This window comes from Phalacrocorax aristotelis, chromosome 9 (assembly GCF_949628215.1).
Source record: "Phalacrocorax aristotelis chromosome 9, bGulAri2.1, whole genome shotgun sequence".
Lineage (NCBI taxonomy): Eukaryota > Metazoa > Chordata > Aves > Suliformes > Phalacrocoracidae > Phalacrocorax > Phalacrocorax aristotelis.
The window spans coordinates 34,803,235-34,945,737 of NC_134284.1; the positions used below are offsets into that span (position 1 = coordinate 34,803,235).

Below are 142,503 nucleotides of genomic sequence, written 5' to 3' on the forward strand. Positions count from 1 at the left end.
AAAAAGTAGCTCATGGACCACCAAGACACTTCCTTCAGCTGGTACTTTCTGGAGGCAACTGCAAAGGGAACACAAGTCCTGTGCATGGTCCTCCACTCCTACAAAAGCTCAAGTATCTTGCTTCCCACCACCATCTCTTGGCTATCTCTGGTCTGTCAGCTACAGCTCTGTACCAGTCCAGTGGCAAAGCTGGTGTCCACTGCCAGGTACCTGAGTTATCCTAGAGGTAGCAGGTTGCTCTATATCACATCTTCTCTGGGGCAGCGTTGTGTAGTACAGAACATGGTGAGTTGATCCAGAGTTACCAGACATGCTGGGTTTTTTACAGAGAAATTAAACTTGAGCAGTAGGTCCTTCCCCACCACCAACAAAACCTGAAATCCAGCAAGAAGCTTGGGTACCATCAGATTGAACTGTCAAAATATTTATTTTTGAGCTTAAAATCTACACATTACCTCTATTAACTTTCTTCAGTGCAGAGGAGGGGAAGCCTGCTTGCAGTACTACTTTATGGATGTCTAGAGAAGGGCTTTCCTTAGCTGACTACACTGATAAAAATGCAGCACAGCAGTGGCCCAAGAAATAATGAGATGGAGTGTTTGTGTCTCATCTTAGAGAGGTGAGGCCAATGAGGAAGAGCTTGTCTGCTGGTACGCTCTATACCTGAAGTGGCTCACTGCATCTCTAGCTGTCAGGCAATGTCCAGCAAGCATTTGCCATCTTCAGCCATTGCTTCGTTACGTACAGCTAAACGGTGGTGCGTGGTCAGCCTTGTAACACCTGCCAAGTGCCACCCAATTCCTGGGACAAGCCTCATCTCTGATGCCAAGGGCTAAGAGCTGGCAACAGTTTAGGTTCTAGACCTGCATCACCTGGAAGTCAATCCAGGCCTGCAAAAAATCCTCGAAAGAGCACTTTTATTTTGAGTATCTCAAAAGCAAAGCAAGGGTCATGTCCCAGTAGGACCCTTGGACCAGCCATTACTACAAAATGTTCATGGCTGTGTTGTGTAAGGTCCTCGTACATCAGAAGAGGCAACTTTCCTTTTATATACTTTTCTCATTTGGAGTAGATTTTAGATCAAGCCTTCATATCATACAATAGCAATAAAATCCAAAAGTTTTCCCCTGAAAAACTGGGATCTGCAAAGAGGAAAATTAATGGGACCTACAGGCTGAAACAGGGCAGTAAATGTGTAAGGAGAGAAGTAGTCACTTAAACTGACTTCTAATCCCCCAGAGCCCTAGACTCTGTTACTTGTCTTCAGTATTAGGTCAAATTTCATTTTCCAGCTCATGGGGGCTGGAGTAGGTGAGATAATGGAAAAATTCAAGTAACATAGGGCCCACTGTGTGCATCCACACTGAATTCATGAGGAATCACCCCAAAATATCTGCTTTCTGCTGCAGGAGCAGGGTCCCCCCAGCCGAGCACCCAGAGCTGCGGACGATCCCAGGCTGAGTGCTGTATGAACACAGCTGCACATGCCAGGACCCAGGTGGGCGCCGGAGGAAGAATAGGCAGGGATCTGCGCCAAAGCTCATGAACACCTGTGCCAGAGGTTCAGTCACATCCCCAGCAAACCAGGTGCAGCAAACGTTTTGGGGTAAGCCCTTATTATTGCTTCTTGCAGGCTCAATCAGCCAGCTCGTTGTTTGTGCAGGGCTGATGCAAGGTTCCTGTAATCTTCTTTGCATGTCACACTGGCCAACCAGTTCCTTCTTAGCTCAACTTGCTTCCAGATCAGATGAAAGCATGTTTCATGTTCTTTGCTCAACTCAGAGAAAAGAATCACCAGTAAGAAAGGATGTCAGCTACCGGGTAAACTAGGTTTGTAGCAGCATCGTGCTGCAGGAATTATTAAAAAAACCCTCATGACAACACCAATGACCTTGGCTTCAGGCCAAGAACTAAAGCTTCAAAACACAATATAACAGCAAAAACTTTGGCAGGGCAGTTCTGCCCTTCGGTTCTTTTGTCCTGCCGTTGGTCTTGGCCGTAAGATCTCATCCTCTGCTGGTGATTCCTAGCTACTGCCACTACTCCAGCAATATCTGAGCTACCCTTCTGCAGAGCTGAGGTGCTGGTGAGCTGTGAGGACCTTCTCTTAAGATGTGGGTGCACACCTCATCAGCACATTTGGCTTTGTGCATCTGGACTGTGGAGCTTAAGAAGTTGGCACTCACAGGTGGAAGAGGCATAATCTGCCTTTTTCCATTCTCTGTCTGGATTTGGTGTGAAGGTTTAATCAAGTTCAGGCCTCTTGTGCTGCTTACAAAGTCAATGCCAAGTCTAGGCACAGGCTGGCTAAGTAGTTGCTGAGTGCCTCTGCATGTTTCCCGGCAGAGTTGTGCAATGGATCTGATGTTTTTTCAGCAACAATGGTGGGGAACATCTTCCTTTCTCAGGGCAAAATAGGCTTTACTAACATATTAGCCAAGATTTTATTGTAAAACCATGGAAGAATGAGCCATGTGACCAGGGTTGTATGAATGAAATTCCAGTCCGTAGATGCTCAGGCTGCAGACTCCCCACCCTGGTTTACAAGCTTTCCTACACCACGATCCTGCCCTTGGTTCATGCTGGCAAACAGCAAGACTGGGGCCACAGTCAGTTTACTACATCAGGTTCTGGTATGCAAACCCTGTCCTTTCCAAAGGGTTTTTGTAGCAAGCGTGGTCTTGCCAGGTGCCACACGCTCCCAGTTCCCACGAATTTCAGAGGGAGCACTTGGCAGTTTGCTGAACTTGGCTCATACCATATAAAGGAATGTCTCGGCATCTGTGGCATTTGTGCTTAGCAGGCTTTGTGCTGCCAAGCAGAGCTGAAGCCGACTCCTCACATCTTTGATTAGATCAGTCTCAATCCGATTAACGTTGCTTAATAAGAAAATTTCAATCTATGGTCATTGATCTTCAGTAAATTCCATATGACACATTTTTTGCATGGAAGGTAAGCTGTATGCTGGGTGCAGAGCAAGGATTTGGGTGCGGTTCCAATTCCTCAGGACTGCTATGTATTTCTCATTATTATACACTGCAGAGGATGTTTTTAGGTCATTAATTATCTCAGGAAGAAAACACCTCACAAAAAGAATGGTTCTAATGGCTTATATATTTCTTTTCTTTCATTTAAACAATCAGATTCCTGCAGAGACCAGGCATACATCTGAAAAGCATAGATTTTGTGTGTGAGGCTCAGATAAGTACTGATTTTTTTTGTAATTGGACCTATTATTAAAATTTCTATATGAATTTCTAAAGGCACTTGCTGTATTATTTCCTGGCAGTGTCTGACAGAAGCTACACGACAGGAAAAAATTGGCATTTTACCAACAGTGATGAAGGGTTCTGTGTCCATGATTTGTCCTCTCTGCCGGTGGGCAAGTCTGGAAGAGAAAACGTGGAGATGGGATGGAAAAAAAGCAGTGTCTGATCATCGCAGCATAAGTTTGAAAAGACTGCTTTAATGATGCTTGTAAGGAGCCACAGGGGACAAGAGGTTTCAATCTCTGATCCCTCCATTACATCCTTTTGGACAATGTTGGACACACGGTGGCTGCAGATGGGTTCCAAATGCTTGGGATGGTCTTGCTGCAGAAAAACTGGCAAACTCCAGGGGGGAAAAAAAAAAAAGACTCCTAAGCTAGTTATTTAAACACTTGGCAGCTTTTTATCAATCAGTATATATCTAACACAGAAATGCAGCCAGCTTAGCTGTTCTTACGTGTCTGAACTTGCCTCTTGCAGAGCATGGGCACAGTTGTGCCTTCCCTGGGCTGGTTGAAAGGTCTGTTCATTAATCTCCTCTCTCCTCAGCATTAATTTTCTCCTACTGCCAAGAGGAAAGAAGGATGGGCCAGAAGTGGGGCTGCAGGAGACATGAATCCTTTCCCTCAGCCCTTCCTTGTAGTGCTGTTTTCATCATGGAGATTTGTCCCCCTTCCTTCTTTAAGAGGGGCCCTAAAGACAGATGTGAGAGCGAACAGCTATTATTTGTGCAAGGTTCGCACTGCCAGAAGGCTTGCAGAGCAGCTAGATACCTTCTGATTTGGATTCACATCCAGACTCTGCAAGAGCCCCATGTGCCTTCCCACAAAGCATTCAATCATGCGAAGCCTCACTTTACTCTCTGCCAATATCATGTTAAAATACTTCCTTTTTCATGATGTTCCAGTTTCTCCTTAGAGCTTGCACATTCTGGGGGGCAATCGTGGTTGCACCCCTCTTTGGCACCACACCCAGCACAGTGGTTCTGTTTTGGTTAAGGCTTTTAAATAATTCATAATCATATTTATTAAGAGCTATTAAAGCCTCCTGGACATGCTAGATAGGTTCCAACTTGTCCAGGCATTTCTGGATCATCAGCTATGTCGTTGCTAAAAGGGGGCAAAGCAGGATCCGAAATAAATGACTGCATCTTGTGAAAAACAAATTGTGATACAAATGCCATTTCAGATCCTAAAGAACAATTAACAAAGCAGAGCTTCACCTGCTGGGCTGAAATTAATCCAGAAGGAAGCCTAAATTCCCACAATTTGCTGCCTAGAGTTATCTTTCTGCATAAAATAAGGCAGTCTCTAATGGGTTGCTGCCGGGTTAAGGAAGGAGCAGTCTGCATGGAGATGCTTTTCATGATCTGTGCTGATCTGTGGCATAAAGAGGTTTGTTTTCATCGTGGCTGTAGTTGCTCGTGGCACTGCCCTGTCCCCTGGCACTGAGGACCAGTTTGGTGCCTCCCAGCTCCCAGGGGAGCCATCCCTCCTCCTGGGCTCCCTTCTCTCATCTCGCAGGAGCGGAGGCGGTGAGAGGACTGGGTGCTCAGTGTGGGACAACCCTTCCTCCACCAGTTTCATGTCTCCAGAGCGCTGGATGGGGGATGGCTGCAAAGGGCCTGCTCTGAATTTTGCAGCGCAGCTGGAGGAAAATCCGCAGTAAGGTCTGCTGAAGGAGGGAGAAAAGATGCCGTGGCATCTTCAGGGTGGAGAGGGCAGCCGCTGGAGGTGCCTCAGGTACCAACAGTTGAGTGAAATACATAAACCAAGAGGGACTGGTCCTGAAGCACATAGAAGTTCCTGGAAAGGCTCCTGCTGCCTTGACTGAATCAAACCCTTAGAGGAGCTCACTAATGAATTCACATCAAGTCAAAGAATCCTTGTACTCAAGCACTATCAACTGTTTTATAACAGGTACCAGCATTCAGAGGTGAAAACAAGGAGCTTCTCCTGGCTGCTCTGAGCAAAGCGATTTCAAGCTGACCTGATGGAGTGAACCCATGAAGGGGGTGAGCTTCTTGCCTGAGGAAGAGGGCATCACCAAAAATGCGAGCAGCAGCCTACGCCAGTGGGAGCTGAGCTGTGTGGGGGAGTGTTTTGTTCATGCTGAGCACAGACACAGAGCTGGCTATTGTTCGCCAGCACGTCCATAAGCCGAAGCATCCACAAGCCACATAAAGAGAAAAAGCTGGATTGAAGAGAAAGGGAGGCAGCACAGCCCTAAGAGAAAGTCACAAGGCAGAGGGTTTTGCTTTCTAACCACAGCATTGCTGTTAGTTTAGATTGGATAAAGGAGCTTGAGCAGACCACAGAAATAAAGAAAAATTACTTGGCAAAGGCTTTTTGCACCAGGGATTGCCATGAAGTGACCGATAAAGGAGGAGGGATAGCATGCAGTACCTGTATTTGCTTGTGTAGCTGTACCCAGAACTGTGGCCATGAGCCCACCGCTCAGAGTTTTTTGCAATGTTTGGCCTAAAAACACATGGTGAAGGTGCTCAGACTCTTATCAAAGCATGGATGTTTAATGATAAGAGCCACAAGGGAAAAAAGCGATCTAATATTTTGATCCAGGTGAAGTGATCGTGTGAGGCAATCAAATCCTACAAAAACCAGATGGTCAGAGTTGGCCGATGTTGTAGGCATTTAGTCTGCCATGTAATCCACAGGGGAGGCTGATGCCCTTGCTTCTTTTCTTGGTCCCACAAGCGGACAGACGCTCTGCCAAAAAAGCCCCGATCCCTGGCTTTCTCCAGGCAGTACAAGCAATAGGGCCTTGCTTTCTTTTTAGAAAAAGATATGATGAATGCAAGGTAAAGTGGAGAGAAGAGATGAATAAAAATAGAAATCACCGCTTGATTTCTACTGTCATTTTGTGATTTGGCTGCTGGGGAAACAGACACTTCCCCGTCTTATCAGCAGCCCTGAAACCTGACACATTTTTGGTAGCTTTGGCCTCTTCCCTTGGATATTGCTTTTCCAGCATCAGAAACAGTTACAACAGCTAGAACTGTTGCAAAATGTGGATTCTTGGCTGGCTATGCTAGGCCTTAGGAAAGGAAAGCGAAAAGCATATGCAATTGATGGAGAAGAAAAAAAAAAGCTCACAGAACAGTCGTAAGAAGGGAACTTGTGTCTCTCATTTTGTGCAATGCTCGGGGTACAGCGAAAGGCAGCAGAAAGGACAGTCACTTTTGCTGGGCTACTCTTCCTGGGGTCTGTCTCAGATACAAGGCAATGAAAGGTCCGATACTGGCATCTTGATACTTGCTAGGGGCCCAGGACTTCATGGGTGTGAAAGCCATGATGATAAAGCCTGCTCAGTGCCATCCAGGTACCTCTCCCCAGAAATGTTCTTCTCTCCATTTTTTTGAAGACCTGAACAGAAAGTGATGGACAATTTGACCCTCTGCTCAGAGCTTTATCTGCCCAGAGAGGCCCAACTGCAGCATATCCACTTTGGCTGATTGTGCTTTACCTTCCCAAGCCACGATCTGCAATCCTGGCCACCCGCTCAGGCCAGGAGGGATGAGAGTACAGAATGCGGTTCTGATTTCACTCCCCCACCCAGCCCCCGCCATCAGAAACTGCTGACTGTAAAAAGAGAATGAGGCACGGGACGTTACTGACTGAATCCGGATGTTCACATCATTAAACCTGTCATTACTCGCGCTGCTCGGCAAGGCAACTGCAGTGCTGAAGCCAGCTTTGGATATGTGACTCTATTACCAGAATCTCCCTTACGAAGTACAAATCCCATGTATCACCCAAGTGATAAAGTCCCACAGGAAAAACAAGCCCTCAGATGAGGGCGTGAGATCAGATGCAGTGAGAGTGACACAAAACATTTGCTCATCCCTCACCCACCTGAAATGCCGTTCCTGTACTGAGCCAATTTGAGAAGGCAGGCACCTGTTTCCCAGTGCAAGTACCTGTTTGGGGAACAGGGCAAGGACCATTAAAGGCGCTGCTGTTTTGCAGATCCACCCATTATGGCTTGTTTTACAAACATGGTATACATGACTGTAAGCTTCTAACTCACATAGTTCACCTGGGGTGAGAGGGCTACAGTCACCTGGGACTTAAATAGCCAAAAAGCCTTTTCCTAGGAAGGCTTTGGAAAGCCAGAATACTCAGGAAAGGGCTATTACGATTCAACCTACTCAAGAAGGGAAAATATTCTGAAAAATCTGCGTTTTTGCCAGCCCAGGGATAGATCCACAGGTCAGAAGCAGAAGGAATCCAGTCCCCCACACGGCCTCACAGTAGTATCCCCATCCTCGCTCGCTACCCCAGCAGGAGGGGATGGAAATGCTTTTATATGTCACTATGCATTGTATAAATGGGAAATTTTGGAATGGTAGGTTCATGTAAAAGAACACAAATCATTGGGAAGTAATATTTCAGTTAGATGGTTGTCTACCTCTGCAAAAAAAACCAGGGAAAAAATATCTTCATGTGGCCTTTTAAATAATCCAAGTCCTTGGAAGATTTCCACTGCAGTCAGATTTCCTACCACAGTCAGATTTTCTACCACGGGAAGATTTTCCACATCAGATGTTTGTTCTTTCTTTCTTTTTTTTGGTCCCCCTGTACCATATGAGTACAGTCTGTCTCATTTCAGCCCATGACAGCAGCAGTCTTGGATAATGTGAAGGCTAAATAAGTTTAACTGGAAAGATCTGGCTCTCCAAGGCCCCTCTCCTGATTTTCCTTTCCAGGCCCTTTACTACTTGCTATAACAGTACTTCCACCATAAACAGAAAGGAGATCTCCTGCCTGCACCACTGGCCCAGGCTGTAGGAACAGTTGGCTTTCAGTCCCTCTCAGGCTTGCAAAACTACAGTTCAATCCATCTGCCAGACATGACATAAAAGAGGAGACCTTTTAACGGTACATTAGAGGAGAAGTGAATAAATCTGGCAACGGAGGCAGAACAAAGTAGCTGGAATATTCAGCAAAGAGCAAAACCAGAGTGTCCTGAGGCCCGTAGGAACTGGAGGCTTCTGATGAAAGCAATTCCACATAATGAATAAAATGTGGTATATTTATAGCTGGAATCTGGTCCTAGCTGTCACCTGACTGGCAGACGGCTCCGGCCAGATGACAGCGTGGTGTCTTTGACCGCACACTACCATAGCAGCGTTCCACAACCCTCCTCCACATTTTCACACGTGCTACAGCCACAGGCAGCAAAGATCCCATTTTACCTACTAAACCACAAGTCATCAGGACATTCCCTTGAGGCAATAAGATGGAGTCAGATGATCCAAGGTCATTCACCTACTATCAGGTGTCATCTTACTGAGAGGTAACACTTGCATCTCTGCAGATATGTGCAGGCTTAAAGGTCTTCTCAACCAGACTCTATTTCAGTAAGATATTTAAGGCGGTACCAGACTATATGAGTATTTCCATTACTGCCCTCATGCTTGAAGTTAAGTATGTCCCTTAGTACTTCCATCAAGGATGCAATGACGAGCATTGCTACTCTGCTTTCCTAGAACAGCACGTACTGTGAGGACTAGGTAATATATTTTGTATCTCTTATGATTCATCATGTGTAACAATTACCTCAAGTTTGAGCCAGAAATACATCCAGTGGATTGTGATCAATTGACCATAATAAACACCTGGGAGGGGGAAGGATGAACCACAGAGAGTGGGTAAATTTTTAACCCTGCTGAAATCAATGGCAATAATCACATCACTCTCCGTAAAGCCAGGATTTCGCACACGATCACACTGACAGTGACCTCCAAGTCACTTTTAGTGCCAAGTGTTCCCAAGGTCCTGCAACTCCAGCAATACTTTTGGGTGTTATTATGACATGAAATATTTGCATGTAACTCTCCAGACCTTGTGTCTCTGGTACAGAGGGCTTTCAAATTTCTTCATTCCCGACTTGACCCCGCTCCCAGGATCCTTAGCTGTGAACTCTAGCACAGCCCCACCCTGCTGCAAAACCCTCCTTCCCCTGGCCCTGCATACACCAACCCTCTAACAAGTGAATGAGTGTGTATTTTTGGCTTGCTCCCTTATAATCCCTACGTGCAGGAGCTTTTGAGAACTTGTAACCACCTCCTGTTCTTGGCTTTTCAGCCACTCACCAGACAGGGGGTTTTTGTGCAGGATAAAGGGTTTTTTCCTTTTTATTGTGGTGCTTCCAGCTTGTGCTGTGTGTATTGTAACCTTTCAGACAGCCGACCACAAGGCATCTGTAAGAGACAACAGCCTCCTACTCCTTACTTCAGTGCCTACAGAAAGGAACCAGGTTTCCATTTTCCCAAATGTCTGTGATAGTTTCCCCTGGAAGGTCTTTGTGTTTCACCTGTCGGCTTAGTGATTGGCACAGTATGAATACAGAGCCCTTGTTTCCAACCTTGATCTAGTCAAGTCCACAATCAACACTTATCAGAATGTTATACAACATCCCTCTCCCCACCCCTCTCCCTTGCCAAAAAATTATCTGCGTCAACTTTATTGTTCTTTGATTTACAAAACTCCTTTGCCTCCTATGTGCCCACACTCACAACAAAACAAAACAAAACAAACAAACAAAAACAAAAAAAACCAACAACAGCAAAGAACAAACACCAAACCAAACAACGACAGGAAGATATATGTTTATCCTCAGATTATATTTTAATGGCTTTGACTAAACAAAAGATCTGGAGAAAGTGGAACTTCAGGCACCTTCTGCATCTTATTACAACTGGTGGGAAAAAACACCACAAGAACTACCTTTTCTACATTATTTTCATCCTTGTGCTCACCATCTCTAGCAAGGGAAAAAACCCCAATGATAGCAACCCCTCTAATACTAGGAACGGACCCAATCCCACAGCCAAGGCACATGTGACAGAACTGTCTTGGAAGAGTATTCTGGAAGAAAGGCAAGTATCCTAGAAATGAGGTGGCATCATTTATGGGAGACTGTGTACACAGAGCAGCTGTTGGCACCCTTGGAGACGGGCTACATCAGTGCTCTGTGAGCAGAAGTACCTGGGTTTGAAGGACTCTCTCTTGTGCAGGTATCATAGAATCATAGAATCATAAAGGTTGGAAAAGACCTCTAGAATCATCAAGTCCAACCCCCAACCCAACACCCCCAGGCCTCCTAAACCATGGCCCCAAGTGCCACATCTACACATTTTTGAACCCCCCCAGGGATGGTGACTCCCCCATCTCTCTGTGTAGCCTCTTCCAATGCCTGACCACTCCCTCAGTAAAGACATTTTCCCAATATCCAACATAAACCTCCCCTGACACAGCTTGAGGCCATTTTCTCTCGTCCTGTCACCAATGACTTGGGAGCAGAGACCAACCCCCCCCTCACTCCAGCCCCTCTCAGGCAGCTGCAGAGAGTGAGAAGGGCTCCCCTCAGCCTCCCCTTCTCCAGGCTAAACCCCCCCAGCTCCCCTCAGCCGCCCCCCAGCACACTTGTGCTCCAGACCCTGCCCCAGCCCCGCTGCCCTTCTCTGGACACGCTCCAGCCCCTCAAGGCCCTTCTTGTCCCGAGGGGCCCAAACCTGAGCCCAGCACTCGAGGTGGGGCCTCCCCAGGGCCGGGCACAGGGGCCCCATCCCTGCCCGGCTCCTGCTGGCCACACCAGCGCTGACACAAGCCCGGGGGCTGGTGGCCTCCTTGGCCACCCGGGCACTGCTGGCTCATGCCCAGCCGGCTGTCAGCCAGCACCCCCAGGGCCTTCTCCGCCGGGCACTTTCCAGCCCCTCTGCCCCAGGCCTGCAGCGCTGCCTGGGGTTGGTGTGACCCAAGGGCAGGACCCGGTGACTAACTTTTTTTCAACAGTCCTTAGAAGAAGGCTGAAGAGGGGTCTTGGCTAGAAGTCTGAGTGTGTACCCTCCATTTGATGCTTTTATATCTTTCACATCTTTGTCCCCTTTACCACGGGGACAAGTGCAGGGCCAGGATTTCTTTTTAGAGAAAGAGCAAGCAACAATTCATGTCCAACATCTCTATGACAATATTAGTTTGCATGATAACAAACAAACCCACCATCAGAAACTCTTCCCTTAGTCCCATCAACCCCACTTTGTCTTGTAGAATAACTTACCCTGTTCCCATTCACTCCTGCAAGAAGGGCAAAATCTGTACACCTGGAGATCCAGAAAGAGGTAAGGAGGAGCCAGGAGGAGATGTGGTGGCTGATCCCACACCAGCAGCACAGCTCCAGTTCAGCTTTTCTTTGCAAGCATTGCCAGCAATCTGCCTGTGCATGGCTTTCTGCTAGTCTCACCGACACATAGGTGAACACTTCACACCAGGACTTTGCCAGATCAAAGTCTGAAAGGGTAAATATTTCTGCCAGGGATCATTACTTTGCTTTCTTCCTTTGTTTGTCCTGGAACAATGGGAAAAGAAAAAAAAAAGGGGGGGCTAGGGGTGAAGACAGAGAAGCCTGTACAACTTAACAATGCTGCATTGAGAGAGACAATATCTGATATCACAGAAATTATGCTCTTCCTGCCCCTTAAATCTTGTCTTTTAGAGCTAGGGGTATATTCTGCTGCTGCTTGCAGCAGGGGTTAAGGAACATGAAGCTGTGGCTTTGGAAGAACATTTCGGATCTAGTGAAAGGTACTTTTGACCTTGGCATGAGCTGTACCAATAGTGTTGGTGTTCAAGTAAAAGAAAAACATAAACAGACAAGCCTCCCATGTCTGACAGCAGGGTAAAACACTCGCAAGGGGGATTTTTAACCCAGTTGACCAACATCCCTTCTAAAAGAGCCAGAGAGTTAATGTTCCCTGGGCAGAAAATATGATGTTGTAAGCAAAGATTTTTTGGAACCCTGCTTAATATGATGAACAATATTTTAGTGGAGTCCAATTACTAATACTCTCAGTGTATCCAAATATATTTGGATAGCTGTGAAACTGAAAAAGCAGAAGTGTTTGATAAATAATTCCTGCCTGCATTTGGGACAAAGTTGAATGCCATCTCCACATTATATAATGATGATGAAACGCTTCCTATTCAAGCAACTTAAAAAAGAACATCAAACAGCACAGCTAAAATTTTAAAGCAGCAGGTCTAGAGAACTTCTATGTCGGCATTTTAAGAGCTGGTTCTTCAGGCAATTGTTCTCACATAAGCTGGGAATGTGAGAGTCCAGAAACACTCCAGGAGACCATTTCTAAGAAGAAAACTAGTGTCGGGTCAATATTTGAATAGTGTTACTGATGTAATTTCAGGCTGGCTGGTCCAACATCGCTCCTGACCTAAGTGTAATGAAGTGGTTTGTACCAATTAATAAGGAGGTGGAGAGTGGGGATGGAATGAAACAGCAGTCAGCAGTTTTCATGGGAAATGTTTCCTGTCAAAGAACAAATTTCATCTTGTTCTTTAATAAAATCATGGGTACGGTTGATAGCAGTAATTGTGTTGACTCAGTGCGGCACAGTATCCAGATTTGAGAAAAAAAGAATATACAAAATCAATATGAGTGCACAATAAATGGTTTAAAAATAACTAATGGAAAGATCTTCAAACAGCTTTGTTATAAAGGACTCATCAATGAATAAAAACTGTTTCTAATGGACTCTTGAAAGCACCTGCACTTGCACTATTCATTGTAATTTTTTTTAGGAATCTGCAAGAAAATACAAGGTGATTGCATCATTTGTGAACCATGAGAGAGAGTTTCAAAACTGACTATTTAAAATTGCGCTCATGGGAGCAGCTTGTCTTGCAAACAAAGAGTGCTGGGGTGAGGGTAATTAGGAGAACTTGGTAAAATGAGCTTAGTTAAAGGTAGTCTTAGGACAGGCAAGTGCAAAGTCCTACACTTAGGAACAAATATCCAGCAGAGTGCGGGGTCATACAGACTTAATCTCTAAATGCAGAAGTGCCTCTGGGTTAGTCCATACCCTGAAAGCAGTGGAGTGTAGTGTGGAAAACTGTACTTCAGGACTTCTGCAGTGAGCTCTCCCCAGCACTCTGCTGCAGCCGCTGGAGCTTACAGCACCTGGGGCAAATGAACGGGATAAATAGGAGGCATCGCTAGGTTTCAGATTGCTGCAGAAACTGAGAGTCTGTTTCTTGTGTGCACACTTTTTAAAGTAATGTTAAAACCTGGAGGATATTCAGAGATTTGCAGTGCATTATACTTTCAGTTACACACCTGCTCCCTACCTTCACGGTACCTCTCTTTCTCTTGGACAAAGGGAGGTCCTTGGGAGCTCCTCATGGTACCTCCCTACTTCTTTTCCAGGAAATTCCCAACTGTATTAACTCTGCAGAAAGGCAGTATGTATGACTATGGAAGACTATGGAAGTCTTCTGTGAAGGTCTCATTACAGAAGGATCACAGCACCCCCTGCTCTTAGTCTGCATGGAAGTTCACAGTGTTATGTAAATGGCATTTCAAAATGAAGGGAACTTAGCTTTAAAACTTCCATATAGACACTTATGTTCTTCCACGTTTATTACACTGTAAGGAAACTTTCCTCCTCTGATGGTAAATGAAGTTTATATATTTGGATGTATTTTTCATTTCAGGTAACACTATGGTGATGGAACTTGAGTCCTGTGTCATGCCAGAAACTTTCAAGCTACTCCATACCTGTGAGCTCAGCGCTGCTAACAGTAAAAAGGGGAAAACAGTCCCTTTCTGAGCTCAGATGAGGTCTGGGCTCTCAAATTCTATCGTAGCAACCCACCCCAGCAAAGACCTTCCTCGCAAAATCAAAGTGAAAACCACTGGGACTCTTCCAGGAGGAGCTCCAGGCTCTGGAGTTTCCTTCCCTTTGCCTTTAATAAACCAGTTTTTAGGCCATTTTTCTCCATAGGTCTCCAAGGTGGCTGCAGTGAAGAACAGTCACACTGCAAGTCTCTGTGACGTGGTTCAGCCTGATGATGACGAACCACGAGTGCTCAGCTTGCCTGCTTGCTGTCTACAGAGAGGCTGTGCACAAGAATGTAGCATCTGCTTATGGAAAGCAGACATATACCTGCAGAAACACACGTCAAGAAATAAATCAGATCACCTGAAATTATATATAAAATAGGTAAAGAACATTTAAAGTGCCCTTTGGTCACTTGGGCAATCCTTCCTTGATCTCAGACAAGGAGCAAAAGGAGGGAGGATTTGAGTAGGATGACATGAAGAAGGGTGAAACACTTTTTGAACGAGAAAAGATGGTGAAATCCCCCTGGCTTTGATGGAAATTAGGATAAAAAGTAAGAATCCTACAATCTGTGTCTTCAGAGCAATCTACAAGGTAAGTAACATTGCCCTTTCTTCCCCACTGTGGAGGAATATCTGGGACAGGTTTTACCTCGTGGAGTTCATTAGAAATGCAAAAGGTAGGTTAAACAAACAGATCGTGTCCCTGGTGCTAGAGCAATGTGGTCAAACGCCCTAGCGCAGCCTCCTCCCCTGATTTCTTGTTGTACTTTGTTTATCTCCTCTCTTTTTCCTCTCTTTCTCCATTTGGAAAGGTAGGACAAGCACGCATAAAACTCCTGCAGTGGGGACTCATGAATGCTAACAAAATTCTTGGAGCTTTTAGGGTTGAAAAGTGTTGCCGATGCATTCAAGGATCCGTGTGCGGTCTTTCAGAATGATTTTAATGACTCAGGAAAACAACGTGCCAGCAGTGAACATTTTTAAAAGCTTCACCTACCCTTCCAGCCTGAACTTAATCTGGCCTCTCTCTGTGTTCTAACATACTCCATTAACAGGATTCCCCGGCTGAAAGCAGATGTAGAAGGTAGGGCACAAACCTATTTTTGGACATACAACACTGTGCAATACACAGAAGTCTCCTTGTCGCAGGAGACTGTAGGATTGAGACAAGCAGAATGGGTAGGAGATGGGGGAATCAGGGAACACATGCATCATACCCTGGGTTTTTTCCCCACAACTGATGTACAGGGCTGTGAGAGGGGTTTTGCTGTAAATCAAGGAGGAGAATGACACACGCAGACATTTAGGGGTGGGGGCACACAAATATATATGACCCTCAACCAACTACTGTCCTTCCTGCATTCTGTCTGTACACATGCACACACCAGCTGCCTCTGCAAGGTGGGATAAAACCCAGCCATCCAACGCAGGCCAGCATAGGGAGTTGGGTGTTCAGGGTAATTCACATTCAGAGGTGACATCCAGTTGTCCGCCCCTTCCCCTGCTCTTACCTTAGGAAAAAGTGTGTGCATGTATATGTGTGTGTGTGTGTGAAGGTTGGGTTGGGGGTACAATCTGTGTACAACCACGTTCCCCCGTCAGGTTGCAGGGTGTATATGGCTAGAGGTTGCAGACCTGCTGGCTGTGATGTTTATATGAGCAAGGCAGCGGGGAAGATGTACACACAGATGTGACAAAAGCGCAGGTGTCAGCTCCCTCACCCTCCAAGGTGTAGCTGAGATCGGAGTATCACTCTCATACCCTCTCACTGCCTCCTTCCTCCTGGGCATGTTGCGAAAAATTGGGGTGTCTCATAAACAGGTGACCCCACCCCAGTAAGTCAGGGTGTGTTTTTGGGAGTCTCTCTCTTTCCCACATGCACAACAACCATCAGTCCATGAGAAAGGATGGGGGGGACTGGCAGCACAAAGGTGATCCATCACTGCCCCTTACTTGGCTGTAGGGTGTGTGTTGGGACAGGGAGTTGTCTCACACAGCGTAAAACCTGGGCACCCTCCCCCATCCTTTTTCCTGCTACAGGCTGCCAGGTGTTTTATCACACAGATACACATCACAACACACCCTCCTGTTGATTACGATGTGTGTATTGGGGATGGAGGCAGGTGTATTGGGGATAGAAGCGGGTGTTTCTTGCTCACACACGCCATCAAGCACAGGTGAACCCCAGCTCCTCCAGTTTTGGGGGGTGTAACTAGTGTTCGGAGGAGTGGGGTCTCTCTCACACAATGGTGACTGCAGGTAGTTGCCCTGTTAGTTTTCAGAGTGTGTGTTTGGGGTATGCCTGTCTCACACAGCCCCCATGCAACTGAGAAATGCCTGGCTGAAGGGAAAAGGGGTGTCAAACCTGACCACCTCTCCCTGCCAGGGCGTTTAGCTGGGAGAGGACATCTCGCGCACAGTGTCACCCTGTGCATGATTGTCAACCTTTAGCCTGTAGGGTTTCCTTGGTGTAGGGTGTAGGGTTTCATGCACACAGGAGGGATCCCTGTTGCACTCTTGTAGTCACAGGATGTGACGTTCCCAGTGCACATGGAGATGAGTGGGTTACTCCCCAGTTAGGTGTTGGGGTGTGTGATAAAGGGTCCACTTCCCCCCCCACATGAACCCTAGTCCTTCCCGGAACGCTGCAGGGTGTTGGCTGGGGTTGTGCCTCTTGTGTGTACCCCCCTTGCCCTGTTAAGTTATCAGGTGTGCGTTGGGCCTGACACCCACACTCACAGGCCAAACCTCTGTGACCCCATCCCCAGTAGGCTGTAGGGAGGGATACACGTGCACACACAGCCCAACAACAACAATTCCATCAGGCAGAAGGATGAGTGCTGGGAGTATCAGTAACCCCCCACAAGGCAGCAGGGTGAGCGCTGGAGGTCTCTCATGCACAGACACCAATCCTCCATGGGGCCACAGGACATGTGTTGTCTCACATACACACATACACAAGGGCACAAGATGTGCCGTAAGAGCATCTGTCACCCACATGGGGCTGCAGTTTGTGTCTTGGGGGTGTTGGTCACACTCACAGAGGGTTGTTTTAGGAGTGCCTGCCATAAGAACACCAAGCCACAGTTTGGTTTTGAGGGTGGTCATCACCCACACACTGGGCCCCAGGATGTGTGTCAGGGTGTCTCATCCACCTGTGAGGCCGCGGGTTGTGCTTTAGGGTGTCTTACACAAGCTGAGCCTCAGGTTGCGCTTTAGCACGCGTGTGTGCGTGTCAGGGCGCCTCACCCACACAGAGGGCCGCAGGCTTGTTGGCAGGTATCACCCATGTCCATGAGGCAGCAGGCTGGGTTTTTAGGGGTCTCACGTACACAGCTTGTAGTTCAAAGCACTGCCACAGACCCAGGGCTGTGTCTGAGGGTGCCTCACATGCACACAGGGAGCCGGGGCTGTGCTCGAGGGCACCTCACACACGCACACACAGGGCTTTAGGCTGTGTTTGAGGGTGTCTTACATGCGGAGCTTAGGCAGTAGGCTGTGTTTGAGTGTCTCACACACAGATGGGGCTGTAGGCTGTGTCTGAGAGCGTCTCACAGAGAGATGGGACTGCAGGCCACGTTTGAGGATGTCTCACAGGCAGAGCTGGGGCTGCAGGCTGTGTTTGAGAGTTTCTTACACAGGCAAAGCTGTAGGCTCTGCCTGAGGGCGTCTCACACACAGAGCTGGGGCTGTAGGCTGTGTTTGAGTGTCTCACAAGACGGGGCTGCAGGTTGTAACTGAGGGTGTCTCACACACAAGAGATGGGGCTGCAGGCCGTGTTTGAGGGTCTCACAGACAGATGGGTCTGTAGGCCGTGTTTGAGGGCGCCTCACACTCACAACCACAGTCACATACACAAACCCCGACTGCACCGGCCGCCCCAGAGGACGCCCCTCACACGCACCCCCCACCCACCCCCCGCAGGCCGCGTGCCACCGCCCCGCCCCCGGCCGCGTCGCGGCGCGTCGCGCGTGACGATGCGGCGCCGCCCCCGCCCGGACGGAGCCGGCGGCGGCTGCAGCAGCCGCGGGCCGGGCCTGAGGGGGCGGCGCGGGGGCGGGCGGGGCGAGGCGGCACCGGTGAGGAGGCACCGCCGGGCCGGGCGCGCTGCGGCATGGATTACCCCGAGCCCGCCTCGCCGCAGGGCGCCTGGGACCTCCCGGGCGAAGCCAGCGGGTACGGCGAAGGCTGCTACGAGCGGCCGGCCCGCGGCGAGGAGGAAGCGGAGGAGGAGGAGGAGAGCCGCGGCGTGCAGCATCCCCTCGCCCGCCCGCCCCGCCGCCCCCAGCAGCGCTCCGCGCCGCTGCTCCGCGCCGCGCTCTCCACCTCCTCCTCCGAGGGGGAACCGGAGGCGGCCGCCGCCGTCCTGCCGCGGGATCCCAGCCTGAGCGACGAGGCCGGCGGAGGCGATTTCGACTCGGCCGAGTCCGGCGCTTCGCTGCGCTACTCCACGGGGACGGGCGGCGAGGGCAGCGAGGGCGCGGGGCTGGCGAGCAGCGAGAGCGGCGGCAGCGGCTTCTCCCTGGCGGCGGCCGCCCTGCCCGAGAGGAGGCGGCCGGGCGGCGGCCGGCCCCGCTATGAGGTGGTGCGGGAGCTGGGCGCCGAGGAGGTGCGCTGGTTCTACCGGGAGGACCGGAAAACCTGGAAACCTTTTATCGGTTACGACTCGCTACGGATCGAGCTGGCCTACCGCGCCCTCGGACCCGGCGGCCCGGCCGAGCCCCGGGAGGGCGAGGCGGTGGAGCCGGTGTGTGTGCGGAGCGGGCTCTACGAGGTGGACGTGGCCAGCGCGGAGAGCTACCCCGTCTACTGGAACCGTGAGTGCTTCCATCCCCCCCTTCCCCCCCTCCCCCTCAGCGGGGGCCGGGGGGTCCCGCTGTCCTCGGACCGACACCCTGGGGTGCCCCTCGCCTCCCGGTCTCCCCAGCAAGGGACGCAGGGCGTCCCCTGAGCACCCAGAGACCCTACCCTGGGTTTCGCCTTCGGGACGCTGGGAGGTCCTTGCTCCCCCTCCAGCGGACCCCAGTAGGTAAATGGGGGTTCTGAGCGCTCCCCATCACACCATCCCGGCCAAGGGCACCGCCTGCTGCCCCTGCGCACCTGGAGATACGGGATACAGGGCAAAACATTCCCTAGGCAGAGGGGGGCCTGGGCGCCCATCTCTGGCACACACCTGAGCGAGGAAGGACTGGGAATTCCCCTTCCAAGTCTCAAACGCGGGGGGAAGCATCGGCACTGGGCAGCCCAGGCTCCCAGACACATCTATAAGGGAGCAGTGTGGGCATCCCTCAGCTTGCACTTGAGAGAGCGGACACTGGACCCCCTGACACCCCTCAAGGATGAGAGGTGCTGGGTAACCCTCACCCCCTATGCAGGGTCGTGGGGAAGGGGGTACTGGGCACCTCTTCACACACTTCCAGCTGCAAAGGGAACTGGGCATTGCCCCGCTGCGTGTATGTACCTGAAGGAAAGGGGGAATCTGGGCACTCACATCTCAGCATACAGAGATACGGGGAGGGGAGGTCTGGGTATCTTCTCACTTCTCAGCACGTGCAGGAGAAAGCGGGAGGGAAGGTGATGGAGACCCTTCTTGCTTATGCTTCCATTTTTCTAAACAAAGGGTGAGTGAGGATGGAGATTTGCCTTCAACGCTTCCCTCAATATTCACACCCTTCCTTCGGAGGGAGCAGGGCAGAAACAGCAGTTGTTTGTCTGCTGCCTCCCTGCTGCACACAGGCTTCTGATCCCTCTTCTTCAGTGAGGAACGATGGCAGAGATGGCTGATAGCGGGCTTCCTCTGCTACCCTTGTTCCCTCTGCTAGGAACATGATGATATTGTGCTTCATCTTCCCTACCCTGTCACCTGCCCACTGGGAGGGGGCATGAAATGGGACTTTGCCTTTCTATTGGATGCAACAGGCATCTCAGGTACACACATAGTCCTTCTTACCTTTCCAATAAAGAGGTATTTACTTCACCCCCTTGACTTCAAAATGAGGTGGGGATGCACCTCCTCTCCTATCCTTCCCCTTGCATTCATGTGTGCTTTGCTGGAGTAGAGGGGACCTTGGGGAACAGGGATTAAAGAAGAGCAGACACCTCAGCTCTTCTGCCCCTTCCTTTGGAGGGAATGTCTCCAGGGTCTCATTGGACAAGAGGGCATCTGCTCTCCTGGAGCAGACAAGCTGTGCCACTGCTCACTCTCCATCCCCGAGGACTTGCTTTCCAACTGTGTTCCTTCAAGGACAAGGGAATGTTACAGAGTAGAGTGAGCGTTGCGGAGTGGCTGAGCAATAGACACTGTCCCTGCATGGGCTTGGGGGAGGTTCACGTAGGCAGGTTTCTCTCACCTCCTCTGCATATTTTTGAGACTTGGGTGGGAGTCACAGAGGAGCAGCAGAACTGTTTTGGGGCAGCAAATCTGAAAACTAGGGCCTTTGGTTGTTTCCCCTCTTCTTTATCAGCATCTTTACAGGAGGGAGATCCATAAATTACAATACCAGGTGGTACAATTCACTTACGGTGTGACAATTTGTCTTTCAAATCATTACCCCAGCAGACAGACACTGAGCTCCAGGAGCGAGCAGAGGTCTCAGTCCACGTGAGTTTTGAGTCAGAGGAGCCTGGGCACAGCTCCCTGAGCAGAAAGTGGAGGTGGTTCTCCTGTCACCACCCTGAAGCCCTTGCTGTTGGTGCTTGATGCATTGGCCACACGGTTACTGGAAAGAGGTGATGCAGGTCATCCAAGGGTTGAAGAAACTGCTGCCATCCCTCTTGTAACTGTGCCATAGGGAGAAAGAGCGAGTGACCAGAGCTGTCAGGTGAGGCAGGATTGCTCCCGGTGATGGGAGCAAGAGGCTCTACTCCTCAGCAGCTTAAAGGTTTAATTTCTTGACCCTGTGCCTTGTCCATTTTGGTAGCTGATTCAGTCTCGTTAAGCCTGAGGAGCAGATGTTTCAAATGACAACATATGCTGTGCAGACACAATTTCTGATGGTTGGAAGGAGAGATTCCCAGAGGTTAGCACCAGACGTGGTGCTAGGCAGGGGACAAATAAACTCTTGGTCCTGAGACGACTGATGATGAGGATGTTTTTTAGTCCTCAGAAAGCTGATTAAGGAGAATGCTCAAGGTTTTTCTTACTAGCAAGCCTGCTCCTTTGCAAGACTAAGGAACTTCTGGTGTTTCAAGGGTGTGTCGGTGTCTTCTGCTCTAACTCCTCCTTCGCTTACACATTTCCTTACCTCCCTTCCCTGTGTACGTGAGCGCTCTTGCCTTTTTCCCATTCTTTCCTTCCAACTGTTGCGTTCTGCTGAGAAGGCAGCAAGGTCAGATCCTGAGGATTCAGTCTCATCTGTGCTTTTGAAGGCCTTGGTGTAGCCATTATTCTCAAATTGTTCCCATTTGAGAGTGTGCATGTGTAACTTTGGATCCAAGCGGTAGCTGCTACCTTGGCTCACCATAGTGAGGGAAGGAGCCAGCAGTGACAAAGAAGATCTCGCACTGTTGAAGCCCATGGGTGAGGGAGGAGACTCTCACCCTCTGATCCCATCAAGCATGAAGTATAATGAGCACAACTGACTTAAAATATGCTGAGGTGCATATTAAAGAGTACAGAAACTGCTACCCAGTTTTGCTGATTCACTTTTTCAGTTCAGAACAAAGGTCAAAAGCTTTTATCTTTGTTCTTGCCCGTTTTGTTGTTCCATTTCATGTATGTACAGTACTCAGGGAAGGCTGCTATCTTACAGCTACAATACTGAACGTGCTGACAGTTCTTCAGCTATCGTGGCATCTTAATGGCAGTGAAATGTTGATTATAGCTTGGCATGTGCTGAAGTATTTTTTCACTCCACATCTTCAGAAATCTTAAGCTCATCACAGGATTAATTTGTAACTTCAGGAATATCAGACTGAGTTACAATTTGGGGAGATTAATTACTGACAATTTTATCCTTACCTTGTGACCTCTGGGATTTATTTAATTAGAATTGTGGAACTAGCAAAGACAGCGCAAGAGGACTAAAGTTATTAATGTAGGCTTCCAGATAAGTGAATAACTTGGAGTTGGGCTGCTTCTCATTCTCTGTGAGCACAATCAGTGAGTGATATTTATATATGAGGGTCTTCCGTTTGAATTTTCTTAAATTATCCAGGCCTTTCTGCCCTCCTGGTTGAAGAGGGCTGCTTTACAACTATTTTCCTGTAGAGATACTCAGTCTCGTTTTCAAAGCCCTGGGTGAGTCTGTTAAACCCACAGCCTGTGGACTTCTGGGTGACTCTCTCCTGTTCTTTGGGTTGCGAGTTTGTTCCCTGCAACTGTTGCCCTGTTTGGTATTTGCTTTTCCCTTGCTTTTTGGTGGTTGCATTGTCAATTTGCCTGTATTTAGTTCTTGCAGTGTTTTGTTATAAATCAGTCCACTTTTACTCTCCAGGTAGTTGTCTTCATCCCAGCATGTTCTCCAGTCTGAATTTTGACTGTGGGTTGGGGGCATTCATCACCTTGACTGACATCTGTCTTGCAACAGTAGTTTTAAAATTGAAGTAGGGCTTTTGTAGAATCTGGTGGTATGTGGAAAGAAGGAACGACAAAAATGTGTATTTCTACAGCCATTGGGAGAGTCTGTGGAGCATTGTCTTTTACGGAAGGATAAAATACTCCACTCCAATGCAGGTTTGGAAGGGGTGCGAGGTTTGTTTTTTAACATGTATGGTTTTGTACCTAATAGTTGCAGAATTCTATGAAGTAAAATACCTCTGGCTGTAGTTAAAAAAAAAAAAATTTGTTCACTAGGACCATCCCTGAGATAAGATGTGAGATCTGCTGTACTGACAGAACAGATATTTTACTGACCTTAGCCTGGAAATACCTGTGAATACAGAGTGGTCCACTGGGTCTTAATTCTAGAATTTGTCTGCTCAGGCTGGAATTGGGCAGCTTTTCAAAATTATTTCAGCTCCCTTTAAGCTTGGACTGAAAGAAATATCCAAGACCCTGGATTTTCTCTTGTAAGCTCTAGGTGAGCTGCTTTGTAAACTGGAAGAATAGGCAGCCATTAACACCTTGTGAAAAGCCTCTGCAGGTCGAGCTTTTGCAAAATGAGACCTGAATGCCAGGGCAGTGTTATCTGCCCTCTGAATTTAAGAGTTGGTTAAGATTACCAAGAAGCCTTGGAGTACTGTAATTGATGCTTGGCACAAGACAATTACAAAAGGCTATTTTCTTTGTGGATTTTTTTTCGCGTGTGCTTGTTTTGCTGGAGGAGGTGGACATTAGCAGTCAGATATGAAGCCTTTTGTACCTCAGCCACTGGTGGTTCTCTGAGCTGCACTGTCAAGACTAAAAAACATTTCAGAGGTATAAGGTGCTACTCTGCTGTCTGCTTTGTGCAGGAGCTTTGGGTGCTTGTGCCTTCCCTAGAGCCAGTAGTGTAAATTTGTATATTGACACTTTGCAGACTGGCAACCCTAAACCCATCTTGAGGTCCTGCTAGACCTCTTGCCTGGCTGCTTTAATCAAGGTCTGATATTTTCTTCTGAGGCTGCAGGTTTAGTTTATGGATTTTGTTTTGTATTCTGAAACAGAAATGGTATTAAAACAGATTCATAAGGCAAGATGAAAATTAAGGGTTTGGAATCAAGAGTTTATCAGTATGCTTGTGGCTGGCTTTTTGGTTTTTTGAGCCTGTTCTTAGCAGCACAGTACATTTTCAGTTGCTTTACAGCATGCTTAGAACATTGCTTTTGGTGTGCTGGGCAGTCTTTGAACTTGGTTGATACAATTTCCTTTATGTAAAGGAGCTTTTGATCGAAGGCTGAATTCCTGAATACTATTTTCTTGCTTTTCTCTCCAGGTATGTTATTCTTTTGTAGATAAAATACTGATAGTTTGCATGGCAAGGTAAAGAGTTACTTTTGCTACTCAATCTTTCCTGGGTTTTACTTTTTTCTTCTGTCCTTAACCATGCCATCCTTCCAAAAGTATCTTGTAGCTGTTTTGGCCAGCTCCTTCCTGACCAGAAGGCCTAACACACGTAGATGAAACAATTTAGATTTGTGGTGCTCCATGTATTAAATCACAGTTCACATCTGTTTATGTGTAAGTTCTGTTTATGATTATAGTCTTTGGTGCCTTTCCTTCTTTCAGCAGAGAGAACTTCTGACATTTAGGATGCTTTCTCTAGAACAGGTGGGACATGTCAGCACTTTGTTTGGATGGGTCTTTGAGGACAAGTTTCTTCCATGTCCTCAGCTTTTATGTTTGTGATTTACAAGCATTATTTAAGCAATGTGAATCTGTGTCTTACTTCTGTAAATCATACCATAATCACAGGATCGCTCTCTGGCGGATGGCATCAGCTACAGCAGAGTAGCTAAGGATGGCCCCAGCTTAGAAGGCAAGTTGTGCTCACCCTTCCATGTGATCCCACACTTCTCTTGATGGATGTCGTCAGCTAGGAAGAAGGCAGAGCTGCAGGGAGTAGTTGGGTTACAAGCTGTGGGTGACAGGCAGAAGGGTGTTGTCCATTGTAGCCAAGAAAGCAGAAAATGTTTGTGGGATGAGAAGGATCAGGAGTTCTGTTCTGACTTAATTCAGGTTTGAATACTGATTTGATTAGGGTGATATCAAAGAAATAGGATGGGATTTAATTTGGAGGTGATGGGGCTAGATTAAAGATAGATGACAGCTGAATTTCTGTGTGTATGTGTGTGAGGGAGATGCTCTCTGGGGAAAAAGCAATACTGAAGGCAACGAGAAGAACCTGGAGGAGCTGTCACTGTGTGAGTTAGTAAGCAGAAGGACTAGATGGAAGAAAAACTTGCAGAAGCACATGAAATTAAAATAAGAAGAATGAGCAGTTCTGTCAGTGGTATCTGTAAGGTTTCAAAAGGTGAAGATGAGGTGGTGGGTTTGAGTGTTGGCCAGAGAAAAGCTCACTAGCGTGGTACGATCTGTTTGTGAGTGGGTTGCAAGTAGCTGAAGCTACACTAGAGTGTGCCCAGTGTGGAACTGGAGAGAAGCTCCGGAGATTGTAAATGTTGTAAATAGCATGGTTAGTGAGCGCTGGGATGAAGGGAGTAGGATCTGCAAGTGGGGTCCTAGGCAGTGATATTTCAGATGAAAGAAACTAAAATTGCGCTGGTTTTCAAGGGGCGGGGGGGGAACCTATAGGGTAAAAAAAAAAATTGAAGGAAGAAGTGAAATCAGGGGATGGAAGTGTAGGGAAATCGGAAGTTGGAGTGCAGTAGACGGAAAAAAGGAAGTGAAGTTAGGGGGAGAGTGCAGAAAATAATCCCTGCAGAGGAGAAGAGAGGAGCTGAAAGATTACTGTGCCCTTGAATATCTTTATCTTGTTCATTAGTGGTAGGTCTGAGGTATGCACTGGAAAAATCTTCCTCTTTTTCTGAAAGATATTCCTGTATAGGAACCTACTTGCCTAACCTGTACCTACATGATTGCTGCTGCTCGGTGCTGGTGAGAGCTCGCGAACAAAAGACCTACTGAAGAGCGCCTGCCAGGAGAGCACACACACTCGGCGCTGAGGGTGTGATTGCACAAAAGTCCCGTGACTTTCAGTGGGATTTGAGCACATGCTTATGTTTTAGGAGGTACTCACATGTTTGTCACGTGGCACAGTCATTCTTTTGTGGGTTGATTTAGCTTTAACCAAATGCTATTTCGAAAGATACAAGGTTCTCTGGGTGAGAAAAGAGACTAGCTCTTCCAGCTGACTGGCTCCAGGAGCAAACACTGGTGGTGGAAGTGCTTCACTTCAGACCACTAGTACTGAAATTTGGTAAACTATTTTCATTTATAAGAATTCAATAAAAATAAAGCTCTGAACTTAAAACTGCAGCACATTTTATGTTTCAACAGTCCAAGGATTTTTTGGTGAGTGTTTCCTGCTCATCGTTGGCAGGGCTAGTAAGGAGAGCTTTAGCATTTTGACTTGGACCGTTGAGTTCGGGTCTCTGTAAAGAGCAATTGCAGAGATGTTAATTAAAGTACTAACTTAAACCAGAAAAATCCTCCTTGATATGCACTATATTTTGGGGTGATATACAGCCATTGAGATGAGAGATGACTTTGAGGGCATTCATTTCTTTTTGAGGAGTTCCTTCTGTGCTTGTATTTGAACCAGCCCCAAAGAGCAGCCTTTCAATATTGTTTTGGATTGCTCAGTTCGTAGTGTAAACCGATTAAAAATGGTTCAGGATAAAACAGTTACAAGCTGTTGCTTGAATACTTCAGGCAGTCTCGGTAAAACAGAAGCAATTTCATGTTTGCAGTGGGGCGAAGCACGTGTTCCTCACTTGATGCATCTCACACTGAAGCATACGTGGAGGCTCGCATGTGTAGCTGCTCCATAGATCAGAGCCTGGGAAGAAAATCCTGTCTGTGCCAATCAGATTGCTCTTAATGTGCTTAGTCGCTATGGAAGTCAAAAGTAACTTCCGCCTGTGATTTTGAAGTTGCTTCAGTAAAGCAATTTAGAATTACTTGATGGACCAGCAAAATAATATCCTTTACTGCTTAGCGAATGAAATCTCTTTTCATCTCAGGCACTGAATAAAGAATAAAAGCCCGGCTCTGTAAATTCATGTCGCTATGTTAAATTTTCTGAGGCCGGGATTTCACCCTTGAACTGCTCTTCAGGTTACCTTGTTACTTTTGAAAGAGCAGAACAGATTGCATGTGTTTGTGGTGAAACAAAGGAAGGTCACCTGGGCTGGGATTAAATGAGTGGCTCCATTTATTCAAATGTCAGTAACCTGCTCTATTCTGAAATAATATGTTAGGGAGTAGCTAGAAAGCTGTAGAACACTAAGCTATATATATATAAAAAAGTGTTGTATTTCCTAGTGATCATGAAATAATGACATTTTAGGTTTGGGCTGTTTTATTATAACACCTGTTTGTTCACCCAGCATGCAGGATCATGTCGCTGACAGCAAAATGTGAAAATTCTTAATCTCATGATTGGTTTCTATGACCATCTATTCTCACAATAAAGCTTCCTCTCCTCATTAGGTTTTCTTTTTTTTCACGAAACTCTACAAACCCAGCCATGTGGGAACTAAGTAAGAGGAATAGAACTTGTCCTGCAGACTGCGCTCTGTGCTTTTGCATTGGCAAAAATAGAACGCTGCTGCTGTCGTGGCCGCGGCGGCTGCGTGGGAAGGATGCGCGCTGACGCACAGGTCGAGTAATAACTGTCCTTACACTTAAGTGTTTGCAATAGCAGAAAGTCTTATGGGCTCTGCAGTAGTTAATATACCCAAAGTTATGGATAGCAAATTTTGAAAAGTCTCCGACAGTACCCTTGATGTTATTCTGGAATACATTTATTTCCGTGGCTTATGTCAACGTTCAGGTGTATTACAATTGCTAGGAGTGCTGTGCTCCAAGACATATGATGTGCAGCACTTTTAGCAGGCCTCTGTGGAGGGGAAAAAAAAAAAGGGGGGGTGGGGGAAGGCCATTTTGACCTGTTTTTTCCCCCCCCCCTTGGGAAATGCATGGGCACTTCTAACAGGCTGCCCAGAGAGGTGGAGGAGTCCCCATCCCTGGGGTGTTCAAAACCTGTGTAGATATGGCACTTGGGGCCATGGTTTAGGAGGCCTGGGGGTGTTGGGTTGGGGTTGGACTTGATGATCCTAGAGGTCTTTTCCAGCCTTAATGATTCTGTGATTCTCTTCGTTATTTAAATACCTTTCAGCTTGAGATGTCACATATGGTAGCCTCACAGTTAGCTTTAGCTTGTGCAGATGTTATCCTCCTGCACTGCAAATTATTTGCAGCTCTAGTAATAAAGAAGTCAAATTTAAGGAACAGAAGTTGCTACACTGAAAAACAGGAATCTGAAATTACTATACTGAAAGCATCTCGAGCTCTCTGTGTTTTATGAGCTTGTGTTTCTTGTCCAACCTCTTGGCTTTGGGCTTGGAAAGCTGGGAAGTTGGGACTGTCAATTTCAGCAAAACACAAGCTTTAATCTAAATTTCCAAGCCTTTAAATCTTATATTAACCTTTTAGATCTCATTTGTGGGTAAATTGTTACAGCTGTCTTGAGACTGGTGAGTGAATAGTGCCAGAAGTGCCTTAACTTTGCCATCAAGGCATCTGAACAGGACCTCAGCTTTGAAGCAATGAAACAGAACTTTAATGAATCATACCTGCTTATAATTTTATTCTGTCTGTTTGTCTTCCAGGTTGCATGCTAGCTTGTGTTGGTATTTCCAAAACCCACCTCCTTTGGGCTTCTTGTTTAAGCTCTATTTGTCAACCTTTAGTTATTATCTCTGTATCACCTTGGTTTTGCAACTGTTTCCTGGTTCTGAATCAAGTAAGGTGAAAGAGGCTTATGTGAGCCACACCTGAGCTGTACAGTGTTTAAATTTAGGTATATACCGTTGCAACCATTGTGGTGACAGGAAATAAATTATAGTGTTCGTGTAATAGTACAAGAAGAAAAATGGAGGCAAATTCTGCTCAGTTATTACTTTTCATACTGTTCTGATGGATTAGCTTTTTCATCCAATTTATATTAGATGTGATCACGCAGTTTAAAGACATTCACAAAAAAGGAGTAGCTGGGATTACATACTTAAAGTACTGCACATGTATGTACCTTTTATTGCATGCAGTTTTTATTTTAACATAATTTTTGTTATTCAGAGGATTTAGGTGATTATCATAATGCAAATCGCTCGTGTTCTTGTCTCATCGCATTAATTACAGTACTTGTGTTCTTTTCTTCTTCGGACTTTCAGGAAAAAAAGACCTTTTTGTGTTGAAGTAAATAAATCCTGTGTTGCAGTCTACATCTCTCAAACTGTTTTCCTCTGAAAGTAGTAAAATACGTATGACTAATTAAAGTGCTTTTCCTCAGCTTGTAATCTCTGCCATTAAATTTATTTAGAAATTCTTGTACAACTAAAGCACGTAAGTGTATAACCAGCCAAATATGTTGGTATCTTTCGGTCTGAAGCACTGCCAACTGCAGATTATATGGCGTAAGACTTAAGGCAGTAAAGAAATCAAGGCAAATCCTTTCCTAGGGATCAAGATTGTCAGGACAAAGATAAATAACACTTCATATTATAGATTGGCCAAAAAAAACCACGTTAAGGTACAACATGATGTATATATCTGTGTATTTAATTCTTCCGTAAAACAAAAATAACTGAAAGAATGTAGTTTAAGCTTTCTAAAATGATCTGAATATCCAAGACATGAATGAAATTATTAGAGGTGGATAGGAGTGAGTGAAATTGGGTGCTAAAATGGCAATTTTGGTGCATCAAGTTCTCTGGATGAATCGCAGGGAAATCTTTAAATAACAGCACCTGTCCAAGATTAAATGGAGGAATTGTGTTTATTGAGAGTATTCAGTGTAATTACTGCTAGCGTACCTCTCTTCATAACTGAAATGCCACATGCTTTTGGAGCTGGAGACTTTTCGCATCAGTAGGTTGTCCTCATCGCTGTGATGGGAATCAGACTTTGACCTGGACTGAAATCCAGCATTGCGCACTTAAAATATTACACCATTGTTGTTCGGTTTTGAGAACACAGATGTTAATGGGCGGTTGTTCTTCCTTACTTTACCAAGCCTCCTCTCTAATGAGAAGTAAGGTGAAATGGTTGATTGTCAGCTGTGTTCACAAATTTGATTGTTTTGGTTCTGAAAGACAGCGTTCAGTTTTCTTAAAACCAAACCGTGCCTCTGATGGAAGGACATGTCCTTCACTCGCTTCCTCTACCAGACGGTTTTCTCTTGAGGTTTCCCAGCAGCACAGTGATCCAACCTGCCACCCAGCTGGAGATGTGGAGCAGGACAAGCTTGTCGTTCGGGGTGCTGTGCTGCACACCTAGTGTGCAGTGGTCTGAAGGAGGGGAGGGTGAGGGGGAAAGGAACTCCTGGGTCCCCCTAAGATCCCAGTGAACTTTGGAAAACAGGATTGCCTCGCTCAGGTTTTAAAGACCTAGTCTGAAAACAAAGCTCCATAATAATCTGTCTTTGGATCTGAAGGTGATTTATATTTCCAGATAAATGCCCTTTCCAGACCCAGCACCAGATATATCAGTTTATTCCAAAACTAAGCTATCCTGTAAAGATTTTACAACAAAAATTTTCTTATTTCAAACATTCCAGTGTTTCCTGGCTGAGCCTTTCTGGAAAAGGCACTGCCCATCTTATGCTTGAGAGCTGCTACAGAGTGCTACAGTCAAACTTTCCCATAGTGGCTCTTTACAAGAGTAATCTCAGGCAAAGAGAGCCTGAAAATGTTTATTTTCATGCTTTATGTTTAGAATTTTAGATATCTGTAGGTGGAAATTCCCACGTGAAAAACTTAAGCCCTTCAAAACTGAAAAAGAGGTGTCTTGTATTCATTTGGTTTGGAGTACAAAATAGTATTCATATGATTATTATTTTTAAAAAAATCTTTTTATGGATTCATTGAATAGGGCTTCATCAGAATGCTTAGTCAAGAATTAAGGAATTACTTACAGATTTTCCCAGTAAGGATTAACATCTGACGTAGTTGTGTCATTGCTTCAGCAACAATGGTATTCTTTATCTACGCTCACATATTATGTGCATTTGATTTTTTCCTACAGACAGTGCTTTGTTTGTAGGGGCAGCCTAACTGGATCTGTGTGTATTAGCTCGGCTGAAAAACACAGATATCTGACAGGTGTGAAATGTGGGGGAATGCAGCAAAGGTTAAGACAAGTGCAAGATAAGAAGCTATTGTATATGATGACAACTAACATTGCCGTGGTTAACTTTCATTTCATGAAAACTGAATACTGGCATTTCACGCTTCCTCGATGGGATGTAGGCTCCAAAGTTAGTTTAAATTTTCATAGACAATTGAATTTTCATTTGTAGTGACTATTAACTTCGGCAGTTTAAAGCCACTCGGACCTTTTGTTCTGATATGTTGGGATTCATTTTCATTAAATAACCACACCCTTCGAACACTTTTTATTCAGCTGATGGATCATCAGCATCCGAAACGTTAGAAATTCAGCGCTTTAACAATTGGGTCCTATCTGGAGTAGCTATTTTAGCTGTGCAAACAGAAATTGAACGGCAGAACCGGGACGTGTGCTACTTCTGGCTACATTTTGGTCAGGCCAACTAGACCCGGGTAGTCTGTGTTCTGTATAGGCAGAGCTGAGGATGCAGGGGGATCGGAGAGTTTGAATGGGGCTTTGGGGGAGTTGGGAGGGATGAACCAGCATGCCTGATGCCTGCCAAAGAAAACTGGGATCTGTGGGAAGTTGGGATGAGAGGGCCTGTTTTATAGGGTTGCCTGCAGGTTTCCCAGGCACGAGAATGTTTGGGTAACGGGGAATACATGTGCCAGCAACAAGTGAGGGAACTTCAGTGGTAATCTGAGCTCTTTGCTCCACATCATCTGCCTCCAGTGTCCGCTTTCCCGCCTGCCTTGAGCTTCCCTGCTGTTCTTTTTTCCTTTCTGTTTGCTGCAGGATCAACTTAAGGATGCCATCACCTGCAAGTGTGCCCTCCTTCTGTTAGAGGTGGGGTGTTAAGACATTATCATCACTTCTGGTACTGCAGAAACTGTGTTTTCCTGTAAATCTGTTATGGGAAAGGTTTCAAAATTGGCTTTTGGAAACATTTTGAGTGTTACTTGCCCTGTGGGGAGATTATTTTAAGGAGATTTTCTTTTTACTTTCATAGCTTGTAGGTGCAGCAGCCTGAGGGATGAAGAATTCAGAATAGTTTAGAGGTTCCTTGGCTGGGTCACCTTGTGCACTGCATTTGTCCTGGTCTCGTGATAGATCAGATAGGTCCCTTCCTTTGCCTAGTAACTCTGAAATCTCCATGCTCTCTATTGTTTCTTGTTTGTTTGTTTTTTTTTTTTTACCTGATTTGCCTTTTCTGTTTCTTTGCATCTATTGTTTCTTTCCCAAGCAGTTCTTACCAGCTTTTTTTCCTACCTTCCAGGTAGGAACAGATCTTTGAGATACGCTGTATCTGTGCTGGTCCCATGAGGCTGGAGGTTGGGGTCTTACAGGCTTGTGGAGCACAGGCACAGAGTATTTCTCCTTCTTGATTTTCCAGATGCGGGAGGAGAGATTCTCAACTGAGCTACAAAGGATGTTATTGTCTCAGCTTGCTTGCAGGGATGGGTATCAGAGGAGAATTCTTGCTCCTTACAGCCCCAGTAGTTAGAAAACACAGTCTGATGAAGAATAAGCACCAGGCTGTACTTTTTTTGTAGAGATTTCTCTCTTGTCATGTGGACAGCAATTGCTGGGTGCCCAGCTTCCTCCTTTGGAGTGCCGAAACGGAAACTAGAGTGGCAGTGACTGAAAACTGCTCTCAGTGAAAGACTGATTTTAATAAAAAAAAGCCCTTTCCTCTCTAAAATCACCATTTATGCTAATTGATGTGTAATTTGGGTTATTTTAAGTACAGTTCCCAAAGGCATCAAGACTCTGCAGTCAGGGTAAGCACAAGTGGGTTTCTCTCTCCTATTTCTGCATCCTCTTAATAGCTTTGAAACCACTGGTTGTTATCGGTCAGAGTTTATAGAGGAGCAGGAGCCTCACAAAATTCCTAATTTTTTGAAAATTCAGGGGAACCTCACAAAATTCCTAATTTTTTTTTAAATTCAGGGAAACTGGGTAGAGGGGAGTGTATCCCATTAGGGTTGGCCTGTTGTTTGAACTTAGCCCTTAATAAATTTTACAAAATCTGTATCTTTCTGCTCACCTCTCTCACATCCTCACACTCCCTCTAAACACTGGGCCTCATTAGCTCAGCTGTTTGCAGATTAATAGTACTTTCGCTACTCATTTCAGCCCCATGGGAAAAGGTGGTGGTATTTCTCAAGGCATTTGTGGTTACCTTGTTAGGTGTCCCAGCAGCGACAGTGTAACTTTCTCATCAAAACACCAAACAGAATTCCCTTTCCCTCTCATCTGCCGTCAGTTTGTGATTTGTGGCATTAAAAAAAAAAATAATCTCGTTTGATTTTCAGAAACAGAAAAGATCCCTGTAATGCGTGGACAGTGGTTCATTGATGGCACATGGCAACCTCTGGAGGAGGAGGAAAGTAACCTGATAGAGCAGGAGCATCTCAACCGCTTCAAAGGCCAGCAGCTGCAAGAGAGCTTTGATATGGAAGTATCAAAACCTGTTGACGGGAAGGAGGGTAAGATTGTTTAGATCACTATTTTTATTGTATGTTCTCTGGGCAGTTGGGATCTGTTTCTTAAGTTTGAGTGTGATCTGTGATGGTTTTCCATCCTACGTGGTGGGGAACATATTATAGGCATCAGTTTGCTCTCCCATTTTTCAGCGCATCTTGCTGGGTGTAGGATTTCCTGCTGCAGCACTTTTGATGAACACTGTAAAAATGATATTTGTGGATAAACTTCTTGTTCCCATTTTGCTTTGTGTTTCCTATCTTTTTATTGTGTTTGAAATCTCACTTCAAACTGCAGTCTCTTGATGGGACAAGAAGAGTCAGTGTCCAAATACAAAGTGGCTATTAGCTCTCTGGCCAGCATTCCTAATTCTGCCCTAAAGGGAGTGTCGGTTTTGCAGGTCACATTTCATTTTCCATTCTAGTTCGGCCTGTGACTTTATTAGAGTAGTTTTCAGCTATAGTAAAGCTTGAGCATTCATTCTGCTGTGGAAGTCCTAATATTTTAATAACCAGGCTAAGGACATTCAGTTAGTGTTTTTGGGAATCTCAGACAAATGCATTTAACGTTTTTAAGAATAGCCTGCTGAATTCACTGATCTGTTATTTCACGTACGCAGTTGAACTGGTTGATCAGGGTGAGGATAACACAGCAAAAGTTCAGTATTTTTGGCTTTCGCAGTTCAGTTGTGTTTGTTGGTTGTCACTTGAACAATCTACAAACCAAGAGCTGCAAGTACAGAGGCATCACAATATATTTTAGTAGGGTTTTCATTGTGTTATTTTTTGATAAAGCAACTTTATTTTTAAACTCTTTAAACTACAACTTTGTACAAAACAGCTACAGAATGTAGAAGTGGCTGTGTTTTGGCCATGAGCATGGAGGAGTTCTCATGTGTTGACTACATGACCACACAAGTAAAAGCTTATTAATAAACTAGAAGCAAGGCAGTATTAAAGGTTCTTCTGTGATTGCTGTAAGGAAAACCATAATAGCATTTGTTGACTTGGAGAGATTTTTCAACAGTGCAGAGTAGTTAAGTTTCTAACTCCCCTCAAGGCTGGCAAGGACCCTGTGAATATTTTTCTCTATTTATAGCACTTTAATAGCTCTCTTTCTCTGGCCAAGCCTGCAGTACAGTCTTCTGCTTTAATGGCTCTGTCAGGTAGGTGCGTAAAATGGTGTTACCCCCAAGCCATAGCACTGTGCCAGTACAACCTTTTGAAAGGCACTTCCACCTGTGTTTCTGTGCTTGTACCGATGTATTGTTCCAGTGTACTGGGACAAAGCTCAGCTTTGTTAGTACAGCTGCACCCGCACTGAGCGTGCAGTGCTGTTCATGGTAGGGTTTACTTGGAAAGCACGTCTTTATGGCTGCTGAGTACTTCCAGCCTTTGGTAGCTTCACTTCTGATAGATGGAAGGAATGGAGGGAGGAAGGAAGGAAGGAAGGAAGGAAGACAGGCTTCAGTTGTACTTGGATTCTCCTTATCAAGTAAGGAAGGGAGTTTTTTGGGTTTTTTTTGTCAGAAAAAGTCTGTGGAGCAGAAATTTCCAGATTTAAGGGAGGAGAGATTGGGGAGAGTGGTGAGAAAGATACAGTGCCCGAAATTTACAAAAACAATATATCAAGAAAAGAATACCCAAATTCAGATACCAGTGCCTTTTCTAAAACTAAAGTTTAAAAAAAAGTTTTTAAAAAAACCTGTTTGCAGTCATTTCAAAATGGAATACATGTAAAGTCACTAATAACTTTCAGTAGACTTTGGTAGGAAGAGGAGAGTTGCAGGAAAATTATAGCTAGTAGTAACTGTGAAGGCTGGTTTTGTCATTATAATGCATCTCAATACATCTCTGATCAGCTGGCAGTCGTGATTGCCATCTGCACATGGCACTGGGAGAAGCTTTACAACTTGCATTATCACTGATGAAGTAAACACAATTAGTTGGAGAAGTGCTGAATTCAGTTTATAAATTTCTTAAATGCTACGATTTGTTGCTACCATTTGTTGTAACTGTATCCTGTATGAAACACATTTTGGTGCCATCAAGGTTTACAGGTAGCTGGTATTTAGTGAAAGTTAGGACAGATCTGTGAATATCATTGAGAGGGGAAGTGGGTATTCACAATGCAATAAAGCATTGTAAATGATGAAAAACTAGCAATCTCATCTAATTCCTCAGCAAAATTAAGATCTGCTGTAACAGTCTCAGTATTTAGACATAATTACTTCTTTTGTATGAACATGCCAGTTTGCATCGTAAATAGCAAAAAACTAGCTTGTCAACAAGCATCTTGTTGATATGCAGTAGACAAACTGTTGGCTCTTGGTTTGATTCCAGCCATGCTCTGAACGGTGGCAGTACACTGAAAAGTTAGGAGCAGTTTCCGCTTCGCTGCTCCTCATCTGGATAATTTTCTCTTATTCAGCCCGCTAACTCGAGGCAACATACGGTACCCTGGAACTTAGTGTCCAAGACTCAGTTGACAATTTATTTGAAATTTACTCTTTATTTATTTATTTTATTGCCCTCTGAAATCTTTTTGTGAAGAAACCAGCATTGCTAGCAACTTTACTAGGTGTTTAGCGCACTCAGCTTTTGAGCAGCTGCCCAGTGCCTTGCTGGCAACGGAATCGCACTCTTTAAGCACAGGGTGAGTGGTTCTGCTTCCCGTCTGCGTGTGGAGTCACCCATACAGATGGGTTCATCTGTGCAAAAACTGACAGTGAGCGCTATGTCCATTCCCTGTGCCGGGCAGCTGCTCAGCATGCAGTGCTCCCCTTCTGTCCTCATATCTGCATATCTTCAGTTTTGGGAGACAGGTTAGGAGAATACACTTATACCTAGAAAAATTATTTCCCACTCCAGTGATTTGATTTATTAATTCTGCTCCTGGATTGTAGCATGTTAACAAGGAAATAACTAAGTTTTATCCAGGACTTTTGTTGATGATAGGTGGTTGATGAATACCTGCCCCATTATTAAAATGTTAATCCAAGCAAACCTTCCTCTAAAAATGCAAAACATTTCAGAATGGAGATCTCCAGCCTGTGCTGCCTTCCAGTGTTGTTTGGGACTGCAGGAAGCTGTAATTTCTGAAGGGAACGGAACAGCCTATGACGGTGTTCAGGCGAACGATTTCTCAAGTTCTGTTTTCTGTGGGGCAGCCTGGAGACCACTGCTTCCATGGGAGATCCCTCTGAGCAAACTGCCTCCAGTGGCATTTTGATTTTCACCTTTTAAAGTGTTTCATTTCGTGCCTTGCAAAATGAACTGCGTTTATGCTGCCTAATGTCACTGACTCCCCTTGGTGTCTGATTGCTCTTCAGTAGTCTGCTGAGCTGTGGGTCTTAGCAGTGGCATGACTTTTTCAGGTAAATTATTTGTTATGGCAGAAGGCAGAAATGAGGCGCTTTAGTTCTTAGGACTGTCCAGGCAGGTTAATGTGACCTTTAGTTTTGCAATATCCAGTTGACCTCAATTTGTCTCCAAGAAGGTTATGTCCTATAGTTCATAGACATGATTCCCAGGTACCAGAGATCTATCTGCTGCTTGTAGAAATTAGTCATATTTCTGAGATTTAGGGAGGGATATTTGGTTCTGAATGTGTTGGCATCTGTAACACCTGTGAAAGGCCAGCTACCCTGATGGCGATCTCAAGTGGAGCATCCATAGGAGGTGTTGGGATGTGACAGCCGGCTCCCCAGACCACCACAGACCAGGCAGAATATGTGCGTGTCGGGGAGGGATGCTGAGGGCATGAGCCTCTCTTTTCATCGGCTCTGCAGGGAGCTCTGCCTCCCGAGGTGCCTAAAACCAGGCGAGACGAATGCTGCTGGCATCCTGGCACATGCAAATCCTGCAAGGGCATCACCCGTCTCCTCCAGAGCCTGACTGCACTGTTTCATATCTCATTGCCCCAGAGTCTGCTTTGATCCTGGCCAAATTCCACGTGCATTTTTCAGTTTAAATAGTTCATTTTATTGTTGATGGATACAGGAAAGGACATTGCTGTTCTGTCTTTTAAGACAATAACTGATATGGCTACAGGAGGAAACCACATTTAGGATGAGGAATTAGGGGTTTGGCTGCATTTTGACTGCTTTGTTGTGAAACTGAACATCTGCAGCCTGGATTTGAGTCAATGCCAATCACAAATTTGCACAAATGCAAATCTGTGTATCGGCAGGTTCAGGAAGGCATCTTCTGTCTTGTCATTACATAATTTTACATAATTTTTCTGAGCAAAATTAGAGTCATCATTGTCATTTTATAGTTGTGTTCAGGAGTAGAGCTTGATGTTTGCCACTCAAGTCTTTGCTAAAAACAACAGAGTCTGATGACACCATAAACCCCTAAATGAGATGCTGCACTGCTGTAACAGTATATGTGTGCTTCCAGGACCGATTTTGTTCTGCACTCTGTTGATAGACAATACTGGGGTTTTGGGGGGCCCTCAAATTCAAGTGCCCAGTACTTGGTTTTGTTCATCCAGGTAAACTATGGTTTTTTGTGCATTGGCTTTCCTTGTCCTTCTTATGGAAGATTCATTCTTCAAACTTGGTATACATAAATTGATACCAACACAAGATGTAAGGTGGCATTTTGATGTAAATTCTTAGGTCTGAAGTTTTAAATAATATAAACTTCCACCCTTAAAACACGGTAATATCTGGGTTGTTTATTTGATCACACTGAGAACAGTTTATAACTCTGCCTTTGTGCTGAAATACTGATCTTCCTTGTACTGCATATACCCAGTGATTACACTTAAATATTTTACTACTGTAATACAATTCTACAAATATTTCCAAGAAAGTCCTAAGTTATAACACTTGTTCTTTGAAGCAATATTTCAGCTGAAACCATTTTGAAATTAGCATAAAAAGGGTATCGTAATACCTTTTTAGCGGTCAATAAGCTTAAAATGTACGGAATAACGTAAGATTTAGAAACTGATTTTTGTGCATACTTGGGCTGACAGTGAGTTCAGGACCTATCGAAAGCAGTCTATCAGAGGAGCAGCGTTCTCAAGTGATTTCAGTAATATGAAGGCCGTTGTAAGATAAAACAAGACCATGAACTTGGATCACAGCAGGTTATTAAGGGTTCTCAGGCTAGATATTTTGCTAACAGTATTTAGCCATAATAAAGGCAGTGATGTTCAGACTAAGAGCCTCTTGATGGAGGGTCAATGTCACTACTTCAGTGTAGATTTTTTCCCTTGATCTGGGGCCAAAGCCCACATACCCTTTGCTGCGAGTTCCTCGAGCACAGAGGAGCTGTTAGCAGGCAGGTGTCCGCTGCTTTGCAGGGAGGCCATCAAGGACAGACGAGCAGCTGTTGTCACACAGTCTGACTTTCAGCTGGAGGTTCGATCTGTGGGACCCCTGGCTGCCTGCTACGTGACAAAACTGCCTTCTCTTGCCTTTTGTGTCGCGGTGGTGGTGCCAAACAGCAGGGCAGGAACAGCAAGTGCTCACCTCGCTCTTGGGGAGGGAGCAGCAGGTGATACCTCCCGACGCTCTAGGCTAGCGTGAGGGCTAATTCAGAGTCTTCTATCTGAGACCACTGAGCAGTTGTTCAAAGGCTACATCATAAACTGGTGCCCAGTATAAATAATATCCTCTAACAGCTTTAAGGTTTGCTACCTCTGCTTTAAGAGCATTTGGTTAGCTGTTACTATCAAAAATACAGTTGAGTATCTATCATCTGTTGCTTCATCATCTTTTTTAGGTGCATTTATTTAATTAGGATGAAGTGAAGCTTAAAGCTTAATATATGTGATAGTAAGATAGGACTAGACATAGCTCATTGTATTTGCACAGAGATGCTCAAAATTCAGCTGGAAATCACCTGAGCAACCTGATCCAAATCTGAAATTGGATCCAGCATAAAAGTGGATCCTGCTCTGTGTGAGGGGTTGGAGCGGATGAACCCCAGCAGTCCCTTCAACAGCACTTATTGTGTGATCAAGCCTACGATTCTGTGATAGATGATTTAAAAAAGGTGGGAAAAGTCCAGTGACTCAGAATCAGAAGGGATTTTTGAAATGCATTGATCTTGAAACTGCAGAAGTTTATCAGTTTTTGGTATGGATTTTCAGCATGTGGTCAGACACCACAAAACTACAAAAGTTGCATTTGGAATAGCTGATTTGTTTTGCCTTAGATTTCGAATAATCTTCTCTGTTCACAAAAAAATTATATTAACATGAATTTTTGTCACAGCTGGCTAGTTTAACCTTTAGATGGGACAGTCATATTCATAGAACCAGAGTCGTGCAGATCAGAAGGGATCTCTGGAGATAATCTAGTCCAACCTCTGCTCAAAGCTGTGGAGTCAGCAAGAGCAGGTCGCTCAGGATGTTTCTGGTGGGGTTTTGAATATCTCCAGCAATGGAGACTTCACAACCATTCTGGGCAACCTGCATCCTTGCTGTAAAAAAAATTTTATTTTTACTTTTTTTTTCTTATACCTATCTTGAATTTCCTGTGGATATTCTTCTTGAGTTGCCACAGCCAGGAAACTATTCTGTAGACTAAGTTATTCCACCAAGTTCCAAGTGCAATATGCATGAGCCTAACTTTCCTCTTCTCTAGAAAACTGACGTGCAACAGTAATATACTTCACTTGCATCTGTATTAAGGCATCTGCTGACAGACCTGTTAGCTGAGGGCGTGAAGAGGTGTGATCCTGGACCAGTGTAACTGTGGCGATCGAAGCCCTTGACACAAGCATGGAATATCGCTCTCTTGTACTGGCATAAGTTACTGGATCGTAGAGTATTAACCATTCCTGGTGTTTGTAAGGGCAGATGACATTCACCTGCATTTCTCCCCACTCTCCAGCTGGCTAACTCATTTCAGGTAATCACATCTTCATGACTTTGTGGATTCAGAAGTCAGGCTGGAGCCTCTTGATTTCTCATTGGATTTAAACACATTCTCTTGACTATATCAGGTTTTTGAGGCTAAAACATTTTGAAATTAAGACTATTTGTATGAGCGAGGGCCCACAGAGTAGCAACACAGAAGACACAGATTTGTAGGACTTCACTTTCAGCCTTGCTCAGGAATCCCCGAAGAAGGAGAAAAGGTATCCTTTGTAACCGAGTTACCGGTGAATGCAAGTCTCCTGTTGTGTCAGTGCCAAGAGCAGCTCCTTCCTGCTCACATAACTTTACCTGCTCCTTAGCAGCAGCTTTCACCTACCTTAAAGTATTTCTTCCCTAATCACACAGCACCAGTACCCAAGTCCCTGAAGAGGAATCTTTTGGACTGCTGTGCAATATTTCAATATTCTCACGAGGAGTGAAATAACACAGTTAAGTCTGCTAGAAGTGACAGTCTTGCCTTCCCATCAAGGGGAAGCTCAGAGGCAAAGCGTGCACGCTGTTGCATTTCACCGTGGCAGGCAGCTTCTTGAGGACGTAGAGAACAGGGTAACAGCAGGATATTTTGTCTAATCTAACTTTCGATGATCCTCTTACACTCTTCGGGGAAAATAATAGAGCTGTGCTTAAAATGTAGTTGCTTTGTTGTTTTTTTTTTCAAATGCTTAGTGTATAATTAAGAAGGATTACTGTGTTCTACCCTATACAAATAGAGCATTTATGCTTCTGTACGTGCAACTGCAAAAGCGCTCGGTGAGTCTGATCACACTGTGTTCTAGCTGCCTTTTACTAATGGCTTTAGCTTTGTTATGATGCCATAACTATTCATGAAGAGTGAAGAAATTGAATTTGGCTAATGTGACCTGTCAGTTTTGCTACAAAACCAGTTTTTAAAGTGTATATACTTTTTCAGAAAATGTGCCAACTTATTTTTTTCTAAAAATGGTAATACTAATGAAAAAAATGACACCCCTTTTAAAAATTTTACTTTGAAGCTCAGTGTTTTTACTTTTAGTTCTCTACTACCTTCCTCCCTTCTCCCTCCCTTCTTTGTTCAAATGGAGAGGATATAAGGAGAACTCAGATGCTGCATGTCTTAAGCGAAAGCGTTCCCAAGGTACAGTAATCGTAGATTTCTTTTTTTATAGTACTCCTGGCTTAGAGCTTAGAAAGCTTTAAATTCTAGTTTGTTTATATCAGTTAAATGTATTAGATTTACATGCTTCCATTTCTTGAGCTGTACGCATGCTATTTCCTTCAAAAGGGAAGGGAACTGCATCATAGATCTTAGAAGAAGAGTAGAAGTGTTGTGAATCTTAGAGAAAAGTAGATGCTAACAGTATCGTGCAGTAATCCTTATTATAATTATTTGTGATGAAAACTAAACGCTTCTTTCTTACATTCTTTATATGTGGTTTGGCTTCTTCAATAAACTAAAAGCAACTTTTTTAGAATCGCAGAAGGCCTGGTGTAAGATAAATTATGTCAGAAGGAATTTTTTTGCTACCTTTTTTTTTTTAATAATGCATGCAACTTTACTTTTATGTTGTAAATTATTTTTCCTGCAGCTTCTGTATGAGTACTGGGATGAAATGAGACTTTGGACATACGATATAAAAAGGGGAAGCTTTATAGAATACGTGGTGAAGGCTGCTGTGTTGCAGAAAACAACTTTGAACTTTGCAGCAGCAGATATCGTGCAAACTTGTTTCAGAAAGTGGGAGCAGATCTCGCAGGAGCCATTAATGATTGCAGAAGGCTCAAAAGTACTTGTCACTGGTCTTTGCCAGCGTTAAAGCCAGTAGTGATTAAATTGTTACTGACTTCAGTGACTTTGGGACTAGACTTCTGAAAACTGTGCCTTCAATATAAAATGTAAATGTACATGGTAGGTTTGGAGTTATTCTTGTCATACTGTATATTCTTTTAGCTCCTGGGGATATTGTAAAGTATGAGAATTTATTTTGACATGCATAAATGTTTGCCTTTTGACTTCTTTAATTAAACTTTTCTATAATTGGGTCCAAATGGAAATGCCTGAAATGAAAATGTTTAATAGTAAACTTTTTCCTGCCCCTTCTCACACAAGGAACTCAAGTCTGCTAAAGGCAAAGAAGTATAACTGCTGTCTGGAGCAGTAAGAAAGGGCTTCTGCCTTTTATTTTGTGATTGTAATTTTGAAACTATTTTCTATATTTTTGTTTTCTCCAAGTCCTGTTCAGTTGTGGTAATGAATGTGCTTGAATTAAAAAATTAAAAGTAGGTGCTTATATAACAATGATGAATTGAGAGGTAGCGAAGTGCCGTATAAAAATAACAGCAATGTGAAACCACCCAATTTAATTAAAAGCAATAGCCTTTTTAATGGCTTTGCATTTGTTTTTTAAATAAATTAAAAAAGGTTTTAAAATCCATAGCTGTACCTCAGACTTACATACCAGAACTTCAGAGTTATTTAAGGAAGAACAACAGTGTCCAAATGATGCTCTCGGCTGTGTGTATGATGTGGCAGGGTTTTGTGCAGCAACTAATGCTTACTGATGTACTTTAAAATCCCTGAAATGTAGGAAGGCAGAGAAGATTTTCAGGCAGTTTGTATCCCTTCTCTGGTCTTTAGCGCTGACTGGAATGACAGTGCCTTTGTGGAGGAGGTGGAGTTAATAGCGGCTTTTAGCACTTCAAAGATGCTTTCCTCTGGATTGATTTTCACTTGACCATAGTCAAACTCTGGTGGAAGAGAATCACCCCATGCTTTGGTCTTGGCAGATGGATGAAAGTACCAAGTAAAAAACCCGTGGTTACCTTAAAAGGTATTTAATTTTAAACAGTTGGCCCTGTGTATTGCCTGTCTGACTGAATTTACTCCTGGAGGTGTTCAGCTCCTCAAGCAGTCGAGCTGAGAGGATGTTGGCACTAGCAGTGTACATGCAGTGTGCACATGCCCAGCTTCTCCACAGGTTTTGTGCTATGAGCATAAAGAATAGTGCAGGCTTTCTGCTTCTCATTTATTCTCCAGTTATTTTGACTCAAGATTACTTTCTGCAGTCTAACTGTGATCAGGTTCTTCAAGGCTTTAGGAATATGCATTCTATATTTTATGTTTACCTCTTCATTTTTCATATTTGAACTTTTTAGAGGGATTTTTCCCTCTGTATTCATCTATCTTGGTGAAACTGGAGTTTCATGTGATAGTAACCATTGATTTCTTCAGCTGAAATAAGTCCTTTCTTGATCCCTCTCACTTGTCCTATGCTTCTCTCCTTGTTTTTGCATGGGTTGCTCGCTACCATCTAGTGTCAGGCTGTCTTCCACATACTTGTACTCTAGGTGTCTGTCATGGTTGGTATTCCTGAAAAATGTTTCACTTCTAGATTCTGACTACAAAGGAAACCAAAACTTGGTCTCATTTCTGTGGGCTTGGCCATTAATCCCAGACTAGAAAAGTAAGCAGCATGCAGAATACCCAGGGTTTTCTGCAACTGGAGAAGATGCACCTACGGAGACGCCTACTAAGAAAGCTGTGCATGTTGTCAGTGTCAGAGAAGTAGTTCATGTGAAAAACAAAGCTGCAAGAAGTCTGATCCACAGCGGGTTTCCTGTTCCGTGGTTTTATGGGAGACTCTTCATCCTCTGTGCGTGCTGTTCAGACATGCCGTAGCCAGATCTCAGTGAAGCTCAGCAACATCCTAGCCTGGTGCCCTGGAGAGAATCTGCAAACATAGAAAGAGTGCTCCTCAAGGACCCAGAAGGCAGAGGAATAAACACAAAGACCGTTCCCCTATGCCGTACCTGCTGGCTAATCTGAATTCTGTGACTTGGCTTCCTCAGCCACACTACGACCTGCGTTGGTGACTTCCTGACGCTCTGTGACACCTCTCGGTATGAGTTGTCAGTTTGACCGCCTCTGCAGCATGCAGGAGGCTTATAGGGCAGTCACTGTTTGCTCTGAAAAGAGAATGTAAATCATGTTATCTTCAGGAAAACATAACTTTCTCTTCCTTGTGTTCAGTTTCAAAACAGCGATGGCAACCTTTCTTATCCCATACCTGGAAAGCACGGTTTGCATATTTTGGTTTATTTTTTAAGATGCTTATTTTCAGACTGCTATCACATCTTCTCCAAAGATACTTTTTTGTTCCCTGCCTCACTATTAACATGCCCTGGGACCGTCAGCAGCAGAGAAGCTCCTTTTGGCTGAGTTCTTGAGAGTCTTGAGAATCTCTTCGTGGTCCTCAGTACAGTGCTGGCCCTCATGAAGAGGTACCTTATTGCAGTTTTTTTCTTACCTAAAGAGTATCTCCTGTGCCTAATGACAGAGAACCACTGTCTCTGCCTAGATATGCATGCACACATGGCCTGTGGATCATTTACCCCGTGACTGATCTCAGCTAGGCAGCTTTTCTCTCAGCTGGGTTTCTGCCATGCAAATCAGCAAGGGTGTACCATTTTTCTCTCCCCAGACGTCCTCACTGGGACAGATGCTTAATCAAGGCTAGAGAGTGCACAGCCGTAGTCATCAAGTGGGGTGTCACTCATATTTTGAAGGGGTACTCTTGCCACCAAGAGAGGTCGGAGCTCAGGGTGATAGATTTTTCCCTTATGAAGGGATTTTTGTTCCACTGGTGGACATCACATTCAGGGTCTGAGGATGAACAGGCATCCCAACGTTTATAGAAAATAAAAAAAGGGGAGACAAAATCTCACCCCACCTCAGTAAGGGGGTGGGTTGGTCTGTGGAACGAGTGCGTTGATCCTCAGGCAGACTTTCTAAACAATGCATCCCATGGGATTTCTTAGTGAAGGTCACTGGTAGTTGCATGTGGTGCTTACGTTAAAAGTAGGCCAAATTTTTCAGGTTCCCTTTTGAAGGCCGTACTAAAAATGCAGAGCAATAGCGCTGGGCATTCCATTTGTAGTTCCTCGGTGCATGCATGTCTAGTAATTGATTTTGATGCATCCTTAACGCAAGTCATGTTTTTGAAGAACACCGTAAGAGTAAAAGTTAGGAATTTGTTCTTCCCAAGTGAGAATAGTTCATGCAGCACAGGGAGAACCTACCTCTGTGTATATGGTTTTTTTTCCAATAGAGAGGCTGGACTTGATTCCAGAAAGAGATTGAGGATCGTTCATCCCCAAACTCTGTTCTTCCAGTGGTAATAAATGGCTCAGCCATGGACCTCTCTGTCTCTTTGTCTGCATGCTTTGGACCTTGAGCACCATGCTCTCCAAAGAGAGAGCTTCCAGCCTTCCTCTGCCAGCTTTCCCAGCAGCACACTGAGAGGGATTTTACAGGATGCAGATGGAACAGCTCTTAAAGACCTGCTAGACAATGCATAAAAAGTCTACGCTGGTCATGGATTGGAGGATGGATGAGATTGCAGAGACATCTGCAAGGAGTTCCCTTGCCTTTGCTGCTGGACTACGTGCCTGTCTCAGGACATCACAGCCTATGTTGCATTGTCTCCAAGTCTGAAAGAGGAAATTTTGCTGGGAATTTCCTCTCCTTCTCCAGTTCTAAATTGAGATTTCTGGACATGGACTCATCTCTGCACCTGCAGGGATGATTATGAAAAATCAGTTTGCGTGTTCATTGAGTTCTCACTAGATTGCTTCTTGCTCTGGCCAGTTGTTAGCCTAAGCTGACATGTCTGCTCTTCAAAGTCAGGCTTACTTCTTTTCCTGCTCTTGCTCTGTGAGTGTAAAACAGCAATATAATTCCAGTTATTTTTTCTGAATCAGTTGTTCACTGTAACAGAAGGGGTAATCCTTTCCTAATCCCCTTGTTTCTTACAGTCTTCATTTAGTTTTTCATCAGACTATGTTAGGTCTATCTGCCTTGGCAAAGAAAGAAAAAATTCTACAGGAGAAAGGTCGTAACATCCTAGCTTAACATGGCTGGTTTGTGCTGTAGCAGAGCTAAAATATGAAACTGTGATGGCTCAGGCTTTCTCAGAATGTTTTTAGGCAAGTATAAAAACATTCATTTGAGTGGCTTCAAGTAGGGGACAGGTTAGAGCTCTGCTTGTTATGGAAAAAAACCAAACCCGAAACAATCCCTCTGGGTGTTTTTCATGACTTTGGACTTTTTAGCAAGACTAATGACAGTTAAATAACACTGGGGATTTTTTTGTCCCAGGGCTATTGCTGTTGTCAGCTCTTCAAATGTTGTGTATCCCACGCTAGATAAGACTTAAGCAGCGGATTTCCAAACTTAGGTGAAATCCAAATCACTAGTAATAACTCTGTGGTGCCACTTTGCTCAAGCAAGCTCTAAGCCTTAGATGAGAGTTTCTGACTTGCATTATAACATGCCTGCTGTGCTTAATCCTGACAATCAGGCAGTGTGTCATGAGGTCGGTCCCAGAGCTCAATCAGTTCCAAATCTGGAAAACACAATAACTACACAAAAAAACACTAGAGCTTTTAGTGGCTTTTGAGAGAGCTAGATTCTGTTGTGTGCCAGAAATTACTCATTCAGAGGCTTTCTCACTGAACCATGTTTCCGTTTCCAGCTCCTAGATATTTCCGAAAGGATAGAAATGCAATGGAGCCTTCTAGTAATGGAGCCTTGAAAGCCTCTGTGTTACTGCAGTGTACAGTCAAAAACCAGGCATCTCACTGTCCTGACACGGGGGAGAGAAAATAGGAGTGAAATTGCTTTTTTTCCTAGTGATGAGAGTGCCTGGGGCAGCCTCCTGCCCATCACACCAGCCTGCAATATTTCAGGACGCATCGCCCTACCCCTCCCTGTTTTTTGTTTTCAGCTAAGGGAATATTTTGGAAAGCTACCATCCCAAAATGAGGGTGGGAGGAGAATGACGTGAAATGACCTCAGAGGTGGTCTCCAAACTGCTGCTTGTCCTGGTCAGATTAATCCTAAATGTAAAAAACTTTTCAAGGTAAGAAGTAGTACAGATATAGGTATAATGGAGCTCTAGATTTTAACCTGTGTGTAAATCACTCTTCTGTCTCTGTGTTTGAAGAGGCTTCTTCTTCCTCTTAACCATCTAAATTAAATGTTGTTCCTTTTTGCTGCAGCTATTCATAGTCTAAAGTTGAGTCGCAACCATGTGGACTGGCACAGTGTGGATGAAGTGTATCTTTACAGTGATGCAACAACATCTAAAATTGCAAGAACTGTTACACAAAAGTTGGGGTTTTCCAAAGGTAATATTTCTCGGAGTTTGTAAAGAATATTATAAATACCGGTGTTTTAAGTTTGTTACTTTAACACTAGAAAGAGATTTCAAATTTGAAGTTTTCATATGTGACTAGGCTGCTTTGGCCATTGCGGTTTTTACAGAAGAGTGTATTAGGGTCCTTAGGTTGTTGTACATAATTATAACTAGATGTGAATAGGCTACGATTTATTTTATTACATATTTTATTATTATTTTGGATGCAGCAGTTAGCATTGCATAATGGGTATGAAAATATTACAGTGGCAGAGTCTAGCAGCTGTGATATAAAAATTACAGTTCCCTTTGCAACCTTAACTTCACTGCTCTGTACTTGCATACTGTGATGCATCCCTTAAATACATGACCATACCTTCCCCTCTCGCCAGCTCTTCCTTTTTTTCAGTTTATTAAACAGACATATGAACTGAGTGGAGGGGTGAAACGTTTAGACAGAAATTGTTTCCAGCAGGAATCCAGGCTCATTTAAGCTCCAAACTACCAATTATAAAGCCAGCAAGGCTGAGGTGGTTAGATGTGAGGATCATCTCAAGCAAAATGCAGATTATTGCCAACCTGGAAAACTGGAACTTGTCCTCTGTCTCGTGGTGCTCATATGCACTGCTGGACAACTGCAAAAACAAGTTCATACACATCTGTGTTGTTCCTTGGTGTCTGAAGAGACGAGATCAGGTAACAGGTTTGGCTTTAATCTCCATGCCTCTGTCCTGTAATTAATGCCCTCTTACCCCACAGGGCTCTTGGGTGGATACTTAATTAACGTTTGCCAAGAATTAATATAATTCAGTGCTTCAGTTACAGAAGAAATGAAGTATTGTGTATCCAGAACATGATTTGAACAGTGTGTAATAAATAAATAAGATCTGTCCTAAACAATTTGGGGGGAGAAATATCAAATAGAAGCCCACTTGTTAAACAAAATCTGTCCTGTGTAAAAACTGCCCTTCACGGTTTTGTAGTGTTTTCCGCCTCCTTAAAAACAAAACGAGTTGTTTGTTTCAGTTTTTGTGGTGGGGAACGCTGCTGCCTTCCTCTGCGCAGCCATCTGAAGGGGCTGCTGGACTCATGCGCAGCTAGCGCTCGTGGAAGGCTGTGGTCCTCTATATGGGTCTGTCACTAGAGGGGGATGGAGACACGCTGTCCAGTGGGTTTCCCAAGCCATCGGCGTGGCAGTGAGAGAATAGCCGTATTTGCCCTGAGTAACTGATTTTTGGTTTGGCCGCTGAACTGGAGAACGAATGTGGAAATTTGAGGTTGGATCAGCTTGAGATAAAACATAGGTTTTCTCCGTCAAAATGAAAAATTGTAAAGCTTTTCAACAGCTCTCTTAATTGGGTCAGAGAAAGACCGATGACGCTTATCAGTCTTGTGGCTAGATCATTTCCACAACCCTTCCGTGCTGTGGAAGCAAGGTGGAGTTGTAAAAAACTTTAATGATTGAGACACCCAGAAGAAGGGAATTGCATTGTAAAAGTGGATGGACAATTACACAACTGTTTTTTTTTTAAAAGTTGTTTTTCAAAACATCTCTGAAATTAGTTGTCTTCACAGTGGGAATGGCCTAGTAATGCATTGACTGATACAATTAATATGACCTGGTTGCTCAAATATCTCGGGAGTTTACACTTGCAGATATTTAAAAATACATGCTATTCCTTTATGTATAATCTTATTTTCAAAACACTTGAATGTATTGGTCTGAGATAAGTGAAGCTTCTGTCAACATACAAGACCATTGCACTTCGTAGAATGTAACTGATATAGGATAATGTTTTTTCTACAGCTTCAAGTAGTGGGACAAGGCTACATAGAGGCTATGTAGAAGAAGCTACGTTAGAAGACAAGCCACCACAAACTAGTCACATTGTGTTTGTTGTGCATGGTATTGGGCAGAAAATGGACCAAGGAAGGATCATCAAAAATACAGCTATGTGAGTGCTTCGTAATATTTGCAGTACCACCTGTAGCCTGAATATAAGGCCGACATTATAAATGGCAGCCAACCCTTTGGTTTAAGCTGTATCTTTTCCTGTTTCCTTCTCCTCCTCTTCCCCTGAGTCATTAGTCTTTATATTGTGGGTACACTATTTTTTATCTTAATTCAGATGTATGGACTCAGTGAGAGCTGCTGCAAGCCAGAAGAGCAAAGATATATTCTGTTTTCATGACCAACACTTGCGACTTTTAGGGAACTGGCCTGTGAATTTCTTGTACCTGCGGTCAGTTACTTTGCTGAGGAGGGAGGGATTTTCATTTGGTCGAAATCAAGGGGAATTTCTGTTCCTGCTGGTTGTCAGAATAGATGAAGGGTGAAGTGCAGACCGGAAAGAGAGGAGAGACGGGGAGCTAGAAAGGATGCTGGCATTTCTAACAGGACAGTTGCTTCATGCAGTTGGAAGCTATTGCTGCGAGCCTGCTCATCGAGCTCTGTGTATAGGTGCCTGATAAAAAGTAAAACAAGATTGAAAGCTTACTGGATCTTTTCATTGAATATCTTTGGTGAAGACTGGTTTGCAAATGGCTTTTGATCTGACATCTGAGCTAACTCACAAGGCTGTGACTCTGATTTGATTTGATTCTGAGCTAACTCACCCAGTTAGGTGGCTGGTGAATGGGAAGAGAAGCTCCTGAGCTGGTGAGAATGCTGTACCTGAAAAGATATTCGAATATTGGAAGAAATTGCTAAGTTATGATGACGGCATTGTAGGGGACAAGGTGGTGTTGAGTGCTTCATTAGCTGAAAGAAGAGGCTAAAAAAGTGTTAATGGCGGATCTGTATTGCGCAGATGCTTTAGTATGCACATCCCAAATAGTTTCACATTCCATCAAAGCTGACAGAAATAGTGACATACCCAGTGACTCCTGTGAAAGCACGTGTAGAGTTGGGATTGCGGATTTTGTTGTAAGAGCCTTGTGAACCTCCCTTTAAATCGAGAATGGCGATGTAGGTCAGCGCTTGGGTGCCGTCGCTGTGGTGCCTACCATCGTGTCAGCAGTGCTTGTGTGTGTTCAGCTTGTTTCACTCTAGTGTCCTCTGGTGTGGTAGAGTAGACCTCTTCATTTCACTGCTGTGTTGTCATCTTAAAGCAAGAGCCTGCTACTCCCTGCTCCCTTTGTTCTGGCACTTCACTGCCCTTTTATTTGCGTTGTTTAAAAGCAAGCAGTCAAAACCAAAGAGAAAAGGATCCACAGCCCTTAATAAAAAGCTGAAATTAGTCACCAAAATCAATGTAAAAACTTAAAATTGCCTCCTACAAAAATATACTGGAAATGCAAATACCCTAAATATAGTTTGCTGTTTTAACAGCTATGAGAAATAAAACTTCCACCTTGGAATCATCAAGGCTTTCTGTTTCTTATTTCTCCCTGTGGCATCTTGCACTGAATATATATACCAGGGTTGTATGGATGGGTTAACTTCAGCTCAGGACACAAGTGCATAGGCGTTCATTACAGAAGAAGCCCATTGTGTGAAATCTTTTATCTAAAAGAGAAACAATTTAGGATATTGAGTTGCTGGAGTGTGTCCAGAGAAGGGCAGCGGGGCTGGGGCAGGGTCTGGAGCACAAGTGTGCTGGGGGGCGGCTGGGGGAGCTGGGGGGGTTTAGCCTGGAGAAGAGGGGGCTGAGGGGAGCCCTTCTCGCTCTCTGCAGCTGCCTGAGAGGGGCTGGAGTGAGGGGGGGAGCTGGTCTCTGCTCCCAAGTCACCAGTGACAGGGCGAGAGGAAACGGCCTCAGGCTGCGTCAGGGGAGGTTTAGATTGGAGATTAGGAAAAACGTCTTCACTAAAGAGCGGTCAGGCCCTGGCACAGGCTGCCCAGAGAGGTGGGGGAGTCACCATCCCTGGAGGGGGTTCAAAAACTGTGTAGACGTGGCACTCGGGGCCATGGTTTAGGAGGCCTGGGGGTGTTGGGTTGGGGGTTGGACTTGATGATCTTAGAGGTCTTTTCCAACCTTAATGATTCTGTAATTCTGTAAGACTTCTTGTGCTTCAGTACATCTTGCTCATATCCTCAAGAAACGTCAGGCAGTATTGCATAGCTTTTTAAAATGCTAATTATTGAGATAAATTGTGTCTTCTGTACAAAATCTGCAAATGAAAGCATTATTTTAGATTGAAGTCTTTTTTTGTCTAGCTTAAAACTTAGCAGTGAAGAAGATCCCATATGTTCTAGGAAGAGATTTTAGAAGAAATGTCTGCCGGGCCAGCACAATGGCAGCTCTCACAAGCCATACTAGCACTTTCTGTTAGCACTTTCATCCATGATATGTGTGTGATTTTTTTTTTTGGTGTTTTTTTGTTTTGTTTGGGTTTTTTTCTTTTTTATATATATTCTTTTGCGTTGGGGACACAGGAAGTCAAATGTTTACTTTTGAAAAAGGAAATAAGGAGAAATATTTTTTGGCCCTTCACACTTTAAAGTAGAGGCTAAGGAGAAAAGACCTCAGTGTGTTTTTAAGTGCATGTTCTTTAGTAGGAAACTTGTAGTTGCAGCCATACTAAATTTGTAACTTAAGCCATAGTCTGCCCATCAGCATCACCACGCCTTTCTTCCCTCATCAATATCTGGGTACCACCAGTAGTTATAGAAGGCATTATCAGCCCTCAGAGCTCATCATTGTCTTGGGCTGCGTGCGGCTGCGGTTGATTTGGGTGTCACTCGTGATATACATGTGCTGGTGTGGGAACCCTGGGGTAGCTGTTGTTCCTTTAGAAACAGAAAGTTCCTTTTGGTTTAGGCCCCAGGACATCTGGCAGGACACATTCCTCTACAGAAAGCCACCAGTCCTCCCTGTGGACTCTGGGGAGAGAACAGAGATGAGGCAGGTTGGATGAGTCAATCTCCATGACACCTTGCATTTTTTTGTTTTGGGATGGTGCTTGGGGGAACTCTGGGATCTCCAGAAGGAAATACTTGCTCAGGTGCCTTCTTTTTCTACCATCCACAGAAGACTGTCTTGTGCATTTTGTTTTTGCCATCTACAGTTATTTTTGCTTCTTTGGGAATTCAGTCTACCCTGACATAAAACTTTTATATTTATTTCAACCTGTGTGAGAGAAACACTTCAGTTGATAGCACAAAACCGAAGCCTCACTTGAACAAGTGGTCCTAAAATAAATAAAAAGAAAGAAAAGTGCAAAAATACAGCTTATAACCCAGACATGGAATACTCTGAAACCCAGGCTGGTGAGAGACCCTACCAGAGCTCATTTGATATGCTCTGTCCTCAGGTTACTGCCTCAAGAAGACATTGGTGCAGCTCACATGATGCATCTGCATCATTAGGTGAAAACAGAACTCTGCTTCCAGGGTAATTTAAAATTATGTGCACTAATTTCATTAAGGAGTGGAGTTCAATCTAATCATTAACATGGTTAGATGCTACGGTCGCAGGGTGTCCTGTGAGTAGGTAAATGGAAAAGGTGCATTTTATTGATGCTTGAATGAACAGGTCTTTGGTAGATGTGACATGATTTTGTTTCTTCACAGTGTAGTTAAACACATTTATTATCTAAATGTAGCGTGGCAGCTGGTACAGCAAGCTGCTCCTGTCAGTGCTGATATTAACTGCAGAAGTTGTCTGGGAAGAGAGACAGTACCTCCTCCAGGCTGGAACAGTGATTCAGCTGACCTAACATGAACAGCATAATGTGCTGTGAGCTGCTTTGGTGGCATAGGGATGATTGTTTAAGGAAGGAGATGTTACATCCTGTGTTCCTCTGTAATATAAACTAAGATATTATGGCATAATTGGAGAGGGGTTTGTTTATTTGCCATCAGATGCAGTGCTAGGTTTCTGATAAGGTACAACGTTAACTTTTTAAAAAATCATTTTGGGATATCCTTTTAATTTTACTGGATACACTTTCATATGGTTAATGGGAATATTTTTTTCACTGAACTCTAATCTCTGATTTTGTTGAACTTGTGCTTCTAGGTTATGGCAGGGAGTGGGATGGGCTTTCTTACATATATTAGATAGAATTTAAAAATGTAACTATGCAGGTTTCCAACCTCACTTAAAAATAAAATCCTGTAGATTTACCTGACTTAGGTAAAGGTCGGTAGGCTGGCCCTCTAAATTTCATCAGCTCCTGTGCTTGAAAATTGAATGAAGTAACTGTTCTGTGTATTTCCAGAGTTGCTGTATTGTTGTGACACTTATTGGCTGCTCTTACCCTAAAGCTGGTATCTGTCTGCCTCTGTCTGAGTCTCCTGTTTTGATTTGAAAACTCTATTTGCCTGTGCTGCTGCTCGTTGCAAAAAAAAATGCTGTCTGCACAAGCAACATCATCTTGGCGTTCCATAATCACCAATTACGTTTTTATTGCAAGTCCCATTAGAAAGCGTTTTAATTGTGGATTATCATTATTATAATTACTTCAGAAGAGCTATTTTGGTAAATTTCCAGTGGTATGCAAGCCCTTAGAGCGCAGAGCCTCTCCGAGGCCTTTCAGTGCATTAAATATGCGCTGCTGGAATCTTAAATCAAGATCTCCTGTAAAATTTTTCCTATAATTTTTAGCTTTTCAGATATTTGGTAATTTTACCTAATTTCCATTTAAATGCTTGCATTGCATTAAATTCATATTACATGCTTGTTTTCCATTCTTTGGTGCTGGTAATAAATCTGAATTTAAGTATCTAAACGGTAAAAATTGTCTTACAGGTTTCAATTCGAGTTTGTCTTGCAAGCTAAATGAGAAGTTCAGCCCAAGAGGTAAAAGGTGATAGTTAGGGCATTAAATACTTTCATAAGAGCTTGTTTATGTACATTTATTAATTAGCTAACACATGACTGCATATTGGAAGGAAGCTGTAGTAGCCTGTTTAGGTCTTAGGTGTATTTCTAGATCTGTTCTCATTCCCATCCTCCCCCCAGCCCTCATTTCTGCCCGGTGCTGCCCTTTCCCTGCCCGCACCAGTGCGACTCTCTGTATTGTCCCATTGTAAACTGGATCACTGCAGTTAGTCCAAATAACTGGAACCCTGTCTGGAAGATGGAGTGAGTGGCAAGGAGGCAGGGGACGGCAACGGGGGCACAGAATGCCTAATCGCCTCATCTGCTTTATGCCAAAGCCAGCATCTCACTACGGGGCAGCCTTGCCACAGTTTGGAAAGCAGGGCTGGGGAGGGAAGCACTCGCACTTGGAGTGCCCGGATCACCATAGGATTGTCTTGGGGATCCTGTAATCAAATAACCAAGCAGCTTGAGTTCCTTTGATCATGCAGAGGCCCATTATTCTTGAAAGGATGAAGTGTGAGTCATGATCATGCTTACTTTGAAGCTTACTAGAACTCCCATCTTTCTTTGGAAGTAAAATGAGTCTGCATAAGCCCTAGAGCAGGGGTCTTCGTGTGTTCTGGTCTGAGAGCAGATGAATCCCTGAAGAACAGTGGCAGATGACTTGTGTCTTGCAGTTGCTCTTTGAAATCCACCTAGAGTAAGGCTTGAGTTTGCGTTCCTGCGGTGCAGCTAAGCTTTTCAAAACAACCTCCTTCCATTTCCTCTGGCTTGAGCAGATCTCTATTTTTATTACTCATGCCCACTATTCTCACTTTGACTTACCAAATTTAGCTTAAGACAGCCCTGGTTTCTTCTATACCTCGTGGTATTATTTCCTCAAAGAGGCAGTTGGGGAACGCTTTAGAGCATGATTTACCAGTTGTGTGACCAAACCCCAGATCCACATGGTTTTGCAGGCAGTAGTGAGAGTGTTTAGGTTTTTTGTGGGGACATCCCATTGCCCTACCTCTTAAATCAAGAGTTCAGAGTAAGAAGTTGGCTGGTGTAATGCTTTTTAAATTAAAGACCATTCCTTTTTTCTCAGCTATGTATCATCTGACTGAAGAGAGTCTGCACAGATGACTTGGGAATAAAATGAGTAACATCTTCAAGCCTTCAGGCATTTTGCTCTGTTACCAGCTATCAAGGTCATTTGATAAAATTTGTGAACTCGCTGGAGCTGACTTGTTTGTAGCTCTCCAGTTTTTAATGTAGTGCTTGTGAATGCTCCACAAGAGTAAAATTAGTAGCGTAACACAGCAATAATTGTAATTATTTTAATATATCTCTGGAATATACTTGCTTAGGCAAGGCTGTATACCTGTGAAAATATGGTTTATTATTTATTATTTTAATCGGAGAAAGGCAGCCGAGCACAGTTTGTTTATGGTGAGTCTCAAAGTATCTATTTTCAGGCCATTACTTCTTGCATGGAAAATAGCAATATGTCAAAATGCTTTCTAAGGTATGCATGGCACCCGAGTGATTTATTTTTCTTAGAAAAATAATAAATTTTAGTTGTTACCATGTGTTTTGATGTATAGATTTAAGTAATTGTTGCTCTGGGGTCAATATTTCAACAACCAGTTGTATTGAAAAGGAGAAGAATTCTTTGCCTGTTTAAATGAGGATTTATTACTTCAGTTGGTGTTAATTTAGCAAGTGAGTAGAGAGACTTGCCATCTAATAAAACAGCTGAAAACATTTATTTAGAAAAAGCCAGAAGAAGGGAAAAGAAAGACTTTATAGCAGAACAGATAAGCATGTGTATAGCAGGTATTTATTCTGGGGGCTTGCATGTGACCGTAGCCACATTGCTTGGCAATCACATTGCAATTTTTATTAGAATTTATAATATGAAATTGTTGATCAAAATCAGTGAGACATGTTGTATAGTGCCATTTGCTGTAAATGAGTTGTGTTGCATTGGGAATTGTTCTGCTGGTGTGTTTTAATGCCTCCATGATTCTTGTGATCAGGAGATGGATGGGACATTGCTGCTGTAAAGTAATGAGAGAATAATTGCACCTCTGACAGGATTTGGCTAGTGACACTGAACTGGATTGCCTCAGAAGGTTTAGTGGAAGGCAAAAAAAAAAGTTTTCATAACTACGTAGTTTGTAATCTGCAAAGCTCCAGTCAGTGGTTTGTCGTATTAACCAGCTTCAGGAGGTTAACGTGCAATGCAGCGTACTGCGGCGGAGAACCCCTGAAACAGAGAAATGCGATTGCTGCTTACTTGATTTGACATCCGTGAAACGGCAGTTAATAAAAAATTGTTGAAGCAGACCTTTTTTTGTGCGCTTCTACCAGAATGTATTTTGCCAGGCAAAAGGAAGGATGGACACAGAGTTGTGTTTTGGTGTTCTAATGTACCCGAGTGCTTTTCAACGTCTGTCCATAATCCGTTCTAACAGAAGTTTGAGACTATTCTGCCGGAGGCTGGACCATGTCTGGACAACCTCAGCTAACGTGGGGGAATCCCTCCAGATCCGAGTAAAATTAGGTTTTGCGTTTCACAAAATTTTGGATAAGGACACAAAGCTGACACAGCTTTTAGGAGGAGAGGCTTGAAGCTTTTCCCAAAAGCTTTGGCAGAATTGCTAGGCTGCACTTGAGTTTTTTCCAAACTCATAGACCTAGCTTTAGAAAGACTTTCAGTTTTAAAAAAAATCCTCTGTGTCAGTTTGCCTATGAATAGGTTTAGTAAGGCCTGGAGCCTTTTGAACGAGAAGAAGCCCTGTAGCTGTCACATTTGAAGCTCTAACAGCTATTTCTTCATAATGTTTACAGCTGCTGCTGATGTGTAAATAGTTTGGATGTTTTTTCCTTTGCTATTAGGACCATGTTATTTACCGGTTCCTTCACTTAAAGTAATTGTTGCTGTGTAGAATTCTGTGTTTTATTCATACAACCTTTCTACGCTTCTACTGCTTTTAAGCCTAGCACCCTTACATTGCTGCTTGGCAGGTTTCCTGCTAAACTGACTGTGTCTGAATTCATCTTAGCTTGCTGCCATTCTTCTTCATGCAGAGCAAGTTAAGATGACTTGGCAGTACCAAGGAACTGTTAGCATTTCCAAAGAACTGTCATTTAGGTTTTAGTTCCCTACCTTTCCTTGTGCTAGTGATCATCTGATTTTGTTCAGACAGGTGTGTTCTGCTCTTGTTTTGGTTGCTTAGAGACTCCAGGAATGTTAATGTATTTACTGAATTTTTATCTTCTTGATAATCTAGAAACTCTGTGCCGCTGAAGTTGGGCTCTCAGACCCGTGTCGCTAGAGGCGTGTTGTGTGGGGTGGTGGTGGAGAGGGTTGTTTTGTGCTTTGCAAGGCTAGGTCAGTTCAGGCTTTAAATCAGTCCTGATTTATCCTGTTGCTGAATTTTTTTTTTCTTCGTCATGGGAAGGACATTCTGCTTTATTTAAACCTTTGCCATCTCGTTGGACTAGAGACTAGGAGTGCAATCAAACCAGGCTTCAAAAATAGAGATGCTGATTAGTTGCATGTCTTGGCTGTTTGGTCAGGCCATCAGTAACTGCTTTGGAAGAAAGTGTGTAAAGGACACTTTCCTTCCCCTTCCCCATCCCCATCCCTCAGAAATTAGGTGTCACTTATGGAAAAGCATTTTGACGGCCTGCTTCAAAAATTTGGTACATCTTTGATCTGCTTTTTTAGTAGCATAATGTGCTTTTCCTTTTCCTGGGGAAAAAAAAAAAGGTGATAAAGAAGAAGAATTAATTATAATTGTAGAAAATTGTTCTTCAAGGCCTTGGCTTTCATACCCCTTCCTCACTGAAGTGTGTTTCTCTCTCACTGTGCAGCTGATAAGGCTGAAGTAAAACCATAGAAGGCATTTTACCCAAAGCCACCGTGACATCCCTCTGCAGCCCTCAGGACCTGAAGGTGATGGCTGAGGTTCATCTCTGTTTGTTCCACCAGACACATCTGCCTTCAGCCTAAATCCCGCTAGCGAGCTGCGTCCTAATGGCGCGACAGCTGCACTGGGAGATTAAGAACAAATTCTGTGAATGCTTTTTCCTTTTTATCTGTATTGTCATCTCTGGTGGCAACCTCATGGAGGAGATTTGGGCAGCTCCTGACTTCATCCTGCAGCTACCTGCTCTGTATTGCTGCTTTTGTTTTAAAGGGGGCTGGAACTCAAGACAGGACTTTGGCAGAGCTGTCTGTAGGGGATCACCATGTCAGTGCACAGTGTTTTCTCATCACGTGGAGCAGCTTAAGCGATTACTGTCTCAGTTGTTGGTAGTGATTTAGGCTAAACTGTCTCATTTCTATTGAAGGAGAACAGAGGACTATTAATATATTCAAGGGAAGTGTCTTGGCTAGGGGGTTAAACTTACTATACCATATTTGAACTGGTAGAAGTGCAGACCGGAGATTAATGTCATCACGCCTGTGGTTGTAGCAATCATTAAAAGGGGTTTGCTTTGAAAATAGGAAAAAATACAAACGACCCATATTGAAACTCTGGGCTTTGCCTCAGAAATAAAAAAAATCCTCTGAAGCTTGGAACTGGGAACCAGCTGCTGGAAACCCAGCGCTGCTGCCCCTTGGTCGGCTTTAGTTTGTCGTGCTCATCTGCAAAAATGCTAATACCATTGGGAGCCGAGATTCATGTAAATGAAAGAAAGGAAAACAATGCTTTCTCAGTTTGCTTGCTGAATGTTTCTGATAGAATGCATGGATGTTTTACCATCTTGTATAATTTCATGCTGGTTTTCATCTTTTACTGATGGGTCCTTCACACAACACAAGTAAAGTAGCATTTTTAAAAGAATATACCGTACCATTAGTCCCCTTTTCCTCCAAAATCTGAGAGGGTCAGATATACTTTGGGGTGTAGGTATTTTAAGTTTCTTGTCTCCCTTCAGAGAGGTGCATCGGTATTCATGTTCACATATACTATAAAAATGGAAAGTCTTTTAAGAGGATGGTTAGTCTGTCCATCTGCTACTGCAAGCTGAAATGCTAATAAGTGATCCTATTTCTCACTCTGAGAACTCTCAAGCCTTCCAGTCTGATATGTGAAGTTAAAACTGAATTCTGATTTTTCAAGCAATATTTTTGATAGTTTTCTTTGTGCTTAAAAGCTGACCTAGGTGGATTCAAGACTTCAGGGCAGTGGTAAAGCTCTTTAATTTTCAGTCGCATTCTGCATCAAACCCACCAGAGTTAACAGGCATCTTTCAAATGAATTTAGGAAGTTTCTTAAGCCCATAGTGTAATACATTTAAAGTATTTTAAACTCTCTTGAGCATGTAATTCACAGAATTTCTCATTATATGAGAATTTCAGTACTTTATAACAAAAGCATGAGTTTGAGGTAATTACCTGTGTTAGTAAGTGTGCTTTGCGTAGTTGAAAAGTAGTAAAGCGAGAAATAGGTTGTTGCAGGATGGCTTTATTTGATAAGAGCTCCAATAGTAGTCTTTAAAGCAGCATGTTCTTTTTTTCTTGTAGGATGCGAGATACTGCAAGAAAAATAGAAGAAAAGTATTTTTCCAATCTTGCAACGCATGTTGAATTTCTTCCGGTTGAATGGAGATCAAAACTCACCCTCGATGGAGGTACATTACTTGGTTCTTTTGCTGTTCCAGTAGCTGCAATCTGCAGAATTGTCCCCAAAAGCTTCACGCCCTGTTCTCTGCACGTGCCTTGTTTGGGTTTTATTGTTCTCCTGCTTGTAACTCAAGTCTCCTTTATTTTTTTTTCCCCAGACACTGTGGACTCCATTACTCCAGATAAAGTACGAGGTTTAAGGGATATGCTGAACAGCAGCGCGATGGATATCATGTATTATACAAGTCCTCTTTACAGAGATGAAGTAAGTGTGGTTTTATGTATGTTTTACGAGAGCAGGGCGTAGAGGCTGAAACAAACTGGACTTAAGAAACGTAAGCAAAGTTTCCTCTGAGAGACCCTGCATAAAGTATACTAACACTTTGCAGGTATGTAACGGTCATCCACAGTAACCAAAATACAGAGTTTTAAGAGAGGAGTAGAGATACAGCAAAAAGTACAATCAGTGTAATTTGTTTAGAGCAGAAATGGACATGTAAAATGGGTCTGTATAAGCAGCTTAGAAATGGGAAGGTTTTTTACTGTGTTTTCATGCATATTCAGGGAAATGGGAGTCCACAGAGCTGAGATTCTTCTTACCTCTTGCAGAATCTGTGGACATTTGTCATTTCATTTTTGTCAGATGGGATGGCAGCACGTGTAAATGTGCCCAGGCCAGTTTCAATGTGTTTGTGAACACTTCCCTTGCAGGAAAAACAAGACGGCCCTCAGTTACCTGTTTGTTAGGGGACTGTTCATGTAGTGGAAGCTCCCATCTTACCTTGTCACACCTGTGTGGGCAGTGTGTGCTTCAGTCTGTGTAGCTGTATATGACCCCATAAATCAGGGGGGAAAAGCCTTGAGTAGGTGATAAAGAAGCCTGTAAAATATGCACAGTGCATCCCCCCATTAGCGTCCTTTCTGTGTCACACTTACTGGAAAACCACTGGGGGGGGGATGTTTTAGGATTAGTTTCTACATAAATTCAATTTTTTTCTGTATTGACTGCGTTATGTATGGAGTAATGGTAATCTTTTTGCAGCCTTGGTGCTTTGTGCCTGGTTAGGCTGAAGCAGGGGGGAGAGACTTTAAAAGCTTACCTGGGGATTTGATGCTACCTTCCTTTCATTAAAATTAGATATGTTTAAGTCCTTTAGACTGGCAACATAACTTAAAAACCTAAACTACCTAATAATACTTCTTTTCCTGATAGCAGCAATGGAGGTGAGATCACTAGGAGTCTTTCAAGCTTCCAGCGCTAGCAATAGGTGTACTAAAAGCTGTAGCTCTCCTGTTGCTCAGCGCTGCGAAGCTCATTGTTCAGGGCTCCTGGGTTCTCCTCTGTGTATCAGGTTTCTGTGTCTGTTGTGGAACTGAGGCCAGCATGAACTTCTGTGGCAAGTGATGAAAACTGCTCTGGCAGCTCTCGAATAGATTTTTAAACTGCGTTAGAGGCTTGGCACGTCTGTGGGCATCTTATGGGAAATGGGTTAGCGAGTAAAGTTCAGGTATGCTGGCCAACAATGCATGAAAAATTTAATTCATTGCTCAGTAGAACTGAAGTTGCGCAGATATATCACTGTCCCTCAAGTACAAGGATTGACAAATAAAATTAGTCTGCTGTGGCCGTGCTTAGATCCGACTACAAAAGACTAAGTTGTTTTTGCCACTGAATCAACTGAATTTTCTTGAAACGTTTGCAACAAGTTGATCGCTACCCTACTGTATTCAGACAGCATTGATAAATCTTACAACTTTCTCAAAGCAAAGTTGTACAATTTGAATTGCAAGTATTTGTCCAAAAAAGAAAGTGCTATTACAAACGAAATGTTAAAACCTTGAAGAACAGGTTTCTGAAACATGTCTTTGGTGTTGCAGCCAAAATATTTGGGATGCAGGTTTTCTGGTTGTTCGTTCAGCTGCAGAGTTCGTGTTCTGCAGGTGGGCTGTCGGGATGTGACTTCTTGTTTGGTTCTGCTCATTTGGTTAGGGGTTGTGTAAAGCTCATAGTCATTAAATAGTTTTTGCATATTTTTTCACCCCTTATTTTGCCTTTACCTACAGAAAGACTTGTTTTGGTTAGTTTGGGTTTTTTTGGTTACTCTTCCTTATCCCATTTTATTTTCTGTGACCAAACTTTGCAGAGTTTAAACACAACAGTATCAAGTTGAGCATTCTTCAGGGAGAAAACCCAACTGTGTTTCCAGATGTTCATGTGGAGCCATTTAGTGGCACTTTGCTCCGAGTGCTCATTCCAGCTCAGAAATGAGCCTTGTCTTCAAGTATTCACGTGGTCACATGTTGCTCAGAATTAGTATTCCTGCACGCCACTTCGTAACGCTGGCCTGGTTCTTTGTGGCACTGTGGGCACTCCTAACACTTTCCATCCAGAAATCCTAAAAGTATCTCAAAAGGAGCTAATTAAACGTTGCTGTGCAACGTGAATGAAATTGAGCAGTGCAGCGAGTTCAGGCTAGGGAAGAGTAAAGCTGGTATTTACTTAACAACACTCACGATACTTGGATATGAATAATCTTTCTACTTCCAAAGATTTTCCCAACATCTAGAGGTAACATAACTGCTTCTTGAAAGGTTTTGACCACTCTTTCAACAACTCATTGAGGGATATGCAAGCGGGTAGCTGCTATCTTCTTTCGCAGGGGGAAGAAGCCTTGTCATCTGAGCTTTGACATGAGATAGCAGAGAGCTGTTTCAGATGTAGCTGGATTGTTCTGCTACGCGTTAGGAGAGCGTGGTGGATAGCCCGCTCTCTGATTTCAAGTTTTGTTTCTTCTGCAGCATGGTAGGAGAATATCCAAAAGGTGCCTCTGACTTCTGACATGTATCATGATACCAGACAGGTGTTAATAATTCAGTACAGCCCTATGAACGTGTCAGACAGTCTGGTCTCAGACTTCGGTCTGGAGGACATCTGCAGCTAACAGATTCAGCTGTGGCGTTTGTGCGTGGCTGCAAGGGAATTGTGCTGCGCAGGTCCTCATCTATACAGTGGCCCACAAAGAATAAACCAGAATCCCTCTTTAAATATTACCTATGTAATAAGGAAAAGCAATAAATTGATATTTTGGGGCACACCTGCCTATTTTTAAATGAACAATCATTCCCCACTTTTAATTCTGACCTTGCTAATGCCATCTATGGTAACATAACCTTGGGTTTTAGTGTCTTCAGTGGGTGAAGACTTCGTTTCCCATCTGTGTCACTGTAGCTTCATATTTCTTTAATGGCTGTAACAGAGATGAAAAAGGCTAACTGATGCATGGTAAATTTAGTGCTGTCACCTTCATTATATTGTTAAGTGCTTATTTTACTGATCTTCTCTGTACTTGCAGACTAATTGTAATTCTGTAAATTATTGATATGTCCTGGCAGAAAATGCCTTTAATACAGGATAAATATTATTTACATCCGTCACCCCAAGATCTCTGAAGGTTTAGTGCAAATATTGCAATAGCCTCAGAAGATTAGTAGGAGATATTACAGATTACTTCCGCCACAGCCGAAGAGCAGGGAAGCGCGGTGGATGTTGAATGTTTCTCACCGACTGAGGTCAGGAAATGAGGAAGCCGGGGTCTGGGGCATGGTGGCTGTGGGCTGGGTGTTGGAGGTGCATGACAGGCTTTAGGAGGCCGGGGGGAATGCAGCGGAATGCAGCCAACAGCATTGCTCCCTTGGGCAAACTTCACTGTCCACCTCGAAATGGCTTGATGGTTTGCAATTATACACATGTTTAAAAGTGGAATTAATGACTGCACTCTTGAAATTTGGGACAAGTATTAACTTTTACTAGAGCTTTCATCTCTCTTTGATATGAGGTTTTGCAATGGGAATGTCCAACTCGTATGCACTTCTTTCAGCAATAAAAAGCAATTGTTTTATGTGTGTTTGAAAACGAGAGGGTTGTGAAGCAGGAAATATTTAACTGAGACTATTTCAACGCTGGTTTCGCTTATTCTGTTGAACTTAATAGTCAAGGAGCTGCTTGGAAGCACTTCCGTTGCTTGCTTAATTCATTTGATTGTTCTTGACTGTATCCTCAACTTTATAAAGTAATAGGTTAATGGATCTGCCTGAACCTAAACTTAGTCTGGAACACAGTGACTTGGTTAGAAATGGATTAGACTCAGCTTTTCAACAGAAAGAGGGCTACTGAGAGAGAGACTCGGGTCTGGGCAGATCCGCAGATCCTTCTTCTGTAACATCACTAAGACAGGCAGCCGTTCCTGTCTGTTCACACAGCTCAGTCTCATTCTGGCCTCTCATCTGTTGTTGTGACACTCTTCTGGCATCCATCAGCAATGCCATCAGGGCGCGGGACAACTGTTGTATTCTGGAGGGTCAGCAGCCTCCCCATCTCTGCGTTAGGCGCTGACATGTTCTCCTGGTTCATGTGAAGCAACCACTCCTTGTCTTTGCTTTCATGGTCCTTCACGATCCATCCTGGAGCTGCAGATTTTTTGTTGGCTTTAAGGACCTTCTTCTACCTCCAGTTGGCTCACACACCTTCTTATTGCCTGCTTGCTGAATTTCAAACGAGTTTGCACTTTCTGCTGAAGTTCTCTTGACATTTGGAGGGAGCTGCTTGCATAACTCACTGTTCCTCAGATCTCCTTAAAATTCCTTTCCCACAAAGCCTACTAAAACAGTCATGCTGTTCAAGCTGGAGGGGGTGCAGAGGTCAGGTTTCCTGCACTCCCTTTCCATATGTAGCTGTCTGTTATTTTTTTTTCTTTTGGGCTTCAAGCTGTTCATGTGAGAAGATTGTCCAGTGGGTGAGGGTCTTGTGGAGACAGCAGAGAGAAAGGACCTCTGAAAGTTACAGCAAGGGGGTGGTCAGAGCCGAGAGCAGTCATAGAAGAGGACAATCACCAGAGCCCAAGAGGAGAGCAGGTGTTTTTGTTGGCTTTGACAGATCAGAGAGGTTGGTACTGGAGTGCGATATCCAAATTCTGGCAGCAGGCGGGTCGTTGAGGATTTGAGCAAGACCAGTGCAAGCTCCGTATTACTTCTGTGCTCAGGGTGCCAGCAGGGGTTTTGTGCTCCTTTCTTTCTGGGGGGGGGGGGGGGGGGACACGGGACCCTCATTTCCTGGAGGGGAAAATGCCATTTTGTACCCTGGTACTTTTGGCATGCACTGAAAACCCCTTTGACCCCAGTGATCTGCCCACTAGAGCAGGCAGGAGGTGAAGTCCTTCCTCTTGCCTGGATCTCCTTGGTATTGGTCCAGGAGGCATTTGTCCACCACCCACACAGCTGACTCCTTTCTGCTTTAAAAGAAACAGGCATGCTTATTTACTCTGGTGTCTCGCAAGGCTTCTTTTGCATCAGAGGAGGAATGAACAGCTGGTTTGGATGCTGGTGCTGGGGATATAGAGGTTTGGTTTTTTCCCAGCTCAGCACAGGATGCTGTTAATGTTCTGCGCCAAAGGGCTTCAGCTGAGACAGACAGCAGCTCTGGATGTTTCATTGCTCGTGATCCAGCCGTTCAGGCTTACCCAATACCCAAGAGGTGATTAGAGACATGATGCTTCTGCCCTTATTATCAGCTCCTTCTTCTGCCTGAGATGTCAGTGGTGTGTCTCATCTGACACAGGCTCCCACCTTGTCTTTATAAAACACATGCCCTTGACACCAGCATTCCTGAATAGGTGAAATGGGCTGTTATTTTCTGACGCCTTGGAATCCATGTGCCAAGCAGGCATGCAACTGGAAAGCAGAGGGGATTTTTGGCCTGATCAGGTCCAGCAACCCATTCCTTGGTCGACAGTCTGGTCTTTGGCTTCCCCTCAGGTTGCACGGTTATCACGCTGGCTCTCCATAGATGTGCAGAAAGACCATTCCTTACTCTGCCTTTGATTTGTGAAGGGCACAGAGCATTTCACCTCAGTTAGTCAGAATAGAAGCTGGTGACTTCTGAGCAACTTGATCCTGTGGGCTTGAGTTTCCTGCATGGAAGATTTATTGGCAAAACTCCAGCTGATAAAGGGATCTTCAGGCAACTAGTAATCAATCTCCTTTTCATGAAGCAAAAATGAAACACATTCTCAGAAGAGCTTTGCGGGAGAACAGCAGTGTACCACATCTGCTCAGTCATCCTCTGGCATTTTTTTCTCTGTTCACCCTGTTTTGCTGAGATCTGTGACTGCTGGAAATCAAGTTTCTCCCTTGCCCTTTGGGACCAGGCTAGAACGTGTAGGAAATGTACCCATTTCTTGGATGCTGCTCCGTCAAACTGTATCAAAGGCTGTGTCTCGAGCGTCTGTGCTTCTGCTGGTATTCAGCAGGTCTGAAAATTTAATAGTACTTAAGTACTATTTAATAGTCCATAGGGGTTCTCTCCCCAGCCTGAGGATTTGTGGGGTGCTTCATGTGCCTGTTTATGGCTTACCATAAAACCAGTCTCAGAAATTTGATTGCATTAAAGGCTTCAGGCATTGCAAAGTCCTGCTTTATTTGTATTTCATTTTCTCTGGGTATCTGTGAGTACTTCTAATGGTGCATCTACAAGGCTTGCAGCGTTTTAATCCTGCACTAAACTTTTGCACTGAACCAATCGGTCTGCAAAAGGTGCTTAGGAAGTTTTTCCCTAAAAATCAGAACAGGAAGAAAGGACTTTTCTGGGAAAGAAAATAGGAACACTGGAATATCTTCTGTACCTTTCTTTCAAATGCTGCGGTGTCCTCGAGCTGATGCTAAACTAATGCTGTGGTAGGAAGGTCAACTCTGAGGAAGGGATTTGATATGGCTATTCTTTTAAGAAATAGGAAGCGTTCCCTTTGTGACGATGGTTTGATCTGTTCATTAACAGACACGTAAGCATGCTGCATTTCACTGCTCCTCCTGGAAGAGCTGAAGGTAACGGAGCAGAGCGGAGCAGCCAGCAGATTGGCAGTCAGAGCAGCAAGCAGGGTTTGTGGGAGCAGCTGCACGGGGGGAAAAAATATCACCTCAATCGACCGCTATTCTTTTGTGAGCTATTTGAGCTTGTTTAGTCTGTGGGAGAAGCCTTAGGAGATGGTAATACGGGTTGGGCAGAAAGTCAAAGAAACTCTAGCCTTTTTGTGAGGAAAGCCCTACTGAGCGCCCTGCTGGGGGGCTGCCAAAGAACAGCACTGCTGCGGGGGCTGGAGAAACAGCTCTTTGAATGTTCAGTCCCACTGGTCCCCAAAACAAGGTGGGAACTGGGAGGGAGGAGGCAAGAGGGGAGATGGAAAGAGACAGAGAGGGGTCTGGTCATGTTGCATTCCACTATTCCACTTTTATTTTCCTGGATGAATCTTCTTTCCTGTTTTCAGGCAGAAATAATAGCAGGTGCTTCCTAACCACATAATAGATCAGATCCCATGGACCGGCAGGCAGTGAGGCTTGGGGTTGGCAGAAGCACCAGGGAAAACAGCGGGGAAAGGGCTCCCTGAATTGGGAAGTCACTGGCTGTAGGTGCAGTGAGAGCAGGAGAAACTGTCAGCAAGCTCTGGGTGAGGCACCCTTTCCTACTGCCTGACAAGGCCGCACAGACGTGGAGCAGCCACTCCAGTGGTGTGGTTTTGAGTTGCTATTTTGTTGGGGTTTTTTTCTTTTTTTAATTAAGCTGACTCCCATAGACCCTTTAGAGGAAGCAGAAAGACAAGCTGTGGATTTTAAAAAAAAATAATCAACTTTTAAAGAGTTGGTTTTAATTACAGTGATGCCATTTAGGAGAGAAAATTTGATAGGTAGTTATATTTTTAATGTTTGCTTTCAATGGAAAAAGTCACTGATTTTAACAAATATAAAGCCAATTGGTGTTTATAGAAGGTATTTTTATGTGGAGTGTTAGGATAAATATCAAGTTGTAACTATAGAAGAGATTTGAAAGCACTTCATGTTACACTTGCTGGGCTTAAAACCCTTTTAAAACCAAGCTTTTCTTTTACAAGTTAGAATACTGCATGCTTTTTAAGACTAAATGCAAAGCAGGGTTAAATATTATCTTAGCTGCTTAACCAAATAATTTTTTAGCTGGGACTTAAAATGAATATGCTTTTCTTTTTCCTTTCTTCTTTTTTCTTACTATATACCAAAAGGTTCAATTTCCAGTCCCAGTACTGATACAGAACTGTTGGCAAGATACAAACGTCCATAAGGGCTCACTGCAGGTGGAGGGCTTCTGTTTCTGTCATAGCAGCAAACCAGACCATTCATAGTGCCGGAAAATCTGGAGGCTTCCAGCAGCCCTTCTACTCTACAATTAAGTTAGGTAACCAGTGATTTGGAGTTTAGAAACAATCTTGATCAGATGATTTAGTTGAACTAAATGCTTGGACTCTGGTCTGCAAACTTCCAAATACACAGCTATTTGGAAATCTGTGCACGGTTTCTTAGTTGCTGTGCATGTTTTTGCCTAACTTCTCAGTAATGGCATGTTTTTAAGGGCAGGACAGTTAAAAACATGGTTGGATTCAGTGTCCAACTGGGACTTTCCAAGAATACTCTGTCTTATGCCCCCAGATTGCAAGAGAACAAGACCTTTGTAATGAAATGCCGTGATGCCAGAAGATTACTTACCCGCTCTGTGCCTGTGGGCCGTGGGGGAGACTGACGTAATACCGTTCTTTCTGGAAGATACCTGCTTTTCCAGGGAAATAGGCTGTGCAGGAACACGGTACAGGCGAGTAGGGTACAGGGCTGTTGAGCAAGTTGGGCAGGGCATTGGGAGCGTTAGCTTTTATGCAACAAGAAACCATGGGAAGCAGTTGAGTTGTTGTTCATCATACTTTTCCCACCAGAGGAAAATTGTGGGGACACTGAGATATATTCATACAGCTTATTTAGGATTTCTTTTTAAAACAAGATGGCATTACTCATCTCCCTGCTGTACTGACAGGGATGCTGGAAGCTGTGATGAGTCCAGCGTGAGTTTGCTTGGCATTTTTTACACTGCCGACTCTGCAATCTGAAGCCAGCGCTCCATACAGAGTGTCTACTGTATGGCTGGGGGTCCTGGGCTCCCTGCTGAGGTCCCCGATGACAGGACGATGTATGCTGCCTCCCTTAGAGGGTACCTCGGCAGCCAGCCACACAAACTGCTGGATATCGGCGTTCCCTCATCTCACTGAGCTCCTGGCAGGAATCCCAAAACACTTTGATTTCAACAGATCTCTGCTGTTTTGTGTGGGTTTTAATCAAAACCTTTTTAAATGGAGAAAATGCCAGCCAGCCAAAGCCAGTCCTGATTTCTATTTTCAGCTCCCACTCTTGCTAAAACCTCCGCCTGTTTGTTCATGTGTGAAAGTAATGCCCAAAGTCTGTATAGAGCCAAGCGCAAGAATAGGCAGCGTCACAGTCAAAAATACTTGAAAATAGGTATTATGGTATTTATTTCTCCAAGCTGTTGCAAGGCTTTGTTAATCATTTCACAGTGCTTTAGGCATAGGGTTTGATGTGTGGATTCTCGCTCAATAAAATGTGTATCAAACACTGACAGTCCTAGTGCCATTCATATTTATATTCAGTAATGATTCAGGCTCTTGAAAAATCATGTTCAAATTACATGTTCTAAAGCTTTAATTTCCTGTTGCTAACAAGGGAATGATTTGCAATTTCGTGTTGGTCCTCCTCTGTGGCACAGCCTGGAAGCATTGCTCAGTTACCACGCTGAGTTTCACAAGCAAAGCTGCCTTTTTTGTATTGTCTAATTCCTAAATCTCATGGCTTTCAATGTTTCTCTTTAAAAAAAAATACTTTTTGTGAATCTGAACATTTTTATGTGTATGCACCCTAGTGTAGGATTTGAAGCAGAGAAGCCTCTCAGAGACTCAGTTAACATATGACCAATACATGGTTATTGCAGTACTGCTACAGGATTAGTGTATGATGTTTGAGAACTGTTGCATTCCTGGTTTTTCCCCACAAGATCCTTCTAGAAACCTATAACCAGAAAACTGTTTTTCTTAGTATTGCTTTTATCAAATGTCCAAGCTCTGGCTCTGCCCGTCCTGTTTGTGCTTTTTCTCCTCCCATTCCTTTTGCCTGACATGAGGCTTTTATTCTTTAGCAGCACCATTTAATTCTGATTCCTTTGAAAGAAATCACAATCGGTGCAGTGTGGTAGGAGGGGAAGTAGGACAGAAAGGTGCTGACCATAAGATTTTGCTCATATTCTCAGCCTAAGTGAACAGACTCATGCTCATCCTAGATGCGTGTGCGAGAAGCTGGTCACTGTAGTGCGTGAACATACGTGAACAGGAGTGATAAGATGTTGATATTAAACTTCCTTTCCTTACCTTCGTGAAACAGCTGGTGAAAGGGCTGCAGCAGGAGCTGAACCGGCTGTACACACTCTTCTGCTCCCGGAATCCAGAGTTTGAGGAGAAAGGAGGGAAAGTCTCGATTGTGTCCCACTCGCTGGGCTGCGTCATCACCTACGACATCATGACTGGCTGGAACCCGGTCAGGCTTTACGAACAGTTGCTGCAGAAGGAGGAGGAGGAGCTTGAAGACCGTTGGATGAGCTACGAGGAGCAACATTTACTTGAAGAACTTTACATAACTAAACAACGGTAATGCGTCCACTTCTGATTGTTAAAGGAGAAAACCACATCCCTAGATGATGCCCTCTGAGTGTTTCCAGAACCCACCATGGCTGTTACCTTTTTGTGGCTGATGTTCTGCTGGTGATGAATGGCAGTGCTAAATGCTAAATACAGGACTGAGCAGGCACAGGGAGCTGCCTCTGCTAATAGGGGCTCTGAATCCACATCCTACGCGCTGTACCAGAACGAAGCAGCTAGCTACCACTCGCTGAGCAGATCATAGCCAGGAAGAGAGGAGACAGTCAGGCCACTAGCCCTCCAGATAGTTGAGGAAAACCACAACAAAGTAGCTTGCAGGTGGGCAGTGAGCTATAAGACTGAGCAGAGCCTGAGCAGTGAAATTCCTAAGCTTCTAGAGGAAAATGAGAAGTGTTCTCCTAGGCACAGCTTGGAAATTGAGCTCCACCAGCTGGATACAGATGTTGTAATTGGTGTGGTTGGGTTTATGGGGTTACTACTCTGCTGTGGGTCATTTACCATCTTCTTCCTGCTGCCACCTAGAAATGTTCATGTTGTCGGGAGCGTGAAGCAGCACTACCCAGTGTGACAAACAGGATCTCAGTTTCAGCGCCTTGCAGGTGCTGGTAGGGATTCTCAGTGTTAGGGAACCTTGCAGATCATCGTGATGTCTCCACAGTGTTAAGGTGACCTCCTTGTTCAAACCTGGATATTGAGGTGGTGTGAGACACCCATAGATAGAGAATCTAAATATAGTAGCTTGAGCTTCAATATTTCCAGTGGGAGGTGAGGAAAAATCATGATCACAGTTCTTTTTGGTTCCTTCTTGAAACCTATCTTAGTATTGGGGGTACTTTGGAAGCATTAATATAGCATCAGATCTCCCGCAGTGCCTGAAATCAGTATTTGTGTAATCAGGGACTGGTACAGGACATGTCTGTCAGCTGCAGGGCCGGATAAAGTGCAGTCTTTCTGAGAGAAGGGAAGTAAGAAACCTAATGAAGTTGTCCAGTGGTAAGATGACCCTTCAGGCACATCGGTAGCGTATGATCAGGGAAAAAATACCATTTTCACACCCACTCTCCAGCTCCTTAGGCATCCTCTGAAATGCTTCAGGTTAACATCCATGGTAACCCAAGTATGATTTGACACTGGTACTGTATAGATAGAGCAGCTCTCCATTTCGTGAGCCATCTCAGTGCAATTCCATCTGAAATGACAGAAAATAAACTACTGACATTCTACAACTTTTGGATTTCTAGTGTTTGAAGGATGGCGAACACACAGTGGATTTCTGGACATGCTTATGCCTGAGCAGGGCGTGTCATAGCATGTATAAATATTCTGCATTGTACAATAACAAACATACAGCATGTGAGGTTGTGTATTGGAACCCTTCGACAGTGGTTCACAAGTGTCAGGAGTTCTGCATGCCTTCTTTTTTAAGCCTGAGTCATTCTCATTAAAGCATACAAATTTTTTGAAAGTACTGCTCCTTGGGAAGGTTCAGCTTCAGACTTGCTGCTTTAACCAGGGTGGCAGAGGTTAAGCCTAACATAACTTTTCCATAATGCTTTTGTGGAACTTGAGGAGATGGTGTTTTCCTGCTCTAAAGAGGGCATAATGCTCTAGTGTTGGGGCTGGACAGTTTTACCAGTCTGTGTGAGGTGCTTTATATTGTAGCTGCTTTTTTAATTCAGGCTAGCGAGAAGAACAGGTAAACAACCTTTTTCAATGATAATTGAAAGGGTGGGACATGGTCCTCCAGATATTCCACTGCAATACAGAACCCCGTAATACTTGGGCCATGGAGTTTCCTGTGGATCAGTTTTTTTTTAAAAAAAAAAAAAAAAAAACCAAACAAAAAAAACCAGGTGATTTGGTTGCTAAAACACCAAGGAAACAGGAGGTGAGTCATCTGCTCCTAAGGAAGCAGGGTGGGCAGATGCTTGGGGTGGTGAACACAGAAACTGTCATGGCTTGACTGATTCCTTCTGTGGTGAGAGAAACAGGATTTCACATACATTGATTCTTAATCAATTGGACTGCCTCCAAGAAATACTGATGCCATCGCTCTCTCTTCCCAGCAGACAAAACTGTTGGACACCACAGGAATGCCTGTTTGGATCAGAGGGGTTAAGCCTACATTTTTTTATTGGATCTCAGAAAGATCTCTATTTTCTAGGTTGAGAGAGATAGAAGAGAGGTTACATGGGTTAAAGGCATCCACCATATCAAAACCACCTGTCTTAAAATTTAAGGTATGTATGTTCAAGGGTTTTTTCCTGGATGTTCTACTTGCTGTAAAAATACATCTGCAACATGAGTTATTCTACTTCTGACATGATTTTGATAGAATAGTTTTAATGTATTGGTTGAAGTGTGTATGTGTGTGTAAACACGTCTCTGTATTCATATATTACTGTTCATTACAAATATATATGTTTATATGTAAATATATAAAACTGTATATAGATTGTTAGTATATTACACACACACATACAACTATGTGGGGAGGTAAAAGCCGTTTGGCAAATTACATCAATCACGTATCTTAAACAGTTTCACTTCTACTTTGTTGCCTAATCCATTTTCCTTGGGGACTACTTTTAACATGTCACATCTCGGAGCAAATCTGATTGAATTTCCTCCAGCAGTGGATTTTCCTTCCAAATTACACTGGTTTGATAGTTAGCACAAGTTACTTTTAGTCTCTTGAAATAGATTGCTTGCTAATTGGCTGTATAAATTGCTTACGATTTCATATCATTGGGAAAGGCATTTTCTGACTTCTTGGTGGGATGTGCAGTACTTTCTGGTTGCTTGACTATATCCTGAAATATTAAACCATAAAAATATGACATGATAGATGAGAAGCAAATAGATAGTTGTTTCTTAACTTGCTGTTTTTCTTTCCTTCTGAGTTCAGAAGGACTCCCAGAAGCCAAGGTCAATCTTGAGCCATAAAAAAGAGGAAACTAACCATAATTCAGTTTGTTGTATCCTTCTCCTTTTCATCACTGCTTAAAGCATATATCAAGCTATTTTCTCTACCGTCAAGGAAACTGGTGTCAGGCTGTTACTCCTCCAGCTCTGTGAAAGATTATTCTTCACTTAGTTGTGTTTAAATTAAAGATCTTTGAACAGATGCTTTTTAGAGGGAGCAGGAAAGGAGGGGAAACAAAAGGGGAAAGAAAAAGAGGACTGTATCAATCCAAATTACTGCTAGGTAATTTTCCATTGCAGTACATCTTTTTTCTTACCCTTACTGAAAGAAAGATGTTTTGTTTCTGAGAAGCTTTACACTAGTGATTCCCACTACTTGAGTGCCGTGCCTGAGACAGAGCTCCGGGGGAAGAGAGAGGCTTTCCATGAACGTGATGGCAAAGTGCTTCTGCCAAAGGAGGATTTCAACAGGCTGTCACTGAAAGATGATTGCTCATCAGCAAGCCAGTCCATCTTACCGAGGGTGACTAGCTTGTTGAAAGAGAACTAACTGCTTTGTAGGTACCAGCTGTCACCACCTTGGCTCTTCATGGCAGACTAGAGCTCCGGTTTGATCATGAGTTGCTTTTTAAGTACAAGTTCATGATCCACAAATTACTTTGGTCTGTGTGACACAGGAGACCGGAGTCTTTGGTCACTGATCTCCTTAGGCTGTGTTACGTGACAAAATGGGCATGTACAGCTGTAATGAAAAAGGCTAGTCATTCTCAATGTGTTGCCTCTTTTATGGATTGAAACAAATTAAGCTTCCCAGGATGACAGAAAGTCACTGGTCCTACATGAAGCAGAGTTAAGCTTGCTTGATGTTGAGCAAGCACAAAGGTAGCTTTTGGCAAGACAAGTGTGAGAATAAATACAGCCACTAACTTGGCTGGTATTTAATATTAGAGAAAATTATCTGTGTTTAACTGACCCTTTGGGGAGGAAAAAAACCTTGAAGATATGGAGTGTCTTGGACTCTAATAATGTATTGGACAAGCCACCAGAATGAGAACTTGAGGGTGAGGTATCTTTATGGTTCTCTCCTTTACTTCTGCTCAGGTGGCACAATTGAATAAACTGCTAAATCATTAGGACTTGCGTGGGTTAAAATCAAAGCAAACACCCCATTGTAAATGTAAAGCTTAGTAGCACAGCCTTCTGCCCACTAGCTATGTAAGAGGAATCAGAGTTAAAGACTAAAGGGGCTGAAAAACATGAAAACATGGGGAATGGTGCAATACCTACCTCTTTGACTCCAGTGCATGAAAATAACCATGTTGTAGGATGATTTTCAGTCACAGTAGGGAAGAGGAGGGCAGGACGTACCTCAGTTGCTCCGTAATACTGGGATGGAAATTCATTTAAATCTGGACTCATCAATGTGCTGGCCCAAAGTGCTTCAGGATTCCTTAGCACTTCTTATTCACCCAGGGTTACAGAAACTCTTCTGGAACAAGCTCCAGCTTGTACTTGACCTTGTGGTTTCTACATAGCATCATCTGATAGCGATGTCAATGGTGATAACTATCGCAAATTATTTATGTTAGTGATTTACCAAATATACAAGAATAATGAGAGGTTAATGGGATGCTGATGAGCAGCCTTATCCAAGAGGAGGCGGCCTTTAAACTGAACGCAGAAATGTGCTGTAGTAGCTCAACACGCAACCGCCCACTTAAATCCCCTGTGTAAAACTGGTATAAGTCTCTGTTCCCTTTGTCTGCTAAGGCTGCAGAATGTTCCCAGGTGCAGGAACGGGTGGAGGCTGCTGCAGAGGTCTGTATTTCCTCATTCTGGGAGGATGTTTGGGATCCTCCAGGCTGAAAGGCAGCACAGAAACATAAATTGTAATCACCTTCCATGTCTTCTGTTTTAACCTCACCACTAAACACGTTCATTTGTCCCACACGCTCCCCTATGCATAAAAGAGCTGCACTGCCTCACTTCTGTTGGCTCATTCAGCTTTTTTTTTAATTCAGAAAATACTGCAGTCTTAAGTTGAATGGATGACTGTTTGGCTCAGCTTCTGCTTAAATACATATAAATTCATTAAGTCTTCTGTTTATGAATCATACCCAGGAGAAAAGTGCTGTCCTTAAAGGTCATGTTCTTAAACATTTCCTCTCTGTTGTTAAACATTTACAGGAGTATATGTGAAGTGCCCCACTCCTGCTTCTAGGAGAAACACCAGAATTAATACATGTTTTCTAGAAAGATTTTAGTCCTCTATTCGCAGTAGGTTTCATGGCATGGCAGTCTCTTCTTCAGCCACTTTGCAATGGTCCTGAGAGTCGAATGGCTGCAATTTAAAGGTCTTTATTTCTGGAAGACTTAGTTTCAATTTTTAGTGTTCACTGCTTTGATATTGGTCTAGTGCCACCCGTTAAGGTACCCACCAACTGGTACTTTGTCTTTGTAAGCATTTCCAGAGCTGGAAGACTGTTGAAAGGCTTGTGCTTGTAAGAAAATAAGTAGCAAATGACAGTGCCCTCCAAGAAGAAAGCATCTGTCTGTGGACACTGTTAATCCTGTGTTTATCAATAGAAACAATGGAACAAAAGCCATGCACCATGTAACCACTGAAACTACCTTTGACATCTTTGCCTAGTCTGTGGTGGCCTAAGGTGAATTCATGAAAACATCTTTTAACCATCTGCTCGCAAGTGTAAGCTGGCAGTCACTTTATGATTTCTTTAAAAAGCAGAAAGACTATAATTGCGTACTCCAGGCGCTCGATACAGAGATATTAGATGGACAGGGTTAAAGGTTACTTATTCAGTTTAAAGGATTGCACTGTGAATATCTGTTTCTATTGTATTTGAAGATGAGAAGGCTTTTTGTCCAAACTGCAGAAATGCAAGGGTCTCTGTGAAGCTTGACTATAAGAAAGGAGAGCAGCTTTGCACTAGACTAGAGAAAGAATATAGATGGCAGAACAGCGCTTTGCAGCGTATGACATTGAATAGCTTTGCTGAAGACCTAGATTTTTTTTCCCATTGAATTGGGACTTGCACATTCTTTTGGAAGGAAGAGGTGGGGTACCAGGGCCAAGCCAGAGGAGGAGGAATGTTTTGTGCAGTGCTGGAATCTGATAGATGAAACGGACCATTATTTTTACACCCTCGCTCCATGTGCTGACATACAGTGAAGGCACATGGGAGTCCGAGCACCCTCCACACGCATTTAGCAAGAATGCTGCAGTTTCTCTTGCTGGATAAGTAGCAGCACACTAGGAGTTGTTCAGTTGTGCCCTGCAGACTGGGCACGACTATTGGGAAAGTTGCAGTGAAGGTCTGAAAATGGTAACATTTGTCTTATAAGAAAATATTCTAAAGGTTTCTCGTGGTTTAACCCCAGCCAGCAACTCAGCCCCATCCAGCCACTCACTCGCTCCCCCTGGTGGGAAGCGGGAGAGAATCGGAAGGATAAAAGTGAGGAAACCCGTGGGTTGAGATAAAGACAGTTTAATAGGGAAAGCATGTGGCTTGCATGCACAAGCAAAGCAAAACAACACAAGGATTTCATTCCCTCCTTCCCACGGGCAGGCAGGTTTAGCCATCCCCAGGAAAGCAGGGCTCCATCACGCCTAACGGTGACTTGGGAAGACAAACACCATCGCTCCGAATGTTCCCCCCTTCCTCCCCCAGCTCTATACGCTGAGCATGACGCCATATGGTGTGGGACATCCCTGGGGTCAGCTGGGGTCAGCTGTCCCAGCTGTGTCCCCTCCCAACCCCTTGTGCCCCCCCAGCACCTCGCAGGTGGGGTGGGGTGAGGGGCAGAAAAGGCCTTGGCTCTGTGCAAGCCCTGCTCAGCAGCAACTAAAACACCCCTGTGTTATCAAGGCTGTTTCCAGCACAAATCCAAAACACAGCCCCCTACTAGCTACTGTGGAGAAAATTAACTCTGCCCCAGCCAAAGCCAGCACAAGGCTGAAAAGTAATTTTGACTTATGAAAATATTTTTGATGACAAGAGTTTTACATTTAAAGTTTCTAGGAGACGTTGTCTGAGGATTGGTAATGGGATGCGAAACCATTCACCTCTAGGTCACTGTTGAATCCCGGCCCAGGTTGGTAGTGACCAAAAGTCGTTACCGCTGATGCATGTTCAGTGACCTTTGTCAGATGGGTTAGCGGCTGCAGTTCGGGCTTACCCAGTTGCCTCTCAGTGTTAGGGGTGGTACTTTTCGAGCAAAGTCACGGTAGCTTTGGACAGTGCGAGAGTAGCTCAGTGTCCTGGGTAGTGGTTCCTAACGTGTGACACGGTGGCGCTTTTGACCAGCAGCATCCTGTTCACTTAACACTACGTGTTTTTAAGAGGTTGTACATAACAGCCTCTGTGTGTGTGTGTGACTACTCTTAATATTCCCTAGGTTGTCTCTGATACTCAGTGTAGCTTCCATTTCTACTTCATGGGTGTGCGTAGCAACACAAATCATGGAGCACTTGGTTAGGGTAAGATTAAGGAGGTGTGGTAAGCTTTGGGAAGTTTCACGAGAAATCAGACTTCAGTCCTGTGAAACTCATCACATTTCCTTAGTGTCTTCCAAATTCTTCGTGCTCCATCCTTTCCAGTGTTGGTAGACTTCTTTCAGTTCAAATATCTGACTTGTTTTTCAGTTTTCCAACTATGTAGCACCACAACATGTAACTCTGACAGCGAAGGGAAATGAGAAACTTAACCTTCCTGTTATAGTATGTATGTTATAGTAGTCGTCTTCATTTTGACTAATTAATTCAACTGAGGGAGTCATGTAGTAAGTGAGAAATCCATTGAATGAGAGGAATCAAATCCAGCCATATTAGAAAACATTATTTCCATCCTTATTAACATGGATGAAATCTCTCCTTAGGTTGAGAATTTCTTCTGTATGGGATCTCCATTAGCAGTGTTTTTGGCATTGCGTGGCATCCGTCCAGGAAACAGCGGTAGTCAAGATCATATTCTGCCCAGAACAATATGTAACCGCTTGCTAAATATTTTTCATCCAACAGATCCAGTGGTGAGTTTTAATTGCAGTTGTAAGCTTTAACCTGACTATTTTTTAAAATCATCAGCTGTGTGATAACGTGGGGTCTTCAAAGCGTGTGAATCAACACAAGTATGTTCCAGCACATGACTGTTTGTTGACGATTATTGTAAAATGTCTTGGGTTTTGTAACTGTAGAATAACGGTTTCTTCAAATAATTGCCTTAAATACCATATACTTTGCCTCTCTCTTCATGTTAATAAGCATAAGATTCAAGGTTACTCTGGGGTTTTTTGGCAAAGGCATAAGGAAGAATCCTCCTCAGTCAACTTGTGTTTAACTTGATTAAACATCATCTGTCCAAAGGTACTACTGCTCTTAAAAAAGGCTTCACAGGCAGTTTACAAGATACTGTAGAAAAATAAAGGAACTGGTTTTTTTAACCAAGGGGTCCAGGATAACATTGTTAGTGGGATAGTGCTTGGGAGGGCATTTTGGATATAGCTCTGCCCTCTCCAAATACTCTTCCAGAGGCAGCCAGTATTTGCTGCTATCAAAGGCAGGATGCTGGACCTTTGATCTGACTCACCTTGGCAGCTTCTTTGATGCAAGCTTGATTTGGGATTTCATGTTTATTGTAGAACGGTTATTTGGGGATACTTTTGCTTTTAATCTCTGCCTGAATCTGAGTCTATTCAGATTTCGGTCCAAATATGCTGGTTCTGCTCATCACAAGATCTTGTTCAGCTCCAGCTGCTCCAAAACCAGAATATTCCTGGGACGTCTAGGACAATTGGTCAGGCTGCGGTCTGTGGTCCCCCTCTGCAAACAGTAACTTTACTTAGTTTTAAGATAAAGTGCAGAATGCTTTTCTATTTAAGTAAACAAAGAAAAATGAAGAATCAATAGAAAATTATTTTTTTAATAAGCACGCCAATTCATGGTTTGCACAGGGATCAATGAAGAGTCATCAAACAAACCGTTGACGCAGCCACTTCCTCCCTCTGTCGTATTGTGCAGAATCAGTTTAACTGTATATAAAGTTTGCTCTGTCAATGCATAACGACAAACATCTGTTAAGTGACTTGTGCGTTGGTAACAACATATAGTAGAAGTGTTGCAGGGAAACGTGTGCGCGTGAGTGCACAAGCGACTCGGCAGCTAATATATCTTCCGGGCTGTGAAAATAAAAGCAAATCAGAACTTAACGCCACCATTCTGTCACCTTCTAGGCTTCACTTGGTACAGATACTTTGGATTTGAGGTTGGAGAGGTTTCTCTATGGGAAGGGAATGCGATTTTTCAGTCTTGACAGTCAGGATTTTCTTTTCTGAATTACTCTTGCAGGCCTATAGATTAGAACCTTTAATTCTGAAACACTACAGCAACATTTCGCCAGTCCAGATCCACTGGTACAACACTGCAAACCCTCTACCTTATGAGCATATGAAGCCAAGTTTTCTCAACCCAACAAAAGAACCTACCTCAGTTACTGATAGTGAAAGTGTTTCAGCTGTACCGAGCCCAACTACTTCACCGGTCATGGTTCGACGCCACTACGGGGAGTCTATAACAAACATAGGCAAAGCGAGTATATTAGGTAATTGTTCTTTATGTCCTTTTTTTCTTTTAATATAGGACGTTCTTTTAGAGCTTCTCTATGTGAGGTGCAACCATCAGCAAAGCTATTCCTGGCCGTTCCAGTTTGTTCTGTGCAGGTGTACAGCTTTTTTTAATCCCATCTGACATTTACTTTGAAGAAAGGACAGTTTACGTACACTGGAGTCAAGGCTTGTGGGGAGAGGACGTGGGTCAGGGAGTTTATGCTATTGCTGCCTTATTGTTTTCTGCCTTATTGAAGTAACATCCTGGTGATTTAAAAGTTTCCACTCTACTTCGTGGAAAAACAAATAAACTGAAGCTTGTTTTGTGACTATTTTCTAGTATTGGCAAATAGGAGAAAAACCACTCTATGTACACTGTTACAGTTCCATTTAACTCATGATTTTACAATAGGAAGTTCAGGCTGGTTTAATATGAACTCTGTCCCCTTCTGGCTTTCTGATTCAAAATAAGCCCTGGTTTAACTGAGCTTAAATTCACTTTCACTGGAGCTTATATCTGGGCATGTACTTGCAATTTTTGTTGACTCAAGGCTTTTCTTTAGCTTTCTATGCGGGATTTGGAAGAAGGCTAACGTGACCTAGTGCCAGGAATCTTCCCAATCAAATAAGAAAAGTGTATAAAACCAGTTTAGTCCGTAAGTAGAAGTAGGCGGTATTTCAAAGCAGGGTTGCTTTTTGCCGTGTTACTGTAGTAACTTTACTGTCACCTCCATAAGGTGGCAGCAAAGTCGGGAGAAAACATCACAGAAATGTTCTTAACTTTTACACCCCTCTTCCTGAGCAACCAAAACAGTCCTTTCAAAGGATGGTATAGCGTTTCTAAATGTCTGTAAGGATTATGCCATCATAAGGACCCTGAATGGGAGGAGTGTCTTAAAGGTCCTGGTGGGATTCTTATGTGCAGAAGGTACCAACATTGTTAGAAAGCATTTTTGTTTTAATCTTAGACGCTTTGTGAAAGAGGAATTACAACGTATCCTTAAAAGTACCAGATTTCTTGCTGCAGAAGTGTTCTCATGTATTTCTGTTCCCCTGACTACGGCTTCCAAATTACAGCCTTTGCTCGTACACTAGATTAGTCTCACAGTAAACAGTGTGCACTTAAGTCAGATAAGATGTTCCCACCCTAGGAAAGCATGAAGAGTGTTTTCCTTTGCCCACCACTCAATTCTAATTGATGGGTGCTACGGTGACTTTAATTTGCGGTTTGATTTAGCTGCCATTGTGCTTGGTTTTTTTCCCTCCATGCCACTCGCAGGAGCTGCGAGTATTGGGAAGGGCCTCGGCGGCATGCTTTTTTCGAGATTTGGTCGATCGAGCACAACCACCTCACAGACACTCGAGGCGGGAAAAGATGGAGCCGAGGGGGATGACAAGAAGGCCACCACTGTTGGGACGCCGCCTTTCCCGCACAGCAGCTCGGGCTTTCTCGAACCCCCAGGTTAGTGATGAGTCCGCTTGACAAACCCCGTGGAAACAAGACCTTTAGTGGGCTGCGTCTGTATGTGTGGGAGGCTGGAAATACCATAACAACATATGCCACTATCTGATTTTGTTTGCTTGAAAGTGATAAATACTGAATCCATTCCTGCTTTTTGAATCTCTAAAGACTGTCCAAGGACTGACTCTTTGTTCTCCCTTTTATCTTTTTGCCTTCTAAAGGAGGTTTATCTGTATATGTGTTTGCACATACACGTACACCGCTTGCACGTACATATGCACGTACGAGTTTCGGCTAATGTGCTCTGCATGTCAGTCGTTCCTAGACTCCCACGAGGAAAAGCAATATAATTGCTGCAGAGAATCCCACTCATCGTTTATCATAAAATGGAATTCTTTAAATTTCCCCATACATTTGCAGTTCTGAAACGATCTAGCTTTAAAGGCATGTACGACTGGAAACAGAAGCTGCCCTTGTCCTGATCTGAACTACCCAGAACAGAAAGTGCCATTTTAACAGCTGGGTTTTTTTGGAAAAGTATAGGTACTTCCTTCACAGAAATTTGTATTTTATTTTATTTCTTAACTTCTCGTTGGCACTGTTGCAAGGCGGGGGTTTTTGCAATCTAAGGAGTCACAAGGATGTTGTATCTTGTGATAACGTCCACATGATATGTTGCTGTCTGTTCATCACTGCTAATTTCAGCAGATAACCTGAGTCGGTGTCTGAAGACAAAGACTTTGTTTTAAACTTGAGGAAAATAGAGTGGCATGACAGCGAATATTGTGGAGCTGCTGATGAAGTCTTTTCAGGGCGGGGGGTTGGCACATCCAGGGCTGTCTGCACGGTTCCTGCATCCCTCTCTGCTGAAAGCCCGTCCCTGCTCCATAGAAGGAGAACGCGGAGCAGAGGCCAGCGAGGCTGCAAGCTGAATGATGCAATCCGCCGCCAAAGTATCTGCTTCTGAGGGCGGCCGCACACTTGTGGTGGGGTTTGGCTGCCTCCCAAGCTCCTGTAACGGCCTCTGTCAGAGGGAGACAGAGTCGTTTGGGGCGTCCTTCCTGCAGGGCGACTGCGTTTTGAATATACGCATCTTGGTGGAAACGGCTGCGGTTGTCTCCTGGTATTTGAAGGCTCCGATTCCCTCTCCTTGCTGCGTTTGCAATGCTCCCGTGAGAAGAGGAAGGCGTGCCGTTCCCCGAGTGCCACTGTGCCACGACTGCCAAGGCAGCGCTTGGGCGATGCTCCCTTTATGCGCTTTTGGAGCCAAGAATTAAAATTCCTTGAAACTGGCTTTGATAAATGGTTGCATTTTTTACTCAATATGGGGTTTTGGCTTTTGTAGCTAAGCAGGCTTTTAGTTTTGTCCTTTTTATTCTATTGCTCCTTGTAGAGATTTTCTAACCGCTGAAATGCCCTAACAATAGGTTAGCCGTTGGCCCAGTTAAACATGCAGTGAAAATTGCTTTGAATGTGGTATTAATCAAAGCAGCCATTGAAATGAAAGGATAACTGCTGAAATATATTTGGAATAATCTGGAAATGAAAAGAGCTAGTGCTGTGTTAGGGACGGCTGGTTTTCAGGAAGGGCTTATAATATTGGGTGTAGCCTCCTTGTAGAGCCACTGAAGATGTGAGAAGTCCATTTATTTCAGAAAGTTCTGAGCATCCACCTTCTGAAACGCAGTGTTTCCTAATGGGGCCTCAGCTTTTGCTGAATAGCTCTCTGTAGGTATCATAAGGAGCATAAATAAATGTATTTATATAGTTACTATAAGGAAAACAACTGCTGGCATTTTTTTAAGCTTTTTCCAAGCTTTAGGTTTAGGGTTTGGTCCACACTTGGGTCAGGTTTGTGCTAAACGCATGTGCATAAAAATGTATGTACATACAGTTAAAAATCACAGTTGACTTAGGTGAGCGTGCTGTTAAATGTAAACACAGCGATATTGTGTGTATTTTATGTACAGCAAGTAGAATCAGAACCCAAAGCTGATGGAAAAACATGCTGGCGTTTTTCCTTCTGCTGACATACAACTCTAACAGCGTTTTTGTTTCCTGTTCAATTTCCAGTGGAACTGGAGCACAGGATTGATTTCGAGCTCAGGGAAGGTCTCGTGGAGAGCAGATACTGGTCCGCGGTCACGTCACACACTGCCTATTGGTCATCCCTGGATATTGCTCTTTTCCTTCTAACCTTCATGTACAAACACGACCAAGAAGAGACTGACAAATCCAATTTAGACGCTATTTGAATTTTTGGCTGGGGATGGGGCGGGATGGGAAAGGAAATTTTAAAACAAATGGCACAAAAACAGATGTTTTGCTGTTGAACTGCAGTACGTACGGCATGGAGGTTTCAGGTTTAAGTGCATGTTTGGATTTTTTCCTATTTCTAAAGAGCAACAATGATTTGTATTTAAAAGCACTTTATCGTTTTAAACACTTTGCAGTGCTTAATTAGACCTGAAACAATTCCAAATTCTGGTTAACTTTGTATAAAAAGCCAAAACAACGTGTAGCATCCCGTAAGCACGGTGTGCAGTGCGCTTGGGTGACATACTTGTTAATGACCATAATTGCTGTTTAGTTCATTAAACTATAAAAGATTAGTTGATTTAAAAAAAAAAAAACCCAAACACTAAATTAATTTCCATTAACAAAAATGTATGTTAGATACAAACCTAAAACTGCCATGTTCTGATGTTTTATGTCTCAGTAAATAACAAACGGTGGTGTCATTTTTCTAGGACTTTATTCAGCTCCACATCCTATATCCATAGTACCATTGAAAGACCATTCTGACTGCTGGCTTCTGAGGGCGTATTATACGTGACACATTTAGAAACTAATGCTGAAAAAAAGCATGAAGCAAATATTTGAAATACTGTAATTATAATTTATTATTATCTTGAATTGTTTCATTTTATTCCAGTGTATAAAACATTACTTTTTTACTGGTTTCTTTTGGCATAATTTAAGAACCACATTTATTTTCTACAGTGTTAAGACTTTTTCTCAGAAATACATATCTTTGTACTACTATTCAAATGAATATATGGACACTGTGGCACACTTTAAGTATTTTTTCATTAAAAATAAATATTTGTGGTTTCACACAAATGACATCAGTCACATTCTTCTCGAAGGTAAGTAACTGCCTTTGATTTTTAGGTCCCAAGTGTTTCTCAGGCACAGGGAGGTTTTCTCTTGGTTTGCAGAGGATCCAGCTGTCTTCTGCTTACCGTTGTTAAATGTGTATATGTCTGCGTGCGTTCATATAAATATGTATCTCTATGTATATTTATGCACGAGGAGCCTATCGGGAGGAAAAAGAGCGGCATAAAATAAACTTGGTGAGGCCTAGGAATACCAGAGCTTAGATTAGATCTGTATCTGAAACTAATTCAGGAGAAGTGAAGAGAGAAGCGTTGTGATGAAAGGGAATAATCTCCAAATGAAACGCTAAAAGGTCATTGCTGAGATTTTAAAACTCTGGAATAGAAGTGTCAGATATATGGCCTCTGAGCTGCCTCTGGCTGAGGTATTTATGATCTGTGTGACACATGTGGAAGCTGCAGAATCTAAACTTTTGTTTAAAAAAAAAAAATCAGGCTGTGGTGTGGGTGAATATGGGTGTTCTCTGTAAACAGATGTGACAACATCAGCCCACACCAGCAGACAGCCTCAGCCAGTGGCTCGGAGACGTGGAAACCACCCAGACGTCCCTTTCTGAACTTCTGAGGGGGGAGAGAATATTCTTCTCCCAAATAATAGCACTCGGGCTGTTGCTTGTTTCCCCAGTCCCTGGTGCAATGGGGAAGGAGTTGGGAGCTAGGCCTGTATGTTGGGGTTATGGATTTAGGAATAATTATGAAGGGGAAAAAACAATGCAAAGAAAAAGGAAAGAGGAGCGGAGGGAATGGGTAGGAACGAAGATGACAGAAACAGCACTACTATAAATGCAATGAAACGATAACAGAGAAAGGTGTGCGGACAATGTAGAAGACCATGCTTCAGCATGGATCTCTGGAAAAATCCATCTAGCCTTGGTGAATTAAAGCTCTCCTGCCTGACATGTTTACCTTGGTTGATGAACGATCATAAAAAAATTAAAATCAACCCTCTAAGAGCAGGAAGGTGACACCTCTGCTTCAGAAAACAGGCATTTGTTTACATTACTGGCTTTCCAGATAAGTTGTTTAATCAGCTCTTCCTAATTAGGAGAACTTAAACATAAAAGGAGAATCTCCTCTTATATTTAGAACATGCAAAATGTTTCCAAATGTTCATGGTTTGTGTCTTAGTACTTCGAGCGGGATCGTGGCACTGCTGTGATACCCCCTTACTGGATCTACACTAGATCTCTTGGTAAATGCTGTAAACAAAAAGGGGTTAATTCCTGTAATTCTTGTGGTCTGTGTAAACTCTGCTGTTGTCCAGAACATGTTTCAGATTTATGGAATAGCTGTTCCCCCCGCATTGGAACATGCTGGTACTTGCTGACTGCTCTCCATATAAGGGATGAGATCCTACTTCTGTGTGTGTGCCCTTGGTAAATCGGGGTGAAGATAGAGCTGAGAAGCAAACCATATTGCTGGTAGGAGAAGGGATAAGAAGGACCGATACCTGTTCAGTTTGCGTTCTCCCGAGTTAATGGATAGATGTACGTATGATTCTGTTCTAATTTGTAACTTCATGGAGCATCTACTAACGTCCAAGATCAATTACGAAGATAAAGCATACCTCGAAAGAATAAATGGAGATCTATTCTAAAGTGTATGCAAAGATGTTACCTATGCTGCGGGCAGGCTTTCATCTTTTTAATCCTCAGAAAAGATCTTTTATCCTCCTGCAAAGATGAAATACTATTTGATAATTGAATTTTGAAGTTGTTCAAAAAAGGGTTGCCCCGTTTCTATTCTGCAGTGTAACAAAGATTCAAGTAGGGTCATGTCTCTGCATGCCGGAGTCTAAATTTCACACTTTAAAACTTTCTGGTCAGATTGTCTGTGGTATAATACAGAGGTGGAATGTCCTGGCTTCCAATTACTGACCTGTTTTCTTCTGCAAGAATGATGTTTAGCTTTACAAGCTGTGTTGACTGGTGGTTTTTCTTGAGAAACCAAGATAAGGGAAATGTAGTGCGTGTTGTCAGGCTCCCGACTGATACTGAGCTGTTTTCTGAAGCTTGTCCTTGAGTACTTTGAAGCTTACAAATTTGACACTTAGGTTTTTTGCTGCGAGGTCATTTTTGCAGATAATCGGATTTAAATTTTTTTTTTTCCTCTTTTTACTGAATTCCATCGCATTTCTCCCAATTATTCTCTCATGGTTTTACCCCAACCTCCCTTCCGCTGTATATGCTCTCTGAATTATTGCCTGTGTTTCTGGAGTTACAGGCCGTTTGCTTCATCGTACTGTGACAGTCCAGCTGGCCAGCTTCAATTATTTTATCTCCTTTCCTAATTAGTATTATTAGGCTGAACTGAAACTTGTTTCACATCCTCATGCATTATGCCTGGTTGCCACCTCGTCCTCCTGCGTGGTTTTCTGTTGTCCTGGCGCTCGTTTCCCATGCTGCTTGTCAGCCGAGCCGACTCCGCCTGGAGCTAAATCGGTGGGGATTGATTTTTTTCAAGTTGAGTTCATGAATCAGTATGTCAACTGTTTGCACTTAGATAGTTAATGTATACTTGTGTGCCCTCTGCCCAGCAAGTTTATTTGAAATTCTTTGTTTCCCATTTTTCCATTATTAGCTTGGAGATTAGGTTTCTGCCTCCACACATCATTTTTCTCCTGAAGTCAGACTGCAGGTGATTGACCCGTGGTGTTTTACAGGTCATCTCCCCCATCTCTGCCATACATCTTCAGTGACCGTCAGGGGTTCAGGAAGCTTTTACACACCACGACGCAGTAACAGACTGCCACGTGGACTGAGTTAGCTCAGTTTTCCGAGCACTATCTTACCGGTTGCTCTCCATCTGCAATTGTAGCGACCACATTTCATTGCTTCCCCAGAGCCTGTGCCTATTGTCTTTGCTGATCTCAAGAAAAGCTGTAAAATCCTTTTTTTTTTTTAAAAAATGTCACCCATGTGACAATCCCATTTTCTGGGTTATTGGGTGGACTTCAGCCTGACATTTTTCTTGCATTCTGTGTTTGATCTGCGTTTAATAATAATTTTCTACAAAATCAAGCTTTCTCTTGGTTCAGCTTTTCCCTCCCTCTTCCACAGGTATTTTTTAGTACAGTTTGTCTCTTACCCATCGCACTCCAGCCTCTTCTGAAGCCTTTGGTTTCCATTTCTGCTTTGATTTCTGTCCACTGGAACTGAAGCTTGCTTCAAGACTCTGCTTGTTTGAGCATGGCCCGTGCGTCCTCAAGGTTAAAGTGGAAACTCTGAAACCCACTTGAAACCCAAGAGGCACATATTACCGTTGTGATCCGGGAGACTTCTCCTAAAGCTCAGTGTCAGCAAAGCCCAGCTGGAATGTGTTTAGCTTTCCGGATGGGTTTGCATGTTCTCTCTCGCTGCGTTTGTGTCTTCTCTGGTTGCTGCCATCGGTCAACGCTGGGACTGAGCATTTTCTGTCATTGTCAATAAATTTTGGCATGTTAGTGAGCAGTGGATCTGGGTAGGCCTCTCCCAAGGCTGGTTCCTTGCTCTTCGAGTTTCTCCCGCATCCTTTGAGGCCCGTTTGACCCCCACTTTGCTATAGATGTCACAATGTTTTGTGTATCTCTGCGCGCCCTTGCAGAAGCCCTTAAAAACTGCGTGCACAGCTCCTGATGCCAACGGTGTGTTGACATGGCCTCCTCTTCCAGGGAACGGGAGGACAAGTCCTAATACCTGGGGAGAAATGCCTGGCTGTGAAGGTTTGAGATCCACCCCAGAGGTCAGTGCTCTCTCATCCCACTAGAAAGCAAATTCCAACATCAGCCTTTTGCCCCGAAAACGCCGTCTCCCCAGCTGCAGTTGCAGCAGCTCTTGACTAGCAGGCCTTGGCCAATCCTTTCCCTTCAAGAGTGAAAAGTCAATGACTCCCCTCTAAACATGAGATGTCCCAGAAGCAATCTCTTGTGGTTTTGAAATCCTCGCTGATTTATCCAAAGAGAGGGTTTTCATTTGACAATTCTGTGGGCATCTGCCACAGATTAACTTCTCTCTTTGTTTCTTAAATAAAATAGCATTTCTTGCAGCTACTCTGCCCAGTCCCTGGTGCCTCATTGATCGTAAGCATGGGCATGGGAGAGGTGAAGTGTGAACTTCTCTACAGCCTGCGGCCCTGACCAGGCGCTCGGGCTCCAAGGGCCCGGCATCCAATCTGTTGTTCATGCTGGTTTCATGGCGCTTCCAGTATCTCCTTGAAAGTCACTATCTCATCTCAGAGCGGTCTCATACTTTGTACTTAAAGAGCAGCTACTTAAAGGCTCTTACCATGTCACCATACCCCTTGATAAAGAAGATCCTTGACTTGCATTTTAAAACACGGTTTTCAAGCATGTTTTGTGCTAAAGCACCTCAGTTTTTTAGATCTTACTACTTCCTCCAGTCTCTTTTAGCTTGGGTTTGGAACTCATAATGGCTGTTTCAAGTAGAAATTAATCTTATCCAGTGCCTTATGAATCCAGATATTTTTTTTCTCTCTGATATTATATCACTGGTTATGTGTCGGACCACATCAAGCTACCAATGTGGTCCTGCTTGTGCTACTTCTCTAACAGCCAGATCCCAACCCCACTGAAAGAAAGGTCTTCCTTTAACTCAGCGAGTTTGGGATCATATTCTGAGTGCCTTTAGTGCATGTTGCTCTTCCTACCTTTTCTTAGGTGAACACATGTAATATGGATTCTGTGGGGGAGTAAAAGGCTTTGGCATTTAGGTTGCCTGTTGGCCAGCACTGAATCCTTAATCTCCTGAACAGAGAAATGACACTGTGCTTGAATTCTGGCTTTCTGTGGTGTTCTTCATATCCTCCTGCTTCCAAAGCCCAGACTAGTTGGAAACCAAAGCCACAGGAAGGGGAAAAGTAGAGCAGCTCTGCTGATTTTGAATTTGCGGTATCTTTGTATCTACTGCTGTCTTTCACACCTACCCAAAACCAGAAAGGAGTTTGTGCTACCACCAGAAAGAAGCGGACAGACCACATCATCTCTGGTGTATTTTCACAGCTTCTGTTTTTAGAACTGAGTCATTAATGTGCACTGGGGTTTTTGGACTCCAAATATTCAGGTTTTGCAGGGTGAGGACCCAGCAGGCTGGGGATGGAGACAATTTCAATTAACCCTCAACAGCAGAAAAGGCAATTGTGAATGGTCGGGGTGGGCAAAGGCAGAGCTTGGTGTAAATGGACGTGGTCTCAGGGCGATGGTGCACATGAAACCTGGGCGCTGAATTGGCCGGTGCGGCTGAGCCCAGCCTGCGCAGGGGCGGTGGGGCTCCCCCCTCGCCGTGGTTTACCGTGGGGCTGCTGCAAGCCCTGTGCTTTGTCGCTCGAGTCCGGCTCCCCCGCCGCCTCCCAGGGCAGGTGCTTCCCGTTGCAAATCAGCGTGGAAATGCAAAATGGCAAAAATCTCTGTGAGACAAGAAGAGCCCTCCGAAACGTGCACAAATGTTTTATCTTTCCGCTTTTTCATACCGCTCCCATTCTGTCGTGCTGAAGGGCGAAATGAGGAGCATGCAGTTTTCAGTCTAAAAATGCCAATATCCTGCTCTGATAACTTTCCAGAAGGTTTAATATGGCAGGATTTGTCAGAAGTTATTTTCACGTTCAAAATTATTTTTAAGTAACCTACACTTAAGTTTAAAAATAACTTAATATGCTTTCAACATTGCTAGGTGCGCTTTCAGTAAGGAAATGGTTAGACCTATTTGCAAAGAAGGGCAGAGCGCTTCCAAAACAAACACCGTTTGTCTCCCAGCTGATGTCTCAAGGGAGCGTGTTCCAGGGGTGCCACCGCTACGTTCCGCCAGTATTTCCACGAGTAGTTTTAACGCTACTGGACTGTGAAGGGTCCTTCAGTTAATCTCTGTGCTTTGTATAAGGCGAGATACTGTTGAGAAAGGAATCTTTAAACAGCTCGGATGTGGCGCTGGTGTTTAGTCTTGTGTGCTTGGCAGAAAGGGCTTACACTGAAACAACAGCTGCATGTTCTGTGTTTACAAAGCACGGTGTTCGGATGGGATGGTTATGTCTCCTGGCACGCTCCTCAGTCTCTCTCCTTTATGCTTACCAGACTGCCCCTTGCATGCAACTGAGTGTGGGGTTTTTTGATTTTCATATAAACTAGATTATTAAAAATCAGCAGGGGGAAAGGGAGGGAGGTGAGGTCGCTTTGTGGTGGTTGCAGAAAAGGGAAGAGGGTAGAAATGTTCCTTCCAGCGACGTATGCTGTGCTGTCACGAAAGAAACCTGTGATTTCCTTCGTGCTGGAGAGACCACATCTGCATTTGTTGGGGGGGGGAAGGAGGAGGAAGAAAAAAACAGGCAGAAGCAGCGCGGATTAAATCAAGGCAAAGCTTGGCAGTGCTGTGGAACAGCCTGATGCTTATCAGCCAGCACGTGTTAAACACATGCTGTAGCTTGATGCTCCCACCAGGAGACGTGGGCGCAGGGCGGGTGGCAGCGAGCAGGACGAGAGCTACGGCCCTTTCCTCCCACGAGGGGCTCCGACCGGCGCCTGCCCCGGCACCCTCTTACTTTTTGGTGTTGAGTGATCCCTTCCTACTCGCCGTGAGTACACCTGAACTAAGGTGCTGCTGCTCACCCAAAGTATCGCTATAGCAGGGCTTCTCCTGGTGGTATTTAATTGCTCCAGTGACCACACTCAGCCCAAGGACAGTGTCCTGTCTGCTTAGGTGGGATCTCCCAGGCAGGAGCAGGCAGCCCATGGCGTACACGTGTGTTTCCAGGGGAACTGAAACCCCTTTCTGAGCCTGTCCTGACCCTGGGGTTAGCTGGTGCACGGTCTCCAGCCCATTCCCAGTGGGCAGCCCCTGAGGAGCAGTTGGGCTGTAGTTCCACACTAGGGCAACAGGAGCCTTCGCTTCCCTGCCCAGAGCCGCCTACACTCGGACACTGATGGATGGCTCAAGCCAGGAGGGACCTGTGTGTCTTGCCTGACCTCCGGCAGGCGATAGCGTCCCACCCAGCATCGCCAGGCCGCTTTCTAGGGATTACTCACTTTCTTTCCCAAGTCACTGGGCTGACCAAGCTTTACAGCTTTGACATCTGCAACGACAAAGTCTTGGGAAAAAAACGTTCAGGACTGGCTGCTTCAGACTGCCCCTCTCTGCAGAGAATTTTGATTCTGAATAGCTTCAGCAAGTGGCAGTGCCTGAAAACGTCTGCAGACCGTGTTGGTCCTGCATTCTGCAATGTGTCTTATTCTTCTATTCTAGCTACCCAAAGAAAATCAGAGTTGTACAGATTTTGCAGTAAATGTTTTGCCAATTTCTAGTTGTATTTCATAATCGTGATGGCATTCTTGGCCTCCTTGGATTTATGATTTATGGTGACATATTCACAGCCTTCTGGGGGAAGGGGGAGCTCTGGATGCAAGCTGTTTCTGTGTAAGCGTTAAGGTCCTCCTGAGCTTATTCTGTGCTATCAGGAGAAACTGTGTGTGTATGCAAGCAGGGATGAATATCTTTTGTGCTTTATATATGTCTGCAGAGGGCACTTGTTTCTCCACAGTCTAAGCCGTGTTTTAATCAGGGCTTTAAAATTAACCTAAACTCTTCTGCAAAATAATCCTTTATCTCCCCAAACAATTTAGTTAATTAACTGGCTAAATCACTTCTTGCTGACTCTCCCTGAAGATACCCCTCCTGAACAAGATTTGGATGAAATGCAATGGTTGAGTCATGAGTTTTCTTTCTGGCTCGGTTGCTGGAGTTGGGAATATTGTTCACAATATTGGCTGTTGCCATATGCTTTTTTCATTAAGTAAAAGGGTGCAACTTTCTTTTTGCTTCCCCCTCCACTGACTCACTCCCCAAATATGTTTCTGGTTAGGATGCTTTGTGACTTCTTCCTGACATAAGGTTTTCTAGTTTGCAGTTAGCTTTGTGAATCGGCTTTGCGAGCTCTAAAACATCCCAGCTCCTGGGAGGAGAGGACGGGTGTCCTGGAGAGCAGTGGGAACAGCAAGATGCTTACCTGGTTCTTGGGTGCTTTGTGTGTTTGGTAGCTCTCCTGCCCAGAGATGGTTTTCCAGAGGCTGGGAAGTCCTTCTCCGATGCCCGACGGTGCTCTCCACATCCTGCATGTGTTGTTGTGCCTGGGCAGCCTAGGAAATGCCCGAGGGAGAGTCGCAGAGATGTCTCTTCCGGATTAGCTGGAGTTGGCATTTGATCTGTTTGCAACGCGATGCTTTCAGAACCAGTGTAAGTTAAGGAAGAGAGATACTGGCTGCAAAATAGCTTAGAGGGACGGACAGACAGACAGGTTGCTTCCTGACTTTTAAGGGATTGCATTTAGGCCTCCTTTTGCTGTCCTCCAGAGCTCTCGGTGCAGTGACCTTCACCCCTGATGCCAAATTTCCTTAGAGAGGGCGAGTTAGGAGCGCAGGGCTTTGGTCAGAGCCAGCCCAGTGCTCCCAGTATCCTGTCCTTAGCAGTGGGTAGCTTCCAGTGCTTGGAAACAGAAGGAAACACCTCCCCAAAAAAAGCAGACCATCAATCATTCAAATCATGTTTCCTGAATCTGACCTTGCAGAAAGCAGGCTTGCACCTGTGAGCATGGGACTGGGTTCCTGAAAACCAATTTACATTGCACCCTACTACTGACAGCTTGCTGGGGTAGGGCTGTAGGTGTACACCCCGTCCTCACCTCCCGAAGTCCTAACATCCCGGGGAATGCCAGAGAGGCCAGGAAGAACAGCTCGCCTCTTTTTCCAGCTAAAGGAACTGAGATGCCAAGAGTTAAGTGACTGGCCCAAAGCCAGAGTGCTTGGAAACGAGCCCATGTATTCCTTGTATTAGCTGGGACATGACCATGTAGCATGCCTTGCCCTGCTGGAAATGTCACCCACGATCTCTGGAGCAGCTATTCTGTAAAGAAACATCTCCTTTTTTATTCCCCCCTCCCCGAACTGCTCTGCCTCACAGGACAATACCCATCTGTTTGATTTTCTGGGATGCAGGAGGGCAGGAACACGTGAGCCTTTGAGCTCTCCCTTGTAGCACTTCTTTCCTACAGCTTTGCCCAGAAAGTTAACTCTGGGCTTACCCGTGCTGGGAGTTTTCCCAGCAGGTGCTCCACTGGCATGGTCACAGAATCCCAGACTGGCAGCGGCTGGAAGGGCCCTCTGGAGCTCATCCCATCCAACCCCCTGCGTGAGCAGGCACCCCCAGAGCAGGGGCACAGGGCCGCGTCCAGGCGGGGGGTGAATGTCTCCAGGGAAGGGACCCCACAGCCTCTCTGGGCAGCCTGTGCCCCTGCTCGGGCACCCGCACAGGGAAGGGGTTTGTCCTCACGTTCAGGGGGAACTTCCCATGTTCCAGCTTGTGCCCGTGGCCCCTTGGCCTGGCGTTGGGCACCGCTGAAAAGGGTCTGGCCCATCCCCCTGACACCCACCCTTTAGATATTTATAGGTATTGATGAGATCCCCCCTCAGCCTTCTCTTCTCCAGGCTGAACATGCCCAGGTCTCTCAGCCTTTCCTCATAAGGGAGATGCTCCAGTCCCCCGAGCATCCTGGTAACTCTCCGCTGGACTTGCTCAAGCAGTTCCACATCCCTCTTAAACTAGGGAGCCCAGAACTGGACGCAGCACCCCAGATGTGGCCTCACTGGGGCAGAGCAGAGGGGGAGGAGAACCTCCCTCGCCCTGCTGCCCACACTCCTTTCCATGCACCCCAGGACACTGCTGGCCCCCTTGGCCCCAAGGGCCCGGTGCTGGCTCAGGGTCACCTCGCTGCCCCCCAGCACCCCCAGGGCCTCTCAGCAGAGCCGCTCTCCAGCAGGTCCCCCCCAGCCTGTGCTGGTGCGGGGGGCTGTTCCTCCCCAGGGGCAGGACCTGGCACTGGCTCTTGTTGAATTCCCTGAGGTTCCCCTGGGCCCAGCTCTCCAGCCTGTCCAGCTCTCGCTGGGTGGCAGCACGGCCTGCTGGTGTATCAGCCGCTCCTCCCAGCTCGGCATCATCAGCGAACTTGCTGTGGGTACATGCTGTCCCTTCATCCAGGGCATTGATGAATATGTTGAACAGATGCTACAGGTAAAGTTATTCCAGTTGAGTGACCTCCAGCCGCACATCCCTGGGCGTTGGGTTGGTGGCAGAAGACACACAAGGGCACCGTGGGTTAGCACCACAGGGTGGTCCTGCCTGATCCTGGCACCTCTCCTGGGGAAAGGAAACTGGGAGTCAGATCCTCCCTGTCCCTTCTCAAAGCCTGGGAGCTGCTCTTCCCTGTGCCACCTGGGATGTCACACTGAGACGGCTCGCAGTGACCCCAAGCCATTTCGGTACAGAAGATGGCAACTGTGGTGTCACGTGCCAAAGCCACCTGAGATGCCAGCCCTGCTCCCAGGAGTCATGCTCTCGTAAGAAGGGGCTTGCTCTGTTAGACGGCAGGTACCATCTTCATGCTGGGGTCCCGTCCAGGAAGGATGTGATTTATAACCAACCTCCACAGGCTTGGTATCCACATGGCCTTGGTATCCTCACCTTTCAGATCCAGGAGTGATTCCTGAAAGAGGGTGCCTAATTTCCCTGTGATTTGATGGAACTTTGGGGTTTTTGCTGTGTTTTGGGGTTTTTTTTCTTATTCTTTCCAGTTCTGCTGTCACTACTTTTTCCTGCCCTGGTGCTGTCATCATCTGGTGTCATTACTCAGGAGATGGAGGGGGAGGCAGAGGTGTTTCCTTGCAAGGAACAAATGTTGGAATAACCCATCTTTGCTCTGCTGGCAGCATCTCCGGAAGCCAAAACACACCGGAGAGATGTAAGCAAAGCCTGGCCACCCCACAGCCCTGCAGGGAGGGACAGGGGACTTGATGCTCGGAAAAAGTACTCTGGCAGCACAATCTCCTGGACTCTGCCTTTAAAAAAAGAGAAATCTCCCAAAGGCACTGAAAGAGCCCAACATTCATGTTATTTAAAACTGAGCAAAATAACAAGCTGGAGGCTGCAAGCTCAGTATAAACAGCAGTGGCTTCTCAGGACCTTAGTTAAAGCCCCGTGGGGAGGAAAAGCACATCAGATGGCCAAAATAGGTCTCCCTTCCTCTCCATTGCCACGTTTCCATGGAGTTGGGAAAAACGACTGAGGTCTTGGGAATATCTTTTTGCCGGCTGTGCATTCAAACACACAGCTGGGATACTTTCCAGTATCACCTCCCCTCTCTCTGGTCTCGTGCCAAGGAGAAGCGTTCGGGTCTTGCTCTTCCCCCTCTGCACGACCGCCAGTGTGGAGGACAGTGCTGGAGGCAGGGTGCCACGGACCTCCGAGGGCCTGGCCAGTGCCCAGCAGATGTGTCAGGATTTCGGCTGTCGGATGGAGATGGGGTTTCACAAAAGCAGCCACTGATCAGTGCAGAGAGCTTTGGGGAGCCGAACGAGGCAATAAATGCTTCCCTGTGCTCCTCCATGCCGTGTGAGCATGGCGTTTCCCTACAGAGGGGCTCATGGCAAATGCCAGGTCTGCATGCTCTGGCCCTGTTCATCACTTCACAGGCCAGGATGGGAGGGTGGAGGAGGCTTGGGTTGGGATTGGAAACCTGCCCAGTGCTCCTGTCCATCCCCTAGAAGGTGGCACTAAACCTCTCTCCTGCTCATCGGTTCGGTTCACGCTCCCCAGGGCTCTCACTGTGTTTGTGCTGCCTGTGGAGCAGCAGTCCCAGCTGAAACCATGTCATCCATCATGGGGAATATCCATCACCCCATCTTCATAGGACAAGGAGTAAGTTTTAAACTAAAAGAAAGTAGATTCAGCCCTAGATATAAGGAAGAAATTTTTTACAATGAGTGTGGTGAAACACTAGCACAGGTTGCTCAGAGAGGTGGGAGATGCCTGGAACATCCCTGGAAATGTTCAAGGTGAGGTTGGACGGGGCTCTGAGCAACCTCATCTAGTTGAAGATGTCCCTGCTCACAGCAGGGGGTTGGACTAGATGGCCTCTAAAGGCCCTTTCCAACCCAAACCATTCTGTGGGTCCATGATTCTCTGATCTCTCTGCCATGGAGACCTCTTTTCACCCAACGCATCTCCCCCTGCACCGATCTCCTTCCCAAGGGCTCCCTGATGGCCTGTTAAGCCACTTCAGAGCGTTGAACTGATTTTCTCCTCTTCCCAATGTGTCTCCAGGCTGTTTCCTATCATGCTGCCATGGGGCTTGGCTTCTCTTCCCTCCCTCCCACAGCTGTGCACAGCAGCGGCTCACAGTACATTCCTTTGCATCATAATCTCCAGCTTGCTATCTAAGGAGCTGAAGGATGTTTCCAACCCAACACTGCCAGAAAATACTGGCACCCACCTCCGGCTACCTTCCTCTCATACACACATCCAGCTCCTCAAGCGTTCTGATACTCTGCCATGTCCAAACATCCATCACTTATAGTCAGCTGTCAATGCAGCGGGTTACTTTCTGGCTGGTTTTTTTTTCGTTTTCCAAGCCCCAGATGATTTTTGCAGTCTCTTGCCCTAGTGACTGCGCTTGACTCTTCGCACCAAGTGCCTGCGCTGTGTCTGCTGCACGAGAGCTGCAGCTTTAACCGGGCTGCAAAACATGCAACACAACCTCATCTTGGCCTCTCCATTCCCCAGGCAGCAGCAGGTCCAAGATGTGACCGACTTTCTGCCGCCATTGCCCATGCCATTGGTATCCACACAGGCTGGGGGATGAAGGGATGGAGAGCAGCCCTGCAGAGAAGGACTTCGGGATGCTGGTGGATGAAAAGCTGGGCATGAGCCGGCAATGTGTGCTTGCAGCCCAGACACCCAACCGTCCCCTGGGCTGCATCCCCAGCAGCGTGGGCAGCAGGGCGAGGGAGGGGGTCCCTGCCCTTCTCCTCTGCTCTGGTGAGATCCCCCTGCAGCGCTGCGTCCAGCGCTGGGGTCCTCAGCATGAGAAAGGCATGGAGCTGTTGGAGCTGGTCCAGAGGAGGCCACAGAAATGACCCGAGGGCAGGAGCACCTCTGCTACAAGGACAGGCTGAGACAGTTGGGGTTGTTCAGCCTGGAGAGGAGAAGGCTCCAGGGAGACCTTCTTGTGGCCTTCCAGTGCTTAAAGGAGGCTGATGAGAAAGATGGGGCAGACTTTTTAGCAGGGCCTATAGCGATAGGACAAGAGGTGATGGTTTTAAACTAAGAGGGTAGATTCAGACTAGATATAAGGAAGAAATGTTTTACACTGAGGGTGGTGAAACCGTGGCCCAGGTTGCCCAGAGAGGTGATCGATGCCCCATCCCTGGAAACATCCAAGGCCAGGCTGGACGGGGCTCTGAGCAACCTGACCTAGTTGAAGATGTCCCTGCTCATGGCAGGGGGTTGGACTGGATGGCCTCTGAAGGTCCCTTCCAACACAAAACCATTCTATGATTCTATGATCGTCTTGCTGCACCTCAGGACCAGACCCAGAGCAGCTTCCTACAGCGCTCGCCGGTGGCAGGCATGAAGGGTCCTGGCCCCCCAGCGCTTACCACCTCTCTGCTCCCACGTGGGCTGTGTTGCCGGTATTTTTGTTGGCCCATGGGATGGTCTAGCAGCGATGTTGTTGTGGTTTGACCCAGCAGGCAGCTAAGCATCACACAGCTGTTCACTCACTCCCCGCCCTGCAGTGGAACAGGGGAGAGAATCGGAAAAAAGGTAAAGCTCGTGTGTTGAGATAAAGACAATTTAATAGGACAGAAAAGAAAGGGAAAATAATAATAATGATAAAAGAATATACAAAACAAGAGATACACAATACAATTGCTCACGACCCACTGACCAATGCCCAACTAGCTCCCGAGCAGCAGCCGTGCCCCCCCGGACCAGCTCTGCCCAGGATTTTGTTCAGCATGATGTCATACGGTACAGAATATCCCTTTGGCCAGTTGGGCTCAGCTGTCCTGGCTGTGTCCCCTCCCAGCTTCTTGTGCACCTCCAGCCCCCTCGCTGGCAGGGCAGTATGAGAAGCTGACAAGTCCTTGACTTAGTGTAAGCACTGCTCAGCAACAGCGAAAACATCAGTGTGTTATCAACATTATTGCCATCCTAAATCCAAAACACAGCACGGCACCAGCTACTGGGAAGAAAATTAACTCTATCCCAGCTGAAGCCAGGACAGGTATGCTCTCCCTCCTGAGGTCTAAGCCACATGTAGGGGCAAGGACATGAGCCGACAGCCATCCTTCTGGCACATGGTGGGGTTGGGGCATCCTCAGTGCTGGATTCAGCATGCAGTGGAGTGCAGAGGTTTACCTGCAAGTGGGGACTGGACCACGTCTGTGCACGGCACTACCCTCAAGCCCATCTTTGGAGAGAATGAAACTGTTGCTCTTTAGATCAGACAACGGCTGCAGTATCCTGCAGCAATGAGCTGCCGAAAGCTTTTACTGATCAGAGAAGGTGGGAGAGCCCCACTGGCACAGAGCAGGCACATAAACCATCTGGGATGCGTGTTTTCTGGCTCACCTTTAAAAACATCTGATGATGGTGATTCCCCTCCCTCTGCAGTCCTTCACTCCCTTACACCTGAACAGTCTCCCCGCAGAGCTAACCTGAAACTTTCTCCATTGCTTTTCGCCTATCCATTGTGGAAACGGGGAACAAAGCATTTGCTCCATTTTCCATCCCTCCCTTTTCAAATAAACCCTCTTTTATCTAGCTGAAGATGTTACCAGCAGTCTTTCTTTCTCTACAGTAAGCAGCCTGAATTCTTATAACCTTTCCTCATCAGTCATCATCCCGTCTCACCACAAACCACTGATGAAGCAGGAGCGGAGTCCCCAGAGAGGTCCTCATCAAGCCCGCCTGTCCCCAGTTTGTAGGGTACTGTAGGTACACACCAGCACCATTGGCTGCAAACCACTGTGTGTCTTCTAGGAGCCCACAAGTCAGTGCAATTTTGTGCTGCTATGGGGAATTCCCAACATCTCCCTGCATTGCCTATTCCTGGCTGGCTGAAAGCCCACCTCTCCTTCCTATGGGAGCTCCCCATCGCTTCAGGCCGCTCTGCTCGGAGGCAAAGTTCATCCCACCCGGCTGATTCAATAACATCTACCTTATTAAACCACTCTGCTCTGCTCTGTCTCTGTTTTTCCAGCGCTAACTGCATTACCATCCTACTTACATCTGACCTTTCCGGTGAAGACTGGAGCCAAAAAAGCACAAAACCATCCAGCTGTCCAGGCATTATCTATCTCTAGCTTCCCCCGCCACAACAGGCTCCCAAATGTGCTTGGCTGCTGCAGCTACACAGGGCATCTCAGGTGTCCGAGAGGCGAGTAGAAGTTATCAATTCCTCTCCCCATTTAATAGCTGCATTTGTTTTCTCCTTGATGTTCCCAAACGCCTTTATTCAGCTCAGAAAACTTCAGCGCAGCACTGAGAGCCAAAGCGATCTGCAGCGGAGAGACGCGGATGTGGCTGCGAAATCTGAGCCCAGCACCTGCCAGCGCACCAACCCCCGCTTCTCTGCAGCCTCCCATTGTTATTTTCCCTGCAAAAGGTTATTTTTGACCCAAGCCTGCACATGGGGGCTTTTGTGCTTTTCCACTGTACCAAACCCCACCAGCCATCCCAGACAGCATGATCCCGGCTACAGCGGGGAGCTGCATCCTCAGTGGTTGTAAGTCACTGCCATGCATCCAGCCTCAGCACCTCTGTCTGTAAAACGGGGAGAAAATTGCTGCAATTTCCTTGGCTGCAGCTGTTCATACCTGGATTTGACCAGGGAAGGTGAGTGGCCTGTGTCCGGGAGGCTGCTCACCCTGAGAGGTGCCAGGACATGCTTGTGTTTTGTTAAAAACAAGACAGAAGAGCAGTCGGAGTGGGGCGGGGGGGGGGCTGTGGGGAGCCCTACAGATGCCAAGGTGAAGTGGTTGTAGGGGATGACGCTGGGTCACTCCCCCTGCACCAGCAACCTGGGGTCTGGGGCAAATTTGGGTGATTCACACACAGAAAAAGTGCCGCTTGATGGCTCCATCAGGGCTGCGCAGCCAAATTCCCCCAAGGCACGTGTGCCCCCGGTACCCACGTCGCATCGGTTCCTTTGCTCAGGTGCCTGTTATCAGCCCAGCTTTCGCAGAGCTCTGACGTGCGTTTTGATAAAAACCCTTGTTGGGAACTATTTGTTCTCCAGCAGCACGTAAGCAAAGGTGGCCAAACCTTAGCGGCTCCGTCCTTGGTACCATCGTCATCCTCCTCCAGCCCTCGCAGATTCCCACAGCAGGGGTGGGATTTATCAGGAGGGTGTAATTTATAGGACGAGTGTGATTTATGAGACTGCTGCTATTCTTCTCTGGCCTTTGGGACTTTGCAGCCTCGGGGAACTCCCTGCTCCCTGCACCAGCATGGCTCGCTCTCAGTCCCTTATTCCTGAGATTTTTGATGCTTTTGGGATCGGGTGATGGGAATGAAGTGGCAGCTTTTCCCGGGAGCTGTTGCTGCCAGCTTCTCCTTCCTTCTGGCTGGGCTTGGGGACACTGGGGAGCTCCTCCCCAGGGAAATTAGAGCCATGTGGCTCCTTCTCAGGATGCCACATGAAGAGGCGACACAGGGTTTTGGGGGCTAATTGATCCCAAGGGCTGCAGAGGCATAGGGAATCCCTTGAGACATGCCGGACCATTCCCACCCATACGGATGCGCTCTGGAGTGGGGTCGAAATCAATTCAAGACACGTGGGGATCAAAGACAAAGCCCAGCGAGGGCAGATCTGTGTCCTGCCCAGGCCTGGGGTTTCACCACAGCAGTTTTGCTTTGCAAGCATTGGTTGAATCCCCCCACCCTGCGAAAAATTTTGCTCAGCATAAGACGAACTCCCCAAGGGCACTGATTGACCCCATGGCATTGCAAAAAAATCACCAAATCAGGAAATAGAGTAGCAAATCCAGCCCTGGGGACTGGCTGTCCAGTGGGTGCAAAAGGGACATGAGGATGGGGAGGGACTGGGATGATTTTCCAACTGTGGAAACCCCAGAAACCCCAGCCTGGGCCACCCATCCCCTCTGGCATGTCTCAAGGGATTCCCTATGCCTCTGCAGCCCTTGGGCCCCCTAATGAAGGGTGATGGACGAGCTTTGCCTCGCTGCTCCCTGAGCTGATAGAGGGAAAACCCGCGGGCTGGGAGCCAGTTTCCTCAGACCGTTGGGGAGGAGAGAGCTGGAGCTGGAGAGATAACGGGAAACATCAGTGCCAGGGCTCGGGGTGGGGGTTTGATGCTGCAGCACTTGGTGAGGCCAGCCGTGGGGCTGCTGCTTTGCAAATACACAGGACGGGGCTATGCAGGGTGCTGGGGACAGTTTCCCTCCCTTCCTTCACGACCTGGGAAGATCTGCAGGGTGCTGGGTGCCAGCGCAGCCTGCTTTCCTGCAGCTCCATTTCCCATCAAGCGGCTGCCCAGAAAGGGCCTGAGTAGCAGCTGTGAATAATTGATGGTGTGATTTTGGTTCCCCCCCCCCCCCCCCCCCCCGCTTCCCTGTAAATCACTTACAAATAGACAGTTTCTACTATCTGGCTGTCTCTGCAGATGATGGTATCGGAGCCATCAGATGAATTATTTGGGATTTTTGGTTTTTCTTGCTGTCTAGCAGTGGATAAATGATGCCGGGTGTTTCTTCTAACACCCCAGAGTCACCAGCTCCAGGGATGGTGATTGACCGTTGCGTGACATTTGGGTTTTCTTCAAGCCCCAGCTCCATGGGAGAAATTCAGCCTTCCAGCCTGTACTTTGTATTTGTAAAGGCAGATGAATAGGAGGCCTCCTGGAGGTGGAGAAAAGCCAGAACGGGAGTGGCAAAGGCTCAAAAAATCTGATGGACAATAGAAAGTGGTTTAATATGTTGTATATTATAGGAGAAGAGGGCGTTTGTGAGATATTTGAACCTTTGGGCTGGCGTTACTCCCTGTCTCTTGGGCAAGGGCAAACCAGTAGTACGGTGAAGTACCCTTCAAAGTCACTTTTAGCCAAAAAACTCTACAGACTGATCGCGTTCTGGGATTACCTCATCAAAACACAGTATTTTCCATCCTGGGTTTCTAGAAAATGAGTTACGCCGACTGCTTGCTGACAGCACCATGCAAAGCATCTGCAGCATCTCCAGGAGAGCACCCTCCGAGAGCTGGTGCAAGCAGCCAGGGAACGCTACATTTGCGAAAGGTTTTGCCAAAAGAATTTGCAAACCTTGGTGGTGTGCTGGATGGAGGCAATGTTCCAACATCACTGGGGGTCCCGGGGCTGGTTGAAAGACCGATGGGGATGGCAGCAGCTGGGAGGGACAGGTTCCTGCATCCCTGTGCAGCATTTCTGCCTCATCCTTTACGGAAATGCAGGCTGTGCAGAGCAGGGTGATTTGCTGCTGCAAGTCACGAGGTGACATTAAGAGTCCAAGGTGAGGAAGATGAGTGGTACCAAACCCATGAACCAGGCACAGGCGATGCAGAGGAAGATCAGTAATGGGAGCGGAGTCCTGGGCAAGGCTGCTGTGAGACACCCAGGCACCGGGCAGGGAGCTGCAAGGACATTTTCAGCCGTGGGATGAATCAACTTTCAGGAGAATTTACCTGGAATTTATCCAAATTCTCCATCACATGGATTCAAGTGTTGTGCTAACAAGTCCCTCTGGCTAAAATGGCTGTCAAGAGGGTGCTCCAGGACCCACCAGCCCTTTCAGACACAAAGTTCAAGGACCCTTCTGACCCTGGGAATGACTAGAGAATGATGTGGGGCATGTTACCTCCTTTCTGGGCCAAGGCAAGAGTCACGCCTGGTGGAGGTCACTCCTGGCAGCTGGAAACATCGGAAGGACACGACTGAATGATAGAAAAAGGATAAAAGATAAACGACTGCGCAGGGATTAATGTCAACAGGAAACTAATGCCTGACACATGCCGAGCCAGGAGAGCTAGCAGGAATTATTTGTTAGGAAGAGCTGATTGCAGAGGAAAAGGCTGGGAAAAAAACTCCCAGCCTGAGGCTTCAAGAGCTTAATTGACCCCAATTCCTGGAAAGAAGGTGAAGAAAGGATGGAGAAGAGCCCTGCCGTGGGGTTTGTCCTGCGGCACAAGCCTAGCAGGCTCCTGTGCACCGCAGCTGATGTTAGGCACACGCAGAATGGAAATGAGATGTGATTTTGTAGCTGTAGGGCAATGAAACCTTGGCTTGACTTACCAAAGGAGGAGGTAGCTCACTCTGGCTCCGCGTCTGAGTGTAGCTGTCTCTTGCAAGCTAGGATTTATTCCAGCTGCAGGGATGTATTTTGAAAGCTTTGGGCATGAAGGACCAGGCTGGATGGTTGTGACAGTCTCAAATCTTGGTCCCTGGCTTCATCCTATGTGTCCTTGGCCATCAGAAAGAGAGATCTGGCCACATGACCCTCCTAAGGTTGATGGCTCTTGTTTTAGGTAAAAATACCCATCTTGGCATCGGTACTCCTTGCACAGAGCCCAGCTGCATTTCCACCTCAGGCTGCCTGAACTTTCCTTGGAGTAACTAGGACAAATGTCCCATCCTGAAGACACGAGGACTTGAGTTTACAGACCTATTCCTGGCCCTCAAACTCTCTGAAGAACTTGTGTGTTCAACCCTGAGCCCCACATACCCCTCCAGCTGCAATACATGCTGTCAGCAACGTTCTCCCCCACAGCCGGTGGGAAAACCCAAAGACACCATCACAGCTACGAACCCGCCCAGAAAAGGGTGCTGAGGCTCCAGTACAGACAGGCCTGAAGATGAGACAAGCTCCTGGGAATTCTTCTGACCTCATTCCTCAGAAGCAAACATTACATCCAGCTGAGAGGATGAGCCTGGAGGAAGGCTACGCATGAGCAAAGCAGTGGGACTACATCGCTGGAGTTGTGTCCTAAGGGCCATAAGCAAATATTGTTTTACCGCTGGGCACTGAGGTATGGAGATGGTGAATAATCTTTGCAAGATCACTGAAGGGAATTACTACAGTCTAGAAAAAGTAAACCTCCACATCTCAACTGCTTCTTCAAGACCTTTATCCCAAATATTATCCGTCCTTTCATTACAAGGATGCTGGAGCAGGAGCCGGGCAGGGATGGGGCCCCTGTGCTCGGCACTGGGGAGGCCCCACCTCGAATGCTGGGCTCAGGTTTGGGCCCCTCGGGACAAGAAGGGCCTGGAGGGGCTGGAGCGTGTCCAGAGAAGGGCAGCGGGGCTGGGGCAGGGTCTGGAGCACAAGTGTGCTGGGGGGCGGCTGGGGGAGCTGGGGGGGTTTAGCCTGGAGAAGGGGAGGCTGAGGGGAGCCCTTCTCGCTCTCTGCAGCTGCCTGTGAGGGGCTGGAGTGAGGGGGGGGCTGGTCTCTGCTCCCAAGTCACCAGTGACAGGACGAGAGGAAACGGCCTCAAGCTGCGTCAGGGGAGGTTTAGATGGATGTTAGAAAAAATGTCTTTACTGAGGGAGCGGTCAGGCACTGGCACAGGCTGCCCAGAGAGGTGGGGGAGTCACCATCCCTGGAGGTATTTAAAAGACATGTAGACGTGGCACCTGGGGACACGGTTTAGGAGGCCTGGGGGTGTTGGGTTGGTTGTTGGACTTGATGATCTAGAGGTCTTTTCCAACCTTAATTATTCTGTGATTCTATGAATAACAGTGTGTGTATACCAGACAATTGCACATCTGTACAATACATATGTGTGACAGCTTCATTACTCCGCATACACATTCCAAATAAAAAAAAGCCAAGTCACATGGACATTTCCGAAATGACAAAATCAGGGAAGAACGAATGTGGCCGGGAATAAACAAGGAAGTGGAGTTACCCAGCGCATTTCCTTTGCCAGGACCACAACCTTCTCTCTGCTGGGAAATGGTCGTTTGGGAAAAGCGAACCTCGGCTACATCCAAAAGACACTTAGAGGTGGAAGGGGATGAAGAGACACGTGGAGAAAACCACCCAGGTGGTTTGGACCTCCCTCACCTGCTGTTACGCGGTGCCAGAGATGCGGGAGCAGGCAATCAGTGTTGCTGTCCAGTCGCTGCCCGGGTTTATTTCTAGTTGTGCATTTTGTCAAAGGGACTCAGGTAACGCTCCGAGTCGCCCATGGCTTAAGGGGTGTCTCTGAAGAGTGAGACTCCGGGAGAAGCAAAGAGCTTGCAAACCCCGTGTGAAGGGGAGCCGTACCTGTGGCAGTGGGTTGGAAAGGAGCACGCAGCTGGGGAAGTGTTGGACTCAAAAATTACTGGGGAGGAAAACAGGGGTCTGCATTTCTCCTTTTCTGGGCTTTCTTTTGGGAATATTGAGACCTGGGTGAACTGAAGGGGAGACATGGGCTGAACACGGGCAGTCCCCCCACCAGCTCAGAGCACATTGCACTCGGCCGTGCTGGAGCATTTGAGGAAAAGGAGCTTTTGTTTACACAGAGTTTAGAGGCATTTCTTTGCCTCTGTATCTGGAGATGGGCCGGGCACTCAGTCGTGCTGCTTTTCCTGCTCCAGTCACCCAGCCGAGGCACCCAAATGCACAGGGCTGATTTCCATGGCTGGTCACCCTGGAAAGAGCCAGTCTGACCGGCTTGCCCACAGCCCCGGAGCAGCCGGGCAGGAAAGCCAGCTGGTTTCAACAACTGCACATAACAGTTTAAAAACAAAACAAAAAAAAAAAACCCCAAACACCCCATCATGAATTAAAAAAAAAGGGCAAAATGAGTCGAATAAACCCACGACAGGGAGGGAGCCTCTCAGCTTCATCACTGATTTCCCAAAGATGCCCGTTGAATCATTTCATCGGAAAAGCATCCTGGTTTCCACAGGGCAGAGGCAGCGGGAGCGGCGGGCCGGGATTTACGCTGCCAGCGGATCTGGTAGGTATCATCCCTGTCCCGATGGAGGCAGCTGTGTGTTTCGGCACCTTATTTGGCTATTGCTGCTTGTATGGAGTGAGGACTTCTTGCAAACAGTGGGAAGAGCCCTGGGGATGCTTGGCTGCCTCTGACGCAAGAGCCTCCCCAGCGCATTTTTGACCTTGCTTTGCATCTCAGCAGAGCATTGGAGATCACGCTGCCCGCCTCTCCGCACACCCACCGCCGAGCAGCGGCGCTGGGAGGAAAGGAGAGCCCAGGGGACGGCGGTGCCCAGCCCCGGCTGGGATGGAGAGAGCAGAGACAGCGACTTTCCCTGTCCTCAGGGAAAGAGGAACTCCTCAAATGGTTTTAAGAGCATAAGGAACCAGCAGCCTCTACCCCACGGCATGTAATCAGCCGTACTAAAAGGTTACTAGATTTGGTGGAGCTGTATTGAATTGCATCAGCTGGGAACCTCGTCCAAACTGTTCGAGTTGAGAGTAACCCTTTCTATTTATTGCCTTATTGTTTTATGCTGGAAGAACACCGAGATACAATCTGTGAAAGCTTTATTGTTACAGCCCAGCTTTTCCCTGCCCCCCCATGGCATCATCCTGTAAATTATGCTCCAGCTTCCAGGTTTGGGGGGATGAAATGGGGGTTACATTGACAAGGATTAAGGTCCCGGGAGGATTTGGTGGGAGAGGTCATCTTCTGCCCATCTTCCTATCGTTCAGGGCAGCGTTACCCAATTTCCCTCTGGCAGCATCAGCCACGTTAGCCCAAATCCTCTGCGCTGTCTAGGTGTAAAACCTGGCTTACTTTGCCCAGAGCTTGAGAAAGCTTTTAACACGCATATGGGAAAACAGAGGAGCAGCCCTTTATAAACATCTCCATTATAACAGCAAAAGTGAAAAGGTGGCAAGACTTTATCATCCCCACTAAGAGGTTTTTGTTGCCTTCACGATGGCAAAGCTCCCGCCGCTGTTCATAGCGCACGACGCGGGAACGGTGCTGGTGGAGAAAGCTCTGGCCTGGCAGAGCCACCCCCGAGGCTGCCGGGGAGGGCACGGCTTTGGCGGGATGTGGCTCCCCATCGCCCGGCACGGTGTGGGATACATCCTGCCCGCCGCCCCCGACCACCGCGCTGGACCAAACGCAGCTCCTTCCGCGTGACGGTTTTTCAGGAAGCCCGGTTGCCTTGGCGGGATGTATGTATCATTGGGTGGAGAGCTACAGGAAGTGGAGAGTATTTTCTTTTCTCCATTTGTGCCGGTTCAGACTCTTATTTAAAAGATAGTTCCTATTTCCTAGCTTCATAGATGATACGGATGGAGGGAACCAGCGCATCGCCCAGCCTCGGCACAGGCACGGCGCCGGCCACGGACTGGAATGCTAAGGTAAGGGGGTTGCCGAACGACAAATATTTTGCTTATGGATTAGAGGCTTTTAGATGGTCAGTGTTTAAAAAAAAAACAAACCCTAAAGGCAGCAGAGTGGGCGAGGCCGCCACGGAAAGGCGCTCAAAGCATCCACGCGTGTTCAGGACGCGGCGTGTTCCCACCGGCCCTAGAGGCCGCTCTCGGGGCCGGCTCATGAGTTCCCCGCTCCGCAGGCGCCGGGTCCCCCGACCACCGCGCCGGGGCCACGGCTCCACCGGCTGCGCCCCCGCCGCCAGCCCTGGTCCCCCGCCGGCGGCGGGGCCGGGCCGAGCCGAGCCGTGCCGTGCCGGGCCGTGCCGAGCCGGGCCGAGCCATGCCGAGCCGGGCCGAGCCGAGCCTAGCCGAGCGGGGCCGTGCCGGGCCGGGCCGTGCACGCCGTGCCGAGCCGTGCCGTGCCGAGCCGAGCCGAGCCGTGCCGAGCCGAGCCGTGCCGAGCCGAGCCTAGCCGAGCGGGGCCGTGCCGGGCCGGGCCGTGCCGAGCCGGGCCGAGCCGTGCCGAGCCGAGCCGGGCCGCCCCCCGGCGAGTCCCGGATGTTGGAGCGGCCCCCCGCTTGCTCCGTCCTTCGCTTCCATAAAAGGCCAAGGGGCCCGGCGGCGCGGGGCGCGTTTTTCCTTTAATTATTATCCCCCTCCCCCTCCTCCTCCCCCTCCTTCTCCCTCTCCTCCCCCCTCTCCCCGCCCCGCCCCTTCTCCTCCCGCGGCGGCCCCGCAGGCAGCGGCTGGGGGGCGGCGGGGCAGCGCTGCACCCCCCGATCCCGCCCCACCGCGCCCCCATCCCACCCCCACTCCCCACACACACCCGGGGCGCGGAGCCGAGCCGAGCTTTGCCGAGCCGAGCCTTACCGAGCCTAGCCGAGCCTCGCCGAGCCGAGCCGGCGGGCGGGCGGGCGGTGAGGCGCGGCTGGCGGCGCAGGAGGCCGGGGCCATGGCGCTGGACGGGATCCGCATGCCGGACGGCTGCTACGCCGATGGGACGTGGGAGCTGAGCGTCCATGTCACCGACCTGGGCCGCGACGTCACCCTGCGGGTCACCGGCGAGATCCACATCGGCGGCGTCATGTTGCGCCTCGTCGAGAAGCTCGGTGAGTCCCCCGGCACCCCCCACCCAGCCCAGCACCCTGTCCCGGCACCCAGCACCCTGCCCCAGTGCTGTGCTTCAGCACCCAGCACCCTGCCCCAGTGCTGTTCTCCAGCACCCAGCACCCTGTCCCGGCACCCAGCACCCTGCCCCAGTGCTGTGCTTCAGCACCCAGCACCCTGCCCCAGTGCTGTGCTTCGGCACCCTGCCCCAGTGCTGTGCTTCGGCACCCAGCACCCTGCCCCAGTGCTGTGCTTCAGCACCCAGCACCCTGCCCCGGCATCCCCCAGCACCCTGCCCCAGTGCTGTGCTTCGGCACCCAGCACCCTGCCCCAGTGCTGTGCTTCAGCACCCAGCACCCTGCCCCGGCATCCCCCAGCACCCTGCCCCAGTGCTGTGCTTCAGCACCCAGCACCCTGCCCTAGTGCTGTGCTTCAGCACCCAGCACCCTGTCCCGGCACCCAGCACCCTGCCCCAGTGCTGTGCTTCGGCACCCAGCACTCTGCCCCAGTGCTGTGCTTCAGCACCCAGCACCCTGCCCCAGCATCCCCCAGCACCCTGCCCCAGTGCTGTGCTCCAGCACCCTGTCCCGGCACCCAGCACCCTGCCCCAGTGCTGTGTTTGAGCACCCAGCACCCTGTCCCAGAACCTAGCACCCTGACCCAGTGCTGTGCTCCAGCGCCCAGCACTCTGCCCCAGCACCTAGCACCCTGCCTGCCCCAGCACCCCGCCTTAGCACCACATCCCAGCCCCAGCCTGCCCCGTGCACCCATCCACGCTCCACGCAGAAGCCCCCACTCCCCCAGCCCGGCGGGGTCCCCAGCAGCACCCATGCTCCCAGCCCAGCCAGCACCCAGTGCTGCCGCATCCTAACCGCCTTGGGCCAAAACCAGCCAAACTTTTACACCCCGGGGCCGGTGGCGGGGCCGCAGCCCACATCTGTCGGCTGCTTCACACGCTGGATTTTACACAGAGCTGGGAAACGTCTTCCTTTATGGGGCGGGTGGGGGATTCTTACGGGTGCTCTCTAGTTTACAGAAAAAATTCTCAAGTTGTAGCTGGCTCTGTGCTGCTTTGGGTGAGAAAAACACCTCTGTGAGCCTGGGGTCATTAACAGGGTGGTGTGGGCAAGGTGGGGCTTGGGCTTGGGACCGGGGACCCCGCGGTGTCCGGTGGCTTTGGGTGCGCACCTGGACAAAGAGCCCGTTTGTCTGGGACGCGTGGGAACGCTCGGCCGAAGCCGCCGGGACGGAGCCAGCTTGGACGCGCTCCCCGCCGACGGTGAGCGCCCCGACCCGCCGGCCGTGGGGAGCTCTGCCCCGCCAAACCTCCCCCTTGTCTTTTTATCAGCTCTTTATGGTTCGGGTGTGTTTACTCAGCGGTATAGTCCGGGCTGATGACTGTAATTGCACAAATAAAATATTAATTGCGAGGTCCCCGCGCGTGCCTGCGGCAGTGGGAGTAGCGGAGCTGTCAGCTGCGCCTGCAGGTCCCCGTGCAACGCAAAGCTCTCGTGCGGCTTTAAAAATACCTTCTCCCACCATGCTTAGGTTTTGATTTATGAATTATCTGAAGTTAAAGGAAGGAAGAGATGGATATAAATATGCTTGTTTCGAAAGGAAGCAAGTGCTCGCATCAAAGGGTCTCATGCTGGAGATAGCCTTGACTCTCTGAAAACTTGGTATTTTTGTTGTTGTTATTTTTATGCTGGCGCTGCAGAAACTTTGCTGAAGTTGAGCACTCAGTGGCTAGGGAGAAAAAAATAAGAGCTATTAGAAATGATAAAAAAGTCATCCCATTGCTCACGAATGAATAAGTGATGCTCCCCTCGGTTTTGAGCTGCACCTGGTGTCGGGGCTGGGAGATACCGCAGCAGAGCCGGGGCCGACTCGTGTGCCGACTGCTGGGCGCATGCATGGGGACGAAGCCCAGCAAGGACCTAAATTAGCGCCTGACGTAATGCACACACACCCCACACAACCCCCCCCAAAATGTGTTTGCCCGGATCCTCTCCACTTGTTAAATTAGGGATTGTATTAGAGGGAAGGAATGCAGCGGCCGCAGGGCCGGCCCCGGCGGGGAAGGATGGTGTTCCCCTGGGGGGCTCAGCCCCAATGCCCACCTCCCCGGGACGATCAAGACCTGCAGCTATCTCTGGCTGTTGCCTTCCCTTCCCCCTTGGCTCTTGTCACCGAGCTGAGCTATACGTATTTAGTTCCTTTTAATCTTCCCGTGTGTCGGCTCTTCCAGCCCTCTCATTATTTTTATGGCTCTTCTTTATGCTCCTGCCAGTTTATCAGGGTTGGGTTTAGCAGAGTGGAGTGGGATGGGACTCGCTCCTCGCCCTTGTTTGCCTCCTCAATGCCCTCCTTCATCCAGCCTCTGCCACGGCCTCGTCTCCAGATATATTAATTTTGCAATTTTTCTACATTTGAACCCTTTCCCTGCACTTTGAACCTGTCCCTCCCCATTGTCCCCGCTGGTGTTTTTTTCCCTTCTTTAACAACTCCCAGCGTTAAAAAAAAATCATTCATCTTTTGCAAAGCAGACTTTTGCTGTGAGTTTTAAGGAAATGTTTTAAAAAGAAAGTTTCCTTGCAGCTCTGGGATCCCGTATGGACTGCTCTGCTTGCGCGTCGTGGGGAGAGGAAAGAAGGGGGGCTGTGCCTTGGGCAGGGGTTTGCCAGCTCCATCCTTTGGGACAAACCTCCTGTAGGCTTCGTGCTGCCAGAGGGCAGGGAGAGCAGGTTTTTTGTGGCCTGCCCAGAGTTTCACTGAAGTTTAGGGCATTGCTGTGGTTTTGCAGCAGACCGGCCCCGCTCTGGCTGTAGGATGCTGGTAGAAGCTGTTCAACCATTGGCGAACGGGGGTAAAATTGCCTTCCCTCCTCTGAGCAGCAAGGGGAGCTTGGAAAAGGGAAAAATCTAGATTTAGATTAGTATTTTCTGATGCTTGTAGGAGAAAACGATCGCAATAATTAGCCCTTTGCTTTGGAGAGGGCTGGGGTGCATCGGGGGCGCGTGTTGGGGTGCCACGCTCGGAGCGAGGATGCGGAAAAGTCTCTCCTCCCTAATTGCAAGGCTGCAGGTATCAGTAAATCTTCTTGACTCGGTCCTTGCCCGCGCAGAGCGGCTGCGGTCAGACTATTTGGGAATAGGCAATTAAAATCTGTCACTAATGCAGGCAGGGATTGGAAGAAACCCAAGTGGCAGATAGGGATTCTGGTTACTCAAGTGAATTGCAATGACCTGTTCGCTCCCCTGTTATTTATCACCGTGCTGGATTAAGCCACTTTGCTAATTGAGCCGTGCCATGTGCTTGGCAGAGTCGTCTCTGAAAAATGGGCAAAAAACTGCTGAGGTTTTAAGAGCAGTAGTATTTAGTAGGTCCGTGCGGGTAGGGGTCTGTAGTGGAAACTCCTGATGCTCACCTAGGGGTTTTTAGGAATTTTGCCACTATTGACTTACAAACAAACAAAAAAAAAAGAGGCTTAAAATCACTGGGAGCAGAGGAAGGAAGGAAGTGAACGCAGGTTATTGTTGTTGTCAACTTACGCCTGTTTTAAACACATGCAGGAAAAAAAAATACTGCTTTTTTGAAATGCACTTGAGAGGAGCCCTGTGGGATGGACGTTACACGCAGGCTCGCGTTTGTGGGATGCTCTGTGCGGTAGTGGGAATAAAAGAGTAGCTGATGGAAGCAGGGAGGGAGGGACAAATGGTGGCTGGCAGAGCAATGCCTTGAGACGGATGGCCTAAATGTGCACTGAGCAGAGTCAGAAAGTCCACGGGTAGGAGTTTTGCGGTGGAAACGCAGATTTCTGTCTAGTTTTCTTTTACAGGCAGTATATGCGTGGCTGCCAGCTCCAGCTGCGGGGGCTTGCTGGGAGCACTGGGGGAGATCTGAGTGCTTTTAGGGGTTTGTACCTGAAGTTCAATGAATGAAAAAAAGCCAAAACAAAGAAAAAAAAAAAAAAAATAAAAAGCTGGGTTTGGAATTACAATAGTCCTGGTGGACCGACAGGCGTTAACGCTTGCTGCATCGCCCGGCCAAGGCGGGAGGACGCTCGAGGTGCTGCCCCGTGGCATGGTGGCATCGCGTTTTACCGAGCCGGGGTGGGCACATGGGCTGCGCCGGGGGTCGCCGTCTAAGCAAGCCCCCTGCCCTTGACGGAGAGCGGCTGGTAACGGCAGGCAGTGATGACATCTTCTGAGGCCTTGGGCTTTTTCGTGAATTACATCTTCGATAAGGGTTTGGGCAACTCCTTTAAACTCCATTGTTCGCGATGTCAGCAGCTCCTCCGCTATCTCCTTTCCATCCCTTGGGAGAGGGCGGGATGTCACCTGAGGACTGGCACAGGAGTTGTCATGCAAAGCGTTTTGTTTCAGGTGATGTAGCACATGGAGCTCTTTCTTTTGCTGGTTTTAGCCTGCAAATGTGCCTGGGATTCACCCAAGGAGCTCTGTTCGCCATCGAATCGACTCTTCCCATGTTATCTTGCCAATGACTTCAGATAGCCTTTAGGAAGATCGATTGAAAATATTAACGTTCTCCCTGTAAAGTCTTTTTCTTAATGGATCCCTTAAAGGGTTATGAATAAAACACCAAGAAAAGCGCAGCGTCATTGATTTCCCCAGCTTTGTGTCTGAGGTTTTGCAGTGCTTATAAATCCTTTGAGCCATCCTGAGACTTGCTGGGGAAATTCTTTGCCCTGAAACTCAAATGAACTCTTTGAAACAGCTTAAGGCTGCGTAAGAGAAGTGCAAAGTCCTTGCCCCAGCCCGTTTCTATTGCAGACACAAGGCAGGATGAGTCTGCAGTGGTGACTCGCTCCTTTGGCTTTGGAATTACCTGAGACTCGGGTAGGGCCTCGCTGGGTGACCACATGTGCTTTGCTGTTAGAGGAGGGGAGAGAAATGGTTGGAGGCTAAAGAGAAATAAAGGAAGGGTTTTTATTGTAGCCACACGTTCCAGAAATACTTATCTGAGCATCAGTGCTTGGTGCCTGGGGTATGGTCGGAGCATTTCTGCGGTCCATGCCGCCAGGCTGAAAGCTGAGCATCTTCATTTGCAAGATCTGCAGATACTCGTCTGGCCGTCAGTTGTCAGGCAAGACAAGAAGGATGTTTTGCTTCAAAATCAGCGCTCAGTCACTCTTCGATATTGCTTTTCAAGTACGTGGCGTTCATGAGAGGACTCTGAGTGCCATTTAATACGCCGGGAGGCTTGCGAGAAGCTGGCTGTATTCACTCCTAGGTGGGGTGGTGAGTGGTTGTCTCAAATAACGTGATAAATGGTGTCGGTGTTTGCTGCTGAGGGCAGCACGGGCTGCTGTAGCTTGGGCAGGCGGGATTCCTCCGACGCTCCGCACTGACCCCCCTCCAGGTTTCCCCGGGAAATCTCATCCCAGGCTTTTAAACAGCAAAACTTGCACAGCCAGTGGGAGGTGGGCTGGTGAGCACAGGGGCTGGGGGGGATCTGGCATGCTGCTGAGCACAAAAGTCCTGCTCCAGAAACGAGCTGGGTTTTGGGCCATTTTGAGGTGGAAGGGGTACCCTGGGAGCTGCCAGCCGCTGCCCAGCAGGGATGCTCCCAACAGAGATGCTCCCACTTCAGCAGCATCTTCAAGGAGATCAACAGAGCTGCTGACGTACCCTGCATTTACATATTGCTGCTTGATTAATATCTGTGCTAGTGACCTGTACTGAATCCTTGTCCTCCGAATAACGCATTTTTAATGACATTTAACTAAATATATGCAAGGGCCTATTAACACAGGCACTCTCCATCCACGCACATTGATCCGTGCGGGGCTGACTCTTCACATCCAACTTTCGACTCCAGGAAGCTTCTACATAGGCCCACACCAAATTGCAGGATCACGGCTCAAATAACATCCTCTTTGTTAGCCAAAGTGGAATATTCATCTGAGCTGCCAGTGACCAGGGGAATTTGGGGCGGGGGTAGGTAAAAGCCATACGCAGGCAGCTCCAAGCTGCAGTCATGACAATTAATATTGCTACCCAGAGCGGTGATGACTCTTTGGAAGAGAAAAAAATCAATTAAATTTTCCAATTTTATTCGTATTCAATTTTTTATTTTAATTTTTTCACTACAAGCCATCCGCTTTGGCTTGAAAGAGCCCGGCCGGTGACACAAATCCCAGTCGGAGGGGGAAGAGAGCGGGGCGGGAGGCGGCGGTGGCGGCGTTCCCGCGAATACCAGAGCCTGGGTTTGTCGTACCACAGACAGGAAATCATTGGGTTTGCTGCACCCACCCACCCCAAATCAGCAGTTTCCTCTTCCAGCTCGCTTAGGTTTCGATTTGACGTAAGGCGTGCGGGGAAGCTGGCCTGGGGAGCTGCGCTTGCCACGCTCGTGTCACTCCGAGGGAGCTAAAATAGAAATCATCATGTTCACACACTTCCCTTTTTTTCTTTCTTTTTTCTGTCTGTTTCCCACCCCCCATAGCCATCCTTTCCTTCTCCCCACCCTTCTCCATCAGGGCTTGCATTTTGCCCAGGCATCTGGCTGAGTCTCTCTCAACCATATAAAAACCCAGACAAATTGTACTCAGAATAATTCAATATTTCAATGTGGAAGCCAAATGCCTCGGGGTGTTCCCTGGCAGGGATTTCTGAACCCTCTCTCTGTGCTGTTACACCTGTGATGGTTGCATTTGTAGCAGGCACCATCCTTCTTTGGGTACTGGGGTAAAATCATCCACCACCTCTGATTTTTGCTTTAGAAAAACGGCGTTTGGTAGTCGTTAGTCTGCAGCTTGCAGACCGCTGCGGGTTTCTCAGCAGCTTCTTGCAAACCCACTGTGGGACGTTACAAAAAGCAAACCGGGATCCTGGATTTTAACCCTTGGTCTCTGATTATGCAGGAGGGGGAAAAAAAAGGATTGTGGATAACTGCGTGAAATTGTGGATGAGGGGAGTGTTTACCAAGTTGGGAAAGAGCAGAGGGAGTATTTGCACTGCAAACTTAAGTCGTATCAATGTCACTGGTGACGCTGCCGCTGTGAGCTCCTATTTTGGGTGTTTGGGGGATTATTTGGTTTTTAGTGGTGGTATTTCTTACAGGCAAGGGGAAGGAAGGAGATTTACGGTGCTTGTGGAGCTCGTGGCACACTGACTTCAGCCCAGTGTCCAGCCCTGGGTGTGCTTGGGGGAAAAAGTTTTGTACTGTTAAAACATCCTAAAGAAAATGCCTTTCTTCATTCTCGTTCTGAAATGTGAATTAACCGATAGTTTAGATAGAGGCAGAGAAACAAAACTGAGCAAAGCTGCTCAGCTGGCGGGATTTGGTTCTGAACGTTCTCAGTGGCTTTCGGGGTTTTTCAGGTGTTATAATTCGGGAAGAATACTGAGACCCCAAATTCCTGCTGGATGGGGAAATAACGAGTTTGAGCAGCCTTGCAATAATTTAGTTTTCTTGGCCAGGTTTGCTTTTTGCACATTGCTTTGGTTTTGGTTGTCCAGGCTGGAGCTTCCACTGGGTAGAAGTGATAGGGCAGGCGAAGAAAAGCGCCCAGCACAACAGAAGGAAGCTTTTTTTATTTTCTTTTTTATTTTCTGCTTGGCTTTTCTTGCACTTGCCTGTTTTCCAGTGACTTTGCAGCAGCTCTGGGTGCAGCTCGCACTCGTTGGCCATTCAAGTATGAACCTCGGTCGGGAGCTGTGTGCATGGCATGACCGTGAGCCAGTGTTGGTCCCTCTCCTGCAGACCACATGGGATCTTGGAGAACTCCAGTTTTCGGTAAAACACGGCTGAATTTGGACAACAGGTTGAGCACAGCACTGGGAGGGGGTGCGTGTAGGCAGACAGACACACCAGCAGTTGCATAAACCTTCCCCTGTATAACCTCGGGTGGATTTTAGCTTGCAAAACATCTAGACAGCAACCAAAAATTCGTCTTGCCAATTATTACATTTTAAGTCTCTTACCAGCCAATTATACACGTTTGGTGGTTGTCGTCTTTTTTTCCCCCCCCTCCTCCCTGCAGGCATATGTACTTTTTGAAGGGTTAATTGCCAAAACTCCAAATTCAATTAGAAAGTCTGCATTTTATGAGATTGCCTGGAAAGAGCTATACCACTGTCTTGCTGAGCTTCCCTTCCTCGCTGATAATGCACAGAGCTTTGCTTGACACGACGTCCGGCTCGAGAGCTGTCTGCAGCAGAAATTGTCTTCTCCACCATCCCTGAGCTTGGCTGTGTGATGGGTGAGGTGGACCCAAGCTCTTCGAGGTCTTAAAGCCCTTTAAAAGTGTGTTGCGTGCATCAACCAGCTTGGGCTGACTTACACAGAAATAAGTAAGAAAAATAGCAAGGTTTCATCCCTTCCCTGTGGCATCTCCCTGTACATCTGCAGAGGACCTGGGGCATAGACCAGCTTCACCCCAACTCTTGGTTTTCCCCAGGAGCTCTTTCCACAACACGTGCAAGGGAAGGCTGGTGGCACGCAAGGCACTTGGCTGCTGTCACTGCCAGGGAGGGATGAGGCTCCTTCCCCAGGGCTTACGCTGTGACCGGCAGGATGCACTTGGGGAGAAACCTGGATGGTTTGGTGCCTTCCTGCAGACCTGGATCCCACCTGGTCTGCAGGAGAGGGACCAGCGCTGGCTCACAGGTTTGGTGTGGGGTGTTGCGACAGTTGCAAACCTCGCTTTCCGGAGGGCTAAGCTTTTATCAGAGAATAACCGTCATTAAGGCGCGCTTGGGGAACTGCCTGGCAAGGCTGAAGCTTCGGATGAGAAGCTGGGAACTCAGGTTGCCCGTTCGGTCCTCCTTTATCCGCCGTACGTATCGTCCTGCCAAGCGTCCTCTGGCTCCGTTGTCGGGTATGATGTCTCTTTGGCAGGGAACCGCTCTGTTACGCCTCGCACGTTCATTGGGGATGAGTCAGGATTGCAGACTGCTGGCACCATCACCCTGGGGCACTTTTCCTTTTTGGTGAGGGAAGGGAAGTGCGATACATGGCTGGGGGGTGAGGGAGCACCCGGGCTGGTAGTCAAGGCAGTTGAGTGCTCCCTGGAGAAGCGGTTTTCCTTCCTTCCTTCCTCTGCTGCTGTGTTTCTGTCTGATGCTTCCTATTTTGTGCTGGATGAATCATGGAAACTGTGCTTGTTAATTGAGTTTGCTGCCATTTCTCGTGATTCCATGGGAGGCATGGAGCAGGCGGTGAAAGCCTGCGCTGGAGGGGTGCTTGACGAGGTGGGGGAAACACTTGGCTGTAAAGATCCTGATTTAAAAAAAAATATTAAACAACAACAACAACAAAATCCACCCTTGCTTTCCTTTATTCCCTCCTGTATTAAAACAAGCAAGCCAAATTGCTCTGGGGTGCTGGTACAAGGATTTACAGCAAGGCTGCAGGGCGCTTGCAAAGGCCTTCCCGAGCCGATCGTGCTTGTTAGCGTGGGGGTGTTGGGGAGCCGAGGTGACCCCGGCTTTCAGCTCCTCCAGAGGGGTTTCCTGACGTTTCAGCTGTGTTCAGCATTGCTGCAAAACTGCTTTCCCTGCTCAGAGGTTTAAACAGGGTGGGTATGGCTGCGCTGCGCAGGTGAGCAGCTCGGAGAAACCCACAGACCTCCTGCTGCAATAGGTGATGATAAGGAAAATAGGTTTTATTGCATATATATGTATGTATAATGAATTTATGCATAAAAACACAATAAAAGTATGTAGGTACCTCTAGGGCACACACCATACACTGGCTTCACAGCTCGTGGTACAGATCGCTTGTGCCTTTTGCGTTTGTGGGATAGCATCAGAGGTGTAAAGCAAATTTAAAGGGGGTTTTGCTGGGTTTTTTGCTGTTTTTTGCAGGTTGGTGGCATCCATCCAGGGCAAAGGTAAATCATTTCAGCCGTAGGAGAAGGGGTATTTGTGTTTCAGTACTAGCAGTGCAAGTAGTAGATACTGCCGTGGCATCTTAATGAATTAAATTTCTAAGTGCTAGTTGAGTAATCCTATTAACACTGAAAAGAGCTTCCTTCCTAGAGTTTACGTTAAAAAAAAAAAAAAGTAAGTAACTTTCAGGCTTGTCGGGATTTGCTCTTCTCCCCGAAGCCTATGTGTGGACCTGGCTCTGGCTGAGATGCTGAAGGCAGGCGAGTGCGGAGGAGCGGGGGCTCAGCATCCGACGGGTCCGGAGGAGCAAAGCCCTGCACCACCGGGAGCAGCGTTTCGGGGCCGTTCGGGTTTGATGTATCAGCCTTGTGTTTTTGCAAAGATGCTCATCGATGGTGTGGGTTTGTACAGCGTCCCTGCTCCGCAACGTGGATTATAAAACAATGCCAATAATTTAGAAACGGAGCGGTGACATTTTGGGGGGGCTTTTGCCGTGCGTCCCTTCTGGGCTGCGGGACGTGGTGGGCTCTTCAGGAGGAGGGTTTGGTTTTGAGCAACATAAGGATTGACCGTTGCATTTTTTTTGTCACCTCTTTGGCGCTTCTGCTACCGTCCCTGCCCTGTCAAGATTTGGGCTTGCCCTCGTACACCTCACTTATAAACCCAATAAAAGGACACTTCTTTTGCCAGCAGCACGTTCCCTCATTAGGAGAAGACGCTCCATAATCTTTCTGAGCAAGGACGCGTTGAACATCTGCGTTCGGCGTTGTGGCCTGATGCACTCGGTGTCTTCCACAGGTGTTTTTTTTTTTTCCCCTCCTCCTTTTTTTCATTGCTCTTGAATAGCTCACTGCGAGTACACGGTGTGCTTCGGCGTCGGGATTGTGCAGCGGTGAACCACGCACGTCCCCTGGCACGCCGGGACGAGAGGGAGGTCTCCTGCGCTCGGTCGCGCTCACGGGAGTCGCAGCCTTGGGCGCAAGGCTGCTTTTGTCGCATTTATTTATTTTATTTTTAATAAGCCAAATTATTTTTCATGCAAAAATATTGTTCTTAGATTTAAATTCCAGCACAGGTCCGCCCTGTTTTGGACACCTTTGTGGGTGTGTTTAGATGTTCTCCTGAACGTTTGTTTTCCTGAAGATGAAGTAGGATAGAACTGTGGGGTAGTTGCCCGCGGTGGTAAGTACAGGAATATTCAAGGTACCACTTTGCATTCACCAGTGAGTAAAAGCCCTTCTGCAGGTGGTTGATGCCGATGTACGTCATGTTTTTCACAGCCTGTGTCAAATACATAGAGGGCACGTGATTAAAACCCTCTATTAAATCTCATTAGTACCAAGAGCACCAGATTGTCGTGGCTACAGCTTTATTACAGCAGCCTGATAATAATTTCAGAGGGTATTTATCTCTGTGTTTCAAAGTATGATTTTTCAAGTGTCGTGACCAGAGGCTGGAAGGATTTTTGTTCTGTTTTGAACTTTGCTCTGCAATTAAATCCCCGTTGGGGGGTGGAGGGGAGTCTATGCCCGTGCACACCGTACCCCAAAAGGCTCAAATCCACACTCAAAAATAGAGTCTGCGCCAAGACAGCGACTGTGTCACCCAGCAAAATGCATCAGCATTTCTCTTGGACTCGGGATAAATGAAAACAGCTCTGGTTTTAATTTTTTTTTTTCCATAATTGGCCTGGAAGGAGTGGCTTTGGCATGTTTGAAGGAATCTGGGTTTAAGGAGGTCAGTGCAAGCACTGAGGGCAGCCATCCTGTCCCTCCCCGTAGGGAGCAGTGGGTTCAGATATATAGAAATGTGTGTGTTTGTATATATGCACTCATAAAATACAGGTACAGCTTTGTGTGTATGGGTACACACACATAGCTGTACCCATATTTTTATATATATAAATATAAATATATATTTTATATAGAAAATTAGATATATAGATACAAATAGAAAAACATGTAGAAGATATACAGAAAAAGATATAGAAATATATTTTTACAGATATTTTAAAAAATTATGGCTTGGTTTCTTTTGCCTTATTGTTGACTGCAACGATCAGCCTAAGATGAGCCGGTCCGCTCTCTGGCGTTGTAGGGTCGCAGCAGGTCCGCGGGCCAGCGCTGCAGCCTGGGCACATCTGTCTCGTGAAATCCCGATCCCTGCATGGGCTGGGGGGGGCTTTTCAAAAGCAAGCGATGATCCTGCAGCCGTCCCCAGCAAACCGTGTGGGTCTGGATCCGTTCCACTGAGATGGAGAAGCCGATCCCTGCACCAGCGTCCGCAGGTGGGGGAGGGAAACTCAGCGGTATTTAATGGTTCTATCAGTTGTTTCTGGAAAGTAAATAGTATTAGTGGCCGTGAGAGCAGGCGCTGGCTGGAGCAGGACCTTCAGCACCGCTCTTGGCTGTAAAAACACTTCTTTATTCTTGCCCCAGCCCTTACCCCAGTGCCTCTGTCCTGCTCTGTGCACCGGATTAGCCGTTTTTCGGTACTTGTGAATGTTTCGGGAACATTTGCAATATTCTGTGATTTGTTTAGTCATCTGAAGATATGCCTTCAGACCTCATTGACACACACCGCTCGATAGGACGTGGAAAAGGAAAACCTACCAAAGCAACCACGTGATGTTACGTGCAACGATTTTTGGTGGTGTTTGGGGTCTTTTTCCCCCCTTGTTTTTCACTTGTAGTCTTAAATTACTCTCTTTTTCCAGTTTTTTAATACTTCTGCCTTGCTGGCCATGCACAGTGGCCACGCGGTGCATCCCGAGGGGACAGGAGGGTGCATCCCCTCCCAGCGAGCTCGCCCAGGACACACGAGGCACTCCCCAGCTATTTATTGCTGGAGGTCTCTTTTTTTTTTTCCTTTGAAGGAGTTTTTCTTCCCCTCTCGCTTCCCAAGAGGGGTGTGTAGCCAGCCAACACCCAGCCTCTGGCTTGGAGAGCCCCTGGCCGCTCCTTGGGGCTTGCAAGCACTGGATTAATGCATTATCAGCAGGTATTTGAGCTTCAAGGTACTTTAATCTCCCAGCTGCCTCTCGAGCTGTCTGCTACCTGCAGTGGGGGTTTTAAATGTGCTGTTCACATTTGTATTTTTCAATAAAATGCATATTGCATATTAATTTTTAAAAATACAACCCACTTTTTATTTTCTTCCAACCTTACAAAAATCCTTGACCAGTTTTAGCCCATCCGCACCAAACCCACTGAAAAGCTTGAAAGTCGGGTTGTTGGGGTTTTTTCCTCAGTAGATTATGAAATATAAAAGTCACATTTTGGAAGAGGAAATGCTTGGCTTATGAGTTAGTTTCAGTTCTTGCACTGTGTCTTATATATATAGCATTTATATATGTGTGTGTCTGTATAAACGTGTGTGTATATGACACATATATGTGTATATATTTTTATATGCATATATTTTATGTGTGTATATATTATATGCGCCTATCTTTTTATATATGTGTATACATACGATGTGTGTATATATGTGTGTTTATATACATAATATTTTACACATACATATGGAGCAATTTGAGGTATTGTGTGGGAAATGGAAAGGCATTTTGCTACCTGGACTTCCCAAGCGTGGGAGGAGCTTGGGAATAATCACGAGCAGGAATAATCATGGTTAAGGCACCCCTGGTGTACACTCACCGCGGGGGAAGAGCCAGGACTGGGGAGGGCTGCTGGGCTAATTCTGCTCCTGAGGAAAAACAACCAGTTGGAGGGATGGGCTTTGGTTCTGCCGTGCTTTGTACCGCAGGAGGATGGTCCTTCCATATTGCTCCCCTGGGAGGGCCGAGAACCTGGATCCGTCGCTCTAAAAGCCATCACTTTGTAATCGAGAAGTGAACTGAAACCTCTGCCTTGGCCGCATCCGCTGCCCCTCTTAAGGTGAAGAGAAACCAGAGAGGTGGGAAACCAGCTTCAGCTGCAAGTCTGTGTTTCCAAAAAATCAAACAAAAGACATGATGCAAACCACACGGGCTTGCAGACATTCCCTCCCTACCTACTCAAGTTATGCAGGAGCTTTCTAATGATCTGCTTCGGATGTTAGGTTTGATGGAGGCATTCGCAGGCTCTTTGCTGTCCGATGGATTTAATCAGCAGTGTGTGCGTGAAAGGGGATCTGGTGTTATCCCGTGGGAGCCTTTCCTAGAGGTGGAGACCGCTGCTGGAGACTCCTGCTCTCCAAATACCAACCTAGTGGGGTTTAACCATGTGCCGGGGGGCGCGGGGGAAGAGTTTTATTTGGTCGTGTCGGGCCTCTTTTGTTCGGAGCGGTGGATGGAAGGAGGGCCCATCTGCAGCAGGGGATATCCCGAAATAACAGGGCAAATACAGTGTTTATGTAACGCCAGAGACTTGTATACTTTTGCTTGTAAGTCATAAGCTCGCACGGAGAGCCTGCCAAGTGATGGGAGTGCTTCTGAAGAAGGGAGGTTCAACAGCTGCTGCAGAAGCAGAGCAGAAAAGGGCCTTTTAAAGTCCACTGATCAGCAGAGGGAAAGCGTTTGCAGTAGCCGGCTCTTGGAGTAAATGGGATAAATGGGCCATCAGGAAGAACGGATGGGGCTGCCTCGATCTTCTTTGCCCTTCACCAATATTTGGCTTTGTTGCTTAAATGGTAATTACATACGTGTGTATCTGCACAGCAGCAAGCCCAGAATTAAAATACACTTTGTATGCATCTCAATTAAGACCTATTTTCTGCTGCTTGAATTCTAGATGTGAATTTAGTGGTAGCTGTGGGAATAAAAATATGCAATTGTAATTATGCTGGACAAGCTGGTGCGATGTGGCTGTGGTGAGGCACTGGCATGAATTGAAAGCTGAGGATGTTTAAGGTTTAAAATACTTTCTTGAGCAGCTCTTTGTCTCTTCTCGTAATGTTCTGTCCTCGCAGAGGTCTCTGCATCCATCTGGGTGATTTAGGATGCTTTTTGCATTTGCAGGACTGTGTGAACAGCTTTTCAAGGTAGACAGCAAGTTTGCTCTGTGGGTTTTGCTGTACAAAATGTCCTCAGCATCACCCGTGCCGCGTCTCTGCCTCTTGGCATGGTTTTAGAGGCCAATGTAAAACCAGGTTCTTCCTCAAAAAAACCCAGAGCTGGGTCCCCCAGCCCTCCCAGGCTTCCAGCAGCTGACGTTTCAGTGCAGGCTGTGCAGGGAGGTGGAGGAAGCAGGGAGCAGGGATTATTTTTGATGCCGGGAAGGAAGCGCTGTGCTTCCCTTTCCCGCGGGCGCTGCTGCTGGGGTTGGGCTCCTGGAGCTCCCTGTCCCCAAGCCAGCTGACACTGACAGCTCCAGCCTTCACATCTCTGCAGCCCCGCAGCCTTCACCTGGCAGGTTTCCTGGCCTGGAAGGGGAACATCGGTGGCAAGGATTTGCTGTGACCCTAGCAAACGCATGCAGCTCATTTCCAGAGATCCCTCTGTGCTCTCCTTTGCCCAAGGTGACCCTGGTGGGAGGATGCTTTTTTATTGCACTGAGGACACCTAAATCCTGGTGGCTCTGGTGTTCCTCTCCCGCTGCTGTGCCATAAGCAGGAATCAGCCCGATTTAGACTAATATGGGTGGATTTTCCCGTCCCACTGAACAAGCCTGTTTCTTTTCCTATTTGCTTTGAGATGCTGATGAACACTTGGCCAGCCCTGACCATTTCTGCTTCCTTGAATGTCAGTGTTACTGTAAGGCTGGTACACTTCATGGCTGGAAAGAGCAGCTCAGCTCGGGGATGCACAAGTAGTGTTTAGCAGCTCAGAGGAGCTTCTGGATCTGCAAACACCTCTGCTGAGATCTGCAGTGTGGCTTTGGACCTGTAGTAACCTTTTGAACTCAAGGCCTGGGATCTCTAAATAAGTTTGCAGCATTTGGAGACTTACCCCGGGCTCTCGGCTTGCTTTCTGTAAATACAAAGGGCCCAGTCCTGTGACTGACAGGAGTAAATGGGAAAAGACTGAGCTGAAATAATAAGCCTTGTCGTAAAGCTGTAACCCCGACGAGTCAGTAACTCGTGAATTGGGACCCTGATGAAGATTTATAAACCTTTGATCAGATTTAACCAGGCGGTTGGCATTCCCCGGTGTGCAAGGATTGCTCCGAGCCCTGGGTCACACCAGTGCCTTGCAAAGCATGGAAGATTTCTTCTCCACATGTTAAACTCAACCCCACAAGTCAGCTGCTAAACATTTGCCAAGCTCTTTTATATATAACTACCCTGTGGGGCAGCCACAGACCTTTACCTTTCTGGCCATAGCCCACATCTCACTGTTAATTCAAAGTGTTAATTGCTCTCAGGCCGAAAGACGATGCTGTGCATATTTGTGCCATGGCCTGAAAGGTTAATCTGCAGCGTAAACCCAAATCCCCTCTGTTAGGCATAAATGTTAGTGATTCAAAATGCCTTTAGTTTTTTTTCCTCCCCAGACTCCCAGTGCCAATGTGTTCAGCTTTCAGTAGGGCAGAAGTTGGACTTCATTACCAAAGTCCATTGTAATGATTTCTCAGATTTTTCCAAGAGTAGCCAAGGCTTGTGCAAGTTTGCATGCTTTTCTATATTTGGTTTTGTTTAATTTGGTTGTACAAAGCTGTTGAAAAGTCTAGCTGAACATTTCCACTTTCTGGCTGCATGATTATGCCATTATACCAGGAGTTCAAGGGAAAAAAAAAAAAGCTTTTTGTGCTGGCTTTTCTCAGTAACCCTGAGATTGAGATCCTGTTTTCAGATAGGGGCAGAAAAAGTCCGTTTGTCACGCTGTTCTCATCCTGATTAAATTCAGCCGTGGCTTCTGTGGATAGTCTTCACGATGTCTGTCCTGGAGTGTGTTCCCTGGTACCTTCAGCCTGGGACGCGGCTGGGTTTGCCCCAGGTTTTCGGGCTGGTGCCTTGCCATGCATCGGTGCCGAAGGATGGAGGAAGGAGCTGTTGCAATAAACATCAGTTGGCAGGTTTAATTTGGGTTAAACTGACGTTTCATATTGGGAATCTGGGATCTGAGAAGGTTCTGGAGCTGAAAACTGAATTATTTTATTGCCAGTGCCTTAACCTGGAAAGTGCCTTGCTTTCAAATTTCTTTTTTTTTTATTATGAAAATTAAAATAATCCTCTTGCAAAGACCAAACTTACTGGTAACACTATCATTTGCAATATCGAGTGCAGAAGTGTCCCTGTAGCTTGTCCTACAGCCTCTTGAGGTTCTCGTGTGCTTGCCCAGATGACATCCTGCGGAAACATTTGGTTTTTTCCTTTGAAACGAGAGCTGTGGCTGTCCGCACTGCTGTCGCCATCGATGCTGACACAACTCCCGGTCGGTATTTTTGGAGATGGAGGGTTTAAGCTAATCAGAGCTTTGCGAAATGCAGCGGCAGCCCCTGGATAATCCCCTCCCCATCTACCCTTTCTCCTGCGTGGGGTGGGGACATTGTACCCTTAACGCTGGTAGGTGGTTGTTGAACTGGAAGATGCTCTGCAGGAATGGCAGGGGTCTCTGGGGAGAGCAGAGCAGGTGTTCGGGGAAAAACATCCCAGGTGTTAGGGAAAATATTGCACAGTGGCTGTCTTTTGGAGTTATCACCATGCCTTGGTTCCCCAAATGCTTTCCAGCTTGGATGTGACCTTCAAATACCCCGTGGTTACATCCCTGCTGGAGGGAGACGTGGCTGTTGGGTTTTGCACTGTTGTTCCTTTGGCAAGTAACTTTTAGTTTCATTTGGGAATTTTTTAGTGTTGTTTGTAGAAACTGAAAGACCTGGGGAAGGCACCGTGCTGAATTCATCTTGCAGACCTCTTAGTTCTGCTTTCCGTGTGCGCCCGGGTGGCTGGCCTCACCTTCGGGTGGCGCGAGTGTCCCGCGTGGTGGGGATGGGGAAACGCAAGAATTGATAGTTAACCTAAAAAGCTGTGCAGGATCCCTCCCGGGATGTGTCAGGTCGATCATCAGCCCTTTGGCTTCGTGCTCCACCCTCCTTGCTGCTGGGCTGAGTGATCTATGGACACGTTGTGTCTCACCCTTATTCCTCCTGGGTTCTTTCCTACTTTTATCTCCAAGGTGGCTTCTAAATACTATTGAGTACAAGCAATTATTTGTATCTGAAAAGGGCTGCCGGCGTTTTTGGATCGATAGTTACTTCTTGGTTAAACGCATTTAAACTTTTGCTTTTGTCTTTTGAAGGCTAATTCTGGTCCCAGTTTTAACTGGTAAAATGGTTTCTTTGTTCTAGATGTCAAGAAAGACTGGTCGGATCATGCGCTGTGGTGGGAAAAGAAGAAAACTTGGCTCCTTAAAACGCACTGGACGTTGGACAAATATGGGATACAGGCTGATGCCAAGCTCCAGTTCACACCTCAGCACAAGCTGCTTCGCCTTCAGCTGCCCAACATGAAGTACGTCAAGGTGAAAGTCAACTTCTCGGACAGGGTCTTCAAGGCGGTTTCTGACATCTGCAAAACATTCAGTAAGTAACGAGTGCCGAAAGCTGCCAGTTTCCAGCCGCCGGTGGGGAGGTCGTCATTTGGTTTGGCTCCTGCCTGTCCTTCGGCATGTGTGCTCATCTCATAAACTTATTAAATGAAAGTTATTTTCCAGCTTCAAACACCCAGCGGTCACCTAGCCGTCAAGCAGCCTGGTTATCCGCTATTTTTCCCTTGCAAATCTAAGCTTTTAGTGTAAATACTTAAATAACGGGACCGATTATACAGCAAACGTAAGAAGAAATATGGGGTTTTATGACGAATTCTGTGTCGTAGCAAGGCTGTTCTCAGCTTTGTCTTAGGCAAGGCAAAGCTGCTGGTGTTGCGTCGTAGTTTTTTTTTTCCCCTGTAAATTTATGTGCTAGATGAAAAACAAACCCTGAAATAGGAAACCTGCCAGCTCCGTGGGTTCTTTTCCAGTGGAAAATCATATTAGAGATTAAGTGATGATGCTTCACTGTAAAACTGTCTGGTGGAGGGAAGGAACTGAGTCTCCCACTCTCCTCCCCAACTCCTCCTCACGCTCCTTTCCCTTGTTGAGAAGCCCCAGAAGAAAGGGTGGATCATTTCCTACCAGGTACACAGGGCTTGTCCCGGGCTGCTGCTTTTGTGCATTACTTTTTACCCATCTTCACAAATTTCTTATCCCAGAAGCCGGCGCTTCCTTCTCCCCTCGAAAAAAAAAAACCCTAGGAGATGGTTACGCTGCTCCAAGAACTCAAGTGCTTGGTGTGGGCTCTGTACCAGTGTCCTTCCCGCTTGCTCCCCTCCGAAAGGAGCCTGCAACCCGACCTCGGCCGTAGTAAATCTATTTCTGCTCTCAAAAAGCAGCTAAGGTTACTCTTGGCTGACCCAGTTACTTCGTGAGGCAGGAAGAGCTCAGCCGTGCGTGCGGAGCTACGGCGTGGCCTCTGGCGCATCTGTGGTTAGGCCGGTATATATAGCTGATTATGAATCTTTGCTATTTCTTTCCTGTTTCTATTTTTTTTTTTTTTTTTTGAAATATAAATATTGGGCAATTTCTCCTTAGAATAGAAAAGGCTTAGCCAGCATTATTTCCCAGTCGCTTTTGCTTCCCCCCTGTCTCCCATTGCCGTTTTTAACGCCGTGCTAGACAGAGAGGTCACAGGCGCCCACTCCGTTGCTGATGAATCTTTCTAGCAGTGAGTCACGTCAGGAAATTCTGATACAGTTAATCACAGAACAAGAGATCTTTCACTGACACCGCAGAGCAGTCAGGACCTTACATGGGCCCGAAGCAGCTATTTATTCAACTCCAGGGCTCTCAGAGTATTTATGAACAAAGTGGCAGAATAATGCTAATATTTAAAGATGTGGAAGGGGAAAAAGCCACTCGGGTAGCTGCAGCCCAGCTGTGGTAGGAGCTTTCTGCAGCAGGCAGGGGGGACACACCTGTCGACTTCCCTTCCATGGCATCCAACGTGCTGGAATAACTGTTCCCAATTTGGGGGAAAGCGGGATCTTTGCTGGAAACTTCACTCTTTTAGTGATTCTTACCAGCCCAAGCTGTTTGTGGGTGGACAGAAACTACGTGGCTGAATACAGCAATTAAATCTTGTTTAGCCCTTGTCTTTGTGTTTACTGGGAGCCAGATGTTCCGCAGAGCTACGGGGAAGGCGGCCGCATCGGCTCAACATCGGCTGGAGGGAAGGGGATTGGGATGCAGGGAGCTGGCGATGCTGGAGCTGGAGGGGCTGGGAAGCTCTTCCCTGGACCACAGACGTATTTGGGCATCTATATGATAGAGATATGATAGGTGTATTTGGGCACCTGAATTATATAGCTAAAATAGATGTATTTGGAAACCTGTTTGGAAATCTATATCTATAAATCTATATAGATTTATATATAATAGGTGTCCAAATACAGCTATGTCCAAATACCCCTGCGGTCCAGGGAAGAGCTTCCCAGTGGCAAGATATACATATTTATATATATATATATATTTTGTTTCTTTTAATATATGGAACCAAGAGCTACTTGGGGAAAACACCAAACCACTCCATGCAAATCCCGGTCACCGCCTGCCCTTTTTTCCTCTCTGTGTGACCTTGGTGCTGTGCTGTGGGTCAGACACATCCTCAAGCGCAGGGTCCCGGACCCGAGCACTGACGGAGGCAGGAGCTAATCTTGTCCGGGAAGTCACGCGCTTGCCGGGTGAGAGGGACTGCTGCTCTCTGGCGCGCAAAATCATCCCGGGGGTGTCACGCTGAATTTGTACAGGGTGTTTCGTTCCTGGAAGGCGTGGGGGGATATCTGCCCACACCTCGGTGCCCACCATGGCTTGCCAAAATTTAGAGGGGCTGTAGGGTGATGGGGTCATCCCAGCGCCCTGGGGAGGTTGTATTTTCCTTTTCCTCCAACACAACCCTTTCCTGGGGTCTTGCAGGCCATGCTATAACACTTTCCCAACCCTTCTTCCCCCCCACCTCCCCAGGTTAGTGTTTATGCTGCCCCATTTTGCTCCATTACCTTTTCCTGCCCTCTGCAGCATCTCTGCACAGGCTGGCTGCAGAGAGCACCCATACCCCGTATTAATCATGCTGATTGTCTCCCCGGGAAAACTAAGTAGATATTTCAAGGTAGAAGGGGGAAGAAGTAGTCCCTGCTCTAACAGCATAATTCTTGTTGCTGCAAATCCCTTGATTTCTAAAGTTAGGGTCCAGCGTGGCCCGGACCGATGTCCAGCCGACAGAACTGTGCTTGTGAGTTGCTCATGTTTTGACTACAACTGTTTGCTCTCCTTGCCTCCAGAGTGTTTAATTGCACACTTCAGTAATTTTAGCATATGGCATGATTCATAATTTAAGTAATTCCTCATGTCGCCTGGACTCTAGCTGGTTGCATTTATGAAATCCTCTATATGCAGGCAGAAACACACTTGGGTGAATCATTTAGGGTTGTGCCTTCTCTTACATTCCCTTTAAATTGTACCCAGAGGTGTCACCGTTGCAGTATGTGGTTGCTCTTTAAAGAAAAAAAGTCTCTGTTCTTGTGCAGAGTAAAGTTACTGCAAAGGGCAGCTCCTGCCGCCGGCCGGGCTGCAGCTCCCCGGGGACAGCCCGGAGGTGCCTGTGGGAAGATGCTGGAGCCGCTCGCACATCCCTAGCTTTCTTGGAGGTCGTGCGAAGCTTGAAAAAAACCCAGTCTCATTCCTAGATCTCATTCCTAGTTGCTGGATTGCAGCCCCTCGATTCCCACAGCAATCGGTCGGGATGGTTACCGGCACGGATTGCCCCTGCCTGCGGCCGGGGCGGGCAGGAGAGGAGCAGGGCAGTGGGTGGAATGGGCAGCCCTCACCCGAAGGGTAGCCTGGAAGCCTGCCCAGGAGCAGCTGCTGGCAGGCGGCGCTGGCCTGAAGGGCCAGCTTTGACCTGCAATTAAAGACCAGAGAAAGAGAAAGTAAAACTTCAGCCTTTTTTTTTTTACCCCTTTTGGAGCGGCAGGGGTTTGCGCTGCCTGCCTGACCACAGAGGTTGGGATGGGGTGCTGCCCACGGGGCTCCCATGTAGCCCTCTCCTCTCGTCGTCCCACTGGGGAGGTATTTCTGCCCAGCAGACAGCCCATCAAATACACAAGCGCAGTTTGATGTGACTGCAAACACCACTTTATCGGTGTGGGTGGGGATATCCTCATGGGAAAGTGGGGTTTGGAGAAATGGAAGATTGGGCTGCATTGCAGAGCTCCGGCTAACCCATCATCCTACGAGCGGAAAAATCCATCCTCTTTTCCTCCACAATGGCTTCATTTGATTCCAGGACAGCGGACGCCTTGCATCTGCTCATGCCCTTAAGCTGCTTCTTTACAGCATCCTCTTTCTCCGGCTGCTGCCTGTACTTTTTTTCCATGTGTCCTGGGAGCAGTAAGGGACTCCAGGCAGGATCCGCTGCTGCTGTGTGGGCACGTGGGAGAGGAAAAGCAAACAGCGAGATGCAAGTGTGAAGGTTTTTTTCCCATGCCTCGGCATTTCCTGCCCCGGCGATGCTGCTTCTTGGGGGGAAGCAGCGTATGTCGCAGAGCCGCAGGGCGAGGGGAGATGCTGTGGTGGGCTAAAAGCTTGCATCCTTCTCCTCTTCTTCTGTGAAGATTTGGGGCCCACGCTGCACTCCAGCCTGAGCAGAGGAGCAGAGATTGTTGCTGGTGGGAGCTGGGAGCACCAGGAGGAGGATGTGGTGCCCGAGCTGGGAGGAGGCAACTCTGGGAGGAAGCACTCCAGAATTCATGACTACTCCCTCCCTTACCCACCCGGAGGCTCTGCAAGATGAAGAAATTCCCTTCAGGTCTTTTTTCTTCTTTTTCCCCAGAGGCTGGTAGGGCATCACACCCACCTCCTGCCTCGTAATCCTCAACGACCTTCGTGTGAATTAATCACCTGTTTTGGAAAATGAAGTCTGCGGAGCATCCTGTGTCGAGCAGCGGCAGTTTCTGTGCCCGCATCCCATCTTGCTCCGGGCCCCAGCTCCCCGGGGCCAAGGGACGCAGGGAAATTGGGACCCCTCTTCCATAGGGTAAGGGTGGTCCCATCCCGGGGAGCTTGCGGGGCCGGGGGAGGAGGGATGGGATGCGGAAAGTCCCGTGAGGGTGATGGGCTGCTTCCCCTCATCTCTCCCTGCCTCAAAATAACAAGGTGCCTGAGGCTGCGTGACTGATGGGAAGGCGATAGCCAGTCTTCCTTGCTTCAGCCTCCAGCCACTGAATGCAACCCGAGACGAGGTGACGGTGGCATTTGGGAGCGGCGTGATGCAAGCCCAGCCCGAGCAAGGCAACCCTGTCCAGCAGTCTAGACACCGAATATGACCCTACCTTTTTTTTTTTCTTTATAAATGGTCTCCACTCCAGTACAGAACGTCCTCTGACTTCTGAAGTATTTGTAATATTTCCACGCCCTCAGTTGCCAAAAAAACTTCTATAAAAAGCTTCTGGGGTTTGGGTTTGTTTCTTTTTTTTGTTGCAAAACTGAAACCCTTTGGTACTCGGAGATGCGCAGCATTCCCAGGCCTCTGCCCATGCCCGTTAGCACGCAGAGACACAGCCCCGGCGCAGTTGCTTTCTAGGAGGTAAAACTGTGTGGCGTTACTCCTCACCGTTGCAATCCCCCATTGCAAACCTCTTTAAACCATTATTTCTTCCTTCACGCCCCACCGGAAAATAAAGTAGTGGTTTTCCTAAAATAGCAGGGCTGAAACGGAGCGCTGGTGGATGCGTGTGAGCCTCTGAGGGAGGTTTGGGGGGTGACACCAGCATCTCCTGATACAGTCTCCGGATGCTGAGTAGCACCGTGAAGATGCTTGGAGACGGCGTTCGTGTGCCGGCTCGGAGACAGACCCGGTGCGGTGCTGAGGAGGGGTTTGCTGCCTTTTGCTGCCACAAGCAGAGGGGTTTGGCAGTAGCGCAGCTATTTCTAAATATGTCTAGGGGATGGGTGTGGAAGGAAATCTTACCATTTAGAGAGTCGGCCAAATTGCAATGTGCTCAGCTTTTTAAATTGCGAGGCCCAAGCGTACTGCTGCCAACTTCTTCATTTCACCATTTTCCTCTTTTATTGCTTGCCTATATTCAGCTGCAGCTGTTGTGTAGGATCCAGACGAGCACCAGAAACTGGACTGTAAGGGAAATAACGAGATTTAATTGCAAAGTGACTGAAACGGAAAAAAATATTCCCCTTTCTGCCTGCTCCCCACCCCAGTCCCTGGTCTGCCTGTTGAGTAGCATCAGGTTCTATGTCACCGCGTGAGTCAGTGAATTTTTTCGTCCTTACTCTGCTGTTGACAGAGACCCTTTAAATAGACTTGCATCCTGAAGACATTAGGAGATGCTGGCAAACCCAATGCCACCGCCTTCCTTAAGTTTATTCTGATTGTTCTTTATGGTCCGATGGAGAGGGTGTAAGTGGATTTTTTCTCTTGTTTGTGATGCTCAGTTTAATTGAGTTTAATTTGACTTTAGCTGCAGTTCAGATGCTTCAGGGACAAGGCTCTGTGCTCTGAGAGGCAGCCGGATAACTGGAGTCTAGTGATTTCATCTCACTTGTGGAAAAAACCATCCAAACATTCAGCATTTGTTGACTCTGTCTCTCCGACAGTCCTTTTTATTAGCCTCGCAATAACGCTTGGCTCCATCACCACTGGCTGCTGCCTCCTCCTCCTCCTCCTGGGTCCCTCCTGGCCGATGGTGCCCGATTTCAGCTCTGGGTACCGCACGCGCAGATGGCGTTTGAGAGCAGCGGTTGCTCTGCTGCAAACCCCACTGGCCTCGTTTTTCGGGTGGTTTTGCAGATCATTGCTCCGGCAGCAAGTCAGTAAGTCAATAGACACTTGGGTTTTCCATGCTGAATTTGGGAAAGCTCTGGCAAAGCCCCGGCAGGGGTCAGCCCCGGTTCGGTCTGCATCCGTGGCACTCGCTGGGCATCTCAGGAGGCTTTGCGGGGTGTCCTGATGTAGCTGCATGGCCCGGGGCAGCAAGTGGAGAGCTTGGCTTTTACCCAAATAAATATTTAAGCAACCAGGCAGCTGAAGAACCCATAATAAAATGTTCTGAATGTAGGTGTAGTGTAGTAAACTGTGCTGAGGGGGTGAGGACATGCTCCGCTATCGGACACTGCCCAGTGTCCTGTACAGACACGGCCTTATCTCCAGGCACTTCAAAAGTTATAGACATGAGGGTTTTTTGCCTCTGGTCTGTTTTGCAAAACATTACCTCTAGTGAATTTATGTTGAAGATAAGTCGGATACTTAATTCTGTAAACTTACACCATGAAACACGATCCGTCATTCCGAAGGAAAATACTTTTCGGGTTTTTTTAAACTCTGAAATGGGAGAGAAGCAGGGTTTGAGGTCTCATTTTTCTAAGAATCGTCAAGTTGATGCACAAAGGCTGTAATTTTTATGAGTCATTGCTTCGAGACAGCAGTGATCCAGTGCAGAAATATCCCACTTCAAAACACATTTCCTAATGGAGGGTAACTGGATCAGCACTAAAGAGAGGATTTCCCATAAATGCGTCTGTGCTACAAGTAAAATTACAGAGTTTTTATGCTTCAAGAGCTAACCAGGCAAACCAGCTCGCTGGCCTTTTAGGGGAGCCAGAAATCGGGTGGAAAAATGGATGCTAAGAGCTTCTTTGGAGAATTAATACTTCTTATATATAAAAACCGAATATTGAAGCTAGTGTGATTTCCCATCATTTTAAATTTTGGAGAATTCTGTACATACTGAGACAGCGCTTCCAGTCGATGGTGCTGTGTTACGTATGCAGGTGATGCAAGAAAACCACAAATCTGATTCCTCGTGGGAGCGAGAGCCCATCCCTCGGAGCACCGAAATCATCACGGCGTGTCCCCCGACCCCTTGGCATGCTGCTTGGTGGGGTCTGGGGACCCTGCATCTCGGATGGGGACAAAGCAGCAAAATCACCCCCTTCTTCCACTCCGAGACATGTGGATTTTGGTCCCGTCTCTGACCATAACTGCTTTTCCATCACGATACACCTTGGTGGTTAAAGATGCAGCAGCTGCAAGACTTATGTGGTGGACGCAATGCAGAAGAGCATAAATTGTGAATTTTACACCCTGCAAGGTGGATATTTTTCTTTAAAGCCAGTTTTCTGGGTGCAGTCGGTGCGGTGCCCTGTGAAGAAGAAGGTTTCATCCCAGCTCTGCTGTTTGTCTCTGCTTGGAGATAAACAGGCACAGCTGGGCTGGGTGAGCTGTGCGGGGGCTGGATGAGAAATGAGGGATTGCACGGGGGAAAAAAGGCCATGGATTTGTCTTCAGCAGGACAGAGCACAGGCACAAGTAGGCTCTTGCAGGCAGATGGAAAAGAAGATGCTGTAGGGAGTAAAATGGCTTCACCCAACAGTTGGAAAAATTTCTCTTGGAGTTTGAAGGCCGCCTTCCCAGTCACATTTTTTAAATGTACCTATGAAATGCGTATGTGTGCTCCTCTCGCCAAAGGGCATTTCCCTCACTTGATAGAATCACAGAATGGTGTGGGTTGGAAGGGACCTTTAGAGGCCATCTAGTCCAACCCCCTGCCATGAGCAGGGACATCTTCAACTAGATCAGGTTGCTCAGAGCCCCGTCCTGCCGGGCCTTGGATGTTTCCAGGGATGGGGCATCAACCACCTCTCGGGGCAACAAATCTCCTAAGTTTGACGAAGCAACTGTGGCTGCAGCTGGTCCAGCATGGGCTGGAGGAGACATGAAAATACAAATGGTTCCTGGTTGGATCCAGCTGAAAAATGGTTTTGGACCAGATTTTGGTTGTTGCTCTCCCCTTCGTACGGAGCAGCTGCCACCAGCAACGCCGGGGATGCTCGGTAAGAGGCTGGATAGCTGGGTTTTCATGCACTTACACAACAACTAGAAATAAAATGCTAAAAGGATCGTTTACAGTAAATTGTAGTAGATGTTGCCAGTGCCATCTGTCTTGTGTGTACAGACAAGGAGCCTCTTTTAAAGCAAACACAGTCCCCACTAATGCAGCAATTGAAGAGTCAACACATTAGCCTTGCTCAGAAGGTCACTTCTCCTGGTCCACCCGCGTTTCACTGACCCTTTTTCCTTCCAGGTGACCTTTGGCAGCAGCAGTTTGGCTTCAGTTGGAAAATGTGGATGAAATGATTAACGGAGGGTTTCGTGTGGGAATTTGGGGCTGAAGTCAAACCCCAGGTAGATTTTTTACCCCAGGTGAACTCCAGCAAATGGGCTCCTCCAGGTGCAGTGGACTTAGTAAAAAGCCCAAACCTATATAAAGGACTTGAATTTTTTTGCACCGCTTGGATACTTTAAGGATTTTTCTCTTGCTGTTATGGCCAGAAGACAGGCTGGGCTCTGGAGCGGTTCCTCATCCCAGTTTCCAATTAACAGCAAGCCCTTACACCCTGGGAGAGGCGCTGCTTTGGCTGCAGTAACTAAACACCCTGTGTGCCAAGCTCGGCTCTGCTCAAAACAGGCTTTAAGAGCCTTTTTACATTTATTAATCATAAGCAGCAGCAAACATTTTTTACACCAGCATCTTACTGAAAGGTTGAAATGCGCAGCCAGAAAATGTACAGCGTTGCTTCTCACTTTTTCTCTAATTCTGGGGTAGGAAATGAAACCAACGCCGCTCTCTTGCTGCTCTTCTGCTCTCTGCTTTTCAGCATGGTGGGCTTTATTGTTAATCTCCCCTGCAACCTTCAGTTGGCTTCAGTGGGTTTGTAAAGTCTCGGAGGTGATGGTATGTCCAGCGGACCGTTGTTTGGGAGAAGTTTGTAGCTTATCGATGGAAAACGCGCTTGGGATGCCGCCACCTTTGCCCTGCCCCGCGGCCGTGCGCCGTTTTGAAGCAGCTGCCGAAAACTTGCCCGTATCCTTCGTAATCCAACGATAGCGTCATGAACAACTGAGGAACTATAAAAAGTCGCTTTGAAATCAGATGGTCAAGCTTTGGGCCATCTCCAACAGATTGCTTTCAGGAGCCGAGCTTGGCCTGGAGCCCTTCTCTTGGCCTCTCTGAATGGTTTCAGCGGAGAGGCTGTATCAGTTGCTAATACACCATAAATAAACATCAGAGTATAAACCTTGCTAGCAAAATACCAGGGGAACTCCTCATTTTAGGCTGTGCTGCGTGTTGTCCCTTGCGCATGACCCTCGTTGTCCCAGCAGATTTTTTCTTCATGAGGTAAGCTGGCTGTGATAAATGGGAATGAGAATAGCTGTCTGGGTTCATACGCTAGGTATTTATTGCTAGAAATGGTCAAAAAGTTGTGCGGTGAAGCTAACTGTTGGTTAGTAGGTGCAGGGATGGAGTTTAGCTTGGTAATGTGTATGTAGTAATAATAAATCAGGGTTGAGTTAAAGCTTAAATAAAGCATATATATAAAATAATATATAAATATTGTGTAAATGCATATATATATAAATATATAAATAAAATAAAAGCTTCAATTAAAGCTGTGCCAGATGATGGTTTGGGATGGGAGACCCATGATACGAGAGATGGTTAAATCCAGAGGTGCCCAACCTCTGGATTCGGGAACGCTGGGGCTGGCAGGATCCATCCCTGGAAGTTACCTAAAAGCAAAACCCCCATGTGGTGATGGTGCACAGGCTGTGAGTTAAACAGCAGGAAAAAAAGGGAAAAGCACTGGTCGTTATTTAAAAATAGCATCGCAGGGAGGCTGTCGCGGCGTCCTCCCCAGGAGGGGACAGCCCGTGCGCCGGCCCCGTCGTGGGTCTGCAAACAGGGAGACGGAGCCCAGGGATGTGACCTGTCAGGGAAGCCGTGCTTTAATGAATTAAAAAAACCCCAAAAGTATTCATTGGAGGGTACTGTTTATAATGGCAACCATCCCCTGACAAACGTGGAAAAGCACTTCTCGTTGACAGGCTCATGGTGTGTCCCTGGATGGGGCGAGGGGGGAGCAGCGCTCGCTTCCAGCCTGACATTTCCCCGCTTATTTGCGGTAAGGGGAGATGCCGGCGCAGGCGGGCGTGAGTCAGGGCAGACACATCTGCCGTGGGGATGTGTCCCGCTCGGGTCACGTGCTGGGGACCAGATTCCAGGTTTTAATTATCTTGATTATATCCTGGTGGCTGGGAGCGTACAGCAAACTCCCAGTGCCGCCAGCACGGCAGCGGCACTTGCGCAGGGGACCAGGGTGAGCTAAGAACCCTGTAACCTTTCCTCGTTAGGATAACGACATATTGTCTTGTTCAGCATTCCTCTTGGTGGGAAAATACAGCAACCAGCTCCCTCCCCTCTGTCTCCTGGCCTCCCTTGCAGCTACAGCTGCAGCTTCGATGTGCAGCGGGGATGTGACCGGGGACTGCTTTCCTTAGGGCATCCTGAAGGCAAAGCTTCCATGCAGCTGAGCATTTTTGGGTGATACATGGGAAAAACAGAGGTAGAAACAACACAGGGGCTTGAACATGGACAACCAGCTGCAGAGGAGAGCTCCAAAACTCTTCCTTCCAGGCTCAAGCATGACCCGTAATCTTTTTTCCAATCCAAGCTGTACTTCAGAGCTCCCCAACCTTTTTGCAGCCTTTCATCATTGCAACAGGATGGCTTCATGCCCAAGTGAATGCTTTTCCAGGTCAGTTCCCACGTATCGACTGAGGACAGTTTAGAGTAGATGGACGTTTTTTCTCCCCTGTTGGTTTCTGCAGCGCCGGAGAGGGGCTCCAGGCTCCCCTGCGGCCCCTCGGTGGTGTCAGGGGTACAACGGACAGTGGGCTCCGCTTTTCCAGAAGGCTTCTTCCCGCTTGAAAGCCACTGCAGCGAACCCAAAGTACTGCCTTAGTGGGAAAAGGCCTTAAAAATTCTCTTTTTCATTAGCTCCCATGGCTTAAAACACTAACATGCTGTGATGCTCTTAATTTTAAATAACATGGTTTTAAAATTATTCAGGCTGGTTCTGGGCAGGGAAATGGGAGAGGCTAGAGATTGGCTGTGAAAAGGAAATGCTTTGGCCAAGATCTCTTTAAAAAGTGGGTGCCTTAAATATAGGCTCTAAAATTTCTAGTCCGGTATGTAAATAAATGGCTTGACTCCTGGATTGCTCCTATGGAAGTGAGAGTACCTGGCCTGTTACCTAGGCGCCTAAATAGGGGTTTACCTGCTGATTAGTATATACAGTTTATATTTATATTTATATCTAAGATAATGGATGGGAATGCTACCGGGCTCTGTCGCAGGGTCTAGCAGTGCTCGTATTTACATTTGAATGGCTGTGCCTGGGAAATTCTGCATTTTACCCAAATGCTGTGTTACCTCTCCAGCCAGGGGCGGTGCTTGTTTCTGGCAGGCTTGAACGGAAAACATTCTCAACTTGATTTTTAACCATTGCAAAGCAGGCAAATCAGCTGAGGGAGATATCGCACATTGCTGGATGTTGTTCCTAATGGCAGAATATCCTTTTTTGTCCCCTTTTTTTTTTCCCATCCTGTTGTTGTAAATGTGGTCCGTTTTCTCCCCAGACATCAGGCACCCAGAAGAACTCTCCCTTTTGAGGAAACCCAGAGATCCATCAAAGAAAAAAAAGAAGAAGCTGGATGAGCAATGTGAAGACGACGCCTTCGAGCTGGCGGGTCCACTGATCACGCCAGGGTCTGGTGAGCCGGGGCTTGCTTTGTGAGGACGGGCTTGCAGGGAAGGGGTCAGCAGGAGGCAAGCAGATAATAAAATGGGGGAGGGGGAAATGGCGTAGTGGTGTCAGTCTGACCTAATTCCTTAAGGTCTGTGCAAGAAACGGACCCCAAATAAATTCCACAGATCACCCAGGGCTGCAGCACTCGCTCGCGGTCGCACAGATGCACGCCTGAAGCTGTCACGCATAAAGGGGAGCAGAACAAACCAGACTTTATAAAATAAAACAAAAACCAAGTGTGACCACTTTAACACTCAGATCGTGTTACTGAGAGGTTTTCTTACCCTATTAAGAAAGGAGTTAAATGGAAAATTGTTCCTAATGTCAAATTCCAGGTGTGTTTTAGGCTGTACCACTGTTCTACTCCTTATTTATAGCCCAGCAAAACCAGCATTTTATTAATTGCATTAGTGTTCCCTTACATTAAGGGAGTAGCTATAGATCGTAATGCTAAAAAAAACCTCTTTTATTGCTGGGGGGATAGTTTGCCAGTCTGGCTTACAGAACCAGAGCAGCAACGGTAAGAGAATTGCTAACAGAGTAACTTCGCTGGTGGAGTAACATCTCTTGCCACAGGCAGCAAATTGATGGAGGGAGGTGTTTGCGAGCAGAGGGCTTTCTCGGCTCTGCCTCGCGGCTGCTGGAGGTCTGGTGTTTGAAGGCAAACGGCAGGAGCTAAAATCCATAAAGTCGGTCAAGTGGGAGCACTTTAGCCCAAATGGACTTGCGGAGAGAGCCGCAGCGGTGCTCGCTGCCGGCCGGGCGAGACGTGTCTGGCTGCCAAAGCTCTTGGTTTTAAATCCAGCGGTGAGAGGGAAGCGGGGCAGCTTGAATTAAAGAAATAATCTGGGAATTCAGTAAACTTGTGTTAATTGGTCTTAAATGAACTGAAGTACAAGTGAAGGTCGTGCAATGTGGTTAATGCCACTGGTGGCTCCGGGCTTGCAAGCGGAAAGGTTTTGGGTGCGCAGGGCAAGGGCGATGATGCCTTGGAGCTGCCGTGCCAAAGTGATGTGCACCGCGGGCTCCGCAGGGAACCATCAGCGCGGGGCTGTAGCACGGGAAAAATAATCCTCCTTTTGCTCTGATCTCGCTCTTTCTCCTCTCAATTACTTAAAAATACTGGGCTAGTCTCTCTCCCACTCCTGGCTCAGGGAGTTTTCCCTGCAGCAGGCAAGTCTCCAGTCAATTTTAATTTTCATCTTGAAAAGCAATAATTAGCCTTTCCAAAAGTCAGTGTTCACAGAGAGCACCTCCATTAGATTAATAAGAAAAACTTGGCTTGCTTTGGAGGAAATGTACGCAAAAAATATTTTTAGAATTTATTCACTGGACTTTCAGCAGGTCACTTTGAGATGGCACGCTGGTTTTTCTTTCCTTGTGAATGAACTTGCTTTTGCTGCAGGTTTAATTACTGCAGCTGGCTGTGAAGTTTAAGTCCCATTAGTTAAGAGTCATGTTTTTAATCTGAATAAACTGTTTCTAGCGTAGTTCGGATGTTAGTTTGTGTGCCGAATGCTTCTGTAAAACAAGCTCATATTTCAGGATCTGCTTATTTCAGTGCATGTGGATTTGACGGGCGTGTTTTGTCACCGGGCGCCCCGTACCTGGCAGCGAAAACCATGTAAATCGCTGTAGGCAGAGCTGTTGATACACCCACAGTTCGCGTTGCCCAACACTTTCCATTAGAAGACCTGTATTCACTTGTTTATAAGGTAGCCAAAGGTAGAGCTATTCAGCTGGAACTTTCCGTGATATTGCCTGCCTCGGGGAAATTTTTTAAGGGAATCTTCTTCTGAGCTATTTCAGATGTTTGGAGGAGGTGATGAGGAGAGCGTCTGAGGGGGACCTTTGCTCCCATGGAGCAGGCACACGAATGGAGGGATGTCCATGGGAAAACCTGCCCAATTTGGGGCAAGAAGTGGGATTTTCTTTTGTTGGTCCAGTTAATGCTCAGCCCTGTCTGTTTGGGCCATGTGAAGGTTGAGGCTGGCACGCTGCGAGGGCAGATGGGAAGGAGGCAAGAGCATCTTTTGGGATGCGGTTTAGGGATGGTGATGGTGGTTTATTGCCGGTTCTTGTTGAACTGCTCTGCTCCTGCGTAACAGTGGTCCACGGGGAGAGCCCATTTCTGCTGCTTTTATAATCATAGGATATCTCAGGTTGGAAGGGACCATAAGGATCATCGAGTCCAACTGCTAAAGTGTAATTACCCAGTACAAGTACCTGGCAAGTCAGCCCCGGCCTTCTCCTTGCAAGTGAGAAGCTTGAAGGTCAATACTTCCATCCCTTCATCATTTCTGCAGCGTTTTTGCTCCCACCCAGTTTGTTGGGTCTGTCTCAGTGGCAGGTTCCCACGGTTCTTACCAGTCCCCAGGCTTTCTGTCAAAGCATTAATCCAGACCGGGATGCTGGTAAAACTAGCAGGAGCTTTAAAAGCATCCAGTTTTCACTTACATTTTCCATCCTATCAGGCAGTGTAGAATCACATTTCTGTATTATCTGATTTCCTAACCAAGATGTCGTCTGTCACTGGTATGACGCTGCTGACTCAAACCATTCGTACTGCTCCTTGAGATACCCATCGCAAAAAATGAGTGTTTGGAAAGGTTTTTCTTCTGTTTTAGGCTTAGACTTTTTCCAGATGTCTAGCTCAGCTTTCTGTCATCTCTTGGGCGCTCAGGGAGGAGGGATTGTTTGGAGTGAGGAGCTGGAGGGTGGCCCGAGGTGGTGGCTCAGGGCAGCAGCAGGAGGTGGCACAGAAGACCTTGCTTCTGGCATCTCAACCCTGCCACGCGCCCCTTCAGCACCCTTATCAGTGCTCTTGGAGCTGGAGTTTGGGTGCATCGAACTGCACCCAATCTGCTCTGAACGGGCTCATGATTTAAAAAGGGCACAACTCTTACCCAAAAAGCCAGTTATTCGTCCTTGTTGGTACTGGTGCGCAGATTTTTGCCCAGCAAATGGTGCAAATTGCCTGACGTACATACGCAGTGGAATTATTGACATTAGGATAAGGTCATTGAACCTCCCTTATTTTGAAAATCCTTGTTTTATATTCTTAACGTAAAAATCAATGCTCCTGTGAGATGATTAGGGAGTATTTAGCTCTCAGCTACTTTAGGGTATGAGATACCAAGCTGGGTCCACTTTCTTCCCTTCAAATTTGTAATTTTAAAAGGGCTTTTTTTTTTTGTCTGCTTTGAGTCTGTACAAGCTGTAAAGCTTTAAAAGGCCTGGGAGTAATGTGTGCTTCAGGATCAGTTTTGCACCAAATGGCACCACTTGCTCAGCATATTAATAGCAAATTTGTTTGGCCGTCTCAGCAAGCTTTTCCGTCCGTGAAATGCCGTGTTTCCGTGCCCGGCTGTTTTCTTGT

General features: G+C 46.5%; 2 protein-coding genes across 7 annotated transcripts in view; both read left to right on the plus strand.

Annotated features, from left to right (window-relative positions):
* The first annotated feature begins 17,917 nt into the window (after positions 1-17,917).
* DDHD1 (DDHD domain containing 1) lies at positions 17,918-84,287 on the plus strand. Of its 2 annotated transcripts, XM_075104345.1 has the most exons (13): positions 17,918-18,745; positions 32,955-33,128; positions 41,036-41,137; positions 47,059-47,187; positions 49,003-49,150; positions 59,490-59,596; positions 59,747-59,853; positions 69,885-70,147; positions 72,324-72,399; positions 77,981-78,130; positions 79,446-79,698; positions 80,982-81,164; positions 83,238-84,287. In XM_075104345.1, the coding sequence occupies exons 1-13, from the start codon at positions 18,043-18,045 to the stop codon at positions 83,417-83,419; spliced, it is 2,577 nt and encodes an 858-aa protein (XP_074960446.1). In that variant the 5' UTR covers positions 17,918-18,042; the 3' UTR covers positions 83,420-84,287. The 2 variants fall into 2 exon arrangements, with proteins under 2 accessions (XP_074960446.1, XP_074960445.1); XM_075104344.1 differs by lacking the exon at positions 41,036-41,137 and having other exon boundaries at positions 17,953-18,745.
* Positions 84,288-107,416: 23,129 nt separating this feature from the next.
* The window catches only part of FERMT2 (FERM domain containing kindlin 2), a 52,420-nt gene continuing 17,333 nt past the window's right edge, over positions 107,417-142,503 (plus strand). The window contains exons 1-4 of one of the 5 annotated variants that reach the window (XM_075104318.1): positions 107,417-107,516; positions 108,472-108,640; positions 126,721-126,954; positions 138,955-139,089. In XM_075104318.1, coding sequence (XP_074960419.1) covers positions 107,439-107,516; positions 108,472-108,640; positions 126,721-126,954; positions 138,955-139,089 — 616 coding nt within the window. In that variant the 5' untranslated portion in view covers positions 107,417-107,438. Of the gene's footprint in view, positions 107,517-108,285; positions 108,641-126,720; positions 126,955-138,954; positions 139,090-142,503 lie in introns of those variants that run through there. The other 4 variants (XM_075104319.1, XM_075104320.1, XM_075104321.1 and 1 more) reach the window with 4 other exon arrangements.

Coding starts and splice junctions, on each gene's coding strand:
- DDHD1 (XM_075104345.1), top strand. CDS start 18,043: ATGGATTACCCCGAGCCCGCCTCGCCGCAGGGCGCCTGGGACCTCCCG. Junction 41,138..47,058: donor TAAGCGAAAGCGTTCCCAAG/GTACAGTAATCG, acceptor TTTTTGCTGCAG/CTATTCATAGTCTAAAGTTG. Junction 70,148..72,323: donor CTTTACATAACTAAACAACG/GTAATGCGTCCA, acceptor TCTATTTTCTAG/GTTGAGAGAGATAGAAGAGA.